Source organism: Rhinoderma darwinii, chromosome 13, assembly GCF_050947455.1.
Source record: "Rhinoderma darwinii isolate aRhiDar2 chromosome 13, aRhiDar2.hap1, whole genome shotgun sequence".
Lineage (NCBI taxonomy): Eukaryota > Metazoa > Chordata > Amphibia > Anura > Rhinodermatidae > Rhinoderma > Rhinoderma darwinii.
The window spans coordinates 21095206-21230205 of record NC_134699.1 but is presented as its reverse complement, the minus strand read 5'-3'; the positions used below and the strand labels follow the sequence as shown (position 1 = coordinate 21230205).

At 44.9% G+C, this 135000-nt stretch overlaps 6 long non-coding RNA genes across 13 annotated transcripts; 4 read left to right on the top strand and 2 right to left on the bottom strand.

Moving 5' to 3' along the window:
* Window positions 1-30476: 30476 nt before the first annotated feature.
* On the bottom strand, window positions 30477-86501 carry LOC142665957 (uncharacterized). Of its 4 annotated transcripts, none has more exons than XR_012851609.1 (4): window positions 86216-86501; window positions 85988-86116; window positions 75710-75838; window positions 30477-30588 (listed from the first exon to the last, which is right to left on the bottom strand). It is a non-coding gene; the product is annotated as an uncharacterized LOC142665957 (long non-coding RNA). The 4 variants fall into 4 exon arrangements; XR_012851612.1 differs by having other exon boundaries at window positions 86352-86501; XR_012851611.1 differs by lacking the exon at window positions 30477-30588 and adding an exon at window positions 37277-37381.
* LOC142665873 (uncharacterized) lies at window positions 58315-60714 on the top strand. Its single transcript, XR_012851590.1, has 2 exons — window positions 58315-58546; window positions 58768-60714. It is a non-coding gene; the product is annotated as an uncharacterized LOC142665873 (long non-coding RNA).
* On the top strand, window positions 80455-82952 carry LOC142666806 (uncharacterized). 3 transcript variants are annotated; one of them, XR_012851737.1, is made up of 3 exons: window positions 80455-80663; window positions 80885-80941; window positions 81787-82952. It is a non-coding gene; the product is annotated as an uncharacterized LOC142666806 (long non-coding RNA). The 3 variants fall into 3 exon arrangements; XR_012851736.1 differs by having other exon boundaries at window positions 80455-80659; window positions 80885-82952; XR_012851735.1 differs by having other exon boundaries at window positions 80885-82952.
* A 13632-nt stretch (window positions 86502-100133) lies between the features above and the next one.
* LOC142666707 (uncharacterized) lies at window positions 100134-102431 on the top strand. The gene is made up of 2 exons (XR_012851722.1): window positions 100134-100358; window positions 100584-102431. It is a non-coding gene; the product is annotated as an uncharacterized LOC142666707 (long non-coding RNA).
* A 2974-nt stretch (window positions 102432-105405) lies between these two features.
* On the bottom strand, window positions 105406-129247 carry LOC142665970 (uncharacterized). Of its 2 annotated transcripts, none has more exons than XR_012851615.1 (4): window positions 128962-129247; window positions 128734-128862; window positions 115835-115963; window positions 105406-105531 (listed from the first exon to the last, which is right to left on the bottom strand). It is a non-coding gene; the product is annotated as an uncharacterized LOC142665970 (long non-coding RNA). The 2 variants fall into 2 exon arrangements; XR_012851616.1 differs by having other exon boundaries at window positions 129098-129247.
* LOC142666812 (uncharacterized) lies at window positions 120593-123052 on the top strand. 2 transcript variants are annotated; one of them, XR_012851739.1, is made up of 3 exons: window positions 120593-120759; window positions 120985-121041; window positions 121887-123052. It is a non-coding gene; the product is annotated as an uncharacterized LOC142666812 (long non-coding RNA). The 2 variants fall into 2 exon arrangements; XR_012851738.1 differs by having other exon boundaries at window positions 120985-123052.
* Window positions 129248-135000: the final 5753 nt, after the last annotated feature.

Here is a 135000-nt window from a genome sequence, read left to right as displayed (position 1 = left end):
AATAATTGAACTTTATTAAATAGTCTCACTGTACATAAAGTGCACACATTGACTTGTATTTAATTTTAAAGAACAACAAATCTCCGAACTCTTTTTTTTATAACATAATAACGTTTTAATGCTGTTGCTAACCAACGACGAATAGAATACTTCCTACCGTTAACGTCCAAGGGAGACACAAGGGAGGAGGCAGATGCCGCTTCACTAGGGGACGCAGGTGCGTGCTTGCAGACGGCGCGGCTATGCAGGGAGTTATGGGAAATGTAGTCCATGCTCCCTGCCGCTCACCACTGCCGCCAATGCTTATCAGGCCATCAAAGAACTACCAATATCAGCGTGCACCGCGGCCTGATGGAGCGCGGTGCACGGGCTGATGGAGCGCGGTGCATGCATCCTTCCCATAGACAGGTAGGAGCAGTGGCGGATTAAGAAGACCATGGGCCCTGGGCTGTTACCCAAACTTGGGCCCCCCTTCTCCACCACCACCCTGCCGCGCCGTAACTATTGCTAACACTACCTAAACACTAGTACACAAAGTAGGCACATTATGCACAAAGTACACACAGTACGCACATTATGCACAAAGTACGCACATTATGCACAAAGTACGCACATTATGCACAAAGTACACACAGTACACAAAGTAGGCACATTATGCACAAAGTACGCACATTATGCACATTATGCACAAAGTACGCACAGTACACAAAGTACCACATTATGCACAAAGTACACAAAGTAGGCACATTATGCACAAAGTACGCACATTATGCACAAAGTACACAAAGTACGCACATTATGCACAAAGTAGGCACATTATGCACAAAGTACGCACATTATGCACAAAGTACACAAAGTACGCACATTATGCACAAAGTATGCACAGTACACAAAGTACCACATTATGCACAAAGTACGCACATTATGCACAAAGTACACACATTATGCACAAAGTACACAAAGTACGCACATTATGCACAAAGTACCCACATTATGCACAAAGTACACAAAGTACGCACATTATGCACAAAGTAGGCACATTATGCACAAAGTACGCACATTATGCACAAAGTACGCACATTATGCACAAAGTATGCACATTATGCACAAAGTATGCACAGTACACAAAGTACCACATTATGCACAAAGTACGCACATTATGCACAAAGTAGGCACATTATGCACAAAGTACGCACATTATGCACAAAGTACGCACAGTACAAAGTACGCACATTATGCACAAAGTACGCACAGTACACAAAGTACACACATTATGCACAAAGTACACAAAGTAGGCACATTATACACAAAGTATGCATAGTACACAAAGTACACACGAGTATGCACATTATACACTAAGTAGGCACATTATACACGAGTATGCACATTATACACAAAGTACACCTTGTAAACACATGAATATGGACATTAAACATACATGAATATGGACATTAAACACACATGAATATGGATATTAAACACACATGCACTTACCTTTTATGTCTTCACTGCAGCTCTTCTCCTGCTCACAGCACAGAGCCCGCCGACAGTCTCCCCTCCCCCATGTCCCGACAGCTAGCAGCAGAGATGTTTAGAGCAGGGAAGGGGGGCTGGAGGGGGAGCTTCTAAAGCAGCACAGACCACGGCTGCTAAGTAGAAGCAAAGCTCCCCTCGCCTGACAGGTGCGGTCCTGGCACCGGGGCTCCCTCCGGTGCTAGCGACGCCACTGGGCATGAGGGGGTTCGGGCGGTCATAGGCTCCTTGGGCCCCCTGGCAGTCTTGGGCCCCGGGCGACCGCCCGAAACGCCCTAATGATAATCCGCCACTGGGTAGGAGCCCTGTCTGCGAGCCAGATACGGCCATCAAAAGAGCCATATCTGGCTCGCGAGCCATAGGTTCCCGACCCCTGTTCTAGACTGTTCATGTCTTTGACAGTGGGCAAACTTACAAAATCAGCAAGGGATCAAATACTTATTTCCTTCACTGTAAGAAGTAGTTTCTGGGGAAAAATCGGTATTTGGAAAAGCTGTGACAACCAATATGGCGGCCATTACAGCTTCTACAGGGCTTAGCCCCTGGCTCAGCAAATCCACATAGTTACGTATTGATCTGGGTAGGAGACATGTATTATCATACATTGACATACTTACATACAAATTGTGGGATATTTGCAAGCCGCGCCCAGTTGCACTGTGAAATTCTAAAAATCGCCCCTTTTATAACAATTCGCACAAACCCTGCCCACTTTAAACTCCAGTTTATGGTCATTTATAGAGGATTAGGTGGGGTCTAAGTCCTAGAGCTGGAATGGGCTCTCACTAAATGTTTTGCCCAGGACCCTCCACCAACCTTAATCCTTCCTCAGGAGCAGGGGCGGGAGAAGAGGCGGCGCAAGAGGCAAGGCAAGCCCTTCCTCGATGCCCAAGAGAGGGGTTTCAGAATATGCGCCATACCATTTGATAACTGAAATTGAGGATGATAAAATTATCCTGTTCCCGTCAATCCCTGGCATCGAAGTAGTAGGGTCCACGATCCCTGATCTGTCATATATAGCCGCACAGTTCCCCCTCTTCTTCAGTCAGTGCTGTTTGTCAGGGGCTTCTATCAACCAGGGAAAGCCTGTTCCTGTGTGACAGCCGCCATTCCCTTACCAAGGCATTAAAGAGACCCCCAACTCCTACAACATTACCAGCAGCCCAGAAGCAGAATCCATTTGGTTGTACGAAGACAAAGTATTGTTTTCTTCATTATCTATAAATTGCCCCCTTCCCACCAATGACGCCCTAGGCAGTTGCCTAAACTTTATCTCGTCTCTGCCTGGGAGATTATCTCCCTTTTAACATAAACGTGCATGGACATGTTTGTCTGACAGCTATATCATGTGTGTGGCCGGTTTAGGGACTTCCCTATATATTCATATAAGTGAGGCTGGTTTGTACCATTCCAAAGACAAACTTTCCCTCTCAGAAAAATCATAGAATGAAGGTAACAATACCAGGAAACACGCCGCTGACATTTTCATTAGACATCTAGAAATGTGCAGAAGTTCTTCTTTTCTATCATATCTGCTAACCAGAAATATCAGATGGTAGATAACAGTGTATGTCTATTTACCCAGCACCACTATAACACCAGACACACATATTCATACATGTGCTTGTTATTTTACCCTTAAAGGGGTATTCCGGTATCAGCAAATAAATGTTATTCTTTGTATAATGAAAACTTACACAATTCTCCAATATACTTTCTGTATCAATTCCCCATGATTTCCAAGATCTCTGCATGCAGTCATTCAATAGAAACCCTCAGTGTTTACTCACATTGAATAAAAATCTGCGCTGGTCATGTGAAGGACACACAGGTGCATGGCTCGTTACCCTAAGGCCTGATTCACACGAGCGTTGAATACGTCCATGTGACGGCCGTTGAAACAAGGGTCCGTTGAAAAATAGAACCTGTCCTATTTTGTTCCGTTTTCACGGATCCCTCCATAGACTCAAGTCTATGGGGATCCGTGAAAACGGGTCCCATGCGGGGGACACCTCGGACGTGAAAAACGTCAAGTTTTTCACGTCCGAGTTTCCCCACGCTCGTGTGAATCTAGCCTTACAGTGTGTGTATCAGAGCTGTCTCTTGTAACGACTCGTACACCTGTGTGTCTATCACATGACCAGGGCATTTACATTTTCAATGTGCGTAAACTATGAAAATTCCTACTGAATGACTGCAAGCAGAGATCTTGAAAGCTTTAAGAAATTAATACAGAAAGTATATTGGAAAATTGTATAACTTTTTTTTTATTAAAGAATTAATATCCTTTATTTGCTAGAACTGTAAAACCCCTTTACCATCTTTTAATCCTTGTTCGGACAATCTCTTTAAATGGATAAAACATGTCTGTTAGGGCATATACTGTAGACTTCATAGAGTGGGTCCCCCGCCTGGGACTCCCTCTATCAGCCAGAGCGGATACCTGCTAAGAAAGCGACTCCCTCTCTGGCAGACCCTGCGATGCCATGCATTTATCTAATCGGGCACCATGTCATGCTCCAGATCACCCAAGACCTCCTTTTATAAAGCTGTCATCATGTTTAGGCAGTCCCACTACAACATGTCATCTATCCACAAGATAAGTGATAACTGTTTGATCGCTGGGGGTCCCACCAATCAAGAGAACGGGGGTCCAGAGTCCCCTGAGGCAGTTGGGCATGTACTCGGCTATGTCTGGCAGTCTCATAGAGAATGAATGGATTTTTTTTTTAAATCATCAGTGGATATATAAGTTGTTAAGAGATTTCCTTGGAGACCAATATGACTGCCATGATGAATCTTATAGTCGTTGTTACCCAGGGGCAAAGCTGAGGGCATCTGTCAGTGGGGGCAACAACAACACTCTGCCTTGGCAGGGTATTATGATAATGGGCTACTGATTTCTTTTCACTGGGTGAAGGGCAGCCTAGCTATGGTCTTACCCACCATTTCCAGACGAATGGCAAAATTACCTTATTATGCAGAGATGTGTCCAATGCTCTTGTATTGCAGCGTATCTAGGTACTCTTACCATTCAGGAGTCTTGGAAAGCTGGATGACATTCGAGTCCAAATTCTGTCTACAGTGCATTATGATTTCAGATTCTCATTGTCTCTTGTATTTCAGACACTCACACACAAGTCAGCGACTTTCAGTCACACAGATTCACAAAATAACATCTAACAAAGAACATCCACCACTCCTGTCTGGTCCTGGATGTCAGAGAGACGGATTTTCCTTTCTTCGTGCGATGGCCTGTACTACGCTGACTCGGTGCAAACGTCAAGTCCTCCGTCTGTATGAATACACGGATATATTTATTATTAGATAAGCAGGTTAATAAAGCTATTTAGTGATTTTTTTTTCCATAATCGATAGATATGAGATAGATACAGTAATTATATATATATATATATATATATATATATATATATATATATATATATATATACATATGCAGTGGATATAAAAGTCTACACGCCCCTATTAAAATGCCCCTATTAAAGTGGTTGCACAAATCTGCACACCCTTAACCTAATACTTTGTTGAATCACCTTTTGACTTCAGCATTCAGTCTTTTTGGGTAGAAGTCTATCAGCATGGCACACCTTGACTTGGCAATTGTTGCCCACTCTAAATCTGTCAGATTGCGAGCGCATCTCCTGTGTACAGCCCTCTTCACGTGACCCCACAGATTTTCAATGGGATTCAGGTCTGGGCTCTGGCTGGGCCATTCCAAAACATTGATTTTCTTCTGGTGAAGCCATTCTTTTGTTGATTTTGGAGGTTTTGCTTTGGGTCGTTGTCGTGATGAAAGTTGAAATTCCTCTTCAGCTTTTTAGCAGAGGCCTGCAGGTTTTGTGCCAATATTGCCTAATATTTGGAACTGCTCATAATTCCCTTCACCTTGACTGAAGCCCCAGTTTTAGCTGCAGAAAAACAGCCCCAAACATAATGCTGCCTCCACCATGCTCCATAATGCTGCCTCCACCATGCTACACTGTGGGTATGATGTTCTTTTGGTGATGTGCAGTGTTGGCTTTGCGACAAACATATCTTTTCGAATTATGGCCAAAAAATTCAACCTTCGTCTCCTCAGACCATAACACGTTTTCCCACATGCTTTTGGCAGACTTGAAGTAGGTCTTTGCAAAACATAGCCGGGCTTGGATGTTTTTCTTTGTTAGAAAAGGCTTTCGTCTTGCCACCCTACCCCATAGCCCAGAAATATGAATAATACGGGAGATTGTTGTCCCATGCACTACACAACCAGTACCTGCCAGAAAGTCCTGCAGCTCCTTTAATTTTGCTGTAGGCCTCCTGGTAGCCTCCCGGACCAATTTCCGTCTTATCTTTTCATCAAGTTTTGTGGGACGTCCAGTTCTTGGTAATGTCACTGTTGTGCCAAATGTAATCCACTTCTTGATGACTGTCTTCACTGTGTTCCATGGTATATCTAATCCCTTGGAAATTCTTTGGTACCCTTCTCCTGACTGATGCCTTTCAACAATCAGATCCCTTTCATGCGTTGTAAGCTCTTTACGGATCATGGCTTTTGGTGTCACATGCAACAAAGAAAATGTTAGGAAAATCTTAATAGAACAGCTGAACTTTATATGGGGTTACTCAGAATCAATTTAAATAATGGCAGCTGTGTACTGACTACTATTTAACATGAGTATAAATGTGATTGGCTAATTCTAAACACAACCACATCCCCAGTTATAAGAGGGTGTTCACACTTAAAAAACCACATTATTGTAGTTTTTTATTTTTATTTTTCCCCTCTAAATGATTTCAGTTTGTTTTTCAATACAATTGTACAGATTATGTACGCAGATACAAATGAATATTATAGGCTGCAGGCCTCGCAGAAACAGGGCAAGGTAAGTAACATTTTTAATTTTATTTTTGGTGGCTGTGTAGCACTATATACAATGGGGGGCCGCTGTGTAGCACTATATACCAGGGGGGACGCTGTGTGCCACTATATACAATGGGGGGCCGCTGTGTAGCACTATATATAAGCGTGGCTCTGTGTAGCACTATATAAAAGGGGGGCGCTGTGTGCCACTATATACAAGGGGGGGCTGTGTAGCACTATATACAAGGGAGGGGGGCTGTGTGGCACTATATACAAGGAGGGGGGCTGTGTGGCACTATATACAAGGAGGGGGCTGTGTAGCACTATATACAAGGGGGGTTCTGTGTGGCAATATCTACAAGGGAGGGTGGGCAGTATACAGGGGGGATTGCTGTGTAGCACTATATACAAGGTGGGGGGGCTGTGTGGCATTATATACAAGGGGAGGCCATTGTGGCACTATATAAAAGGGAGGGGGCTGTGTGGCACTATATACAAGGGAGGGGTGCTGTGTGGCACAATATACAAGGTAGAGGGGGCTGTGTGGCACTATATAAAAGGGGGCTGTGTTGCGCTATATACAATGGAGGGGGCTGTGTGGCACTATATACAAGAAAGGGGGGCTGTGTGGCACTAGAAAACAAGAGGAGGGCATTGTGGTATTATATACAAGGGGGAATGTGTCACAGTATATACAAGGAGGGGCTGTGTGGCATCATACAAGGGAGGGGGACTGTGTAGCACTATATACATGGGAGGGGGGGGGCTGTGTGGCAATATACAAGGGGGATTGCTGTGTAGCACTATATACAAAGAGGACGGATGTGACACTATATACAAGGGGGTGCTGTGTGGTACTATATACAAGAGGGGGGCTGTGTGGCACTATATACAAAAGGGGGGCTGTGTGGCACTATATACAAGGGGAGGGTATTGTGGCATTATATACAAGGGGGAGTACGTGGCACTATATACATGGGGGGGCTGTGTGGCACCATATACAAGGGAGGGGGGCTGTGTAGCACTATATACAAGGGGGTGTTCTTAGCATCACTATATACAAGGGAGGGCTGTGTGCCACCATATACAAGGGGCGGGAATGTAGCACTATATACAAGGGGGTTCTGTGTGGCACTATATATAAGGGTGGGCGGGCTGTGTGGCAATATACAGGGGGGGTGCTGTGTGGCATTATATACAAGAGGGGGGCTGGGAGGCACTATATACAAGAGGGGGGCTGTGTGGCACTATATAGAAGGGGGGCTGTCTGGCACTTTATACATGGGGGCTGTGTGGCACTATATATACAAGGGAGGGGCGCCTAGTGGCACTATATATAAGGGTGGGAGAACTATGGGGCTATCTACACGAGGCCACAAAGGGGGCATAGCTACTGATGGGGCACTGTTATTGTGTTGAGCACTGAGGGCTTTTTATTACCATCTCGGGCATAGAGGATGGGGTATAGGTGTGGAAGACGCTTGAAAAGCGAGAAACCAACATGTCTGTGTGTCAAATTCTGCAGAGACAAGTCGTGGCTGGAATAAGTCATCACAGGGGTTTGGGCCGGATGGAGAAAAAACGGAAAGTGAATGATTCTAATCAGAGAAAACATCACCTGTGAGTCACTAGATATAAGGGTATGTGCACACACACTAATTACGTCCGTAATTGACGGACGTATTTCGGCCGCAAGTACCGGACCGAACACAGTGCAGGGAGCCGGGCTCCTAGCATCATACTTATGTACGATGCTAGGAGTCCCTGCCTCGCTGCAGGACAACTGTCCCGTACTGTAATCATGTTTTCAGTATGGGACAGTTGTCCTGCAGCGAGGCAGGGACTCCTAGCATCGTACATAAGTATGATGCTAGGAGCCCGGCTCCCTGCACTGAGTTCGGTCCGGTACTTGCGGCCAAAATACGTCCGTCAATTACGGACGTAATTAGTGTGTTTGCACATACCCTAAATGTGCTATAATCACTTATATGGTATGCAGAGCTCCTGTGTATAACTGCCATCTACCACTATATGGTCACTACATGGTGGTAATATTGGTCTTTGTATAGTGGTTTATTCAGTAACAGTATGGGGTATTATTCAATCACTATGTGGTTCTGGTGTGGCGGTATTAATCAGTAACAGTATGAGGGTATTATTCAGTACCAGTATGGGGTATTATTCAGTCACTGGTTACGGTGTGGGGGTATTATGCAGTAACAGTATGGGGGTATTATTCAGTTTCTATGTGGTTATGGTGTGGTGGTATTATTCAGTAACAGTATGGGGTTATTATTCAGTCACTACGTGGTTATGGTGTGGCAGTATTATTCAGTAACAGTATGGGGGTATTATGCAGTCAGTATGTGGTTATGGTGTGGTGGTATTATTTTGTAACAGTATGGGGGTATTATTTAGTCAGTATGTGGTCATGGTGTGGTGGTATTATTCAGTAACAGTATGGGGGTATTATTCAGTCAGTATGTGGTTATGGTGTGGTGGTATTATTCAGTAACAGTATGGGGGTGTTATTCAGTTATGGTGTGGCGGTATTATTCAGTATCAGTATGGGGGTATTATTCAGTCACTATGTGATTATGGTGTGGAGATATTATTCAGCCACTATGTGGTTATGGTGTGGCGGTATTATTCAGTAACAGTATGTGGGTATTATTCAGTCACTACGTGGTTATGGTGTGGCGGTATTATTCAGTAACAGTATGTGGGTATTATTCAGTAACAGTATGGGGGTATTATTCAGTCAGTATGTGGTTATGGTGTGGTGGTATTATTCAGTAACAGTATGGGGGTGTTATTCAGTTATGGTGTGGCGGTATTATTCAGTATCAGTATGGGGGTATTATTCAGTCACTATGTGATTATGGTGTGGAGATATTATTCAGCCACTATGTGGTTATGGTGTGGCGGTATTATTCAGTAACAGTATGTGGGTATTATTCAGTCACTATGTGGTTATGGTGTGGCGGTATTATTCAGTAACAGTATGTGGGTATTATTCAGTCACTATGTGGTTATGGTGTGGAGATATTTTTCAGCCACTATGTGGTTATGGTGTGGCGGTATTATTCAGTAACAGTATGTGGGTATTATTCAGTCACTATGTGGTTATTGTGTGGTGGTATTATTCAATAACAGTATGCAGGTAATATTTCATCTGGTATAGTGGTATGATTTAATAACTGTATATGTATATAGATAATTTGTGTGTGTGAAAGGGGGATGTATGCTTTGGGTCTTGCAACACTCCTGGACGCGCTAGAAATTAGTGATGCAGTTCTCTGCACACCGCCTTCTGAATAGATTGCGTTATTGTTTCCGCAAAAAAAACAGAAACCTTGCATAACGGAGCCAAACGGTAACCATTTGCAATGGAAACATTACCATTGAAATGCAAATGAAAGCTTTGGCTTCCGTTTGGTTTGCGTTCATGAGTACCCCTGACAGAAAGGTCTGATAGAAGCCATCAATGGAACCCCGACGCAGATGTGAACATGCCCTAATTCAGCATTTGGGGCCCCACTTTTAACCTTGCCCAGGACCACACTTTTGTCTAAAACTGGCGCTGGATAGATAGATAGATAGATAGATAGATAGATAGATAGATAGATGATTGCTCAGGAATGACAGCAGGCAGGTGTCAGTGCATCTGCACGCACAGTGAGGTGAAGGCTTATGGAGGCTGACCTGGTGTTAAGAAGAGAAGCAAAGAAGCCACTTCTCTCCAAGAAAAACATCAAGTACAGACTTACATTCTGCATCACGTACAGGGATTGGTTGCAAAGGGCTGGGGTAAAGTTATTTTCTCTGATGAAGCCCACTTCAGACTGTTTGGGATATTTGGAAGAATGATTGTCCGGAGAGGAAAAGGTGAACGCTACCATGAGTCCTGTGTCATGCCAACAGTAAAGCATCCTGAGACCATTCATGTGTGGGTTGATTTTCATCCAGGGAGTGGGCTCACTCACAATTTTGCCTAAGAACACCACCATGAATAAAGAGTGGTATCTAAACATCCTCCAAGAGCAACTTCTCCCACCAATCCAGGAGCAATTTGGTGATGAACAATGCTTTTTCCAGCATGATGGACCATGTCACAAGGGAAAAGTGATAACTAAGTGACTCGGTGAACAAAACATTGAAAATTTTGGTCCATGGCCAAGAAACTCCCACGATCTCAATCCCCTTGACAACCTGTGGTCAATCTTCAAAAAAACGGATGGGCACACAAAAACACAGAAATTGTGATAAACTCCGAGCACTGATTAGGTAAGAATGTGTTGCCATCAGTCAGAATTTGGCCCAGAAGCGGGTATCCAGCATGCCAGGGTGAATTGCAGAAGTCTTGAAATAGAAGGGTCAACACCGTTAAGTATTAAGTCTTTGTATACACTAAATTTATTTGTCAATAAAAGTTTAAAAACTTATGAAATTAAAATTGTACCTCAGTAACCTTAGAAACATCTGAATAAGACTAGATTCACACTAACGAGTGCAAACTCAGATGTGAAAAACTGCAATTTTTCACGTCTGACTTGCACCTGTGCGGGTCCTGACTTCACGGATCCCTCATAGACACGAGTCTATCAAGGGATCCATGAAAATAGAAGAAAATAGGACATGTTCTATTTTTCAATGACCCTTCACATGGTCCGTTGAAACAACGGCCTTGTGAACGGCCCCATTGAAATACATGCGTCCGTGTGACGGCTGTTGTTTTAATGGCCGTCACACGGACGTATACTACAGTCATCTGAATTCGGGCTAAAAGATCTAAAAACACTGAAGCAGCAAACTTTGAGAAAACCAACATTTGTGTCAAAACTGTGCTCAGATGTGTCATCTATAGTGACTCGGCTCTAACAAGTGTTACAGGAAGTTGCTTTAGAGGCAGAGGCATAGCTAGGGGTTTTGCACAGGGGGCCAAAACATATCTGAGCGAGCCAAAACCTGGTGGGCCCCCCTAACGCATGTTTACAACTGTAGAGGCGCATTCTAATTATATTCCAGCCATCATCCCTGTATATAACCCCCATCATCCCTGACTATACCAGCCATCATCCCTGTATATAACCCCCATCATCCCTGTATATAACAGCCATCATCCCTGTATATAACAGCCATCATCCCTGTATATAACGCCTATCATCTCTGTATATACCAGCCTGTCTTCAATATATACAGGAAAGACGGTGGTTATAAACAGGGATGATGGCTGGTATATACAGGGATGATGAGGGTTATATACAGGGATGAAGGGGGTTATATAAGGGCATGATGGCTGGTATACACAGGGATGATGGGGGTTAATGCAGGGATGATTGCTGGACTACCCATCATCCCTGTATATAACAACCATCATCCCTGTATATAACAACCATAATCTCTGTATATAAGAACCATCATCTCTGTATATAAGATCCATTATCCCTGTATATAACAACCATCATTCCTGTATATAAATCCCATTATCCCTGGATATACCAGCCAGGCTACCCCTGCCGTATAGGTTTGTACGGCATAAAACTACTGCTCCCAGCATGATCCAAACAATTGTAAGGATATGCTGGGAGTTGCTGTTTAAAAAAATAAAATCATAATCGAACCACCCATCATCTTGCTGCAGATCATACAGTGACGACAGTACTGATTAGAGGCAGAATAAACATTTACATTAAGTGACTCACTGGTGACGATCTCAGATTCTAGTTGTTCTTTTTCTCTTTTCTTCTCTATCAGTCCAGACCTCGATGATGACTTCTCCCGGCCACAGTCCATTTCTGCAATTTGACACTCAGATGTCTTTAGCTATTCACTTTTCAAACGTTTCTGCACCTATAAACAAAGATAAGATTCTCATGGTGCAGCACACTGTATCAGTAAATATGATAGCGCCATACACTGCACCTCTAATTATAATAGAACCATACACTGTGTCTCTGATTATAATAGCACAATACACTGTGTACCTGATTATAATAGCACCATACCCTGTGTCCCACACACACACACACACACACACACACACACACACACACACACACACACACACACACACACACACACACACACAGTGCTCCCTGTAGATAGTGCCCCCCATAGATCCCCCTGTAGATAGTACCCACATATAGCCCCCCTGTAGATAGTGCCCCACATATAGCCCCTGTAGATAGCGCTCTACATATAGCCTCCCTGTAGATAGTGCTCTACATATAGCACCCCCTGTAGTGCCCCATATATAGCACCCCCTGTAGATAGTGCCCCATATATAGCCCCCCCTGTAGATAGTGCCCCATATATAGCACCCCCTGTATATTTTGCCCCACAGATAGCCCCCTGTAGATCGTGCCCTACATATATCCCCCCCTGTAGATAATGTCTCACATATAGCCCCCCTGTAGATTGTGCACCACATATAGCCTCCCCTGTAGATTGTGCCCCACATATAGCTCCCCCCATAGATAATGCCACTCACACTTTTAAGTGAAAAAAACGAATAACTTTACACACTCACCTTGATCCCCTTCCCATGCCATCCTGTGTCAATGCAGGCTTGCTCTCTTCTGAACACTGCTGGGGCTGAACGATGCTGGCGTCGTTGAAAGGCGCTGATTGGCAGGGCAGAATGACTTGCCCTGCCAATCAGCGCCTTTCAACAACGGAAGCGTCGTGATGACCTTTGAACGGCGCTGATTGGCAGGGCAAGTCATTCTGCCCTGCCAATCAGCATGATTGTTAGGCGCTAAATGGTCGGGCATGGAATGTGCCCGGCCATTTAGCGCTTTTGCGTGTATTTGTATCTGTGCCATATAGACGCAAGTACAATTAGTGAAGGAGGGGGTGGCGGCGGCTGTTGGGTCCCCTCAGACAGGCAGCAGGCTGTCCTGTGTGGGGTGGGCGGTCTCGGTGGGCCCCACCATCTCAGTGGGCCCGGGGGAACTGTTTAGAAGTAATCCATGAATGAACTACTCGGCTTCTCTAGATATTACTGACACTGTTCTCTTGTATAATATTTGTGCAATATCTTTAGTAAGAATAAGAAGTATAAACTACTGTACAGTGTGGAGAAGAACAATTAATAAGTGAAGGTGATGGGGGAGAGGAACTATATGCACTTTAAATGAGCTTTACTGCTCTGAGTTGTGCCTAAAATTATCATCTTACCTCCTGTTGTTTGTCTTTATTTCCATGTAAGAATAATAATAATAATAAAAATTTACTTGTTTTATAATTGTTGAGTCAAAATCGTCTTTAAAAAGACAGAGAAATATCACATCTTTGTCATTTGATTGTCTCAATTATTTATTTGACTTGATTTATATTGAGACTCCACCACCCCTTAAAGAAACGCTCCTGTGGAGACATGATTTCCTCTCCTGCCATGCTTTAACAAAAAACATATATTTAAAAAAATGCCCTTCAGTCCTGCGAATATCTTTCTCAGCTGCCGGGGATAAAACATTTTACCAATAAGGTGCTAGTGGCATTTACTGTTGTGTCTGAACACATAAGCTGCAGGACGACGGCTCCACCAGATCACATTTTTGACCTCATAAAAAAGCGAGGTAATCTGACTTTCAACAGAAGTGACTTTTGACCACACTGGGATACAAAAGTGCTGTGACTGGGTGGCTTGGGGCTAAAGTGCTCAGCTCAGGAACATGATGGTGTTAGCCCATGTGCCTGGGTTCAAAGCTTGCTGTGTGCCGCTTGTGTGGTAGATGGCATCCTACTTACAAATATAAGTTTGCTGCCTGTGCTTAAAGGTGACAACATTTTTCCAACAATTTTGTCAAGTGGCTGACACTTAACAGGGCAAGGTATTTATCTATTAAAAGAATGCCTCGCATTGTGAGCCTGCACTGGGAAAAGGCTTTTCAAAGCTGAGACACAAGGAGGGGAGCCCAGGTATAGAACACGCATGTTCCTGACTTCTCTAGTTTATCAGCAGAGAACTTTATCAGTGCACTACCTCTGCTGTTGGGAGGCGGTGACAAGTTCTTCCAAAGATGACATGTTCTTATTTGTGTTGGAAGTGCCATTTACATTTGGTTTTATGGGGACAATAAGAAAGCCTAGAGATCAGCCTGAGCTGGTGGAGTGGTGCCTAAAGTGTGAGTGTCTTCTGTGCAGGCCCTGGTTCAAACCCTGAGGTGATGGCTTGTCCAAAGTAGTAATTTGTTGGCTGGTGTTTATAGTGGTGTGGAGGAAGTGCAATAAGTATGTTGCTGTGTAAGAAAGTTACTTATGCAGCTGTCTACATTCTAGACAGCTGTATTTATATATTGCAGATTTCAGCAATATACTCATCACTCAAACAGGTATCATAATCCATCACTCCTTAGATGGCACTTTGGGAAAGGGGGAGCTGCCCAAGGTCACCAGGAGGCCAACATGGGGCTAGAACCCACATTGGACAGAAGTGATTCCTGCGCTCAACTCAGATCACGCAAGCTGTGAGCTAGCTGCACAGCAGCCTTACCCAGACACATTTTTTTTTTTTTTTTCACCTCTTTTAAAAATAGGTGTAATCAGACTTTCAACAAAAGAAACTTTCGCTCACAGGGCTGAAGACACAAGGAGGTGAACCCTTATGTTCTTCACTCCTCTAATTTACCAACCGAGAACCTTACCAGCACACTACCTCTGCTGTCAGGAAGCACCACCAAGTTCTTCGAAAGATGACATGTTCTTATTCCTGCCTGAAGTGACATTTGCATTTGGTCTTATGGGGACTATAAGAACACTCAGAGACCAACCTGGGCTGGTGTTCTGGTGCTTAAGCAGTGCTGAACAGTGAGTGTCTTCTGTGCGAGACCCTGGTTCAAACCCTGATGTGTGGCCTTGTCTGAGAGGATGCATTGCTGGGTGGAGGTGGTGTAGTGAGGAGGTTGCTGCATAAGGAAGTTACTTATGCGGCTGAACCAGTGTTCTTTTACAGAACATTATTGCAGATTTCAGCAATACACTCATAACTCAACAAGTATCACGTTTCGTCACCTTGTAGGTGGTGCTTCATGGGAAAGGGGGAAAGCTGAACTATGAACAAATAAGCTGTGAGCTAGTGGCTGAACGGCTCCACCAGAGCACATTGTTCACCTCATAAAACAAGCGCGGTTATCAGTCAACAGAAGTCACTTTTGACCGCATCCAGACACAAGAGTGCTTGGGCTGGGTGGCTTGGGGCTTAAGTGCTGAGCTCAGGAACACTATGGTATTAACCTATGTGCCTGGGTTCAAAGCTTGCTGCTTGCTAGATGGCATCCTCCTTACTCACACAAGCTTGATGCATGTGCTTAAAGGTGACAACAATTTTGTCAAGCGGCTGCCACTCAACAAGGCAATGCAATTCTCTATTAAAAGGATGCCTCGCTTTGTGGACCTGCACTGGGGAAAGGCTTTTCAAAGCTGAGGCACAAAGAGTGGAGCCCAGTGATAGAACCGACACGTTCCTGACTTCTCTAGCTTATCAGCAGAGAACTTTATCAGTGCACTACCCCTGCTGTTGAGACTTGGGCAAAAATTCTTCCAAAAATGACATGTTCTTTTTCCTGCTGGAAGTGACATTTACATTTGGTTTTATGGGGACAATAAGAAAGCCTAGAGATCAGCCTGAGCTGGTGGTGTGGTGCTTATGTGGTGCCTAAAGTGTGAGTGTCTTCTGTGCAGACCCTGGTTCAAACCCTGAGGTGATGGCTTGTCCAAAGTAGTAATTTGTTGGCTGGTGTTTATAGTGGTGTGGAGGAAGTGCAATAAGTATGTTGCTGTGTAAGAAAGTTACTTATGCAGCTGTCTACATTCTAGACAGCTGTATTTATATATTGCAGATTTCAGCAATATACTCATCACTCAAACAGGTATCATAATCCATCACTCCTTAGATGGCACTTTGGGAAAGGGGGAGCTGCCCAAGGTCACCAGGAGGCCAACATGGGGCTAGAACCCACATTGGACAGAAGTGATTCCTGCGCTCAACTCAGATCACGCAAGCTGTGAGCTAGCTGCACAGCAGCCTTACCCAGACACATTTTTCACCTCTTTTAAAAATAGGTGTAATCAGACTTTCAACAAAAGAAACTTTCACTCACAGGGTTGAAGACACAAGGAGGTGAACCCTTATGTTCTTCATTCCTCTAATTTACCAGCCGAGAACCTTACCAGCGCACTACCTCTGCTGTCAGGAAGCACCAACAAGTTCTTCGAAAGATGACATGTTCTTATTCCTGCCTGAAGAGACATTTACATTTGGTCTTATGGGGACAATAAGAAAGCTCAGAGGCCAACCTGTGCTGGTGTTCTGGTGCTTAAAGAGTCTCTGTCACCAGAATATAAGTGCCCTATCTCCTACATAATCTGATCGGCGCTGTAATGTAGATATCAGCAGTGGTATCCGAGAGGGTAGAGTTTCTAGGGAGTTCACTATGCTTAACTGCACACTGTGATGCTGCTGCAGATTCAACTCTACCCTCTCGGACGCCTGGAGACAATGTGTCTTCTCTCTTCCGAAGCGGCGGTGAGGGACCTGTGGGAGGAAGTGACGTCATAGCGTGATCTCGCAAGATCACGCTGTGTGCAGTGAAAGAAGCTGGGTGGGAACGATGAGAAGTGTATGTTGCTGATTGGTCAGCGTCATACACTTCTCTTTATAACGCCCAGTTGGTCAAAAGCGAACACAACCCCAGTTGTCTATTAAGAAAGTCATTAGCATAAATCTAAAATAGGTCATAACTCTGTCAAAATTGATCGTTTTTCAAAATAAAAACCACTGCTGTAATCTACATTACAGCGCCGATCACATTATGTAGGAGAGAGGGCACTTATAATCGGGTGACAGAACCTATTTAAGCAGTGCCAAACAGTGAGAGTCTTCTGTGCAGACCCTGCTTCAAACCCTGATGTGTGGCCTTGTCTGAGAGGATGCCTTGCTGGGTGGAAGTGGTGTAGTGAGGAGGTTGCTGCATAAGAAAGTTACTTATGTGGCTGAACCAGTTCTCTTTTACAGAACATTATTGCAGATTTCAGCAATATACTTATCACTCAACAAGTATCACGTTTCGTCACCTTGTAGGTGGTGCTTCATGGGAAAGGGGGAAAGCTGAACTTTGAGCACATAAGCTGTGAGCTAGTGGCTGAACGGCTCCACCAGAACACATTGTTCACCTCATAAAAAAGCGCCATAATCTGTCTGTCAATACAAGTCACTTTAGACCAAATCAGGGCAGAAGTGTTCTGTGACTGGGGGGCTTGGTGGCTGGGTCCAGGAACACCAAAGTGTTAGTTAGAGCATGTCCCTCTCTTAGGTCAGTTAGGAGCGCTACTATATTTTAAGAATGTGAAATGTCAGAATACTACTAGGGATAATGATTTATTTCAACCTTTGTTTCTTTTATCGCATTCCCAGTGGGTCAGAAATTTACAAACACCAAGTTTTTTTTTGTAATTCTATTTTTATGAGTTTTTTAGAACAGATAAAAAGACAAACAATCGAGCACAAAGCCAATTGCTGACCACGCAGGGCCGTTTAAAAAACACTTGATATCTCAGAAGCCATTCTAGGTAAGAAATCTTATGTACCAATAACAGTAGTTGAAAAAAAGCAAAAATAAAAGTAGAAAAAAATTAAATTGTATAGACATAGATTTTATATAGTACAGAGCAGAAAATACAAAATGTGGTGAAGACCAGACTGCTTAGGGCCTGTTCACATCAGCGTTGCCCTTCCGTTGAGGGGTTCCGTCTGAGGTTTCCATCGGGTTAACCCCTCAACAGAAAGGCGAACTGAAACCTTAGCTTACATTTCCCTCACCATTGATCTCAACGGTGACTAAAACGTTGCTAAAGGTTTCCCGTTTGTCACCATTGTGACAGGGTTCCGTTCTTTTGACTGCGCTATTGATTCTGTCAAAAGAACGGAATCCTGTCACAACGGTGACAAGCGGTTTGTTGTCCGGGGAGAGGACCCAGAGGAGGATCGTTTCAGAACTAAGAAGAAAGTTAACGTCACAGATCCTGTCTATCTCCTTCTTAACTGCTACCCAGAAGGGAACTATTTCAGGGCTGCTCAACCAAGTGTTCCCTCAATGAAAAGGGACACTTTGTCTTAAGGCCCTATTACACGGGCCAATAAGCTCTTTTATTCAGTATTAAAAATCATCGTTATCGGCAGCACATATCCCTGTGTAAACAGGGAGTTGCGCTGCCGACATGATGAAAATGTGTGGGGATTAGCGATCAGAGTACCCATACATAAGCAATCGTAGCTCTGTGTGAAATTAGAAAATGAGTGCCGATCAAAGATCATTGATCGGCACTCGTTTACATGGCCCACGTTGGGCCGTGTAATAGGACCCTAAGACCGCAATTAGCCAAGAAATCAGCTTAATATTAGGGGCATATTCCCTTAAGAAACAAATAGCGCCCCTCAGGGTCTTGTTGCATTGAAAGTAGTTTAACCCCTTGAGGACACAGCCTGTTTTTGCCTTATGGACCAAGCCCAATTTTTCAAATCTGACTTGACATTTTATGCGGTAATAATCTTATAATGCTTTTAGTTTTTTAAGCGATGCTGAGATTATTTTCTTGTGATACATTATACTTTATCTTAGTGGTAAAATTTGATTGATACATTGATTGACCCCCAGACGAAGGCTCGAGGGCCGAAACGCGCGTCGGGGTTGATGCCAGACAGTGTTGATTGTGACATGGGTAAGACGTCCTGCTTTATCTTAGAGCCTCCAAATGATTTGTTTTGCTGTTTCTTTCATGCATATACCCTTTGATGTCTATATATGTGTGAGTGGACTGGTGCTTTATTCAAACTCCTGCATCTGGTTGTGATCAATATGTACCGCCTGGTGTGGTCTTCACCCAATATACTGGATGCAGGACTTTGTGCACTATAGCTACACTCACATTTATTTATTTATTTATTCATGAATTAGGAATTGTCAATTCTTTCCCTTGTCACTTTGTTATTTAATGTATTATAACTCTAACATTGCTTATATCACTGTCTGGTATCCTTTTCATACTGTGGCCATCATCTTTAACTTTTAAATGTTTTTGTTATTTGTTCTAATAAAACTTGTTATTCTTAATCAAACCTTGGTGTGTCGGACTCCGTTTCTAGGTTTATAATTCATTTAGAGTGTATCCCCACCGATACCATCATGCTCATTTAGGGCTTGTAAGTCCCGCCCCCCGCCCCTTTTCTTTGTCCCTTCAAATATCTCATATGTACACAACAGATATTTATTTCATTAACGTTTAATCTTTGGGATTTGGGTTTGGCTGGCGCTGCTCTTTTGGTGCTCTCCACATAGGTATAGTACATTCATATTTGTGACAAATACAAAATTTTGAGAAAATGTGCAAAAATTTGCGTAAATTTAAATGTATCTGCTTGTAAGACCAAACAAAATAGATACTAGTTAACATTTCCCATATGCCCACTTTATGTTGCTATCATTTTTTGAACATCCTTTTATTTTTCTAGGACATTAGAAGGCTTATAAGTTTAGCAGCAATTTCTCACATTTTAATATTTTTTTACAAAACTTATTTTTTAGGGACCAGTTCAGTTCTAAAGTGGATTTGAGGGCCTTATATATTAGGAACCCCTATAAATCACCCCATTTTAAAAACTTCACCCCTCAAAGTATTCAAAACAGCATTTAGAAAATTTCTTAACCCTTTAGGCATTTCACAAGAATTAAAGCAAAGTGGAGGTAAAATTTACAAATTTCATTTTTTTTTTGCAGAAAATGCATGTTAATCCTTTTTTTCTGTAACACAGAAGGATTTACAAGATAATTGCAACTCAATATTTATTGCCCAGATTCTGCAGTTTTTAGAAATACCTCACATGTGGCCCTAGTGTGGTAATGTACTGAGGCACAGGCCTCAGGAGCAAAGGAGAACCTAGTGGATTTTGGGGCCTTCTTTTTATTAGAATATATTTTGGGCACCATGTCAGGTTTGAAGAGGTCTTGTTGTGGTGCCAAAACAGTGGAAATCCCCCAAAAGTTACCACACTTGGAAAACTACACCCCTCAAGGAAATTATCTAGGGGTGTAGTGAGCAATTAGACCTCACCATTTTTTTGCTGAATTTAGTGGAATTAGGCCGTAAAAATGAAATTCTAAATTTTTTTCAATGAAATGTAGAAATGTTACATTTTTACAAGGAATGAAGGAGAAAAAGAACCCCAACATTTGAAAAGCAATTTCTCCCAATTACGGCAATACCCCATATGTGGTAAGAAACGGCTGTTTGGACACGGCAGAGCTCTGAAGGGAAGGAGCGCCATTTGGCTTTTGGAGCTCAAGTTTTGCTGGAATGGTTTTTGGGGGCCATGTCACATTTTTGAAGCCCCTGAGGGACCAAAACAGTGGAGACCCCTCAAAAGTGACCCCATTCGGAAAACTACACCCAAAAGGAATTTATCTAGTGGTATAGTGAGCATTTTGACACCACAGGTTTTTTTGCTGAGTTTATTGGAATTAGGCTGTGAAAATGAAAATCTAAATTTTTTCTAATAAAATGTAGTTTTACACCGCATTCCAAATTATTATGCAAATGTTATTTTTCGCTGAATTTCCTAAATAGTCGTTGCAAATGACAGTCAGTATAATCTTCAAGCCATCAACCGTTGGAGTATAATGCTAATTTTATTGAACAAATCTCCTAATGATAATAGATTTTTTTTTAGAAGTAAAAAACTCAAAATGCACTGTTTCAAATTATTATGCACAACAGAGATCAAAACATTTTAAAGGTTGTAAAGAGAACTAAATGGTCATTTGTTGAATTTGCAGCATCAGGAGGTCATATTTACAGAAATAAAAAGCTCTTTCATTAAAAAAAAACACTTAGCAGGCCAAGTTACATGTTAACATAGGACCCCTTCTCTGATATCACCTTCACAATTATTGCATCCATTGAATTTGTGAGTATTTGGACAGTTTCTGCTTGAATATCTTTGCAGGATGTCAGAATAACCTCCCAGAGCTTCTGTTTTGATGTGAACTGCCTCCCACCCTCATAGATATTTTGCTTGAGGATGCTCCAGAGGTTCTCAATAGGGTTGAGGTCAGGGAAACATGGGCGCCACACCATGAGTTTCTCTCCTTTTATGCCCATAGCAGCCAATGACACAGAGGTATTCTTTGCAGCATGAGATGGTGCATTGTCATGCATGAAGATAATTTTGCTACGGAAGGCACGGTTCTTCATACTAATTATCACAGGTGTCTGAGATTGATTACAAGAGCCCTAAGACACAATACCATCCATGAGATTAATTGAAAAACTAATAATTAAATGTTTATGACACTTAAATCCAATGTACATAATAATTTGGAACACGGTGTAGATCAGATTTTTTCATTTTCGTAATAGATAAAGGAGAAAAAGTACCCAACATTTGTAAAGCAATTTCTCCCCAGTACAGCAATACCCCATATGTGGTCATAAACTGCTTTTTGGACACATGGTAGGGCTCAGTAAGGCAGGAGCGTGCAGATTTAGCTGCATTGTTTTTTGGGTGCCATGTCACATTTGCAGATCCCTTGAGGTACCAGTATAGGGGAAACCCCTTAAAAGTGACTCCATTTTGGAAACTACACCCCTTAGGACCTCTATCTAGGGGTGTAGTGAGGATTTTGACCCCACAGGTATTTCATAGATTTTTTTAGAATTAGGCAGTGAAATATCAAAATATGTCGTTTTGGCTCCCAATTGTTTTATTTATTTTGCAAGGGGTAATAGGCGGAAACACCACACAATTTGTTACTCAATTTCTTCTGAGTACGACAATACCCCATATGTGATCATAAAATGCTGTTTGGGCACATGGCATGGGTCAAATTGGAAGGAGTGCCATTTGGCTTTTGGAGCGCAGATTTTGCTGGATTGTTGTTCAGGCGCCATGTCGCACTTACAAAGCCTTTGAGGTACCAAAGAAGAGTGGGATAGATAGATAGATAGATAGATAGATAGATAGATAGATAGATAGATAGATAGATAGATAGATAGATAGATAGATAGATAGATAGATAGATAGATAGATAGATATAAGATAGATAGATAGATAGATAGATAGATAGATAGATAGATAGATAGATAGATAGATAGATAGATAGATAGATAGATAGATAGATAGATAGATAGATAGATGATAGTAGATAGATAGATAGATAGATAGATAGATAGATAGATAGATAGATAGATAGATAGATAGATAGATAGATAGATAGATAGATAGATAGATATGAGATAGATAGATAGATAGATAGATAGATAGATAGATAGATAGATAGATAGATAGATAGATAGATAGATATGAGATAGATAGATAGATGATAGATAGATAGATAGATAGATAGATAGATAGATAGATAGATAGATAGATAGATAGATAGATAGATATGAGATAGATAGATAGATAGATAGATAGATAGATAGATAGATAGATAGATAGATAGATAGATATGAGATAGATAGATAGATGATAGTAGATAGATAGATAGATAGATAGATAGATAGATAGATAGATAGATAGATAGATAGATAGATAGATAGATAGATAGATAGATAGATATGAGATAGATAGATAGATAGATAGATAGATAGATAGATAGATAGATAGATAGATAGATAGATAGATAGATAGATAGATAGATAGATAGATAGATATGAGATAGATAGATAGATAGATGGATAGATAGATAGATAGATAGATAGATAGATAGATAGATAGATAGATAGATAGATAGATAGATAGATAGATAGATAGATAGATTTGTTACATGCTTCGTTCCCCCTGTGTTGGTGCAGCAATACTATTGAACACTTGTTATATCTATAATATCTATTGAGTTTTGAATCTAGTTGATTGGGGAATAGAAATGGTAAGTCTATGAACACAGTGTATTGACGAGAATTAAATATGGCAGGATGAGGTGCCCATTATATGCCACTCTGGAAGTATATATCTGCAGTGCAGGCTCAGGTCACAGCTGTGTCTTGTGCCAGTGATATATTTGACTGCAGAGCCGGATGATGGCGGGTGACAGAGGGGTGACAGGTCAGTATTACTGACATGGGAAGTTGGTGGACAGGTTGGAGGTGAAGTGACAGCTGTATGAAGCCAAAACAGGAACAGCATAAAACTTCCAGGACATAATGAAGGTGTAGATGACATCTGTCTGTGGTCACTACAGATGTAGCCGCAGCAAAACTAGGTCAATTTGGAAAATCTAGGGTTTAGGATGTTATGAGCTACAGGACTCTCAGAGGAATATGGAAGCTCTGCTAATTAAATCCTCTAATCTGGAATTAACAATAGGTGCCAGATTATCAAATATTTTGGATTATTGGACAGTCATATAGAAATAAATGTATAAGTGTAGAGAACCTCCAGGAAGACAGCAGAGAACAAAATGCTAATATAAATTATGCTACCAATAAGAGTAGACAAAGAACATGTAATCTGGAGATTTCAGATTAAATTGCATATTTCTGCCAAATTCAATTGGCAATCTATCAGAACTTCTTGTTTATTGGATGCTATGTCCACCTTTGCGATAATTTTTGTTATTGCTCTAATGAATCTAAAATAAAAAACAAAGATTGCATATAGTCTTGATTAAAATATCCTACTGTTTTGTGTCTACAGCCCCTATGAAGACCTATGTGTCTCCATGGTAACAGACTACAAAACAAACACTGTGTAGTCTGATCATGCAGTCATACTCCCTTCTATTCTCTACTTCTTACTTATATATATTCGGTAGGTTAGTAAGAAGTAGGGCACAGATGCAAGGGAGGATGACTGTAGGATCAGATTATGCCCAGGATATGTTTGTAGTCTGTAACTATGGGGAGACATAAATCTGCATAGGAGCTGTATACACCAAATGGTAGATTTGAATAAAGTGTATTTGCAAAGTTGTTGTTTTTTTTTAGATGCAGTAGAGAAATACAATCTTTTTTCTATTTTTTGTCTTGAGGGATCCTATATTAGGTCACCTGTGCAATATTAAAAGGGTTGTCTCACTAAAACAACCCTTTTTCATAAGACTTATGAACATCATAGGAGGGGGTCTAAGAAAGAGTGACTCTGGCTCTGGTGGACTCCGCCCATCAATGTATTAAATGGTGGCCGGCATGTAATACTACATTAGCCATGTAAACCAGACTGGGATGAATGGCTGATCACTGGGTCGACTTTATTTAAAAATGGGGTTGTCAAGATGAGACAACTCCTTTAAGAAAATCCTCAATACATGATCTGTTGGAGTTTCCCGAGGACTGGAATAGGAACCACTGCATTAAATCAAGGGTTAAATTTGGGTACAAGGCACACTATCACTTAAAGGGGTGTCCATGGGGACAGGGGTGCCCAAAGGGTGTCAGATTAATGTGGATACATTACAATATCAGACACAGCCATTGGAGAGGAGTGGGGCTGTTTTCGGTTAAAAAAAGGAGACCCCTTTAACACACAGGTTCGGCAAAAGCAAGAAACGTTCCAATTACACCTTTTCATAGACGCAGCTTTAAAATATTTCCTAGAGCTGCAGCAGCTGCTGGAAGAATTAGGTCTTTACAGCTCTGCATGTAAACAAGAATGTTTCTATTCACTGACAGGAAGCAGAGAAAATTGGCTCTCATAGCATGCTTAAAGCTGTAGTTTGGCAAACGGCTGGAGAGATACATTTTGCAGACCTATAGGCTATAGGTATTTAATACTAAACTATAAGTCCCAATGATAGATGCTCTGCAGCTCTGCAGACGATCAAACATTGTAATGTCATAGTAATGAAGCAGGAAGTCGCTCGCTGTGTTTGTCTCGACACTAATAAGGAAGTAAAGTCACAGGAAAGTTAATCATTTTAAAGATGTTGAGTTTTGTTGACATTTAATGGCCATCTGACATTGAGAACGTCAATAAATATCCCAGCCACATGTAGCAGCAGGAAACAGATGGGGTACACCCCCATGTTACCAGACCAAGTGACACCTCACATGCTAATCCTCTGGGAGATTCCTGTGTGTGGATATCGAGAGGGTGATGACAACGTTCAGTACTTTATGAGATATATAACATCAGGGCACACATCTAATATTGCAGGGTTTTATATGGAGGCTAAGAGGAGAACTAACCATAAACTCTGCAACCTATAATAATGCAACCTATAGGTAGTCACACGCAGGGCCAGTTTCAGCACCCGATGTACCAGGGCAAGTGCCAGGGCCCACTACACTTGGGGGGCCCACTCAGTCACTGGATGCTTACGCTGCTGTCATGGCTCCTCCATGAGTGGAATCCCTGGCTAGAGCGTTGCCTTCGCCCTGGCTGGAGATTCTGCTCCTGGAAGGAATCCCTGGCGTCCTTGTCCATATATGGGTGCCACTGCATTAAATCAAGGGTTTATTGTGGGTACAGGGCTGGCGTCCATGTCCATATATGGACTGTGACGTCAGGGACTCCTCCGTGACTGGAATCTCCAGGCAGAGGGTCAGTAATGCTCTGCCCGGGGATGCTCTGGCCCTGACATCATTATCCATATATGGATATTGAAATCAGGGGTCCTCCTGAAGGGGAGTCCCCGGTCCAGAGCGTTTCCGTCGTCCTGGCTGGAGATTCTGCTTCTGGAAGGATCCCCTGGCATCCCTGTCAATACGTATATGGACAGTGACGTCAGGTACTCCTACGGGACTGGGAATCCCCGGGCAGAGCATCGACAATGCTCTGCCGGGGTATTCCTATCCCAAAGGAGCCCCTGACATCACTATCCATATATGAACATTGACATCAGGGGTCCCCCTGGAGCGGAATCCCCGGCCAGAGCGTGATTCTGCTGCTGGAGGAGCCCTGGCATCACTATGTACAGGGCGATGTGGCACCATCTACAGGGGTGTGTGTGTGGCACTATCTACAAGGGGCTGTGTGTGGCACTATCTACAGGGGACTGTGTGGCACTACATACAGAGGGCACTGTGGCACTTTCTGCAGAGAGCACTGTGGCACTATCTACAGAGCGCACTGTAAATATGGGGGCACAAAATCTATATGGGGGCATAATCAGGGCCTGACTTCTATATGAGGGCTTAAACTGCCATTTTCTGCCGTTGTACTGCGGCCATGAGTTCCCCGTCATAGGGGACCACTAAGTCTGTGTCGCCCAAGGGCCCACATAAGCCTGGAGCCGGCCCTGGTCACACGTATGCATATAAATGTATCTAGAGGATGTCAGAACTGGTGATATGTGAGATAAAGAAGTGATCATGGGACTAGGTAGATTTTTTTTTTCTCTACCCAGCCTGAAATGGCTGACAACAGGGAACAATTACAAGCTAATTATACAAGCTAATTATAGAAAAGATACATTTAGTGCCCATATAGGTTAAGGCTAAATAATGAGTTACGGTTGGGGCGGTGGTCGCGATAAAATGAAAGGTTACTGCAACTGTCCCACAACCTCAATGTCCTGTAAGAATAACAAGAATTCTGACATTGGAAAAAATTAGGTTGCGGCAACCTGCAATTTTACTGCAACCACTAAAGGACCAAAAGTTTCCATGAAGCCCAATCCTTAGCCCTCTTCTGCTAGTACCCTTGACTTTTACCATATAGGAAATTGAGGTAGTGCAATTTTACAGCTGCCCTTGCGATACCAAAAGTCGCCATGGAGTCCAGTGGAGGGGTACAAGAAAACTGCATACAAGTTGTGGTCACGGGATTACCATGCATGCAACCGCAAGCGTTTCCTAAGGAATATAAATTACAAGCAACCGTGATGACTTACGTTTGGGGTGGTGGTTGCAGTAAAATGACAAGTTCCTGCAACTGTTCCGTAACCTCAATGTCATGTGACAATCACAAGAATTCAGACATTGGAAAAAATTAGTTTGCGCCAACCTGCAAACTTACTGCAACCATTAAAGGACCAAAATTTGCCATGATACCTATGCCTTAGGTCCATTCGCGCTGCTCACACTTGTTTAGATCACATAGGCAAAGCCGCCATCAGGAATTTCAGGGTCTTTACATCCAAATTTTCTGCCCCCCCCCCCCCGGCACTGCCCATTAACGGTTCCCCATCCAGCACCATATCACGCTCTTTGTGGGATACATATTTATTAACTTTTGATTTGGCCATAAGATTTTGAAACCTGCCCCTATGACAAGGTAGACTCTTTTTGCAGGGCCCTACTCTATTCTAACTTATTTACAATTTCTTAATACCTCTAGATGTATCCAACACTAGTAAAAATTGCTAAATTATAGTTAACCTACCTGGTGGTCTTCTTTTGCTTGCTTCTGGCTCCATTTTCTCATTTCGGTCCCTGTTGTATGGGATCCAAGATGGCCACTGCTGTCTCAAACTTGCATATGGGAAGCGTAGTCTGAGACTTGCAACCCCACCTCCTTCACTGCCATCAGATGAACCAACACTGATGACGTCAACGCTGGGTCCATCTGTTCTGACACTGCTGGGTTCTTGACAAGCATACAATGGTATACTTACATCCAGAAGTTGATTCATGACGTCCCCGGCGCGGTCTTCCTCAGCCCTTCACTGATGCGCTTCAGGGAAGATGTTGCTGCAGTCGGAACCCCTGTCAAGAACAGCTGTCAGAAGAGATGGACACAGTTCTTAGTTCTAGTCCATCTGAGAGCAGTCAAGTGTTGGGGGTGTGTCTTAGACTCGAAGACAATGCTCTCCTCTGTATGCAAGTCTGAGATATTGACAGCCATTTTGTATCTCAGACAACGGGGAACGGTGCCAGAAGCAAGCCACTGCAGGCCACCAAGTAGGTAAACTATACATTTAAAAAACAAACAAAAAAAAACTGCTAAATTGTTTTGTGATCGTGAGAAGGGAGTTTCCAAACCCAGAGATCCTCCTCACTGCACCCCACCACTGTATGGAGGACCTTAAATTGAGCGGCAGTCGATAATGTTTATAAATTGAGCGGCAGTCATTCAATGTATATGAGAATGACAAAAAAGACAAGTACAGCACTCGGCTATTTCTGTAATTCTCATAGACATTGAATGTAATGGTGGGCGCATGTTTGACTGTCACTCCATTCAAGCTCCTCCTCACTGCGGAGGATCTTGGGGTTCAGGACCCCCATTCTCATGATCGGTCGGGATCCCAGTAATGGGGACCACAGCGATAAGAAAATTATATCCTGTGGATAGGTGATAATTTATAATTCTGGGAAAACCCCTTTAAGACAGAGAGAAGATTGGAGGGAAGAAAAAAAACAATTACGACTCTTTAGGGAAAGGGAGGGGAAGAGTAGCAGTTGATATAGCAGATGTGTCCGTCGTTACCTTTCCTCTTGGTTCAAGATAAACCCAGATGAGTAGCAAAAGATGACCAGATTTGAAAAAAAAATAAATTTGTTTTACTCATAATGCCCAACATCTAAGGCTGGGTTCACACATGTGTTGACTTTTCCGTTGTTCTGCTCCGTCACAGGAGCAGCACAATGAAAAAAACAGAAGTGTCAGTTCCATTGCACCATGGACACCACCAGCGGCCGACAGAACCCATTGACTTTAATGAGTTCTGTTGGGGTGTCCGTAGTGCAGCATGCTGCACTATTGTTTCCGATGTTCTCGGCCGGATCTGTAATGTCGGCCCCTAATGGAGCCTAAGTCATGTGCGTTAGGGGTTCCGTTAGGGGCCTCCGTCGCGGATCTGGCAGAGATGACTGGAAACAATAGTGCAGCATGCTGCACTATTGTTTCGGGTAAAACCATGAACACCCTGACGGAAAGTCGACGGAACCTATTAAATTCAATGGGTTCCGTCGGCCGCCGGTGGTGTCCGCGGTGCAACGGAACCGTTGTTTCCAGTATTCCCTTGTTCTGCTCCTCTGACGAAGCAGAACAACAGAATGACCCAACACAGATGTGAATAAGGCCTAACACAATTTTTTTTTCCAAAGCTGGTCATTTTGCGCCACTTATCTTTGAATATCTTGAACCAAGGGGAAAGGAAAGACATCTGCAAAAAAAAGAAAAAATTTACAATTAAAATTTTTACTAAAGCAACGGCCCATTCAGAGACAGGCAGCAGCTTATTCAGTACTTTCAGACAGAAGAGAAGTGAAGCTGCTCCCACTCCAGTCCAGGCCTTGTCGTCCCATGACCTGTCCTCGGCTCCCAGCGGTGAATCCAGCACAGCAGGTCAGTCCTCCAGGCTCAGAGAACTTCCCCTCTCCTCACGCAGCTACGCTATTACATTGAGGAGGTCAGTAAAAGAAAGGGCTCGCGCATGAGGGTGTGGCGTGCGCGTGAGGGAGGGGTGGGCGGGGCTCAAGAGGGCAGGTCGGTCGGGCCTCATTGGCAGCAGTCATTTGCAGGGGTACCCCATGACTTTAATTTGGTAAAAAAATGGGTTCCTGCAATGTGAAACTGGTCGGGCAGAGAGGCTATAATTAGCGGCGGGCCGGCGGCACGCAGTAGCAGCGGCTAGCGGGCCCCTCTTTTGGTTATATTTGGTCCGGGCCTCTGACAGCAGTACCCCTAGTACTGCCCTGATGGCGGCCCTGCACATAGGGATAGATTAAGGTAGTGTGATTTTACAGCTGTCCTTGCGGACCCAAAAGTCGCCATGGAGTCCAGCACAGGGGTTCAAGACAGTTGCATGCGAGTTCATGAGACTACCATGACTGCAACCGCAATGGTCTCCTATGCAATGTAAATTGCAAGCAACCTGCAATTTTACGGCAACCATTAAAGGACCAAAAATTTCCATAAACCCAATCCTTAGCTCGTTCCTGCACGTCACCATTGACTTTTACCATATTGTAAAAAATGGAGGTATTGTGATTTCCAGTTGCTCTTGCGCTACCAAAACTCGCCATGGAGTCCTGCTCAGGGGTTCTAGACAGTTGCTGGCAATGGTTTCCTATGGAATATAAATCGCAAGCAACCGTGCGACAGTAGCAAAACTATCAATTACACATAGATATAATCTACATAAACAATTTGTAAGTAATTTAGATAACGAATGGGGTTTGACCCGACCTCCTAAGTGTATGGACATCTTTATTCTTCTCATAGCCATGGTCTACATATGTGATCCAGATGTAGTAAAAATGTAGAGTGATCCATAATCTTCCGGTTTGAGAACAAAGAGCAAAATCTGTAAAAAAACAAAAAGCCACTTAAAAGCTATAAAATGTCACAGCAACAAGAAGTGAAAGCACAGAGGTGAGCTGAGCAGGTGTGGGGAGAACAAAGACTGGGTGGGGAGGATTGTGAGCCCATTTTATATACATAATCTATACACTTCTTAAAGGGACAGTTTACACTTCATTCTATGGATAGATGTTAACCAAATCCCAGTGCTAGATGATGACATTAGCTGCGTAATCCCAGGAGTTGGGCATGATGTCACTTTAATATTATTTAAATCCTATAACTTTTCTCCCCCTTGAGATGTTCTTTAGAGGGATTGCATGAGATTAGAAAAAAAAGTCATTTTTTCCCCCTCTAGAATCAGCGCCACTCTTGTCCGTGGCTGTGTCTGGTATTGCAGAGATGTAAGATCAGACACAGCCCATGGACAAGAGTGGCACTGTTTATTTAAAAAGATAGGAAAAAGGGTTATCTAGGACTTTTCAAAATGGCCAGAAGACAGGGGATGGTGTAAAATAATAAATTTATATAGCAGATACTGACTCCCTGAAGTTACCCCCTGGTTCAGCGCTGAGGCCCCGTTCTCTGCCGCTCCAGTCCCAGAAGCTCCTTCAGTGGTCACGTGCTGCTGCAGCCAATCGCTGGCCTCAGCGGTGATTCTGCCATGAACGGCACTTGACCGTTGCAGGAGCTTCCCGGACCGGGAGCCTTAGCGCTGGAGCGGGGGGCACTTCAAGAAGTAAGTATCTGCTAGTTTACTACTTTATACCATCCCCTGCCCTGTTGCCGATATTTAAAAGTCCTGAATAACCCCTTTAAATAATATCTGTATAGAGATTGTAAAATTATGCTCATAGATATGCATAGTATATTATGGGGCAGTTATTTTCAGGGAAGATATGGGTAACTTGAAGCTGCTAGGCCCCAATGCAAAATCTGTGACAGCCCCCCACCTACTATGTGCCATTTATAAAATATTGGTGCCGTACATTGACCTTTGAGCCCCCTCATGCCCCAGGGCCTGGGTGTCACTGCCACTTCGGCACTCCCTACAACTACACCCCTGTAAAGATGGAAAGCTTCACCACAACCAATTTTGGGAAATTGGGACGCTAGTCTTAATAAATTCCCCCCTTTATTTTTGCAATTTTGTCTGCTGTTCTTGTTTGCTACTCTGCTATGCTGCAACAGATAGGACGCAGTTACATGCAGCAGATTGTGTGCGACTGAAAATACAATCACATTCAGATGAATGGAACTGATTTCCAGTTGCAGAATTTTTGCAACGTGTGCAGGAGGCCTTAGACCTTGTTCACACAGTGCAGATTTCGCATGCATTTCTTAGTCCAAAACCAGAATTGGATCCAGTTGAGCAGATCTATAAGGCCTTTCTTTATATAGTAATTTTATTTAGGGTCCGTTCCTGGTTTTGGCTTAAAAAATACATGCAAAATCTGCATCAAATCGGCACAAAGCCTAACTCCAATACCCCTTTTAGGGGTCTGGTTCCTGGATACTAGACCATGACATTTCTCAGCAAAAGGGATATTCTGTTTTATATACAGTGCACTCGCTTTTGGGCCCCATCAGGTGTCCAGGGGGCCATACAGCGGTTCCAATAGAATTCACTAGCTTCTGGTTATTAGGATATGCCCCCATCTAGAGATATTTAAGGCCATTTTACACGAGTCAATGATTGGGCGTTCATATGAAGGCTGGTTTCCTATTCTTGCCCTGTGTAATCATCGGCCGATCATATCGTTTATGCAGAATTAAATATTATCGTTGGCAGCACATCCCCCTGTTTAAACAGAGTTGTGCTGCCGACATGACAGAAATGTATGAGGACGAGTGATCGTAGCAACGATTGATCGTCCACATACATTACTGATCATAGCTTCTTGTGAAAGGAGCAAACGAGCGCCGATCAACAAGCTGTCTCGCTGATCGGTGCTCATTTATCACGGCCCATAATGGAACCTTAGCCAAACATGAGGAAAACATGTTATCGAAGACATCAAGACTAAAGTCAATTACTAATATGTCACTTCCCTCCTAGAAGAAGCTACCTGAGAAAAAACCTTTCTTCAGTAGCGGTGATTTCATTAGGGTCACCTCCGGCCTGAAGGCTGTGAGAACCAGTGGAGACTGAGGTGTAACTATAAGGGGTGCAGAGGGGGCCCAAAGGGCTCTCTGCCATATGAGAAGCCAATACTATTATGAATGACACATGGTATATGGGGGGCCCTGTTACAGACTTTGCTTTAGGGCCCAGGAGCTTCACGTCACGCCTCTGCATGGGGATGTACTGGTATGAGTGATACGGTGAGGGGCAGATGTAACGTGATGACAGTAAATGAGCTCTGAAAACATGTTTTTCTGCACAGAACGTCATTTCTGTTACCACAAACTGAGGAGTTTCTCAGATCAGCAATTTATCTAATGCACATATGATGTGACATGTTGATGGTTCAGCGTCTGTGCTCCATTAGATTCTTTGAGATCTCGGCCTAAACCCCTTCCCACCGCAGCCATTTTTCGGTTTTTCATTTTCGCTTTTTCCTTCCCACTTTCCAAATGCTAACTTTTTTATATTACAATCTTTCTATCCGTTTTCGCGGGATGAGTTGTCGTTGTTTCTTTATGGAATGGGAGAAAAAACTGCGATTCCTTCATGTTTTTATAGGTTTCGTTTCGATGGCGTTCACCTTTTGGTAAAAGCATGTTAACTTTATTCTGCGGGTCAATACAATTACAAATAAGGCGAAACCAATTGTATATAGTTTTTTGTTTTACTACTTTTACAAAGAAAGAACTGATTGTTAAAAAATATTAAAAAATTGTCCTAACTTTTTTTTTCCTTCAGTTGGTTAAGCTGTGTGAGGGTTGTTTTTTGTGGGATGAGCTGTAGTTTTTATTGGACATGTGACTTTTTGATCTCTTTTTAATCCATTTATTATGGGGGTTTAGGTAACAAAAAAAACCAAACAATTCTGGCATTTTATTATTTTATTTTATCTGTTTTTGCGTTGACTGTGCGGGTGTACTAGTTTAGACTTTTACAAAATTTACAAAAGTTTTTTTTTTCTTTTTGCATTACTTTAGGGAAAAATGTTCCCCTAGGGGATTTGAGCAAGCAATTGTTATTTTGCTTGCACAATATACTGCAATACTTATGTATTTCAGCATATTGTGTTTTTGGCCGGCTCCCATTAAGCCCTGCCACAAAGAGGGTTGACTTCCATGACAACAATCGGCACCTCACGATCTCGTCATTGGGAGGGGGACTATGGGCTGACATAGTGGGTCGACCTCCTCTCTAACGACTTAGGTGGCTATTGACAGCGGCATCTAAGTGGTAAAATTGCTGGGATTGGAGTTATTTCCCACCCCAGTCATTGTAGTGACGTGTCGGCCCGCTCCATTCTCACCATTCCCGGCTACGACACAGCTATACGTCAAATGTTGGGAAGGGTTTAAACAACCAAGAACAATGTGAACATTTATTACTAATGTTGTCGCAGCGCAGGTTGCCAGTCATTAACATGTTTCGGGAACGATGCTCGCGCATGTGAAGTCAATGTTTTCCCCATTTAAATCAATGGGGATGCAAAACGTGCAACAGAAAGCCAAGTGTTGCAACTTTTGGGGCGTATTCGCAGCATTTACAAGGCAAAAATCGCAACGCCGGAAGAAAACAAACTTACCCAGAACGCCCTCGTTCTTCCTGCAGTCCGGTCTGCTGGGATGTCGTTGTATCCCATGTGACTGCTACAGCCAATCACAGGCATTCAGGGAGGCCGGAGCAGATGTCAGAGGAGGGAGATGGTAAGTATGCGTGCTTAATTATGCAGCGGAATTCCCGTCCGAAAAAACGCACCACAGTTTAGTGCGATTTTTTTGACTGAAATTCTTGCGGGTCCCAGGTCAGATACGCTGCGTGGTTTTTATGCAGCCTATCCGTCCTGTGGGCCCCCGGCCTTAGGCCTGATTTACACGAGCGTGTGCGTTTTGCGCACGCAAAAAATGCGGCGTTTTGCGTGCGCAAAAGGCATTTAACAGCTGCGTGTGTCATCAGTGTATGATGCGCGGCTGCGAGATTTTCTCGCAGCCGCCATCATTTTGATACTCCGTTTGGATGTTTGTAAACAGAAAAGCACGTGGTGCTTTTCTGTTTACATTCAGAGAATGGCAGCTGCTGCGCGAACCACGCAGTTCGCACGGAAGTGCTTCCGTGCGACCTGCGTGGTTTTCACGCACCCATTGACTTCAATGGGTGCGTGATGCGCAAAAAACGCAGAAATATAGAATATGACGTGAGTTTTACAAAGCGGACTCACACTGCGCAAAACTCACGGACTGTCTGCACTGCCCCATAGCCTAATATAGGTGCGTACGACACGTGTGAAAATATATATATTACGCTCGTCTAAATGATGCCTTATAGTGATTTGTAATGCTGCTATTTTTTAAGTCAACGTTTGAATAAAGGTGTAAAACATTTTTTTTTATTATTGTTGAGTACTGCAACCTGCATTGTGACCGTTTGGAAATAATAGCTGATATATGTAAATGGAAGGTGAACCAGTCATTAGCGGCGGTTGTTTGTAGTGACCATCACTCCACAAGTTTATATATACAGCATACATAACGCTTAATGTGAACAACATCTTATATAAACACGGGAAAGATCTTCTATCTCTTGTATAATGGGAAAGGGGTGAGGGGGGTGAATTTATGTAGTATATGGCCTCTATGGATATATCCAATGTCTTTATGGATGAGGGCTACCTAAATCACCAAAATGTTGTTTTTTTCTCCCTATACAGTTAACTTTATTAACATGACAACATCACCTAGAGACAGGCAGCCATTTTATACAAGTGAATAAAGGCACAGTGACGTAGCCGTTCATCATTATTCCACCGTTAGTCCTATTCACGTATCCCGTGGATGTGTCCTCTATGTTGCCCCACCACATGTGTCATGTAACCTTACTGATAACCGAATGCTAGGGTCATATGATGTATACACGGGGGGGAGGTCACATGACTGACGCCATGTTAGCTATAATCAGTTGGCTCTTGGATGCATTAGACCGGACAAATTTGTGGCTATAACATCCTACTGTAGAGAGACCGGGGCCCGCTGCACCGATATAAGAAAGGTATGCGAGCAGAATTGATAATACATGTATATTAGAAAACTGTATAACTTCCTATTCTATAAATAGGTTAAAAAAATAAAAAGCAGACGACCTCTTTAACTGGATAAGGTTAGGTCCTTCCAACGTATACATATAAAAGTGGCGTAGCTATAAGTTGCCGTTTACGACTAGGCCATGAAGCCCAGGAGGCCCTTGGTTCCACGCACCACATCTGTCGACAGTTTATTAGTAACTGGGGCCTATGTCTTTTAATATAGGCAACACTACGCGTGCCCCTGTTACCACAGTAACGCCTCCATATACTTAGGGTCCATTCAGATGTTGAGGTGAGTACAGGGGCATTGCTAGGGTCTTAAAAGATCAGGGGCATAAGCCCCGAGACATATATTTACCACCACCCCAAGAAATAAATACATGTTTACATACAGTACATATCGGAGATAGCATATCTATAAGACTAAGGCTCCTACAGCTACATTGGAATTGGATGCATTGTCTCAGCAGACAGTATCACACATGATAGGCTTAGATACATGGTCCAGCAGACAGTATCACACATGATAGACTTAGATATAGTGCCCCAGCATTCTGTATCACACATGATAGACTTAGATACATGGCCCCAGCAGACAGTATCACACATGATAGACTTAGATACATGGCCCCAGCAGACAGTATCACACATGATAGGCTTAGATACATGGCCCCAGCAGACAGTATCACACATAATAGCCTTAGATACATGGCCCAGCAGACAGTATCACACATGATAGACTTAGATACAGGGCCCCTGCAGTAAGTATCCTTCTACTAACATACGTCCACCCGCCCCCCCAAAAAAAAGTGTGTGTGTGTATGTATGTAATTGCTTTGCTTTGTTATGTGTTACCAATTTTTTGGTGTGTTTGTGTTTTTTACAGGTTCGGATGTTGGACTACTTCGGATTCCAGGACTACTTCGATGACGGCTTTTTTTATTCTCAATAAAATGGTTAAGGAGGGATGTGTGTTTTTTTATTTAAATAAAATATTTTTTCTATGTCCTTGTATTTTTAACAACTTTATTACTACCGCCTTAGTAATGGCCGCTGGCTGATTGACAACGTCCATTGCTAAGGCGGGGCTTAGTGTTAGCCGGTGCAGAGGCTAACACTAACCCCCTTTATTACCCTGGTACCCACCCAGTGGCGGATTAAGTAGACCATGGGCCCTGGGCTGTTACCCAAACTTGGGCCCCCCTTCCTCACCGTAACTATTTTTAACACTACCTTTTTGGGCAAGCATTAACAGTGTTACGATTCCCCTTGTCACAGCGCGGTGTCCCTACATACTGACAGGATCACACTGTGCAGGGACACAACCTCCTGACAAGGGAAATTGTCTATCAGTCCTGGACTGCAGAAAGACTTTTTGTGAAATACAAGGATTTCCTATAATAAACATGTCAGGAAATGTGACAGATTCTCTATAAATCTAGTGACTCACAGGTGACGACGTCTCAGATTCTAGTAGTTTTTTTCCTCTTTTCTTCTCCATCCGGTCCAGCGCTCATGACAACTTCTCCCGGCCATGACTCATTTCTGCAGAATTTGCCACTTAGACGTCTCCTCACTTTTCCAACATTTCCACACCTATAAACGAAAATAAAGTTATCATGGTGCCACATACTGTGCCCCTAAATATAATAGCACCAAACACTGCGCGCCTGAATATAATAATACCACACACTGTAAAACACCACATACACACAGCCCCCTGTACATAGTGCCACACACAGCCCCTGTAGATATTACACACCCCCATAGATATCGCCATACACAGCCCCCTCTATATATCACACATCCCCCTCGTAGAGCGTTACACACAGCCCCCTATAGATAGTGCCATACAGCCCTCCCCCTCTTGTAAATAGCACCAAAAAGCCCCCCCTATAAAGAGCGCCACACACATACCACTGTGGATAGCACTACACAGCCCCCCCTTGTATATAGTGCCACACAGCGCTCCCCCTTGTATATAGTGCCACACAGCGCTCCCCCTTGTATATAGTGCCTCACAGCGCTCCCCCTTGTATATAGTGCCACACAGCGCTCCCCCTTGTATAAAGTGCCTCACAGCGCTCCCCCTTGTATATAGTACCTCACAGTGCTCCCCCTTGTATATTGTGCCACACAGCGCTCCCCCTTGTATATAGTGCCTCACAGCGCTCCCCCTTGTATATAGTGCCTCACAGCGCTCCCCCTTGTATATAGTGCCACACAGCGCTCCCTTGTATATAGTGCCACACAGCGCTCCCCCTTGTATATAGTGCCTCACAGCGCTCCCCCTTGTATATAGTGCCTCACAGCGCTCCCCCTTGTATATAGTGCCTCACAGCGCTCCCCCTTGTATATAGTGCCTCACAGCGCTCCCCCTTGTATATAGTGCCTCACAGCGCTCCCCCTTGTATATAGTGCCACAATGCTATGTACACATTTAAAAACGTTATATTATAATTATATATATATATATATATAGTATGTGTGTGTATCAGTGTGATTGATTGATTTTATTAAAAAATATTTTTACTTTTTGAGATACGGCTGCTTTGTATCCTGTATCCGTCAGGTCAGCAGGACTGACAGGATCAGTGACACGCAGGATCCACCTCAAATCTATCACATCTAAGATTATAATTTAGCGCAGGGCCCGTTTCACTGATCCCGTCAGTCCTGCTGACCTGACGGATACAGGATACAAAGCAGCTGTATCTCAAAAAGTGAAAATATTTTTTAATAAAACGTAATTACAAAGTTGCACCAAACACACATTTTTATTTAAAAAAAATAAAACCAACGTGATTTTTGCGACGTTTTTTCCGTAGACAATGCAGGTTTCGTTTTTTATCATTTTTATGCACACCTTTTTTGCTATTTTAGAATTTTTATTCATAAAGTTTGAAAATAATAGTAAAAAAATAAGCTTTTTTACGTTTGAGCTATTTTTTTTTGGTAATAACATAGTTTTACCCTAAAATAGACCTTTTATTTGTGATCGCCATTGTCTACCGTAAACTTTAATATATTACATGTCTATATTAGGCTAATTGAGTCAGCGCTAGCGTTACAACAATGATTGTCGGGGGGAACGTTTTTTTTGGGGTGGGTATTTTATGTGTATTTATTATTTAATTTTTTTTTGCACTTTACTATTTTTTTATTACTATGGTCTGTCCCTTAAAGGTCAAAAAAGACCTTTGGGGAACTTTATATATTTTTTTCTTTGTTTTACAGCATGTTTTTCCACTGTAACTGGGGCTGCACAGCAGCCCCAGTTACAGGGGAAATCAGCCCTCTCACAGTGACGATTGTCACTAATAGGGCTGTGCTGGGTCTAGTAAGACCCAGCAGCAGTCTGCCACTAACGGCACCCGGCGATCATGTGACCAGTCACATGATCACCGGGAGGAATAGAGACAGCGCCGCTGCTGCTGTCTCTATTCCTGTACACAGCGTTCATTGAACGCTGTGTAAAAGAGATCAGAGAAGACAGAAGCAGCGAAAGCTGCTCCTATCTTCTCCTCAGGGTCCCCGGCAGTCACTGACAGCCGGAGACCCGACATTCAGCTGCCCGATCGCGCGGGCAGCAAGTTAAAACCCGAGCCGTAGAACGTCTATGGCTCGGGTTTTAAGGACCCGTCCCTGACCGCTGGCCGTAAAAATACAGCCAGCGGTAGGGAACCAGTTGGGCAGGAGGATAAGCCTGTACTGACCTCAGTGCCGGTGACCACCCGCCCGGCTCTTCTCTTGCTGCTTTGGAGTAACAGAACAGCCGTCCGTCGCTGTTCTGTTACTCAATGGCGGCGGCCCGCACTTGTCAGGGAGGCGTGTCCTACCTATTTCCCGGCCAATTCCCTGCTCCTCCTCATCTTCGGCCGTTAGCAGCGCTAGCGCGCTGAATAGATTTAGGAGATGATGTGCGTTTCGGGCTGCCATGGGCCCCCTGGGAGCCTCGGGCCCCGGGCGGCCGCCCGAAACGCCCATATGATAATCCGCCACTGTACCCACCGCCACCAGGGGTGCCGGGAAGAGCCGAGTACGATCCAGTACCCGACCATCTGCAGTGACGGCTGGGCACTGGGGCGGCCGCAGGCTGGTATTATTAGGCTGAGAAAGGTCAAAAACAGGGCCCTTCACACCCTGGTAATGCTAGGCTGCTGCTGCTATGTTGTATCTGGCTGGTTATGAAAAATGGGGGGACCACACAACGTTTATTCCATTTAAAAAAAAAAAATGATGTGGGGTCCCCCCATTTTTGATAACTAGCCAGACACAACACAGCAGCAGCCTAGCATTACCAGGGTGGGAAGTCCAACGACCAAACCTGTAAAAAAACACACATAAAAAGCGGCCGCGGTCGATGAGACCCCTGTAGCGGCAGTCGCCCGGGGTTCCGGAACCCGGGCCAAAGATCCGGGGCTTGGGCCCCAGATGTCCGGTGCTAGTTACACCCCTGGGTGTGTATATGTTTTTCATTCGTTGGGGCAAAACATGTCTGTAATTTTGAGCGAGCCTTTAGCTATGCCCCTGACAACTAACGTGCCCTTAGATTATTATTATCCAGACATATGCCAAGAGAGCCCATTTTGGCTCGTATACTAGGCTTTTCAGTACAACTGTGCAAAAAAGTGCATCGCACTGCATTGGGTTTTTAAATCTGAGTCAATGGCAGACGTCTGTATGGTGGACAGTCCCACCGAATGTACTGTCCGAACAATATATACAGTAAATGTAGCCGAATAACATTTTCCTTGCCACTGGGATTCTATTATTTGGATGGCAAGAATTATGTATTCTGCAGCCAAATACCACATCATGATGTCACAATTAGTTGTGTACAATCCTAAAATCAGCTCTGCTACATAAGTATTTTACAGGGGATGACGTTAATGTGACAATACAAAAAGTTAGCACTCATAATTCTGCATTGCCTCATGAAGCTTTTCTGATGTCCTGTAGTGGCAGCTTTAAAAGCTTGTAAATAAAATAATAAGAACCACCACATACTAATAACATAAAATCTTAAACTATATTAATATTTTTAGACTTTTTTTTTTCATGCGGTCATTAGTATGACACCTGCTATGCACACGAGCTTCTTGGGGTTAGTCTCTTTACATGTAAACAGCAACGTGATCAGGTCCCATCCCTTTTAAAAGGGAAGCATAATAAGATGGGGGAGGGGGAGTTTTTATGCGTTTACGCAACACAGGTGCTGAGGTATATTGTGGGTTTGTGATTTAGAGCTTTTTCACTTCAGTCTTTTGTGTTATTTTTTTTTCCATTTAATCAGTGATGTCATGTAAAGTCAACAATTCGAAGGTCTAATTTTAGTTTTACTGCGAGAGTACTAACCAGACAACGCAATTGTTATCGCCTATATGATTTATGTATCATTCTTTTAATAGGACATGGATAGTGGAGGGATGAAAAACTTGTTAGATTGTTGCTCCGGAGGAGAATGCCTTCTTTACCATGAAGAAAATGCGCATAGATCTCTACATATGCCCGTGACTAAATGGAACAAGGGAGTATTGATAAGGTGATGACAATAGTGGCACATACCCCTTAGTGCTGAGCTGGCAGATTTCTCAAATATGACAATAACCTAATCTGAGCAGGAACCAAAAAAATCCAAAATGTCAGATTACGTTTTTGACCAACATTTGCCTTTAGTTGAGGTCTGACTCGGCCAGGCCACAACCACTTTTTTCCACTGTTCAGGTTTTGTGGCATTTTTGCTCTTCTTTGAGCAAAATCGCAGCATACACCCTTAATTCTGATAGTGTTTTTGGGTGGAAAAGGTGGCAATCCTAGGTCTGACAGTCTTGTGTCACGAAAAAGGCAGACTGTAGGCAACAGCGGAATGGTGGACTTTTGGCCCCGGTCAACCTTGACTTGAAAAAAAAAAAAAAAGATGTTACCAGCTGGGAAGAGGATCTCCTGTACATATAAACACACTGGGCAGACTATGTCGGGGACTATGCCTGGCCTGTAGCTCCTGATAAGTGGTACTACTGTTGGCATGACGTCTGGTATGACTGACACTATGCTGTTTTATTGGAACTACTATTAGTACTATGACTGGTGCCAAGCGTTACTTGGGCCCATCAGAGGAGATGATTCCGAGGGCCCACTCTCCATCTATATAGAACATGTACATGACCACTTTTCATTTCATCATAGTCCTTGTTGTTATCATTGTATACACAGGTCATATCATCAATAAGTGCTAATAGGTAATTTGGGCATCATCCCATAAGAAATAGACTCTAGTGGCAAGTGATTGGCTCCAAATGAGGTTGTCTTCTCCTGGACATTTAAGGCCCATTATTGTCTTAAAGCCTGGGCCCTCTGGAGGATCCTCTGGTCATCTGGTTGGCCAGTTTGACCCGATCTATACTATATGGGCAACATCCCAATTAAATAAATGCAGACTTGTTGATGTGATCGTAATTATAACTATTATCCTACATTGCTAATGTGTTCATGTTATGGACATATACTGTATGACTTAAAATCTATAGGATTTCTTTTTGTTCATCTTAACTGACTGATTCTTGGTTAAATTGTTAAGGCCGGCAACCTGGGTTCATATTGATATATAGACTTCGAGTCACTCAGTATATCCAACAATTTGCCTTGCGTCTTCTCTAACCTCCCATCCCATGTACTGGATTATCAGAAATTGATTGTAAAATGAAACGCTCAAAGGGCCAGTTTCAAGAAGACAACCACTTTCCATATGCCCCATTAGGGGGAACCCACTCTAACAAACAGCAGCTCTTGCTGGGGTGGACTAAGCATGTCCTTTTAATACACGACCAGCCATTCCTTTAAATGGACCACACGTAATACAATATTTCATCTTCATCGGACCGGTTTCAGTTTACATAGGGGTTGTCTTGATTAAATTATTCAGGTACATGGAAAAATATGGTTCTCTCAACATGCGCCATGTTTATCTACTTTTGCATCTTTTTGGGAAAATACTGGCAATGCTGATATAGTTGACAACTTTTTGTAACACATTTACCACTGCACTGCCCCATATCCACTCATAAAGGACACAAATAGGACTCCTTAGACAGCCTAGACCTTTTGTACAGGGATCCCTGACTAGACATGAGTCTATAACTCTAATGATGCAGGAAAAGTTTTTAGTTTTTTTTATAGATGGGGTCCTATTTAATTTAGACTGTCCTTTACCCGAGGCAAAGATTCAGGTTGCTTCCGTAGCACCATAGCCAGAATTGCTTGCTGGTGCCTCCACTGTACCCAGCACCTTGGACACATGCCCTGCCAGCTGCAGATCTAGTGGATCCCTGTAGATCTTTATGCTTTTTGAAAACTTTTATTGAAAATCACCTGCCTAATATTTGAAATTTGGATTTATCTAAACCCGTACTGGTTCTCTTAATCTAATTGGAGAACGATCATTACATGAACTACAAATTCTAGCATTTTTTCACATCTGTTCTTCTCAATAGTAGAATAGTCTCAATGGTATATATGGGACCCGTACTGTTCACAGTACTTTTTATTTACACACCCCTTCCATCCTGCTCAGACAGGAAGGAAGCTGGTTAACCAAACAGGCAGAGTAAGACCTGTCAGGCAGATCAATTATTATTGTAAGAATAGAAAATTAAAATGGAATAGAATAGTTTAATGTGGCTTAAAATCCAATAAAAAAAATTAAACAAATTTGAGGTTTAATGAATTGAGGGTACATCTCACCAGTAGTAAATCTTAGACAGTTTGAATAACTACACCAGAAGGCAATATACATAATACAGATGGAAGGTTAAAAGGGTTGTCCACTACCGGACAACTGATGACCTAGCAACCAGATATGTCATCAGTACACGATCGGTGGCGGTCCAACACCCGGATCCTGCACCGATCAGCTGCGACGCCTGCTTCCGGCACCGGACATCCATGCCAGAAGCAGTTGACTCCGGTCATGGAATAGCAGCCAAGCAGTACTGCAGCTCAGCTCCTATTCAAGTGAATGGGAGCAGAGCTGCAGCTCAGCAGCACGGCCGCTATGTAATGTACAGAGCCAACTGCTTCCGGCTCCATACATTGCATACTGTGCAATGAAATCTTGTGCCCGGAGGCAGCCGAAGCAGTTGATCGGTGCGGGGTCTGGGTGTTGGACTCCTACCGATGGGATACTGATTACCTATCCGGCGGATAGGTCAGCAGTTGTCCGGTAGTGGACGACCCCTTTAATGCTAAATATATAATAGAGCACCCTAGTGGCTGGTACGCAATGCAGCTGAAAATGTACTGACTAATATATAAAATAGGATTCAATTGATACATTCTACAGATAACATTCTATTGACCAATATACAACGCATAGAGCATTCTAATGACTGATACAATCTACAATATATGAAGCCTTACTGAACAAAGTACAATGCAGAGGACATTCTAGTGATTGATCCTCTACAGATGGAACATTTCTGACCAATATACATCATGGAACTGATACACAATACAGATGGAACTTTACTGACCAATATACAATGCAGAGAGCATTCTAGTGATTGATACACTCTACAGATGGAAATTTACTGACTATATAATACAACACAGAGAATATTCTAGTGATTGATACACTCTACAGATGGAACTTTACTGACTATATAATACAACGCAGAGAGCATTCTAGTGAGTGACTCATACATTTTAGAGATCTGACCATTTTGCAACACAGAGAGCATTCTGCTGGCTGATACACAATACAGAGAACCTTACTAACAAATATACAATGCAGAGGGTATTCTAATGGCTGATACACATTACAGATGGAACATTTCTGACCAATATACATCATGGAATTGATACATAATACAGATGAAACTTTGCTGACCAATATACAACGCAGAAAGCATTTTAGTGAGTGACTCATATGTTTTAGAGATCTGACCATTTTACAATGCAGAGAGCATTCTACTGACTGATACACAATACACAGAACTTTACAATACACAATGCCGAGGTCATTCTAGAGGCTGATATAACCTACAGATTAAACCATACTGACCAATATACAATACAATGGTCATTCTAATGGCTGATACACATTACAGATGGAACCTTAATGATCAATCTAAAACTGTAAATTTTTGGCCGATACAGCGAGCGCCAATTAACGAGACAGCTCGTTGGTCGTCGCTCGTCTGCTCCTGTCACAAGGAGCTATGTATGGGGACGAGCGGTCGTTACTCCGATCGCTCGTTCCCATAAATTATTATCATGTTTACATAGGGAGATGTGCTGCTGATAATGATAGTATTTTCCATTTTTAAAACTATACGATCAGCAGATGAACAAGCGTTTGCCCGATAAATGCCCAGTGTATAACCCCCTTAACTTCTACACTAAAGGTCCTATGGCCAGTGCAACGAGGGCCGATCAACGAGAAAGCTCGTTGATCGGGGCTCGCTTGCTTCTGTCACAAGGAGCTATGGATGGGGATGAGCACTTGTCACTCCGATCGCTCGTTCCCATACATTATTATGATGTCGGCCGTGAGTCTCCCAGTTTACGCAGGAGATGTGCTGCCGACAATGATAATATTTCACTTTTTTTAAAACGATACGATCAGCAGATGATCGAGTGTTTGCTCGTTCATTTGCTGATCGCTGCCCTTTTTACACAGGGAAATTATCAGCAACGAGCGTTCTATGAACGATCATTTGCCCGATAATTGGCCCGTGTAAAAGGGCCTTTAATCTTGCTTTACAATATATTATTAATTCTCAGAGCATTCTAGCAGGCAATACAGATTGCTCTGTGTCTATGCCAAAGTGACACATTGTTGTGGATTTTGGGTGTCTGACCGATAGGGACTATGTAGTAGGGTCCTGTCTGAACTTTGGTTATATACTTACATCGTAAACGAGTGGCTTGCGTAAATAAAAATGCAAAAAAATTGCAAAAGGTGCTTTGGTATCTATTTTGTTGCAGTAGACATCACCAGTGATATCTTTCCACTAACCCTACTGTCTGGTATGATGCATGTGACTGCGTATATTTAGCCCTAACCACACAACCGCATTAGGAACTGACACTATCTGGCTGCTACTGATAAGCATTACTATGCTTTTATGTTTGCCAATTTGCTGACATTAGCTACTGTAGATGGTAAGGAACTGATTATTTGATTATGGGAAATGATTTTATTCATCCTCCAGCTTTACCAAAAAGTATGTATAGTAGAGAACGTTGTTTCTAAAACCCCTTCATAAATGCAGACATATTGTATGTGCTAGGTCTACGTTTTTATATAGATATGGAGCTGGGATATGTGATCTATAGGTGGTCTCTTAATAATATTGGCCCTTTTATGGGTTTCCAGTTATCTTTATATTTAATGACCGATTGAGACCAATGGATACTGGTTCCATCAGTTAAGACAAGGATATGGCTTGTTGACAAATATTGGATATGTCTTATGCAGGTAAGTTGGTGCGATTACGGCTTTACAACTTTCCCATCTACCGGTCTGGATATACATACTTACAAAGGAGACATCCAATGGAGACCCAAGCGTCAATCCCTCTCTATAAAAACCACATGTACTGTTAGGGCTCATGGACAGGTGTTGTCCAACTGGACCAGAAATAGGAAATTTTTAAAAAGTTAAATATATTTACTGTTAAAAATTTCCTCCTACGCTGCTGCTTGCTGATGGTCTCTGTCTAGCCTGTATATACACTGGTCCTCAAAAAGACAAGAGCATGGAAGAAGCACTCACGAAAAAAAAGTGAAGTTTATTCACCAATTTGTTGGGTGAATAAACGTCACTTTTTTTTCGTGAGTGCTGCTTCCATGCTCTTGTCTTTTTGTTATACATCGTATGGGGAGAAGTCACTCCTATCATTTGAAGCTTAGCACCGACCATTTATTTGGTAATTTGCACTTGTGCTGCTCCTACCTGCCTTACTATTTTGTACACTGGTCCTCAGTAACTTTGCGCCTTTAGTGATGTAACATCGGGTGCCTGTTGCTGCAAACTGCTGTGACATTTTATCCATCGGACCATCTTAAGTGGCAGCTATCTTCTCTACATCTGCCCCACAAGTAGGTGAAGTCAATACCTTCCAGTCTATAGCCTAGGGGACTAAAGTGTGACCATTTCTACAGACAGACATTTTTGGTGCCTATAGGATTTGTCCATCTTAAACCTGCTAGAAGTTATGCTTGTACATTTATTCTTAGGTTAAGGAATAAGTCCTGCCCAGACTAAGAGCAATTTTAATTTGTCCTTTGTCATAAGAATGGGTTAATTCTACAAATACAACTATATGCCAGAGATTGAAATTGTAGAGATCCGATCCTACAAGGGCATACGTACCATAGAGGAAGGGAGAAGGGGCCAAGCCCTGGTTGATACCGTCCCCTTTGGGTAACCCAAGGGTCATGGAAAGAGAAACAAAGGCAAGGGCTTTAAAGGAGCGGTTAGCCTGCCCCTCAATATTCAGTATTGGGAGTAAGTTGGCATGACCTAAACTGTGTATCAAGAGGTGCAAGAGGGGGAAGGTGTAAAAGCTGCAGTGGAGGTAGAAGCAAGAGAAACCGATTTACTTGGAGCTGCAACTGAAGAGCCTGAGAGAGACTGGGGACGACCAACCTAGTCTGTATCCAACTTTGGGGCTGGTGTAGCAACAGGTCCTGAAGAGCGAGCAGGAGTGATGTGTGAGGCCCCACTGTACTGATAGCTGGGACGTAACAGACGTGACCCCAAGATAGAGGAAGTGTACCGACACTGACCACCATTAGTGCAATATTACGGGGAGAGTCGTCCATGTGGAGGCCTGTAGGGCCCTGTGCATTCCAGACAGCAACCAACAATTAAAATGTGCACTAGTACACAAACACCATCTTTTGGCCTACTAGGCCCAAGCAGATAGCCCTTGTAACAAGGAGGGTGCCCTTGACCCTATGTCTGCCAGTCACATCAGAACAAGCTACCATCTTGCCTGCCTGATCCATAATGACGTCTGTACCTCTCAGCAGTAAGACTATGTATATATCATGATCAATCTTTATGCCTCCCTAGAGTGGGAAGAGATATAAGGTACGGTACATAATTTTCGTGGCCGTGTGCACCATCTGAGCCGGCAAAAGAACTGTAATTTCTTTTAAATACAAAGTAAAAGTTAAAGTTGGCACTCTAATTTCTGCTTCCTTTCCTCTTTTTCCATGACATCCCTGTGCGGTGTCCACCATCTTGCTCCAGCTTTCACCACTTTATACCAGCACCATAATGGGTTGCTTATTTTGATCTTGTTATGGGGGCCCCCCTTGCATCTATTAACGCCTTTGAACAAGAAATAGCATTCAGGGGCTAACCGCAATCCACCTATAGCAACTCTTTAGCTGTAAATACTGGTTAATTCTGTGGTCCTTTACTTGATCACTATACGGAATCTACGTGAGTTCTCATTTTTGTTTGTGTGTAGATGTGATTAATGCGCGCTATATGTTTGCACAGTATGTAGTCAGTGGCGGACACAGACTGCAAAAGGCCCCTGTGCAGATAATGTGCCAGGGCCCCCCCCCCCCCCCCACCCCGCAAACTTCTCATGGCCGACGGTCCGCTTTCAGCTGCATCGCTGGGTCTCCTAAGTGACCCAACAATGCAGCACTAGCAGCCGGGGCGTCACTAAGGCTGGGTTCACACACACACTATTTACGGACGTAATTTGGGCGTTTTAGCATTGAATTACATCCGAAAATGCGGCTCAAAAGCGTCGGAAAACATCTGCCCATTCATTTGAATGGGTCTTACGATGTTCTGTGCCGATGGTCATTTTTTTTTACGCGCCGCTGTCGAAAGGCGGCGCGTAAAAAACTGCCTGTCACTTCTTCAGATGTAAATGGAGCCGTTTTCCATGGACTCCATGGAAAACCAGCTTCAATTACTTCCGTAGTGGACGCAGCAAAAGACGCCTGCACATGCCATTACGGCTGAAATTACGGTGCTGTTTTCTCCTGAAAACAGCACAGTAATTTCAGCCGTAACAGACGCTGCCGTGTGAACATACCCTCAGGGCTTAAAATGTCCGGGAAATAGCCCCAATACATATGTGTCCGCCCCAAAAAAAAGTGTGTGTATAGGAGACAGCATAGCATATCTATAGCACTACGACCCTATAAACTATGGATAGGATTAGATACAGTGGCTGAGCAGACAGTATCACACATGATAGGATTAGATACAGTGGCTCAGAAGGCAGTATCACACATGATAGGATTAGATACACAGCTCAGCAGACAGTATCACACATGATAGGATTAGATACAGTGGCCCAGCAGACAGTATCACACATGATAGGATTAGATACAGTGGCTCAGCAGACAGTACCACACATGATAGGATTAGATACAGTGGCTCAGCAGACAGTACCACACATGATAGGATTAGATACAGTGGCTCAGCAGACAGTATCACACATGATAGGATTAGATACAGTGGCTCAGCAGACAGTACCACACATTATAGGATTAGATACAGTGGCTCAGCAGACAGTATCACACATGATAGGATTAGATACAGTGGCTCAGCAGACAGTATCACACATGATCGGATTAGATATAGGGCCCAGCACAGTATCATACATGATTGGATTAGATACACAGCTCAGCAGACTGTATCACACATGATAGGATTAGATACAGGGCCCAGCTCGCTGACATTGCGGCTCCAGCGCTGGACCCAGGAAAGGTAAGAATAATAATTTTGCTTCTTTATGTGTTACTGATTATTTTTGTGTGTTTGTGTTTTTTTTACAGGTTCGGTTGTTGGACTTCGGATACGAGGACTTCAATGACGGCGTTTTTTTTATTCTCAATAAAATGGTTAATGAGGGTTGTGTTTTTATTTCAATAAAAAAAATTTCTATGTGCTTGTATCTTTTTAAACTTTATTATCACCGCCTTAGTAATGGCCGCTGGCTGATTGACAACCTCCATTACTAAGGCGAGGCTTAATGTTAGCCGGTGCAGAGTCTACACTAACCCCCATTATTACCCCGGTACCCACCGCCACCAGGGGTACTGGGAAGAGCCGGGTACAAACCAGTACCCGACCAGCTGTAGTGACGGGCAGGCACCGGGGTGGCCGCAGGCTGGTAGTATTAGGCTGGGGAAGGCCAAAAACAGTGGCCCTTCCCACCCTTGTAATGCTGCCTGCTGCTGCTGTGTTGTATCTGGCTGGTTATGAAAATTGGGGGGGACCCGACATCGTTCTTTCCAATTATTTTTTAAATGACGTGGCGTCCCCCCCATTTTCATAACCAGCCAGATACAATAAAGCAGCAGCAGCCTAGCATCACCAGGGTAGGAAGGGCCACTGTATCTGGCCTTTCCCCTCCTGATAATACCAGCCTGCGGCCACCCCAGTGGCCGACCATCACTACAGATGGTCAGGTACTGGATCGTACCCGGCTCTTCCCAGCACCCCTGGTGGCGGTGGGTACCGGGGTAATAAAGGGGGTTAGTGTTAGCCTCTGCACCGGCTAACACTAAGCCATGCCTTAGCAATGGATGCTGTCAATCAGCCGGCGGCCATTACTAAGGCGGTAGTAATATAGTTTAAAAAAAACCACAAAGACATAGAAAAAATATTTTATTGAAATAAAAAAAAAAAACACAACCCTCATTAACCATTTTATTAATAAAAAAAAAAGCTGTCATCGAAGTAGTCCTGGAATCCGCCGTAGTCCAACGACCGAACCTGTAAGAAAACACACAAAAAATGATTAGTAACACATGTGTTAGGGTATGTGCACACACACTAATTACGTCCGGAATTGACGGACGTATTTCGGCCGCAAGTACCGGACCGAACACACTGCAGGGAGCCGGGCTCCTAGCATCATAGTTATGTACGACGCTAGGAGTCCCTGCCTCGCTGCCGGACAACTGTCCGGTACTGAAAACATGATTACAGTACAGGACAGTTGTCCCACAGCGAGGCAGGGACTCCTAGCGTCGTACATAATTATGATGGTCGGAGCCCGGCTCCCTGCAGTGTGTTCGGTCCGGTACTTGCGGCCGAAATACATCCGTCACTTACGGACGTAATTAGTGTCTGTGCACATACCCTAAGGCTTAGATACAGGGCCCATGTGTGATACTGTCTGTGGGACCCTGTATCTAAGCCTACCACAAGGTAGGCTTAGATACAGGGTCCAGCAGACAGTAATCTTATACAGTATAAGATTACTGTGTGCTGGGGCCCTGTATCTAAACCTACAGTGTGGTAGGCTTAGATACAGGGCCCAGCAGACAGGATCACGCATGGGCCATGTATCTAAGCCTACCATGTGATTGGCTTAGATACAGGGCCCAGCAGACAGCATCACACAATCTGTGATCCTGTCTCATGGGCCCCCTAAGCCTGCTACATCGTAGGCTTAGGGGTTGTGCAGTCCCTAAACATTGATGGCCTATCCTCAGGATAGGCCATCAATAGCTGATGTGTCGCCCGGGACCCGCAAATCAGCTGTTTTGAAGGGGCCGCAGCACTCGTACGAGAGCTGCTTCCCCTTCATTTCACTACTCGCCCACACTGTGAATCGCCGACACCGATTCACAGTGTGACCGGAATGAAGTGACAGGAATGAAGGGGAGCAGCTCTCGTACGAGTGCTGCGGCCCCTTCAAAACAGCTGATTGGCGGGTCCCAGGAGTCGGACCCCGCCAGTCAGGGCTATCTTACCTTCCTCTTCGGCCGCGGCGGGAGTTCTGTAGTCTCGATGCTGTGCGCGGCGGCATAGCGCTGTGACGTCATGCGCTGCGCACAGCGCCTGACGTCAGGACCTCCGCTGCGATCCGGAACCAGGAAGGTAAGTAAAGTATGTTACTATAGTAACAGGGGCCCGCGGCCCGAGTTACTATAGTAACTTTTTATTGATGTGGTGCGGGGGGCCGTGGGCCCCCCTGGCTTCGGGGCCCGGTCGCAATTGCGACCGCTGCGACCCCTATAGCTACGCCAGTGGTCCACGGGCCTCTGTCTCAGTCCTCAGCATCGCGCAGCTGAGAACGGAGTCGGCCAGCAGAGGAACGGGCCCCCTTCCCACGCGGGGCCCTTGTGCAGCTGCACCGGCTGCACATGCGGTATGTCCGCCCCTGTATGTAGTACAGGTAGAATCTGCTATCAAGAGAAATGTGTGTGGGATTAGGTTGACTTCAGATGCTTCCTGTAAAGCAGATACTCTGGTTAGTTGGTTAGAGAAGTGTACGCAGAGAAAGTTTTTGAGTCTTTTGTGCTTATCTATCGCCCACATATCCAAAAGTAGAATTTACTACTACACATCTTTTTATAGAGGTGGAAACGTTATCGTAGATAAGCTTATGATAAGGTGGTTCTCCATCATTAAAAGGTTGAACTTTGCTTCCCAGGTTGTATAGACACCCTGTATATTATATATTATGGATAATATAAGCACGGTTGTGAATTTTATATATGAGCTTGTATACCCCTCTACTGTAGATTATAAGAGGCCACCAAGGAGTTATTGCAAGTCACAAAGGCGTACCGGCAGCATAGAAAAGCATGAGGTTACGGAGCTACTACATGGCTTCGGTGCTATATAATTGTACATTATCGAACATTGCAACTTATCATGAACAACAGTGCTACTGCCAGACCTCATAAAAAGGACAAAGAAGATTCTTGTCAAACGAGTGATGGAACGCTACCAATCAATGAGATTGCTTGTGTATGATGAGGTTCTACAGCAGCTGGGGCAATGTACTGTAAATTACAGACCTCAAGTCCTGCATAAATCCAGGGAGGTGTCCTCAGGGGTGGGACAAGCTATCTTGGAGGCAAATGCAGGAGTTTTAGGGTTGGCTCAATTATCCTAGGTCCCTGAAGTTCAACATCACAGCTGTCGAGTGGACAATCATTCATTTTATTGAACTGGTAGATACGTATGAACAAGTGATATCACAATGGGGGAGTTGTTTTACAATCTATAAAATGATGGGGGTTACAGTTAGCTTTTGTTCCACTTTTCAAATGAGAACTAATCTTAATATAGCTATGTTTGTACTGGACAATGGAAAAAAACAGGACCACAGTCACCTAAATTTTCATAAAAACATATGTATGAGGATAGATACAGGTATATCATTAGATGATAGTCATCATGCAGAAACAAGGTCAGCAAATGTATGCGGTCACAAAAAGTGACAATTATTGAAGTGAAAACAAAGTGTGTTATTGCAGGAAATGTCGATGATGTACAACGACCTACTTACGAAATAGACACAATGCTTGTGGAGATATAACTTTTGGTCAGGCTGTAGGATGGGAGGAAGGGAGGAAGAGGGGTCAGCCTGGGTTCTTTTTGCCCGTTTTGGGGACAGGTCTAGCACTATTATTTTTTGCCTTTTCATTAGAGTATCAGAAGATTAAATGTCATCTATAGCAGTGCTTCTTAAACTTTTAGGTGGACCATACTGTTGAGTGAGTTTTGAGAGATGTGATTTTATGATGCTGTATATAATACCATCAGAAGTCATTGTATAACTTAGCGGCATCTCTATGCCGAAAACATGTGGTTGCCCTCGAAGTGATGGGTGATTTCCAATTTTTTTTACATTTTTTTTACAACTAATCTTTGATGCCAAAGTGATTTGTCCCATCCTGGGAACAGTTGATTACTCCGATGATGAAAAATGTAAAGCATTAACTTTTTTAACTTCCAACCTTTTTACCGTAAGGGAAACTCCTGAACCCCATGAAGGAACCTCTACAATTATCCCAACCCTGCTGTAAAGTGACAGCTTTTGCTGCTGTCTTGTGGGAACATTTAACCAGGTTCTAGGCAGCCCCATGGATTCATGGTTGGGAAAAACTTCTACCCCATTCAGTTGCTTTGCAAACACCATCTGTCAATGCTCTTATGTTGAGCTGCCTCACATTTATTTCCATATGCATCTAGTTCTACAGCACTAAAAATGAAGATGATATCTTGTTAATAGAACGGATAACTAAAAATTCTTATTAATTCATGCTATCTTAAGCATGAGGTCGATTTGACCTCTTAGCAAGAGTGTACATACCACATTGGCAGACCATGTGGCTGCTATGGCACCATTGGAGAGAGGGGGCCTAGCCATGGTTGGTTTCACCCAGTAGCAAAGGGGATGGGACAACCAGCGATGGTTGGTCCTATCGCCTTTGCTATTGGGTAGTGAGAATCTGTGCAGGATGCCCCTCCCTAGAGGAACTGCATTGTTCACAAACAAAGGGTTGAGGAAGTAGCCCATGGTTAATGGAAAGGGACTGGTGAGGCAATCACCTGGTCCTTCTGTCCAGAGTGGTAAAACCAGCCACCGATATCAGCCCACCTTTCTATTATAAGCCACTGACTCTCAGCCCCATCTTTTGACATGGAGCTCAGATCTCATGTCAGATCAACTGATGGCCTTGATGTGTTATCATCACAGTTCCTGTTGACCTGTCGCTATCATTATATACAAGCAAGTGAGCAATCATTCCCTCATCTGTTTTTGTTTGTTGTTTTTTTTTGTTACTTCATACATGCTTAAGTCACTAAGATTCAAGTATAATGGGTTAGTCTTGGACTTGTATTTAAATATCCAGGTCATTTGTTGACCATAAAACAAATTTGGTATTTTCTGAGAAAACCTTTTGATAAATTTTGTCTGTCTTCACGGTTTTGTCTGTTTTTGTAGAGGCTTTGCATTTCTTTAAAGAAAGTAGTTTCAGGGTTTTTCCTCACCACAACATTTTCAGAATAATAACTGGTCATTATAAAGATCAGAGAAAGAAATTCACCAACATATTCATGAACTGAAGAGCATGCAACTTGCCCTAGTTTCATAACTAATGAAAAGAAATGCTATGAGTGACCACTTATCTTATCATTCTTTAGATGATTCCCCTAAGGTTACTGGTATGGGTACAGCACGTGTCTGGAACCTACCCAAAAAATATTTGATAACCGATGGCTAGCTGATATTCTTAATCAATTCTGTGAAAGCTATCCCAACAAACTTGTTTGTTCCTTATTGCTTGAATTGTAAAATTATCTTTAGATCATCTAGAACCTCAATCCCCCCAGTGAACATACCATATAAGCATCCAGCCACACAGGGGTCTTATAGGTAAGGGGGGTCCATCATCACCAAAAAAAAGGCAGTTTCTTCTATAGTCTACCAGATTGCATGTAAGGGACTGTGTTAATCCAATGCATAATGTGAAGCTCCTGGGCCTCAGTACAAAATCTGTGCCAGGGGCCCCAGCTATCACGTGTCATTTATAGTAATGGTTCTTTGAAACAGAGAGGTCGCTGCACCCCCTATAGCTACAAACCTGGTTTTAATGATTCCCTTGGCTCAATATGACTGGTAGATTGGAATATAGCAGAGAGATTAGACTTCTTTGATGGATTTTCCAGCAAAGAGAACGCTATGATAATCATTTCGCTTTTGACAGGGGGCCCACATACTGTTAATACACAGGGGTTCACTTCTGGCTACAGATACCTATAATAATCGAGGGATATGGCATAGGCTAGAACATCGTTATACATACAGTGAAAATCCAGTTTTTGGCCACTTTTTTTATTTTATTTTTCTTCCAGACTGTCACATCCATTGAAGTGCGTGGAAACCCTAAGGCTGGCCTTGTTCATTAGTTAAAAGTTGACAGATACCATTAACAATCTAATGTGTATGGGAGCAACTGTTCCCTGCTATCTGCCACCTGGGGGGGGGGGGGGGGTAGCAGTTAGCAGAATGGCAGACATTTTTTTAGGACTATGGCAAGAATAACGGGATTTGTTGGCACTGCTAGCTCCCAGAATGCCAGACTATGGGATTAAGATACATAAAACTGACAGATACAAAGAGGGTTATGGAATGAAAATTATTATTGGAAGAAATTTTTAGTTGTAGAGCACATCAAATTGCCATCTAACACTAAGCCATATATCTCATTTTGTGCATTGTAATACAATAGGGGAACATTACAATGTATCTTTTGTGCTTGTTTGTGTTGATCATATCTATATTTCTCAACAGCACACCATGTGGTTAGGTGAGGTATTGCAGCAAGAGGGTGTAATGCAAAATCGGTATTTTTAAGACGCAACGATGTGTGAATTATACAAAATAATAATTTTTAAGCAATATTCGCTTTAAACATCTGTTGTACTCCTTTCATAATTAGCGTTTACCCTATTTTCTGGAGATTTACTTTGTCCTGTATTTCACCTGCAGAACAAATTCCTGCATTATGACAAGAAAACAATTAAGAAGATCGTCTCCTGAAGACAACCTTTTCCTTATAAACCTCCATCCTGCTGATTACCACGTGTCCGTCTTCTTTTTTTACGGCCATACATTTGTGGCATTACATGCCTGACTTAAAAAGAATGGCTATGTGGATGAGCCGTGTCTGCCAGGGTGATAGCCACTCTTACCTAGCTTTTCTCCACTCTTATAGAAGGTCCTTAGGGGACCCTTCCCTTTGACATCCATATTCCCTAATAGGGCATACGGAAAGGGGTTGTCTTTATGAGACAACTAACCTAGTGAAAACACCAGTTCCCCATGACCAAGGTTCTCTTTCTACACAGCCCAGACTGCAAGGATCGGGTAACAAGACTCATGTGACATCAGACAAGTCTGCCTGCACGCGCCATTCACCAGACCAGTTTTTCTTTACCTGGCAGCCATGGACCCATCAGAATTTCAGGGTCCATAAACTTGGATGGTGAAAGTCATGTCTTTATATTTGCTGATTTCTAACTAAAGTTTGTAACAATGTCCTGTATAAGCCATCTACGGAGAATGTTTCAGACTACCACTGACCCCTATGTGGGATGTAGATAAAATATGCTAAGAGTTTACGCTACAGTCCCAGACAATTTACCCCCCCCCCCCCTGAAATATGCTCTGAACTTTTTCATGGTCCGATATGACTATCTATCTACAAGAAAACCTGATCGAGCTATATCATATAAGAACTAACAGGAAGACAGTCAAGTAGTTTCCTTCGTATCATATAATCTTCTCAATTTCAATGAGATTGTGGTTAATATGAGCCAATGCTATAGACCGGATTGGAGAAATTTGATGATGGCTGTGATATGACAAGTAGGAAGATTCTAATAAAAAGGTGATGTAGAGATATTTTGAGGAACTATGAGTGATGGGCTTCTTATTAATAAGACTCATCATTGAAAGGCGAAATCCCTAGCCGGCAATGACACTGTATAGAAGAAACGAAGGTCACATTTACATTTTACCGAAAGCAAGCGTTACTTAGGATGCTGACGGCAATTCTGTTAGAATGGGAAGTGGCAACCACTGCTGTGAAGAGTCAATGGTGCAACATTTTATAAAACTGTGTCAAAAAGGGACGTGGTTGGGGGGCATTCATAATTAAAGATGGCAGATTTTGAAGCCCAGCGTAGGGTAGGTGTTAAAAAGGAGAATGTATTTTGTACCGGTCTCCATTTTCCTTCTGGCCTGTCCTCTTTCTCAGACCATTACATCTGTAATCTGTAAGGAAAAGAGGACATGGGGGGCAATGTGTGGGAGAGAGAAAAGGTCATGGGGCCAGTCTGTGAAGTCGAGTGGAGCATAGGGTTCAATCTGAGAGGTGGAGTGAGCCATAGGTAGAGATGTCACATCCCAGTAATCCACCAGCCCAGTCAGTACTAAAAGTAGGAGGCATATAGCGCATGTACGATTACTTGATGGGATGGGACTCCTACTTCTCTGGAAGGTCTACAGTGCCCAAACCCATCACTCAGCCCCTGCAGGGTCTCCTCTTCTTACTAGGTTGTGCTGGGACTTGTAGTGGCTGTGTTCCAGTGGGCAATTTTTCTGGGGGGAAGCAAGATTCTGGGAGTTAGAGATATTGGCAACTTTGACTACTGCCTGCCAGAATTGAGATTAAATATAGGATGTCGGGGGGAATATTTCTTTTTATTATGAACATTGTATGCGGAGTGACCATAAATGACAACTTTCATTTTTACACCAGATTTGTGAACATTATTAAGCACTTTTCCTTTGACCCAGTTTTTAAACCGATCCCAAATAGGTCTGATCTGAAGAACAAAAAAAACGATTACAGACAAGTGTAACAGCTTCCCTCAGCAATGACAATCAAATCAGATCAGATTATTTTTTTAATAGATTTATTAATCTGGCTAATTTCCTATGAAAATGGTGAACTGCTACAAGAGGAAAAGTATTGTCAACGTGCTTGGAATTTGTTGTCAGCTTGGCACACTTAAGGGTATTTCACATATAACTTGTGGGAGTTTTCCATTACTTAGCAATGCTAACCAATGTGCACGGTGACATTGTAATAACTTTCTATCAATACTATGACTAGCAGGAGATGTCACTTCTGGTCATATTTGTGACATCATCAGTCCAGGCGGCCATTGTTACCTCACTGCATGATGTCACAATGACTGATTCTATAGAAACTGGGGTTCAGGGGGCAACTGCTCCGTCCAAGATAAGAAGATGAGTAGAGAAGACGGAAGATAATTCATCAGGAATTCGGAACACTGGAAACAAGAAACACCATACACTCGACGCATGGCGGTGCAAGAATAAAATGACACCTGGGGAGGTTCTGCTCTTTACTTTCAGGTTTTGGAGCCAATAAGAAAACAGTAACGTGGAGAAAATCTGCCGCCATTTTGCCGCCAATCTCCAGACATTTAGGCATGTATGTAATGTATACGGTTATTTAATCTGAGAATTTGAGGTTTGGGGGGTTGTTGTAAATTATTGTCAGAATTTACTCAGCAGTTTATGGCAGGTTTTTGCATAAACTGTACCAAACAGTCGCAAGCGGCGACGTAAAATACATCTTCCGTAAAATTTGAATAAACGTGGATTAAACTAAGTTAAAATGGCGCAAACTTTGCCCTCTTTATTTCATTGCAGGGAGGAGATCTGGACGGCGGCTGAAGATGAGGACAAGAACTGTGAAATTCATCAATCGTATGTAACGTGACAATTCTATTTATAGTTTTATATTTGGCGCCTTCTGATGTCATAACACACATGTGGGGCAGCACGGTGGCTAGAACTGTTGCCTTGCAGCGCTGGGGTCCTGGGTTCAAATCCAACCAAGGACAACATCTGCATGGAGTTTGTATGCTCTCTCTGGGTACTCTGGTTTCCTCCCACACCCCGAAAACCAATAGGGAATTTAGATTGTGAGCCCCAATGGGGACAGTAAAAGAGGACCCCTCTGTACAGCACTGCGTAATATGTTGGTGCTATATAGGTAACTGGTAACATGGATTATATAGGTCTAAATACGTAGAATCAATGCATTCACTTTAGCAAGAGCCTTGTTTGATGTCCTCCTATAACTCCTCTGTGTCACACATGCAAAGAGTCCTCAACAGTTATCCCACGGTTGTTTTCTGCGAGAACCTGGACCTTGTTTGGTCTGTATAGAAGGTCTATGACCATGAAACACCTCCAGCGTGGACGTTAATAAAACTGGATTATGCCAGGATAACAGGGAATGCTGTTTTCCTATAGCTCGAACAGCAGACGAACACATGTCAAAGGAGAAGGCCATAGGAGGGCAGTGTTCTCTTTCTCTTTCACAGCTGAGATGACCATAGTCGTGCTGTGATCAGTAGAGGAGCGGCCGGCACGATACCGGGACAACAGCTGGGATTGGACAACTTCTGGATATGCCAAATACGTAATGATATAAGTTACTATATAATACAATGTCATAGCCATCAATGAGATGTGTTTCGTTAGTGGCATAACAAGCTCTGATCCAGGGTTCTCGGACTGATCGCCTTTTCTCTGTGATCTCTCCAGAGTCCGATCAGTAGAGTGGCGGCCGGCATGATACCGGGACATCGAGGACAACAACTGGGATTGGACAACTTCTCTTTCTCTTTCACAGCTGAGATGATCATAGTCGTGCTGTGATCTCCAGAGTCCGATCAGTAGAGGAGTGGCCGGCATGATACCGGGACATCGAGGACAACAACTGGGATTGGACAACTTCTCTTTCTCTTTCACAGCTGAGATGACCATAGTCGTGCTGTGATCTCCAGAGTCCAATCAGTAGAGGAGCGGCCGGCATGATACCGGGACATCGAGGACAACAACTGGGATTGGACAACTTCTCTTTCTCTTTCACAGCTGAGATGACCATAGTCGTGCTGTGATCTCCAGAGTCCGATCAGTAGAGGAGCGGCCGGCATGATACCGGGAATTCGAGTACAACAACTGGGATTGGACAACTTCTCTTTCTCAGCTGAGATGATCATAGTCGTGCTGTGATCTCCAGAGTCCAATCAGTAGAGGAGCGGCCGGCCTGATACCGGGACATCGAGGACAACAACTGGATTGGACAACTTCTCTTTCTCTTTCACAGCTGAGATGATCATAGTCGTGCTGTGATCTCCAGAGTCCGATCAGTAGAGGAGCGTCCGGCATGATACCGTGACATCGAGGACAACAACTGGGATTGGACAACTTCTCTTTCTCTTTCACAGCAGAGATGACCATAGTCGTGCTGTGATCTCCAGAGTCCGATCAGTAGAGGAGCGGCCGGCATGAAACCGGGACATCGAGGACAACAGCTGGGATTGGAAAACTTCTGTATATGCCGTATACGTAATGATATAAGTTACTATATAATACAATGTCATAGCTGTCAATGAGATGTGTTTAGTTAGTTGCATTACAAGCTCTGATCCTGGGTTCTCGGACTGATCGCCTTTTCTCGGGGTCAACAAGGAATTTTCCCCTGTGGCACAAATTGGCTAAACGTGCGCAGGGTTTTTGCCTTCTTCTTGATCAGTAGCTTTAGTTAGGAATTTCAGTTAAATAAATTGTGTTTTAATATTAAAAGCTTTGTCTCCTCGTCATTTCTCAATATTATATAGCAGTCAGGTATTAGTATATATTATGATAATCCAATATGGCTGTTTCCATGATGTATTGGATAATATGCACATACAGAAGAGATATTCATCATGTGAGCCATATAAATGCAACCACTTTAAAGGACACTAAAAGTAGAAACTATATACAAAATAAAAACAATCCACTTGGTCCTATGTTGTCTAAAAATTTTTTCTGTGAGTCCTAGATCAGACATTTTCCCCTTCGCCTTTTCACAAGTCTGTGTCTGGATGTATATAGACACTGGTTATAGAAGGAGCCCCCCCATACTGCTCTGTCTGCAATAAAACAAAAAATGTTAAGCTCCACCCCTCCACTAAAGCCACACCCCTCAGTCAGCAAAAATGAAAGAGATCAGGAAGAACTTGAAGAGGTTGGTGAGAACCCCAGCGATCAGCCATATTCCAAGGAGAATAGAGCAGCAAGTGTCTGATTTTACTGCAGCGCCATCACAGGGGAAAAGAAGAATTACACAGATAAAATGCAAAGGCTGTCTGTGTAATGCATGGATGTGTCGATCCACCAAATTCCTATTTTCTCAAAGACTGCAAGCTCTTGCGAGCAGGTTCCTCACTCCTCTTGTTTGAATTAATTATTTTTGTCACTATGTAACGTCTGATATTGTCTGTACATGTTCCCTCTGAATTATAAAGTGTTAGGGAAAATGTTGGCATTTTTAAAATAAAAATTATATTATTAAAACAAAAAAGTGGCGCAATAGGGAAGGGAGGGCGGGCAACGCTGCTGGAGCAATCGCCAGAGAGGTAGGGAGGGCAATAAAGTTGTCTCATACATTGTCATGTGTCCCACCCAACAAATGGACGTACAGAAAGGGGAGACACTGACCTAACTTAATTGCCTCCTTTACTTGACCATTCCTTTATCCTGCAGTCCCTGGCACCTGCCTTATGCAGTGAGGTGCCTGCTAATCTATAAAAGAAAAAGTATACTCAAAAATAACTAAAGTCGCAGGTGAAGTCCTGGAGTTGTATTATTATTATTATAATAAGGGTATGTTCACACGAGGGCGTCTGTAACAGCTGAAATTACGGGGATGTTTCAGCCTGAAAACATCCCCGTAATTTCAGCCGTAACAGCATGTGCTGCTATTCATTGGAGTCAATGAATAACGGCTCCAATTACGGCCAAAGAAGTGACAGGTCACTTCTTTGACGCGGGCGTCTATTTACGCGCCGTCATTTGACAGCGGCGCGTAAATTACGCCTCGTGTGAACAGACAAACGTCTGCCCATTACTTTCAATGGGCAGATGTTTGTCAGCGCTATTGAGGCGCTATTTTCGGATGTAATTCGGGGCAAAAACGCCCGAATTACGTCCGTAATTAGTGCGTGTGAACATACCCTTAAGAGACACATTTTTTATTTTTCCTTGTTTCTGGGAAAGTTGGACAACAACCAATAGGGTCACCAATACAGCTCCCACTGAGGGAGAGAAATTTACGAACAAATAATTGATCTTCCGTTTGGAATATGGGCCGATTCTAAAAGCATAATAATATCATCCACCGCACATATTACATAGACACATTATAATGGAATAAGGTTTCTCAAAAATATATCAAAAATGCCAGCGCATTCAAATATAGAATAATATATCCTGATAAAGCAAGTAATACATAAAAATAATAATGAGGAAGTGGCGAATTATAAATCATAATAGACAAACTATTCGTCAAAAATGAAAATAAGTGACAACAAGGACAAATTAATAATAAGATGCTGAAGAAACATCAATAATGAATGAAGTGAAGCAAAAATAAGGGAATATTATTGAATATCCAAGGGGAACGCCGACAGGGAAAGAGGCAAATACTCAATCCACATATGCTCTCTTTATATGAATATATTAAGTTACAAAAAGAAGTATTATATCAGGAGAATAAAAATCCACATGAATGAATATCAAACTTAGGGCAGATTCACACGAGCGTTGCGTTTTTGCGCGCGCAAACAACGCGGCGTTTTGCGAGCGCAAAAACCATTTGACAGCTGCGTGTGTCATGCGTGTCTGATGCGCGGCTGCGTGATTTTCGCGCAGCCGGCATCATAGAGATGAGGCTTGTCGACGCCCGTCACTGTCCAAGGTGCTGAAAGAGCTAAATCTTTCAGCACCCTCGACAGTGAATGCCGAACACAACAGCGAAAAACCTGTAAAAAAAAAAGATAAAGTTCCTACTTACCGAGAACTTCCCGGCCGTTGCCTTGGTGACGCGTCCTTGGTGACGCGTCCTTGGTGACACGCCTCTCTTGACATCGGGCCCCACCTCCCTGGATGACGCGGCAGTCCAAGTGACCGCTGCAGCCTGTGATTGGCTGCAGCCTGTGCTTGGCCTGTGATTGGCTGGAGCTGTCACTTGAACTGAAGTGTCATCCCGGGAGGTCGGACTGCAGGAAGGAGACAGGAGTAATCGGTAAGTTAGAACTTCGTTTTTTTTTACAGGTTCATGTATTTTGGGATCGCAAGTCACTGTCCATGGTGCTGAAACAGTTTAACTCTTTCAGCACCATGCACAGTGAATGTCTTCCGACGTCGCGGACCGGAATTTTTTTTGCCGGGTTCGGCCAAAACGAGTTTGGCCGAACCCGGTGAAGTTAGCTTCGGTTGTCGGGGTTCGCTCCTCGCAAAGACACTCCGTTTGGATGCTTGGAAACAGAAAAGCACGTGGTGCTTTTCTGTTTCCATTCATCCTTTTGACAGCTCGTGCGCTGTTTCAGTCTGTTCGCACGGAAGTGCTTCCGTGCGACCTGCCTGGTTTTCACGCACCCATTGACTTAAATGGGTGCGTGATGCGTGAAATACGCAGAGTTATTGAACCTGTCGCGTATTTTGCGCAGCGAACAAACGCTGCGCAAAATACACGGACTGTGTGTACTGCCCCATAGACTTCTATAGGGCATTGCGTGCCGCGCGAAAACCACGCGGCCTACACGCTGCCAAATCACGCTCGTGTGAATCCCCCCTTATACTGCAATTTTAACAATAAATCCTTCAATACATATGCAATGGCACACAAAAGCAACGTGTGAACGTGCTTCAAAAAATCCAATCTTGTTCCAAAATGTAGGGAAGGAAAGAAATTTCTCCACACAAATCCAGCCTCTGATGTCTCATCCCCAGGCGACCACAAATAACTCGGAAATACTCTGATATAGAGGAATAAGGTGGGAAACTAAACAGAACAAAAACATATATTAATAGATATACAGAATAAAAAAGTTAAAAACGAATGACAAGTAGAAAATTTAGAGGAAGGAGGCAAAACTTAATGTTTCGTTCAGTCCAACAGGGGCCATAGTACCAAGGGTAACAATCCACTTACATTCCCTCTGAGCCAGCAATTTCTTAGAATCCTCACCTCTAATCCCACAAAACACTCTATCGATACCCCATGCCTTGAAAGATTTTGGGTCACAGGCATGGTGTATTTTAAAAAGTCTGGGAATTGTTTTAAGGAGTGTGATATCCTCGACATCCTTAGCAGCGACTATGTCACGTACATGTTCTCTTACCCTGATCCTCAATTGTCTTGAGGTCAGGCCAACATATACCTTCTGACAGCCACAGGTTGCGTAATATATAACGTTCACTGTGCTGCAGGAGATATAATGTCGGATTTCAAAAACCCTATTCTCTGCCATAGACACAAAATTTGTTGTCCGGACCATATTCGTACATGATAGGCAGTCACCACAAGGATAAGGGTATTTTCACACGGCGGGGGTCCGTAACGGCTGAAATTACGGGGATGTTTCAGCCTGAAAACATCCCCGTAATTTCAGCCGTACCGGCATGTGCAGGCGCTTGAACGCCGCGTCAATTACGGCCGTAATTAGCGCTGCTATTCATTGGAGTCAATGAATAGCGGCTCCAATTACGGCCAAAGAAGTGACAGGTCACTTCTTCTACGCGGGCGTCTATTTACGCGCCGTCATTTGACAGCGGCGCGTAAATATACGCCTCGTGTGAACAGACAAACGTCTGCCCATTGCTTTCAATGGGCAGATGTTTGTCAGCGCTATTGAGGCGCTATTTTCAGACGTAATTCGGGGCAAAAACGCCCGAATTACATCCGTAAATAGGCCGTGTGAACATACCCTAACAGCCCTGTCTAGGACTGCTTGATGAAAAAAGATTTTGCTCTCTCGGTACATAATGGATCTTCACTAACATGTCTTTAATATTCATGCTCCTCCGAGCTGTCATTTGGGGTCTTTTAGATAGATTCCCCACAAAAGCAGGCTCAAGGTGCAGAATTGGCCAATGTTTATCCAAGATGGATCTCATCATGTGCCATTGGTTGTTATATGTAGTGATATATCGGGTATTATTTTGATCACATTTCTTTTTATTTACTCCTACAGGATGTAGAATTGAATTCCGACTCGTAAGTTGTGCCCGTCTGTATCCCATTTTGATGCTTCTATGGCTGTACCCTCTATCCAAAAATCTTTCTCGTAAATCGCTAGATTGTTTCTCAAAGCTCACATTCGATGAACAAATGTGTCTCATTCTCAGAAACTGCCCATTAAATGGGTATTGACTAGACTAAATTGTAGTCACTACCATTGTAATCACTACCTTGTTATCCCCCATTACTCTTTACAAACGACACATTACATTGGGGATATTAATAAAACATTTTGGACATGAATAGATACATTTTGTTAGCCTCTATCGCATCATTCTAAGGAATTTACTTTAGAGCATACTAATGACAACTCATTTTGGGAACTTTCCCAGTTTTATGCATATATAACAATAAAATATTTTTTGTGGCTCCATATTGTCTCCTACTGCGGAGATATGCAGTGATTTGGTTTGTAGTCTGTATTTTAACCATGTATTTTTGTACTGTCCAATAAAAATTTTAATTTTCTATATAATTGGTGTTTTTCTGGTTCAATAGTATTTGACTCCTTTTTCTCGTGTATATACTATACTGTCCCTTACAGGGCACCATCCCCCCCAAAAAAGGCGACCTTTAAGCAGGGCCGGCGTCAGCACCCGGCGAACTCAAGCAAGCGCCGGGGCCCACTACCCTCAGGGGGCCCACTCGGCCACCAAGTGCTGATGCAGCCGTCATGGCTCTCCTCATGGCTGCTGTCCTGGCTTTACCGGGGAGTCCAGGGGCACAGGCTGGGCCGGGGGGCAGGTGCCCCCCGGGCCGGTGACCCAGTAAACTTTTAGGGCCGTTCTCCATATTTTTTTCCCTACCCTCCCCCCGCCACCCTATTCCTTTAAGATCCCTTATCTAGCAGACGTGCGGCAATAGGCACATCTGCTAGAACACGCCCCTTCTCTCCCCTGACTCTGCCCGCAACACCAGAGCGGAGCAGGAGCACCAGAGAGAAGACACCGAGGAGAGGCAGCCGGGCTGAGACTGAGGTGAGCGCTGCCTTAAAACAACTTAGCGCCGCTCAGTGCACTCAGCCTCCTGCCCCTTATTAACTTAAAAAAGACATCGCTGGCCGACGCTAGGGATTGGGGGGGATTTGGGCTGTTTGCAGGGGGGGGGGGTTTGGGCTGTTTGCAAGGTGGGGGTTTGGCTGTTAGCAAGGAGGGGGGGGTTTGGCTGTTAGCGGGGGGTGGTTTTTGCTGTTAGGAGGGGAGATTTTGGCTGTCAGCAAGGGGAGGATTTTTGCTGTTAGCAGGGGGGTTTTAACTGTTAGCAAGGGGGGATTTTGGCTGTTTGCAAGGTGGCTTTTTGGCTGTTTGCAAAGGGGGGGGGGGGTCTAAGCATCTCGCTGAATACAAAGGGCTCTTTGGGGAGGATTATCTGCAAGGGGGTGTCTGAGCATCTATGACTGCTCAGTGCTCAGAGCCCGCAGCAGTCAGTCAGACCCCCACACTTGCAGTATACTTCTTCCTCATAGAGCCCTCAGTCAGATGCTCAGACCCAGGGCCGGTATCAGCACCCGCTGCCCTTTGGGGGGCTCACTCAGCCGCTGGGTGCTGTCTTATCCTGCTGTCATGGCACCTCCAGGAGCGGAATCCCCGGCCAGAGCGTTACCGACGCTCTAGCTGGGGATTCTGCTCCTGGAGGAGCCCCTGACATCTCTGCCATGTTGGCAACGCTCTGGCGGGGGTTTCCACTGTTAGAGGGAGCCCCAATGGCGCTATCTACAGGGGGGGGTGGCACTATCTACAGTTGGCTGTGTGTGGCATTATCTACAGGTGGCAGTATGTAATAATATCTACAAGGAGCAGTGTGTGGTAATATCTACAGTGAGCAGTGTGTGGCATTATCTACAGGGGGCAGTGTGTGGCAATATCTAAAGGTAGCAGTGTGTGGCATTATCTACAGGGGGCTGTGTGTGGCATTATCTAAAGGGGGCTGTGTGTGGCATTATCTCCAGGGGTTGTGTGGCATTATCTACAGAGGCTGTGTGTGGCATTATCTACAGGGGGCAGTGTGTGGCATCTACAGGGTTGTGTGTGTGGCATTATCTAGAGGAGGCTGTGTGGCATTATCTACAGGGGGCTGTGTGTGGCATTATCTACAGGGGTTGCGTGTGTGTTTGGTATTATCTACAGGGGACTGTGTCGCATTATCTACAGGGGGCTGTGTGTGGCATTATCTATATGGAGCTGTGTGTGGCATTATCTACAGGGAGCAGTGTGTGGCATTATCTACAGGGGCTGTGTGTGGCATTATCTACAGGTGGCTGTGTGTGGTGGCATTATCTACAGGGGGCTGTGTGGCATTATCTACAGGGGGCTGTATGGCATTATCTACAGAGGGCACTGTATATATGGGAGCACAAACTGGAGGCCGAACTTCTATATGGAGGAACAAACTGCCATTTTACTGCAGCTTTAAGTGCATTCCCCTGCAAAGGGGCCCACTAAGTCTGTGTTGCCCAAGGGCCCACATAAACCTGGAGCCGGCCCTGGTCTTTAAGAAAACAGTTATGGATCAGCTTTAGTACCAACTTTGTACTCCCTACACAGTAATACCTCCCCATGTGCTCCCATACAGTAGTGCTACATATCGAAGATAACATATCTATAAGGCGAAATTCACACGAACGTGTGTTTTTCGCGCGCAAAAATGCAGCGTTTTTTGTGTGTTGCAGTCCCGTGTGTCATAAGTGTTTGGCGCGTGGCTGCGTGATTTTTGCGCATATGCCATCCTTATGACATGCAGTTTTGTGGTTTAGAAAAAGAAATGAAGGAGGTGGTTTTATTTATCCCTTCATTTGTTGATCTACTGTTGCGCAAATCACGCGCAGCACACGGAATTGCGTCCGTGTGCTGCGTGTGATTTTCACGCACACATTGACTTCAATTGGTGCGTGATGCGCAAAAAACGCTTAAGTATAGGACATGTCGTGAGTTTCACGCAGCGGACACACGCTGAGTGAAAAACACGGAATGTCTGAATGTCCCCATTGCCTTACATAGGTCTGTGCGACACGCGTGATTTTCACACGCGTATCACGGACGTGAACTACACTCGTGTAAATAAGGCCTTAGACTAAGGCTCCTATAGCTACACCGCTGGATAAAATTGGATGCATTGTCTCAGCAGACAGTATCATACACGATAGGCTTAGATACATGGCCCAGCAGACAGTATCACACATGATACTTAGATACAGGGCTCCAGCAGTAAGTATCCTTCTACTAACATACGTCCACCCCCCAAAAAAATGTGTGTGTATGTATGTAATTGCTTTGCTTTGTTATGTGTTAGCAATTTTTTTGTGAGTTTGTGTTTTTTTCAGGTTCGGTTGTTGGACTACTTCGATGACGGCTTTTTTTATTCTCAATAAAATGATTAAGGAGGGATGTGTGTTTTTAAGGCGGGGCTTAGTGTTAGCCGATGCAGAGGCTAACACTAACCCCCATTATTACCCCGGTACCCTCCGCCACCAGGGGTGCGGGGAAGCAGGTGGGCGTCGTTAAGCACCCACCGGTCCTTGTGCCTGCAGCCCGTTAATCTACGTGCGCTCCTAACGGAGTGCACAGACACTCCCCGCAGCCTGGCATCTCCCAGTATGGGCTGCTACTAGCAGCCTTAGTACTGGGGGAAAACATCGGGTCGGATCACAGCGGTGATCCCCGTCGATTAACTCCTTAAATGCGGTGGTCAATAACGACCGCCGCATTTAAGTTGTTATAACAATATCGGCACCCGCTACGCGATTGCGGGGGTCGATTGTTGCTATGGCAACTGGAAGCCTAACAAAGGCCTCCGGTCTGCCACCTATGGAACGCTAATGTGCCCCCTGTCAGTGTGAAACTGACAGGTATAATATACCCTGCAATACATAAGTATTGCAGTGTATTATAACAACAACCAACAATTGGATCTTCAAGGCACTAGTAGGACTAAAAAAAAAAACTTTAGAAAAAGTTTTAAAAAAAAATGTACAAAAGTAAAAAAGTAAAATTTCAAAATAATAAAATTAAAAATCGCCCTTTTTCCCTTATAAAGTCCTTTATTATTAGAAATAAATAAATAAACTATGCATAACTGGTATCGCCGCATCTGTAACGGCCTGAACTATAAAAATATAATGTAATTTATCCCACACGGTGACCGCCATAAAAAAAATTATAAAAAAACCATACCAGAATCGCTATTTTTAGTCACTTAGTTAGAGATATTGGCAACTTCGACTACTACCAGAATTGAGATTAAATATAGGATGTCGGGGGGAATATTTCTTTTTATTATGAACATTGTATGCGGAGTGACCATAAATGACAACTTGAATTTTTACACCAGATTTGAGAACATTATTAAGAACTTTTCCTTTGACCCAGTTTTTAAACCGATCCCAAATAGGTCTGATCTGAAGAACAAAAAAAACCGATTACAGGCAAGTGTAACAGCTTCCCTCAGCAATGACAATCAAATCAGATCAGATTATTTTTTCAATAGATTTATTAATCTGGCTAATTTCCTATGAAAATGGTGAACTGCTACAAGAGGAAAAGTATTGTCAACGGGCTTGGAATTTGTTGTCAGCTTGGCACACTTAAGGGTATTTCACATATAACTTGTGGGAGTTTTCCATTACTTAGCAATGCTAACCAATGTGCACGGTGACATTGTAATAACTTTCTATCAATACTATGAATAGCAGGAGATGTCACTTCTGGTCATATTTGTGACATCATCAGTCCAGGCGGCCATTGTTACCTCACTGCATGATGTCACAATGACTGATTCTATAGAAACTGGGGTTCAGGGGGCAACTGCTCCGTCCAAGATAAGAAGATGAGTAGAGAAGACAGAAGATAATTCATCAGGAATCCGGAACACTGGAAACAAGAAACACCATACATTCGACGCATGGCGGTGCAAGAACAAAATGGCACCTGGGGAGGTTCTGCTCTTTACTTTCAGGTTTTGGAGCCAATAAGAAAACAGTAACGTGGACAAAATCTGCCGCCATTTTGCCGCCAATCTCCAGACATTTAGGTATGTACGTAATGTATACGTTTATTTAATCTGAAAATTTGAGGTTTGGGGGGTTGTTGTAAATTATTGTCAGAATTTACTCAGCAGTTTATGGCAGGTTTTTGCATAAACTGTACCAAACAGTCGTAAGCGGCGGCGTAAAATACATTTTCCGTAAAATTTGAATAAATGTGGATTAAACTTAGTTAAAATGGCGCAAACTTTGCCCTCTTTATTTCATTGCAGGGAGGAGATCTGGACGGCGGCTGAAGATGAGGACAAGAACTGTGAAATTCATCAATCGTATGTAACGTGACAATTCTATTTATAGTTTTATATTTGGCGCCTTCTGATGTCATAACACACATGTGGGGCAGCACGGTGGCTAGCACTGTTGCCTTGCAGCGCTGGGGTCCTGGGTTCAAATCCAACCAAGGACAACATCTGCATGGAGTTTGTATGCTCTCCCTGTGTTTGCTGTGGGTACTCTGGTTTCCTCCCACACCCCGAAAACCAATAGGGAATTTAATAGGGAATTTAGATTGTGAGCCCCAATGGGGACAGCACTGCGTAATATGTTGGTGCTATATAGGTAACTGGTAACATGGATTATATAGGTCTAAATACGTAGAATCAATGCATTCACTTTAGCAAGAGCCTTGTTTGATGTCCTCCTATAACTCCTCCGTGTCACACATGCAAAGAGTCCTCAACAGTTATCCCACGGTTGTTTTCTGCGAGAACCTGGACCTTGTTTGGTCTGTATAGAAGGTCTATGACCATGAAACACCTCCAGCGCGGACATTAATAAAACTGGATTATGCCAGGATAACAGGGAATGATGTTTTCCTATAGCTCGAACAGCAGACGAACACATGTCACAGGAGAAGGCCATAGGAGGGCAGTGTTCTCTTTCTCTTTCACAGCTGAGATGACCATAGTCGTGCTGTGATCAGTAGAGGAGCGGCCGGCATGATACCGGGACAACAGCTGGGATTGGACAACTTCTGGATATGCCGTATACGTAATGATATAAGTTACTATATAATACGATGTCATAGCTATCAATGAGATGTGTTTAGTTAGTTGCATTACAAGCTCTGATCCAGGGTTCTCGGACTGATCGCCTTTTCTCTGTGATCTCCACAGAGTCCGATCAGTAGAGGGGCGGCCGGCATGATACCGGGACATCGAGGACAACAACTGGGATTGGACAACTTCTCTTTCTCTTTCACAGCTGAGATGACCATAGTCGTGCTGTGATTTCCAGAGTCTGATCAGTAGAGGAGCGGCCGGCATGATACCGGGACATCGAGGACAACAACTGGGATTGGACAACTTCTCTTTCTCTTTCACAGCTGAGATGATCATAGTCGTGCTGTGATCTCCAGAGTCCGATCAGTAGAGGAGCGGCCGGCATGATACCGGGACATCGAGGACAACAACTGGGATTGGACAACTTCTCTTTCTCTTTCACAGCTGAGATGACCATAGTCGTGCTGTGATCTCCAGAGTCCGATCAGTAGAGGAGCGGCCGGCATGATACCGCGACATCGAGGACAACAACTGGGATTGGACAACTTCTCTTTTTCTTTCACAGCTGAGATGACCATAGTCGTGCTGTGATCTCCAGAGTCCGATCAGTAGAGGAGCGGCCGGCATGATACCTGGACATCGAGGACAACAACTGTGATTGGACAACTTCTCTTTCTCTTTCACAGCTGAGATGACCATAGTCGTGCTGTGATCTCCAGAGTCCGATCAGTAGAGGAGCGGCCGGCATGATACCGGGACTTCAAGGACAACAACTGGGATTGGACAACTTCTCTTTCACAGCTGAGATGACCATAGTCGTGCTGTGATCTCCAGAGTCCGATCAGTAGAGGAGCGGCCGGCATGATACCGGGACATCGAGGACAACAACTGGGATTGGACAACTTCTCTTTCACAGCTGAGATGATCATAGTCGTGCTGTGATCTCCAGAGTCCGATCAGTAGAGGAGCGGCCGACATGATACCGGGACATCGAGGACAACAACTGGGATTGGACAACTTCTCTTTCTCTTTCACAGCTGAGATGATCATAGTCGTGCTGTGATCTCCAGAGTCCGATCAGTAGAGGAGCGGCCGGCATGATACCGGGACATCGAGGACAACAACTGGGATTGGACAACTTCTCTTTCTCTTTCACAGCTGAGATGACCATAGTCGTGCTGTGATCTCCAGAGTCCGATCAGTAGAGGAGGGGCCGGCATGATACAGGGACATCGAGGACAACAGCTGGGATTGGAAAACTTCTGTATATGCCGTATACGTAATGATACAAGTTACTATATAATACAATGTCATAGCTATCAATGAGATGTGTTTAGTTAGTTGCATTACAAGCTCTGATCCTGGGTTCTCGGACTGATCGCCTTTTCTCGGGGTCAACAAGGAATTTTCCCCTGTGGCACAAATTGGCTAAACGTGCGCAGGGTTTTTGCCTTCTTCTTGATCAGTAGCTTTAGTTAGGAATTTCAGTTAAATAAATTATGTTTTAATATTAAAAGCTTTGTCTCCTCATCATTTCTCAATATTATATAGCAGTCAGGTATTAGTATATATTATGATAATCCAATATGGCTGTTTCCATGATGTATTGGATAATATGCACATACAGAAGAGATATTCATCATGTGAGCCATATAAATGCAACCACTTTAAAGGACACTAAAAGTAGAAACTATATACAAAATAAAAACTATCCACTTGGTCCTATGTTGTCTAAAAAATTCTTCTGTGAGTCCTAGATCAGACATTTTCCCCTTCGCCTTTTCACAAGTCTGTGTCTGGATGTATATAGACACTGGTTATAGAAGGAGCCCCCCCATACTGCTCTGTCTGCAATAAAACAAAAAATGTTAAGCTCCACCCCTCCACTAAAGCCACACCCCTCAGTCAGCAAAAATGAAAGAGATCAGGAAGAACTTGAAGAGGTTGGTGAGAACCCCAGCGATCAGCCATATTCCAAGGAGAATAAAGCAGCAAGTGTCTGATTTTACTGCAGTGCCATCACAGGGGAAAAGAAGAATTACACAGATAAAATGCAAAGGCTGTCTGTGTAATGCATGGATGTGTCGATCCACCAAATTCCTATTTTCTCAAAGACTGCAAGCTCTTGCGAGCAGGTTCCTCACTCCTCTTGTTTGAATTAATTATTTTTGTCACTATGTAACGTCTGATATTGTCTGTACATGTTCCCTCTGAATTATAAAGTGTTGGGGAAAATGTTGGCATTTTTAAAATAAAAATTATATTATTAAAACAAAAAAGTGGTGCAATAGGGAAGGGAGGGCGGGCAACGCTGCTGGAGCAATCGCCAGAGAGGTAGGGAGGGCAATAAAGTTGCCTTATACGTTGTCGTGCCCCACCCAACAAATGGACATACAGAAAGGGGAGACACTGACCTAACTTATTTGCCTCCTTTACCTGACCATTCCTTTATCCTGCAGTCCCTGGCACCTGCCTTATGCAGTGAGGTGCCTGCTAATCTATAAAAGAAAAAGTATACTCAAAAATAACTAAAGTCGCAGGTGAAGTCCTGGAGTTGTATTATTATTAAGAGACACATTTTTGATTTTTCCTTGTTTCTGGGAAAGTTGGACAACAACCAATAGGGTCACCAATACAGCTCCCACTGAGGTTGTCACCCACTTTTCTCATCCAGGAGTGTGGAAAAGTTGGGTGACTACCTCTAGAGTTTCTGACTATTGTATTTAGGCATTTAGGTTACGCGATGAAAACTTGATACATAACGTACAGAAGGATTTAAAGTGTAAACTAAGGCCTCATGCACACGACCGTATTTTTGTCCACCCGTAAATACTGGCGTAAATACGGGTCCTTGGTCACCCGTATTCCACCTGTATTTACGGGCACGTTTTCGCTGCAAAATTACACTGCAGTAATCGGCAGCCATTCTCTCTATCAGTGCAGGATAGAGAGAAGGGACAGCCCTTTCCGTAATAAAAGTAAAAGAAATTCATACTTACCCGGCCATTGTCTTGGTGACGCGTCCCTCTCTTGACATCCAGTCCGACCTCCCTGGATGACGCGCAGTCCATGTGACCGCTGCAGCCAGTGATTGGCCTGTGTTTGGCTGCAGCAGTCACATGGGCTGTAACATCATCCCAGGAGGCCAGACTGGAGGAAGAAGCAGGGAGTTCTGGGTAAGTATGAACGTCTTTTTTTTTTTTACAGCTTTATCTATATTGTGATCGGCAGTCACTGTCCCTGGTGCTCAAAGAGTTACTGCCGATCGTTTAATTCTTTCAGCACCCTGGACAGTGACTATACACTTACGTCGCCTAGCAACGCTCCCGTAATTACGGGTGCACACACGTAGTCACCCGTAATTATGGAAGCCCCATAGACTTCTATGGGCTGCCCGTGCCGTAATTACGGCCTGAAATAGGACATGTTCTATATTTTTCAACGGCACGGGCACCTTCCCGTAAGCATACGGGGAGGTACCCATGGCAAATAGAAGTCTATGGGCCCGTTTTTACGGTCGTGTGCATGAGGCCTAAGGGAGGGAAAAGAATCTTACAGTAAAAAATTCGAAAATAAGATGTCAAATAATAATATAAGGGGAGTATTTGGCAGATATGAAAAAGATTAAAATTGCAGAGTGAAAATGTGGATGGTAATATAGTCAGGGCTATCGAGTTTAGTGAGTTTTTTAAAAATAGATTTAGTGATGAAGGTGTACAGGCGCGTGACATGTCACAAGGATCTGATTATGGGGGGATTAGGGTGGATACAACGACCTATTGAAATGTCGTATGATGGTGGTGATCTTTCGTTTGTGATTACGGCAGATGAGGTCACTAGAGAATTGAGTAAGTTAAATGTGAAGAAGTGAGCGGGCCGGACCAGATATGTTGTAAGGTGTTGTGCAGGTCAGTTAGGAGAAGTTTTGGCTAAACTATATAACATGAGCATAACTTCACACAGGGCCGTCTCCAGGTTTAGGGGGGTCCTTGGTGGGCCCAATTCGAGCGGCCTCGGTATAAAGGCACAAACTAGACAGTGAATATGAATTTATACCACTGACAAAACCCTATAGCATAGGAATACCAAAATACAACAAATCATTTACAAAAATCCCGCCAAGATTTTAAGGGGTTATCCGTCCTTTCAAAATTGATGGCCTATCCATAGGATAAGCCATCCATTTTCAATCTCTGGTGGTACAACTGTCGGGACCCCCCCTCCCAGATCAGCTGGCTCCTGGCATGTAAACATTTCTGGGAGACCAGAGATTGAAAATGGACCTATAATTAAGGATAGGCCATCAATTTTGAAAAGATAGCCAACCCCTTTAACTTTGAATGAAACACCTTAAAATACCAAAAGATAAACAATATTTTCAGTGATCAATGGCAAAGAAACCCTAGAACAAGATACATTCCATGTCAGAATTTATCAAACAATGCCAGAAGGATGTAACCGTGGATCACTTACCATTCACATGTAAGTCCTGGGCCAATGAATCCAGATAGTTTCTGCGATGTGTGAATCTTGATGTATCTGTTACACAGAGATTGTGATTTCCGGAAGACCTGGCATCTGTAGGCTTGAGTATTTCAGTACCTGGAGGAATTAGAGGTAAACATGATGTTGATAAACTGTCTCTACCAATACCACCTATACTGTCCCTTACAGGGCACCAACCCCCCCAAAAAAGGCGACCTTTAAGCAGGGCCGGCGTCAGCACCCGGCGAACTCAGGCAAGTGCCGGGGCCCACTACCCTCAGGGGGCCCACTCGGCCGCCGAGTGCTGATGCAGCCGTCATGGCTCTCCTCATGGCTGCTGTCCTGGCTTTACCGGGGAGTCCCCTGACTCTGCCCGCAACACCAGAGCGGAGCAGGAACACCAGAGAGAAGACACCGAGGAGAGGCAGCCGGGCTGAGACTGAGGTGAGCGCTGTTTTAAAACAACTTAGCGCCGCTCAGTGCACTCAGCCTCCTGCCCCTTATTAACTTAAAAAAGACATCGCTGGCCGACGCTAGAGATTGGGGGGGATTTGGGCTGTTTGCAGGGGGGGGGGGGGGGGTTTGGGCTGTTTGCAAGGTGGGGGTTTGGCTGTTAGCAAGGAGGGGTGGTTTGGCTGATAGCGGGGGGTGGTTTCTGCTGTTAGGAGGGGAGATTTTGGCTGTCAGCAAGGGGAGGATTTTTGCTGTTAGCAGGGGGGGTTTTTGGCTGTTTGCAAGGTGGGATTTTGGCTGTTTGCAAAGGGGGGGGGGGGGTCTAAGCATCTCGCTAAATACAAAGGGCTCTATGCGGAAGATTATCTGCAAGGGGGTGTCTGAGCATCTATGACTGCTCAGTGCTCAGAGCCCGCAGCAGTCAGTCAGACCCCCACACTTGCAGTATACTTCTTCCCCATAGAGCCCTCAGTCAGATGCTCAGACCCAGGGCCGGTATCAGCACCCGCTGCCCTTTGGGGGACTCACTCGGCCGCTGGGTGCTGCCTTATCCTGCTGTCATGGCACCTCCAGGAGCGGAATCCCCGGCCAGAGCGTTACCGACGCTCTGGCTGGGGATTCTGCTCCTGGAGGAGCCCCTGACATCACTGTCCATGTTTGTGTTTGGCAACGCTCTGGCCGGGGATTCCACTGTTAGAGGGAGCCCCAATGGCGCTATCCACAGGGGGGGGTGGCACTATCTACAGTTGGCTGTGTGTGGCATTATCTACCGGTGGCAGTATGTAATAATATCTACAAGGAGCAGTGTGTGGCAATATCTACAGTGAGCAGTGTGTGGCATTATCTACAGGGGGCAGTGTGTGGCAATATCTAAAGGGAGCAGTGTGTGGTATTATCTACAGGGGGCTGTGTGTGGCATTATCTAAAGGGGGCTGTGTGTGGCATTATCTCCAGGGGTTGTGTGGCATTATCTACAGAGGCTGTGTGTGGCATTATCTACAGGGGGCAGTGTGTGGCATCTACAGGGTTGTGTGTGTGGCATTATCTAGAGGAGGTTGTGTGGCATTATCTACAGGGGGCTGTGTGTGGCATTATCTACAGGGGTTGCGTGTGTGTTTGGTATTATCTACAGGGGACTGTGTCGCATTATCTACAGGGGACTGTGTCGCATTATCTACAGGGGGCTGTGTGTGGCATTATCTACACGGAGCTGTGTGTGGCATTATCTACAGGGAGCAGTGTGTGGCATTATCTACAGGGGCTGTGTGTGGCATTATCTACAGGTGGCTGTGTGTGGCATTATCTACAGGGGGCTGTGTGGCATTATCTACAGGGGGCTGTATGGCATTATCTACAGAGGGCACTGTATATATGGGAGCATAAACTGGGGGCCTAACCTCTATATGGGGGGCCTAATTTTTATATGGGGCAAAAACTGGAGGCCGAACTTCTATATAGAGGAACAAACTGCCATTTTACTGCAGCTTTAAGTGCATTCCCCTGCAAAGGGGCCCACTAAGTCTGTTTTGCCCAAGGGCCCACATAATCCTGGAGCCGGCCCTGGCCTTTAAGAAAACAGTTATGGATCAGCTTTAGTACCAACTTTGTACTCCCTACACAGTAATACCTCCCCATGTGCTCCCATACAGTAGTGCTACATATCGGAGATAACATATCTATAAGGCGAAATTCACACGAACGTGTGTGTTTTTTGCGCGCAAAAATGCAGCGTTTTTTGCGTGTTGCAGTCCCGTGTGTCATAAGTGTTTGGTGCGTGGCTGCGTGATTTTTGCGCATATGCCATCCTTATGACACGCAGTTTTGTGGTTTAGAAAAAGAAATGAAGGAGGTGGTTTTATTTTTTCCTTCATTTGTTGATCTACTGTTGCGCAAATCACGCGCAGCACACGGAATTGCGTCCGTGTGCTGCTTTTGATTTTCACGCACCCATTGACTTCAATTGGTGCATGATGCGCAAAAAACGCTTAAGTATAGGACATGTCGTGAGTTTCACGCAGCGGACACACGCTGCGTGAAAAACACGGAATGTCTGAATGTCCCCATTGCCTTACATAGGTCTGTGCAACACGTGTGATTTTCACACGCGTATCACGGACGTGAACTACACTTGTGTAAATAAGGCCTTAGACTAAGGCTCCTATAGCTACACCGCTGGATAAAATTGGATGCATTGTCTCAGCAGACAGTATCATACATGATAGGCTTAGATACATGGCCGAGCAGACAGTATCACACATGATACTTAGATACAGGGCTCCAGCAGTAAGTATCCTTCTACTAACATACGTCCACCCCCCAAAAAAATGTGTGTGTATGTATGTAATTGCTTTGCTTTGTTATGTGTTAGCAATTTTTTTGTGAGTTTGTGTTTTTTTCAGGTTCAGTTGTTGGACTTCGGATTCGAGGACTACTTCGATGACGGCTTTTTTTATTCTCAATAAAATGATTAAGGAGGGATGTGTTTTTTTTAAATTTCAATAAAAAAAAATTCTATGTCCTTGTATTTTTTTAAAATGTATTACTACCGCCTTAGTAATGGCCGCTGGCTGATTGACAACGTCCATTACTAAGGCGGGGTTTAGTGTTAGCCGGTGCAGAGGCTAACACTAACCCACATTATTACCCCGGTACCCACCGCCACCAGGGGTGTCGGGAAGCAGGTGGGCGTCGTAAAGCACCCACCGGTCCTTGTGCCTGCAGCCCGTTAATCTACGTGCGCTCCTAACGAAGTGCACAGACACTCCCCGCAGCCTGGCATCTCCCAGTATGGGCTGCTACTAGCAGCCTTAGGCCCCATGCACACGACCGTGCCCGCAATCACGTCCCGCGATTGCGGGCACGGCCGGCCGCTGACTGACAGCCGCATTTTCGGGCCGTGCTCCCATACAAAGTATGGGAGCACGGCCCGCAAAATGCGAAAGAACGGACATGTTCCATAATTCCCGGAACATTTCCACGGCACTGACACCCTTCCGTAGTGCTACGGAAAGGTGTCAGTGTTCAATGAAAGTGAATGGCTCTGTTTTTGCGGACCGCAATTGCGGTCCGCAAAAACGGAGGTTTTTTGCTGTCGTGTGCATGGGGCCTTAGTACTGGGGGAAAACATCGGGTCGGATCACAGCGGTGATCCCCGTCGATTAACTCCTTAAATGCGGTGGTCAATAACGACCGCCGCATTTAAGTTGTTATAACAATATCGGCACCCCGCTACGCGATTGCGGGGGTCGATTGTTGCTATGGCAACTGGAAGCCTAACAAAGGCCTCCGGTCTGCCACCTATGGAACGCTAATGTGCCCCCTGTCAGTGTGAAACTGACAGGTATAATATACCCTGCAATACATAAGTATTGCAGTGTATTATAACAACAACCAACAATTGGATCTTCTGCTTTAGAAAAAGTTTTAAAAAAAATGTACAAAAGTAAAAAAGTAAAATTTCAAAATAATAAAATTAAAAATCGCCCTTTTTCCCTTATAAAGTCCTTTATTATTAGAAATAAATAAATAAACTATGCATAACTGGTATCGCCGCATCTGTAACGGCCTGAACTCTAAAAATATAATGTCATTTATCCCACATGGTGACCGCCATAAAAAAAATTATAAAAAAACGATACCAGAATCGCTATTTTTAGTCACTTAGTTAGAGATATTGGCAACTTCGACTACTACCAGAATTGAGATTAAATATAGGATGTCGGGGGGAATATTTCTTTTTATTATGAACATTGTATGCGGAGTGACCATAAATGACAACTTTAATTTTTACACCAGATTTGAGAACATTATTAAGAACTTTTCCTTTGACCCAGTTTTTAAACCGATCCCAAATAGGTCTGATCTGAAGAACAAAAAAAACCGATTACAGGCAAGTGTAACAGGTTCCCTCAGCAATGACAATCAAATCAGATCGGATTATTTTTTTAATAGATTTATTAATCTGGCTAATTTCCTATGAAAATGGTGAACTGCTACAAGAGGAAAAGTATTGTCAACGGGCTTGGAATTTGTTGTCAGCTTGGCACACTTAAGGGTATTTCACATATAACTTGTGGGAGTTTTCCATTACTTAGCAATGCTAACCAATGTGCACGGTGACATTGTAATAACTTTCTATCAATACTATGAATAGCAGGAGATGTCACTTCTGGTCATATTTGTGACATCATCAGTCCAGGCGGCCAATGTTACCTCACTGCATGATGTCACAATGACTGATTCTATAGAAACTGGGGTTCAGGGGGCAACTGCTCCGTCCAAGATAAGAAGATGAGTAGAGAAGACAGAAGATAATTCATCAGGAATCCGGAACACTGGAAACAAAAAACTCGACGCATGGCGGGGCGAGAACAAAATGGCACCTGGGGAGGTTCTGCTCTTTACTTTCAGGTTTTGGAGCCAATAAGAAAACAGTAACGTGGACAAAATCTGCCGCCATTTTGCCGCCAATCTCCAGACATTTAAGTATGTACGTAATGTATACGTTTATTTAATCTGAAAATTTGAGGTTTGGGGGGTTGTTGTAAATTATTGTCAGAATTTACTCAGCAGTTTATGGCAGGTTTTTGCATAAACTGTACCAAACAGTCGCAAGCGGCGGCGTAAAATACATTTTCCGTAAAATTTGAATAAATGTGGATTAAACTAAGTTAAAATGGCGCAAACTTTGCCCTCTTTATTTCATTGCAGGGAGGAGATCTGGACGGCGGCTGAAGATGAGGACAAGAACTGTGAAATTCATCAATCGTATGTAACGTGACAATTCTATTTATAGTTTTATATTTGGCGCCTTCTGATATCATAACACACATGTGGGGCAGCACGGTGGCTAGAACTGTTGCCTTGCAGCGCTGGGGTCCTGGGTTCAAATCCAACCAAGGACAACATCTGCATGGAGTTTGTATGCTCTCCCTGGGTTTGCTCTGGGTACCCTGGTTTCTTCCCACACCCCGAAAACCAATAGGGAATTTAATAGGGAGTTTAGATTGTGAGCCCCAATGGGGACAGTAAAAGAGGACCCCTCCGTGCAGCACTGTGTAATATGTTGGTGCTATATAGGTAACTGGTAACATGGATTATATAGGTCTAAATACATAGAATCAATGTTAAGTTATTCACTTTAGCAAGAGCCTTGTTTGATGTCCTCCTATAACTCCTCCGTGTCACACATGCAAAGAGTCCTCAACAGTTATCGCACGGTTGTTTTCTGTGAGAACCTGGACCTTGTTTGGTCTGAATAGAAGGTCTATGACCATGAAACACCTCCTGGATGATAACAGGGAGTGATGTTTTCCTATAGCTCGAACAGCAGACGAACACATGTCACAGGAGAAGGCCATAGGAGGGCAGTGTTCTCTTTCTTTTTCACAGCTGAGATGACCATAGTCGTGCTGTGATCAGTAGAGGAGCGGCCGGCATGATACCGGGACAACAGCTGGGATTGGACAACTTCTGGATATGCCGTATACGTAATGATATAAGTTACTATATAATACAATGTCATAGCTATCAATGAGATGTGTTTAGTTAGTTGCATTACAAGCTCTGACCCTGGGTTCTCGGACTGATCGCCTTTTCTCTGTGATCTCCAGATTCCAATCAGTAGAGGAGCGGCCGGCATGATACCGGGACATCGAGGACAACAACTGGGATTGGACAACTTCTTTTTCTCTTTCACAGCTGAGATGACCATAGTCGTGCTGTGATCTCCAGAGTCCGATCAGTAGAGGAGCGGCCGGCATGATTCCGGGACTTCGAGGACAACAACTGGGATTGGACAACTTCTCTTTCTCTTTCACAGCTGAGATGACCATAGTCGTGCTGTGATCTCCAGAGTCCGATCAGTAGAGGAGCGGCCGGCATGATACCGGGACATCGAGGACAACAACTGGGATTGGACAACTTCTCTTTCACAGCTGAGATGACCATAGTCGTGCTTTGATCTCCAGTGTCCGATCAGTAAAGGAGCGGCCGGCATGATACCGGGACGTCGAGGACAACAACTGGGATTGGACAACTTCTCTTTCTCTTTCACAGCTGAGATGACCATAGTCGTGCTGTGATCTCCAGAGTCCGATCAGTAGAGGAGCGGCCGGCATGATACCGGGACATCGAGGACAACAACTGGGATTGGACAACTTCTCTTTCTCTTTCACAGCTGAGATGACCATAGTTGTGCTGTGATCTCCAGAGTCCGATCAGTAGAGGAGCGGCCGGCATGATACCGGGACATCGAGGACAACAACTGGGATTGGACAACTTCTCTTTCTCTTTCACAGCTGAGATGACCATAGTCGTGCTGTGATCTCCAGAGTCCGATCAGTAGAGGAGCGGCCGGAATGATACCGGGACATCGAGGACAACAACTGGGATTGGACAACTTCTCTTTCTCTTTCACAGCTGAGATGACCATAGTCGTGCTGTGATCTCCAGAGTCCGATCAGTAGAGGAGCGGCCGGCATGATACCGGGACATCGAGGACAACAGCTGGGATTGGAAAACGTCTGTATATGCCGTATACGTAATGATATAAGTTACTATATAATACAATGTCATAGCTATCAATGAGATGTGTTTAGTTAGTTGCATTACAAGCTCTGATCCTGGGTTCTCGGACTGATCGCCTTTTCTCGGGGTCAACAAGGAATTTTCCCCTGTGGCACAAATTGGCTAAACGTGCGCAGGGTTTTTGCCTTCTTCTTGATCAGTAGCTTTAGTTAGGAATTTCAGTTAAATAAATTGTGTTTTAATATTAAAAGCTTTGTCTCCTCGTCATTTCTCAATATTATATAGCAGTCAGGTATTAGTATATATTATGATAATCCAATATGGCTGTTTCCATGATGTATTGGATAATATGCACATACAGAAGAGATATTCATCATGTGAGCCATATAAATGCAACCACTTTAAAGGACACTAAAGGTAGAAACTATATACAAAATAAAAACTATCCACTTGGTCCTATGTTGTCTAAAAAATTCTTCTGTGAGTCCTAGATCAGACATTTTCCCCTCCGCCTTTTCACAAGTCTGTGTCTGGATGTATATAGACACTGGTTATAAAAGGAGCCCCCCCATACTGCTCTGTCTGCAATAAAACAAAAAATGTTAAGCTCCACCCCTCCACTAAAGCCACACTCCTCAGTCAGCAAAAATGAAAGAGATCAGGAAGAACTTGAAGAGGTTGGTGAGAACCCCAGCGATCAGCCATATTCCAAGGAGTATAAAGCAGCAAGTATCTGATTTTACTGCAGCGCCATCACAGGGGAAAAGAAGAATTACACAGATAAAAGGCAAAGGCTGTCTGTGTAATGCATGGATGTGTCGATCCACCAAATTCCTATTTTCTCAAAGACTGCAAGCTCTTGCGAGCAGGTTCCTCACTCCTCTTGTTTGAATTAATTATTTTTGTCACTATGTAACGTCTGATATTGTCTGTACATGTTCCCTCTGAATTATAAAGTGTTGGGGAAAATGTTGACATTTTTAAAATAAAAATTATATTATTAAAACAAAAAAGTGGCGCAATAGGGAAGGGAGGGCGGGCAACGCTGCTGGAGCAATCGCCAGAGAGGTAGGGCGGGCAATAAAGTTGTCTTATACATTGTCATGTGTCCCACCCAACAAATGGACGTACAGAAAGGGGAGACACTGACCTAACTTAATTGCCTCCTTTACTTGACCATTCCTTTATCCTGCAGTCCCTGGCACCTGCCTTATGCAGTGAGGTGCCTGCTAATCTATAAAAGAAAAAGTATACTCAAAAATAACTAAAGTCGCAGGTGAAGTCCTGGAGTTGTATTATTATTATTATTATTATTATTATTATTATTATTATTATTATTAATAAGAGACACATTTTTGATTTTTCCTTGTTTCTGGGAAAGTTGGACAACAACCAATAGGGTCACCAATACAGCTCCCACTGAGGTTGTCACCCACTTTTCTCATCCAGGAGTGTGGAAAAGTTGGGTGACTACCTCTAGAGTTTCTGACTATTGTATTTAGGCATTTAGGTTACGCGATGAAAACTTGATACATAACGTACAGAAGGATTTAAAGTGTAAACTAAGGCCTCATGCACACGACCGTATTTTTGTCCACCCGTAAATACTGGGGTAAATACGGGTCCTTGGTCACCCGTATTCCACCTGTATTTACGGGCACGTTTTCGCTGCAAAATTACACTGCAGTAATCGGCAGCCATTCTCTCTATCAGTGCAGGATAGAGAGAAGGGACAGCCCTTTCCGTAATAAAAGTAAAAGAAATTCATACTTACCCGGCCGTTGTCTTGGTGACGCGTCCCTCTCTTGACATCCAGTCCGACCTCCCTGGATGACGCGCAGTCCATGTGACCGCTGCAGCCAGTGATTAGCCTGTGATTGGCTGCAGCCAGTGATTGGCCTGTGTTTGGCTGCAGCAGTCACATGGGCTGTAACATCATCCCAGGAGGCCGGACTGGAGGAAGAAGCAGGGAGCTCTGCATAAGTATGAACGTCTTTTTTTTTTTACAGCTTTATCTATATTGTGATCGGCAGTCACTGTCCCTGGTGCTGAAAGAGTTACTGCCGATCGTTTAACTCTTTCAGCACCCTGGACAGTGACTATACACTTACGTCGCCTAGCAACGCTCCCGTAATTACGGGTGCACACACGTAGTCACCCGTAATTACGGGAGCCCCATAGACTTCTATGGGCTGCCCGTGCCGTAATTACGGCCTGAGATAGGACATGTTCTATATTTTTCAACGGCACGGGCACCTTCCCGTAGGCATACAGGGAGGTACCCATGGCCAATAGAAGTCTATGGGCCCGTAATTACGGGCGTTTTTACGGTCGTGTGCATGAGGCCTAAGGGAGGGAAAAGAATCTTACAGTAAAAAATTAGAAAATAAGATGTCAAATAATAATATAAGGGGAGTATGGGCAGGTATGAAAAAGATTAAAATTGCAGAGTGAAAATGTGGATGGTAATATAGTCAGGGCTATCGAGTTTAGTGAGTTTTTTTAAAATAGATTTAGTGATGAAGGTGTACAGGCGCGTGACATGTCACAAGGATCTGATTATGGGGGATTAGGGTGGATACAACGACCTATTGAAATGTCGTATGATGGTGGTGATCTTTCGTTTGTGATTACGGCAGATGAGGTCACTAGAGAATTGAGTAAGTTGAATGTGAAGAAGCGAGCGGGCCGGACCAGATATGTTGTAAGGTGTTGTGCAGGTCAGTTAGGAGAAGTTTTGGCTAAACTATATAACATGAGCATAACTTCACACAGGGCCGTCTCCAGGTTTAGGGGGGTCCTTGGTGCGCCCAACTCGAGCGGCCTCGGTATAAAGGCACAAACTAGACAGTGAATATAAATTTATACCACTGACAAAACCCTATAGCATAGGAATACCAAAATACAACAAATCATTTACAAAAATCCCGCCAAGATTTTAAGGGGTTATCCGTCCTTTCAAAATTGATGGCCTATCCATAGGATAAGCCATCCATTTTCAATCTCTGGTGGTACAACTGTCGGGACCCCCCCTCCCAGATCAGCTGGCTCCTGGCATGTAAACATTTCTGGGAGACCAGAGATTGAAAATGGACCTATAATTAAGGATAGGCCATCAATTTTGAAAAGATAGCCAACCCCTTTAACTTTGAATGAAACACCTTAAAATACCAAAAGATAAACAATATTTTCAGTGATCAATGGCAAAGAAACCCTAGAACAAGATACATTCCATGTCAGAATTTATCAAACAATGCCAGAAGGATGTAACCGTGGATCACTTACCATTCACATGTAAGTCCTGGGCCAATGAATCCAGATAGTTTCTGCGATGTGTGAATCTTGATGTATCTGTTACACAGAGATTGTGATTTCCGGAAGACCTGGCATCTGTAGGCTTGAGTATTTCAGTACCTGGAGGAATTAGAGGTAAACATGATGTTGATAAACTGTCTCTACCAATACCACCTATACTGTCCCTTACAGGGCACCAACCCCCCCAAAAAAGGCGACCTTTAAGCAGGGCCGGCGTCAGCACCCAGCGAACTCAGGCAAGTGCCGGGGCCCACTACCCTCAGGGGGCCCACTCGGCCGCCGAGTGCTGATGCAGCCGTCATGGCTCTCCTCATGGCTGCTGTCCTGGCTTTACCGGGGAGTCCCCTGACTCTGCCCACAACACCAGAGCGGAGCAGGAGCGCCAGAGAGAAGACACCGAGGAGAGGCAGCCGGGCTGAGACTGAGGTGAGCGCTGTCTTAAAACAACTGAGCGCCGCTCAGTGCACTCAGCCTCCTGCCCCTTATTAACTTAAAAAAGACATCGCTGGCCGACGCTAGGGATTGGGGGGGATTTGGGCTGTTTGCAGGAGGGGGGGGGTTTGGGCTGTTTGCAAGGTGGGGGTTTGGCTGTTAGCAAGGAGGGGGGGTTTGGCTGTTAGCGGGGGGTGGTTTTTGCTGTTAGGAGGGAAGATTTTGGCTGTCAGCAAGGGGAGGATTTTTGCTGTTAGCAGGGGGGGTTTAACTGTTAGCAAGGGGGGATTTTGGCTGTTTGCAAGGGGGGTTTTTTGGCTGTTTGCAAGGTGGGATTTTGGCTGTTTGCAAACGGGGGGGGGGGTCTAAGCATCTCGCTGAATACAAAGGGCTCAAGGGGGAGGATTATCTGCAAGGGGGTGTCTGAGCATCTATGACTGCTCAGTGCTCAGAGCCCGCAGCAGTCAGTCAGACCCCCACACTTGCAGTATACTTCTTCCCCATAGAGCCCTCAGTCAGATTCTCAGACCCAGGGCCAGTATCAGCACCCGCTGCCGTTTGGGGGGCTCACTCGGCCACTGGGTGCTGCCTTATCCTGCTGTCATGGCACCTCCAGGAGCGGAATCCCCGGCCAGAGCGTTACCGACGCTCTGGCTGGGGATTCTGCTCCTGGAGGAGCCCCTGACATCACTGTCCATGTATGTGTTTGGCAACGCTCTGGCCGGGGATTCCACTGTTAGAGGGAGCCCCAATGGCGCTATCTACAGGGGGGGTGGCACTATCTACAGTTGGCTGTGTGTGGCATTATCTACAGGTGGCAGTATGTAATAATATCTACAAGGAGCTGTGTGTGGTAATATCTACAGTGAGCAGTGTGTGGCATTATCTACAGGGGGCAGTGTGTGGCAATATCTAAAGGGAGAAGCAGTGTGGCATTATCTACAGGGGGCTGTGTGTGGCATTATCTAAAGGGGGCTGTGTGTGCCATTATCTCCAAGGGTTGTGTGGCATTATCTACAGAGGCTGTGTGTGGCATCTACAGGGTTGTGTGTGTGGCATTATCTAGAGGAGGCTGTGTGGCATTATCTACAGGGGGCTGTGTGTGGCATTATCTACAGGGGTTGCGTGTGTCTTTGGTACTATCTACAGGGGACTGTGTCACATTATCTACAGGGGGCTGTGTGTGGCATTATTTACACGGAGCTGTGTGTGGCATTATCTACAGGGAGCAGTGTGTGGCATTATCTACAGGGGCTGTGTGTGGCATTATCTATAGGTGGCTGTGTGTGGCATTATCTACAGGGGGCTGTATGGCATTATCTACAGAGGGCACTGTATATATGGGAGCATAAACTGGGGGCCTAACCCCTATATGGGGGGCCAAATTTTTATATGGGGCACAAACTGGAGGCCGAACTTCTATATGGAGGAACAAACTGCCATTTTACTGCAGCTTTAAGTGCATTCCCCTGCAAAGGGGCCCACTAAGTCTGTGTTGCCCAAGGTCCCACATAAACCTGGAGCCGGCCCTGGCCTTTAAAGAGGCTCTGTCACCAGATTTTGCAACCCCTATCTGTTATTGCAGCAAATCGGCGCTGCAATGTAGATTACAGTAACGTTTTTATTTTTAAAAAACGAGCATTTTTGGCCAAGTTATGACCATTTTGGTAGTTATGCAAATGAAGCTTGCAAAAGTCCAAGTGGGTGTGTTTAAAAGTAAAAGTCCAAGTGGGAGTGTATTATGTGCGTACATCGGGGCGTGTTTACTACTTTTACTAGCTGGGCGCTCTGACGAGAATTATCATCCACTTCTCTTCAGAACGCCCAGCTTCTGCCAGATCACGCTGTGACGTCACTCACAGGTCCTGCATCGTGTCACACGAGCGAGGACACATCGGCACCAGAGGCTTCAGTTGATTCTGCAGCAGCATCGGCGTTAGCAGGTAAGTCAATGTAGCTACTTACCTGCAAACGCTGGTTCTGTTTGTGCATCAGGAACGTTCTGTTCCAGTTTAGGATTTAGGGACTCGCAAGTCTGGGGATCCTTGTCGTGGATTGCGAGCTTGCGTCCTTTTGGCCAAAATGATTACCAATACCCCAGGTATTTTTCATTATTATGTATATTCGCTTCTCTTGGACACAGCCGGGTCTTTGATGCTGGGAGAGCATGGTGTGTTGTTGTTTGGCATAGCAAGCAGGGTAGCCCGCTCTATGAATTATCAAGGCGTCACAAATAGGCTTCTACCTGGCTATACACGTTGTGCCTCATGACGTACACACTATCCCTCCATGTTTCACTCACTTGCACCCCATTACCCATTTATTTCTATTGAGGCACTTCATTTATTACTGCCCCCTATATTTCACTTATAGTATTACACTTGCACACACACTATTCATTTATTATTTCTTACTACACCTCCCATGCACCACACACCACTCCCCTCAAGACTAGTGGGAGTGGCTATTATTATTTAAAGCACCTGCTCGCCCTTTCATCAGCATTTCTGGCCTGGCTGTGTCCATTTGTAAGTATGGCCTTTTTCGGTGTTTTTGTATATGTCCCTGTGTTTTTATCGGTTCTACATATATACAGCCCCAGAACAAATACAGCTCAATTTAGTGCAACCCCTGCCGTATAGGTTTGTACGGCGTAAAACTACAGCTCCCAGCATGGCCCGAACAATGATAAGGATATGCTGGGAGATGCCGTTTTACAAAAATAAATCCTATCATAATCATACCACCCATCATCTCGCTGCAGACCACACAGTGACTACAGTGCTGATTAGAGGCAGAATAAACATTTACATTAGGTGACTCTCCGGTGACGTCTCAGATTCTAGTTCTTTTTCTCCATCCGGTCCAGACCTCTATGATGACTTCTCCCGGGGACAGACCATTTCTGCAGTTTGCTGCTCAGATGTCTTCAGCTTCTCACTTTACCAACATTTCTACACCTATAAATAAAGATAAAGTTATCATTATACCACAGACTACGCCCCAAAATATAATAGTGCCATACACTGCACCTCTAGTTATAATAGCACCATACACCGTGTCCCACACACACACACTGTGCCCCCTGTAGATAGTGCCTGCCATAGACCACCCCTGTATATAGTGTCCCACAAATAACTCCCCCTATAGTGCTCTACAGATAGCCCACCCCTGTATATAGCCCCCTGTAGATATAGCCCACCCCTGTACATAGAGCTCTACAGATAGCCCAACCATGTATGTAGCCCCCCCTGTAGATATAGCCCAGCCCTGTATATAGTGCTCCACATATAGTCCACCCCTGTATATAGTGTTTCACAGATAGCCCACCCCTGTATATAGCCCCCCCCTTGTACATATAGTCCACCCCTGTATATAGTGTTTCACAGATAGCCCACCCCTGTATATAGCCCCCCCTTGTACATATAGTCCACCCCTGTATATAGTGCTCCACTAGATAGTCCACCCCTGTATATAGTGCTCCACAGATAGCCCACCCCTGTATATACTATATACAAGGGTGGGCTATCTGTGGAGCACTATATACAGGGGTGGACTATATGTACAAGGGGGCTATATACAGGGATGGGCTTTCTGTGGAGCACTATAGGGGGAGCTATTAGTGGGATACTATATACAGGGGTGGGCTATATCTAGGGCTATATCTACAGGGGGGCTATATCTACAGGGGGGCTATATCTACAGGGGGGCTATATCTACAGGGGGGCTATATATACAGGGGTGGGCTATCTACAGGGGGACCATATCTACAGGGGGACCATATCTACAGGGGGACCATATCTACAGGGCTGGGCTACATCTACAGGGCTGGGCTATATCTACAGGGCTGGGATATACACAGGGGGCTATATATACAGGGGTGGGCTATACACAGGGGGCTATATCTACAGAGGGGGGCTATACACAGGGGGGCAATATCTACAGGGGTGGGCTATATACAGGGGTGGGCTATATACAGGGGGAATATATCTACAGGGGGCTATATCTACAGGGCTGGGCTATATACAGGACGACTATATCTACAGGGGGGCTATATACTTGGGTGGGCTATCTATGGAGCACCATATACAGGGGTGGGCTATATCTACAGGGGGCTATATACTATATAGCCCACCCCTGTATATGGTGCTCTATAGACAGCCTACTCCAGTATATAGCCCCCCTGTAGATATAGTCCCCCTGTATATAGCCCAGCCCTGTAGATATAGTCCCCCTGTATATAGCCCAGCAGATATAGTCCCCCTGTATATAGCCCAGCTCTGTAGATATAGTCCCCCTGTAGATATAGTCCCCCTGTATATAGCCCAGCAGATATAGTCCCCCTGTATATAGCCCAGCCCTGTAGATATAGTCCCCCTGTATATAGCCCCCCTGTAGATATAGTCCCCCTGTATATAGCCCAGCCCTGTAGATATAGTCCCCCTGTATATAGCCCCCCTGTAGATATAGTCCCCCTGTATATAGCCCAGCAGATATAGTCCCCCTGTATATAGCCCAGCCCTGTAGATATAGTCCCCCTGTAGATATAGTCCCCCTGTATATAGCCCAGCAGATATAGTCCCCCTGTATATAGCCCAGCCCTGTAGATATAGTCCCCCTGTATATAGCCCAGCCCTGTAGATATAGTCCCCCTGTCGATAGACACCCCCGTAGATAAAGTCCCCCGTGTAGACAAAGTCCCCCCCGCAGATACAGCCACACTTCTATTACAATTTAAAAAAAAAAAAAATGTCAAACTCACCTTATTCCCGCTCCCACGCCGTCCGGCAGCCATGGAGACCTGCTCTCTTCTGCGCAGGTCTCCAGGGGGTTGAACGCAGCGTCTATGAAAGGCGCTGATTGGCTGGGCAGGATGACTTTCCCTGTCACTCAGCGCCTTTCATCGACGGAAGCGTCACTGGTACAAAAGGTACCAGTCGCTTCATTCGTGGAGAGGCGCTGAATGGCCGAGCACGGAACGTACCCGGTCATTCATTGCTTCTAATTGTACCTGTGTCCTTGCGACACAGGTACAATTATAGTGCAGGAGGAGGGGGCGCTGGCGCCCCCCTCTGAACTGCGCCCGGGGCACATGCCCCGCTTGCCCCCCCTAGCTACGCCCCTGCCTCCCCATGTGCTCCCATACAATAGTGCTACATATCGGAGATAACATATCTATAAGGCGAAATTCACACGAACGTGTGTGATTTTCTCGCGCAAAAATGCAGCGTTTTTTGCGTGTTGCAGTCCCGTGTGTCATAAGTGTTTGGTGCGTGGCTGCGTGATTTTTGCGCATATGCCATCCTTATGACACGCAGTTTTGTGGTTTAGATAAAGAAATGAAGGAGGTGGTTTTATTTTTCCCTTCATTTGTTGATCTACTGTTGCGCAAATCACGCGCAGCACACGGAATTGCATCCGTGTGCTGCGTGTGATTTTCACGCACCCATTGACTTCAATAGGTGCGTGATGCGCAAAAAACGCTTAAAGGAACAGTGTCATCACAAATTTATTTTTCATATGTTAAAGATGTTAGTGCTTTATTAAAAACGTTTATATTTATTTGTGTGTTTGTGTTTTACTTTTTCTTATTTTTACACTTTTTCTTCCCTATGGGGGCTGCCATTTTTTGTTCCATTTCTGTATGTGTCGATTAACGACACATACAGACATGGAATACAGCAGCCACAGTCCCATAGGGACTGCGAACGGCTCCCGTCCCATCCACTTCTGTGTACGCCGTCTGTGTGGGAACTGCGCATGCGCCGCTCCCACACAGTCCAATTTGAAATTGGCGCCGTCCGGCGCCATTTTCCTGTGGACCGGAAGTCGCGGCCGGACAGTAAGATTACTACTTCCGGTCGCGGCTTCCGGACTTGTGCACTTGGACCAGCGGCAGCAGACGGAGCGGACGGGCCGGAGGGAGCCGCGGCGGCAGGAGCAGGTAAGAGATTTCAATGTATGTTCGTGTTTGTGTACGTTTACTACTGTATGTTAACCTTCTACACTGTGTGTTAGCTCAAAAAATGGCGACACACAGTGTAGGAGGTTAGACCGTTCAAACCCCTCGTTTATCCCGGCACTAGCTAGCATAAAGGAGGGGGGGATGCTGAGAGCTCACTAGAGCGAGGGCTTTTTACCCAATTTTGCAATGCTGCAATTTTGGGAATAGCTCCATCTAGTGACCAGCAATGGGAAATATTATAAATTAGAATCTAATTTATAATATTTCCTGACTCGTGAAAAAAATAAAAAAAATTTGAACAATGTTTAATCACCTACACACTAAATGTTTAATTAAAAAAAACAAAACATGTTTTTCTGGCAACACATTCCCTTTAAGTATAGGACATGTCGTGAGTTTCACGCAGCGGACACACGCTGCGTGAAAAACACGGAATGTCTGAATGTCCCCATTGCCTTACATAGGTCTGTGCGACACGCGTGATTTTCGCACGCGTATCACGGACGTGAACTACACTCGTGTAAATAAGGCCTTAGACTAAGGCTCTGTAATGGCAGGAAGGAGGTGAAGGGAAAGTGAGCCCTAATCTACCCACCGCCCTGTCCCTGCCTACTTGCAACGACCCGCCCTAGGCGACGAGGTACAACTGGGCGGCGGTCCCTACGCTGGCTAAGTGCACAGGAAGACAAACAGGGAACACGCAAGGGAAGGGGCAGTAGCCACGGAACGCCACGAGGAAACGGGGCGGCGAACGAACAGTCAGGACCAGGACGAAGTGAGTACACCCGAGCGGGCACGGAGACAGAAGCAAGCCAGGGGCAAAGCAAAGCAGGTCAAGCAGAACTGCAGCAAGGCAGAAGCACGGCAGAAGCAGGCTGGAGCAAGCAGCAGTGGGGCCAGGAATCCAAAAGAATTACAAGCACTGAGGGAGAGCACAGGGCAGGTAATAAAGGGCAGGGGGCGGAGCTAACTCCGACAGACCAGGCTGCGATAGGCTCTTCCACTCCTGAGCCTGCCACCCTGGTTGGTGGGAGATGGTGTCAGTCGAACAGGTCTGGCCTCAGGTGTGGATTGATTAATCCCAGGAGTATAGCAAGATGAAGTACCTGGCAGATCCCTAACAGTACTCCCCCTTTTATGAGGGGCCACCGGACCCTTACTAAGGGGACCCGGTTTAGTGGGGAAGCGGAGGTGGAACCTCCTGATCAATACCCCAGCGTGAACATCACGGGCAGGTACCCAAGTCCTCTCCTCCGGCCCGTATCCTCTCCAATGGACCAGGTACTGGAGGGAGCCCTGGACCATCCTACTGTCCATAATCTTGGCCACCTCGAATTCCACCCCCTCAGGGGTGAGAACGGGAACAGGAGGTATCCTCGAGGGGGACCAGGACGGGGAGCAGCGTTTAAGGAGGGAGGCATGGAAGACGTCATGTATGCGAAAGGATGGGGGGAGCTCCAGACGGAAGGATACAGGGTTGAGGACTTCAATGATCTTATAAGGTCCAATAAATCGGGGAGCAAACTTCCTGGACGGGACCTTAAGGCGCAAGTTCCTGGACGACAACCAGACCAAATCCCCGACGACAAACCGGGGGTTAGCAGAACGTCTACTATCCGCCTGAATCTTTTGTGCGCTCTGGGACGCCTCTAGGTTCTTCTGAACCTGGGCCCAGACAGTGCACAGTTCCCGATGAACCTCCTCTACCTCAGGATTATTGGAACAACCAGGGGAGACGGAGGAGAACCTTGGGTTAAACCCGAAATTACAGAAAAACGGGGAGACCCCTGACGAGTTACTGACCCGGTTATTCAGGGAAAATTCAGCAAGGGGAAGGAATGAGACCCAATCGAATTGACAGTCAGAGATGAAGCACCTTAAATATTGTTCCAGGGATTGGTTGGTCCTTTCCGTTTGGCCATTAGTTTCGGGATGGAAGGCGGAGGAGAAGGACAGATCAATCTCCAACTTTTTACAAAAAGCTCTCCAAAATAAGGAAACAAATTGTACCCCTCTGTCAGAAACGATATTGACTGGGGCCCCATGGAGACGCAGGATGTGTTTCACAAACAAAGAAGCTAACGTCTTGGCGTTAGGTAGCTTCTTAAGGGGCACAAAGTGGCACATCTTGCTGAAGCGGTCGACTACCACCCACACCACCGACTTGCCCTGAGATGGAGCCAAATCGGTGATAAAATCCATGGAGATATGGGTCCAAGGTCTCTGGGGAATGGGCAAGGAACGTAGTAGGCCCGCAGGTCGGGACCTAGGGGTTTTGGACCTAGCGCAAACCTCACAAGCGGCGACGTAAGCCCTAACATCTTTAGGCAACCCAGGCCACCAATAGTTTCTGGTAATGAGGTGTTTGGTGCCCAAGATGCCAGGATGACCAGATAGAGCGGAGTCATGGTTTTCCCTGAGTACCCTCAGCCGGTATTGCAGGGGAACAAACAGTTTGTCCCCAGGGACGTTCCCGGGAGCTGCACCCTGATCAGCCGCGATATCAGAAGCTAAATCATAATCCGTGGCAGAGACGATTATACCAGGGGGTAAAATACAAGCAGGATCCTTCTCGGAAGGAGGATTGGCCATGAAACTACGTGACAGAGCGTCAGCCTTAATATTCTTGGACCCAGCCCTATAGGTAACCAAGAAATTAAATCTGGTAAAGAATAGTGCCCACCGAGCTTGTCTAGGATTAAGCCTCCGGGCCGATTCTAGGAAAACCAGATTCTTGTGATCCGTAAGGACCGTTACCTGGTGTCTGGCCCCCTCCAGGAAGTGCCGCCACTCCTCAAAAGCCCATTTAATGGCTAGAAGTTCGCGGTTGCCAATATCATAGTTACTCTCCGTGGGCGAAAACTTCCTAGAGAAGTAAGCACAGGGGCGGAGATGGGTGAGGGAGCTGGTACCCTGGGACAAGACGGCCCCCACTCCCACCTCGGAAGCGTCAACCTCCACAATAAATGGCTCCTCTTGGTTGGGCTGAATCAGCACGGGGGCCGAGATAAAGCACTTATTGAGAGTCTCAAAGGCCTGGACGGCCTCAGGGGGCCAATGGAGGACATCGGCACCCTTGCGGGTAAGGTCCGTAAGAGGCTTAGCGACGACCGAGAAGTTGGCAATAAATCTCCTGTAATAGTTGGCGAACCCTAAAAAACACTGTAATGCCTTAAGGGAGGCAGGTTGGACCCATTCCGCCACAGCTTGAACCTTGGCAGGGTCCATGCGGAATTCATGAGGAGTGAGGATTTGCCCTAAAAATGGTATCTCCTGTACCCCAAAGACACATTTTTCAGTCTTAGCAAACAGATTATTCTCCCGAAGGACCTGGAGCACCTTCCTGACATGCTCCACGTGGGAGGACCAGTCCTTGGAAAACACCAGTATGTCATCAAGGTACACAACAAGAAAATTACCCAGGTACTCTCTCAGGATTTCATTAATAAAATTCTGGAAGACAGCAGGGGCATTACACAACCCAAAGGGCATGACCAGGTATTCGAAATGACCCTCGGGTGTGTTGAACGCAGTTTTCCACTCATCCCCCTCTTTGATGCGGATAAGGTTATATGCCCCCCGTAGATCGAACTTAGAAAACCATTGGGCTCCCTGAACCTGATTAAAAAGATCCGGAATCAAAGGAAGTGGGTACTGGTTCCTTACGGTGACCTTATTCAGGTTACGATAATCAATGCACGGCCTAAGACCACCATCCTTCTTCCCCACGAAGAAGAAGCCAGCACCTACAGGAGAAGTCGAGGGGCGAATGAAACCCTTGGCCAGGCATTCTTGGATATACACCCTCATCGCTTCACGTTCAGGACATGAAAGATTAAATATCCTACCCTTAGGAAGCTTGGCACCAGGCACCAAATCGATAGCGCAATCGTAATCTCTATGGGGGGGCAACACCTCGGAGGCCTCCTTAGAAAACACATCGGCGAAGTCCTGAACAAACTCAGGAAGCGTGTTTACCTCCTCCCGGGGAGAAATAGAGTTAACGGAAAGACATGACATAAGACATTCATTACCCCATTTGGTGAGATCCCCAGTATTCCAATCAAATGTGGGATTATGCAATTGCAACCAGGGAAGGCCTAAAACCAGATCAGACGATAATCCCTGCATCACCAGTACAGAGCACTGCTCCAAATGCATGGAGCCAACCAGGAGTTCAAAAACAGGAGTATGCTGAGTAAAATAACCATTAGCAAGGGGGGTTGAGTCGATTCCTACTACAGGGATAGGATAAGGTAAATCAATACAAGGCATCTTTAGAGACATAGCAAATTCCACAGACATGATATTAGCAGATGAGCCAGAATCCACGAAAGCACTGCCCGTGGCAGACCGGCCAGCAAACGAGACCTGAAAGGGAAGCAAAATTTTATTGCGTTTCACATTAACGGGAAATACCTGTGCGCCCAAGTGACCTCCCCGATGATCACTTAGGCGCGGAAGTTTTCCGGCTTCTTATTCTTGCGCCTGGGACAGGTGTTTAGTAGATGCTTGTCGTCCCCACAGTAGAAGCAGAGACCATTCATTCTGCGAAACTCCCTACGTTGTCGAGGGGACATGGAGGCCCCGAGTTGCATAGGTACCTCCGAGTCCTCCGTGGAGGGGCGAGGAGACGGGACCTCGGGGGGGATCGCAGAAAAGTCAGAGGGGAGCACACTGAAGCGTTCTAGCTGACGTTCCCTGAGACGTCGGTCAAGTCGTACTGCTAGGGCCATAACCTGGTCAAGGGAGTCAGGCGAGGGGTAGCTAACCAGCAGATCCTTCAGGGCGTCAGATAATCCTAACCTAAACTGGCACCTTAGGGCCGGATCGTTCCACTGAGAAGCTACGCACCACTTCCTAAAATCAGAACAGTATTCCTCAACCGGTCTCCTACCCTGACGTAAGGTCACCAGCTGACTCTCGGCTAAAGCAGTCCTGTCAGTCTCGTCGTAAATGAGTCCGAGGGCAGAGAAAAAACGATCAACAGAGGAAAGTTCAGGGGCGTCAGGAGCCAAGGAGAAGGCCCACTCTTGGGGCCCTTCCTGGAGTCGGGATATGATGATACCCACCCGCTGGTTCTCGGAACCTGAGGAGTGGGGCTTTAGGCGGAAATACAGTCTGCAACTCTCCCGGAAGGAGAGAAACGTCTTACGGTCCCCTGAAAACCGGTCAGGTAACTTGAGGTCGGGTTCTAGAGGTGAGGTGAGGGGTACTACTAAAGCAGCATCACCCTGATTGACCCTTTGGGCCAGGGCCTGGACCTGTAGGGAGAGGCCCTGCATCTGCTGGGTCAGGGTCTCAAGGGGGTCCATGACAGCGTCAGCGTAGGAGAAAAGGTAGACTAGGTAAGGGCTTGTAATTATGTAATGGCAGGAAGGAGGTGAAGGGAAAGTGAGCCCTAATCTACCCACCGCCCTGTCCCTGCCTACTTGCAACGACCCGCCCTAGGCGACGAGGTACAACTGGGCGGCGGTCCCTACGCTGGCTAAGTGCACAGGAAGACAAACAGGGAACACGCAAGGGAAGGGGCAGTAGCCACGGAACGCCACGAGGAAACGGGGCGGCGAACGAACAGTCAGGACCAGGACGAAGTGAGTACACCCGAGCGGGCACGGAGACAGAAGCAAGCCAGGGGCAAAGCAAAGCAGGTCAAGCAGAACTGCAGCAAGGCAGAAGCACGGCAGAAGCAGGCTGGAGCAAGCAGCAGTGGGGCCAGGAATCCAAAAGAATTACAAGCACTGAGGGAGAGCACAGGGCAGGTAATAAAGGGCAGGGGGCGGAGCTAACTCCGACAGACCAGGCCGCGATAGGCTCTTCCACTCCTGAGCCTGCCACCCTGGTTGGTGGGAGATGGTGTCAGTCGAACAGGTCTGGCCTCAGGTGTGGATTGATTAATCCCAGGAGTATAGCAAGATGAAGTACCTGGCAGATCCCTAACAGGCTCCTATAGCTACACCGCTGGATAAAATTGGATGCATTGTCTCAGCAGACAGTATCATACATGATAAGCTTAGATACATGTCCATACGTCCACCCCCCAAAAAAATGTGTGTGTATGTATGTAATTGCTTTGTTTTGTTATGTGTTAGCAATTTTTTTCTGAGTTTGTGTTTTTTTCAGGTTCGGTTGTTGGACTTCGGATTCGAGGACTACTTCGATGACGGCTTTTTTTATTCTCAATAAAATGGTTAAGGAGGGATGTGTGTTTTTTTTAATTTCAATGAAATATTTTTCTATGTCCTTGTATTTTTTTTAAACTTTATTACTACCGCCTTAGTAATGGCGGCCGGCTGATTGACAACGTCCATTGCTAAGGCGGGGCTTAGTGTTAGCCGGTGCAGAGTCTAACACTAACCCCCATTATTCCCCCGGTACCCACCGCCACAAGGGGTGCGGGGAAGCAGGTGGGCGTCGTAAAGCACCCACCGGTCCTTGTGCCTGCAGCCCGTTAATCTACGTGCGCTCCTAACGGAGTGCACAGACACTCCCCGCAGCCTGGTATCTCCCAGTATGGGCTTCTACTAGCAGCCTTAGTACTGGGGGAAAACATCGGGTCAGATCACAGCGGTGATCCCCGTAGATTAACCCCTTAAATGCGGTGGTCAATAACGACCGCCGCATTTAAGTTGTTATAACAATATCGGCACCCCGCTACGCGATTGCGGGGGTCGATTGTTGATATGGCAACAGGAAGCCTAACAAAGGCCTCCGGTCTGCCACCTATGGAACGCTAATGTGCCCCCCTGTCAGTGTGAAACTGACAGGTATAATATACCCTGCAATACATAAGTATTGCAGGGTATTATAACAACAACCAACAATTGGATCTTCAAGGCACTAGTAGGACTAAAAAAAAAACTTTAGAAAAAGTTTTAAAAAAAATGTACAAAAGTAAAAAAGTAAAATTTCAAAATAATAAAATTAAAAATCGCCCTTTTTCCCTTATAAAGTCCTTTATTATTAGAAATAAATAAATAAACTATGCATAACTGGTATCGCCGCATCTGTAACGGCTTGAACTATAAAAATATAATGTCATTTATCCCACACGGTGACCGCCATAAAAAAAATTATAAAAAAACCATACCAGAATCGCTATTTTTAGTCACTTAGTTAGAGATATTGGCAACTTCGACTACTACCAGAATTGAGATTAAATATAGGATGTCGGGGGGAATATTTCTTTTTATTATGAACATTGTATGCGGAGTGACCATAAATGACAACTTTTTACACCAGATTTGAGAACATTATTAAGAACTTTTCCTTTGACCCAGTTTTTAAACCGATCCCAAATAGGTCTGATCTGAAGAACAAAAAAAAAAACGATTACAGGCAAGTGTAACAGCTTCCCTCAGCAATGACAATCAAATCAGATCAGATTATTTTTTTTAATAGATTTATTAATCTGGCTAATTTCCTATGAAAATGGTGAACTGCTACAAGAGGAAAAGTATTGTCAACGGGCTTGGAATTTGTTGTCAGCTTGGCACACTTAAGGGTATTTCACATATAACTTGTGGGAGTTTTCCATTACTTAGCAATGCTAACCAATGTGCACGGTGACATTGTAATAACTTTCTATCAATACTATGACTAGCAGGAGATGTCACTTCTGGTCATATTTGTGACATCATCAGTCCAGGCGGCCATTGTTACCTCACTGCATGATGTCACAATGACTGATTCTATAGAAACTGGGGTTCAACGGGCAACTGCTCCGTCCAAGATAAGAAGATGAGTAGAGAAGACAGAAGATAATTCATCAGGAATCCGGAACACTGGAAACAAAAAACACAATGAACTCGATGCATGGCGGTGCAAGAACAAAATGGTACCTGGGGAGGTTCTGCTCTTTACTTTCAGGTTTTGGAGCCAATAAGAAAACAGTAACGTGGAGAAAATCTACCGCCATTATGCCGCCAATCTCCAGACAATTAGGTATGTACGTAATGTACACGTTTATTTAATCTGAAAATTTGAGGTTTGGGGGGTTGTTGTAAATTATTGTCAGAATTTACTCAGCAGTTTATGGCAGGTTTTTGCATAAACTGTACCAAACAGTCGCAAGCGGCGACGTAAAATACATTTTCCGTAAAATTTGAATAAACGTGGATTAAACTAAGTTAAAATAGCGCAAACTTTGCCCTTTTTATTCCATTGCAGGGAGGAGATCTGGACGGCGGCTGAAGATGAGGACAAGAACTGTGAAATTCATCAATCGTATGTAACGTGACAATTCTATTTATAGTTTTATATTTGGCGCCTTGTGATGTCATAACACACAAGTGGAGCAGCACGGTGGCTAGAACTGTTGCCTTGCAGCGCTGGGGTCCTGGGTTCAAATCCAACCAAGGACAACATCTGCATGGAGTTTGTATGCTCTCCCTGTGTTTGCGCTGGGTACTCTGGTTTCCTCCCACACCCCGAAAACCAATAGGGAATTTAATAGGGAATTTAGATTGTGAGCCCCAATGGGGACAGTAAAAGAGGACCCCTCTGTACAGCACTGCGTAATATGTTGGTGCTATATAGGTAACTGGTAACATGGATTATATAGGTCTAAATACGTAGAATCAATGCATTCACTTTAGCAAGAGCCTTGTTTGATGTCCTCCTATAACTCCTCCGTGTCACACATGCAAAGAGTCCTCAACAGTTATCCCACGGTTGTTTTCTGTGAGAACCTGGACCTTATTTGGTCTGTATAGAAGGTCTATGACCATGAAACACCGCCAGCACGGACGTTAATAAAACTGGATTATGCCAGGATAACAGGGAATGATGTTTTCCTATAGCTCGAACAGCAGACGAACACATGTCACAGGAGAAGGCCATAGGAGGGCAGTGTTCTCTTTCTCTTTCACAGCTGAGATGACCATAGTCGTGCTGTGATCAGTAAAGGAGCGGCCGGCATGATACCGGGACAACAGCTGGGATTGGACAACTTCTGGATATGCCGTATACGTAATGATATAAGTTACTATATAATACGATGTCATAGCTATCAATGAGATGTGTTTAGTTAGTTGCATTACAAGCTCTGATCCAGGGTTCTCGGACTGATCGCCTTTTCTCTGTGATCTCCCCAGAGTCCGATCAGTAGAGGGGCGGCCGGCATGATACCGGGACATCGAGGACAACAACTGGGATTGGACAACTTCTCTTTCTCTTTCACAGCTGAGATGACCATAGTCGTGCTGTGATTTCCAGAGTCTGATCAGTAGAGGAGCGGCCGGCATGATACCGGGACATCGAGGACAACAACTGGGATTGGACAACTTCTCTTTCTCTTTCACAGCTGAGATGATCATAGTCGTGCTGTGATCTCCAGAGTCCGATCAGTAGAGGAGCGGCCGGCATGATACCGGGACATCGAGGACAACAACTGGGATTGGACAACTTCTCTTTCTCTTTCACAGCTGAGATGACCATAGTCGTGCTGTGATCTCCAGAGTCCGATCAGTAGAGGAGCGGCCGGCATGATACCGCGACATCGAGGACAACAACTGGGATTGGACAACTTCTCTTTTTCTTTCACAGCTGAGATGACCATAGTCGTGCTGTGATCTCCAGAGTCCGATCAGTAGAGGAACGGCCGGCATGATACCGAGGACAACAACTGGGATTGGACAACTTCTCTTTCTCTTTCACAGCTGAGATGATCATAGTCGTGCTGTGATCTCCAGAGTCCGATCAGTAGAGGAGCGGCCGACATGATACCGGGACATCGAGGACAACAGCTGGGATTGGAAAACTTCTGTATATGCCGTATACGTAATGATATAAGTTACTATATAATACAATGTCATAGCTGTCAATGAGATGTGTTTAGTTAGTTGCATTACAAGCTCTGATCCTGGGTTCTCGGACTGATCGCCTTTTCTCGGGGTCAACAAGGAATTTTCCCCTGTGGCACAAATTGGCTAAACGTGCGCAGGGTTTTTGCCTTCTTCTTGATCAGTAGCTTTAGTTAGGAATTTCAGTTAAATAAATTGTGTTTTAATATTAAAAGCTTTGTCTCCTCGTCATTTCTCAATATTATATAGCAGTCAGGTATTAGTATATATTATGATAATCCAATATGGCTGTTTCCATGATGTATTGGATAATATGCACATACAGAAGAGATATTCATCATGTGAGCCATATAAATGCAACCACTTTAAAGGACACTAAAGGTAGAAACTATATACAAAATAAAAACTATCCACTTGGTCCTATGTTGTCTAAAAAATTCTTCTGTGAGTCCTAGATCAGACATTTTCCCCTCCGCCTTTTCACAAGTCTGTGTCTGGATGTATATAGACACTGGTTATAAAAGGAGCCCCCCCATACTGCTCTGTCTGCAATAAAACAAAAAATGTTAAGCTCCACCCCTCCACTAAAGCCACACTCCTCAGTCAGCAAAAATGAAAGAGATCAGGAAGAACTTGAAGAGGTTGGTGAGAACCCCAGCGATCAGCCATATTCCAAGGAGAATAAAGCAGCAAGTGTCTGATTTTACTGCAGCGCCATCACAGGGGAAAAGAAGAATTACACAGATAAAATGCAAAGGCTGTCTGTGTAATGCCTGGATGTGTCGATCCACCAAATTCCTATTTTCTCAAAGACTGCAAGCTCTTGCGAGCAGGTTCCTCACTCCTCTTGTTTGAATTAATTATTTTTGTCACTATGTAACGTCTGATATTGTCTGTACATGTTCCCTCTGAATTATAAAGTGTTAGGGAAAATGTTGGCATTTTTAAAATAAAAATTATATTTTTAAAACAAAAAAGTGGCGCAATAGGGAAGGGAGGGCGGGCAACACTGCTGGAGCAATCGCCAGAGAGGTAGGGAGGGCAATAAAGTTGTCTTATACATTGTCATGTGTCCCACCCAACAAATGGACGTACAGAAAGGGGAGACACTGACCTAACTTAATTGCCTCCTTTACTTGACCATTCCTTTATCCTGCAGTCCCTGGCACCTGCCTTATGCAATAAGGTGCCTGCTAATCTATAAAAGAAAAAGTATACTCAAAAATAACTAAAGTCGCAGGTGAAGTCCTGGAGTTGTATTATTATTATTATTATTATTATTATTAAGAGACACATTTTAGATTTTTCCTTGTTTCTGGGAAAGTTGGACAACAACCAATAGGGTCACCAATACAGCTCCCACTGAGGTTGTCACCCACTTTTCTCATCCAGGAGTGTGGAAAAGTTGGGTGACTACCTCTAGAGTTTCTGACTATTGTATTTAGGCATTTAGGTTACGCGATGAAAACTTGATACATAACGTACAGAAGGATTTAAAGTGTAAACTAAGGCCTCATGCACACGACCGTATTTTTGTCCACCCGTAAATACTGGCGTAAATACGGGTCCTTGGTCACCCTTATTCCACCCGTATTTACGGGCACGTTTTCGCTGCAAAATTACACTGCAGTAATCGGCAGCCATTCTCTCTATCAGTGCAGGATAGAGAGAAGGGACAGCCCTTTCCGTAATAAAAGTAAAAGAAATTCATACTTACCCGGCCGTTGTCTTGGTGACGCGTCCCTCTCTTGACATCCAGTCCGACCTCCCTGGATGACGCGCAGTCCATGTGACCGCTGCAGCCAGTGATTGGCCTGTGTTTGGCTGCAGCAGTCACATGGGCTGTAACATCATCTCAGGAGGCCGGACTGGAGGAAGAAGCAGGGAGCTCTGCATAAGTATGAACGTCTTTTTTTTTTTTACAGCTTTATCTATATTGTGATCGGCAGTCACTGTCCCTGGTGCTGAAAGAGTTACTGCCGATCGTTTAACTCTTTCAGCACCCTGGACAGTGACTATACACTTGCGTCGCCTAGCAACACTCCCGTAATTACGGGTGCACACACGTAGTCACCCGTAATTACGGGAGCCCCATAGACTTCTATGGGCTGCCCGTGCCGTAATTACGGCCTGAAATAGGACATGTTCTATATTTTTCAACGGTACAGGCACCTTCCCGTAAGCATACGGGGAGGTACCCATGGCCAATAGAAGTCTATGGGCCCGTAATTACGGGCGTTTTTACGGTCGTGTGCATGGGGCCTAAGGGAGGGAAAAGAATCTTACAGTAAAAAATTAGAAAATAAGATATCAAATAATAATATAAGGGGAGTATTGGGCAGGTATGAAAAAGATTAAAATTGCAGAGTAAAAATGTGGATGGTAATATAGTCAGGGCTATCAAGTTTAGTGAGTTTTTTTAAAATAGATTCAGTGATGAAGGTGTACAGGCGCGTGACATGTCACAAGGATCTGATTATGGGGGATTAGGGTGGATACAACGTTGAAATGTCGTATGATGGTGGTGATCTTTCGTTTGTGATTACGGCAGATGAAGTCACTAGAGAATTGAGTAAGTTAAATGTGAAGAAGTGAGCGGGCCGGACCAGATATGTTGTAAGGTGTTGTGCAGGTCAGTTAGGAGAAGTTTTGGCTAAACTATATAACATGAGCATAACTTCACACAGGGCCGTCTCCAGGTTTAGGGGGGTCCTTGGTGCGCCCAACTCGAGCGGCCTCGGTATAAAGGCACAAACTAGACAGTGAATATGAATTTATACCACTGACAAAACCCTATAGCATAGGAATACCAAAATACAACAAAATCCCGCTAAGATTTTAAGGGGTTATCCGTCCTTTCAAAATTGATGGCCTATCCATAGGATAAGCCATCCATTTTCAATCTCTGGTGGTACAACTGTCGGGACCCCCCCTCCCAGATCAGCTGGCTCCTGGCATGTAAACATTTCTGGGAGACCAGAGATTGAAAATGGACCTATAATTAAGGATAGGCCATCAATTTTGAAAAGATAGCCAACCCCTTTAACTTTGAATGAAACACCTTAAAATATCAAAAGATAAACAATATTTTCAGTGATCAATGGCAAAGAAACCCTAGAACAGCATACATTCCATGTCAGAATTTATCAAACAATGCCAGAAGGATGTAGCCGTGGATCACTTACCATTCACATGTAAGTCCTGGGCCAATGAATCCAGATAGTTTCTGCGATGTGTGAATCTTGATGTATCTGTTACACAGAGATTGTGATTTCCGGAAGACCTGGCATCTGTAGGCTTGAGTATTTCAGTACCTGGAGGAATTAGAGGTAAACATGATGTTGATAAACTGTCTCTACCAATACCACCTATACTGTCCCTTACAGGGCACCAACCCCCCCAAAAAAGGCGACCTTTAAGCAGGGCCGGCGTCAGCACCCGGCGAACTCAGGCAAGTGCCGGGGCCCACTACCCTCAGGGGGCCCACTCGGCCGCCGAGTGCTGATGCAGCCGTCATGGCTCTCCTCATGGCTGCTGTCCTGGCTTTACCGGGGAGTCCCCTGACTCTGCCCGCAACACCAGAGCGGAGCAGGAACACCAGAGAGAAGACACCGAGGAGAGGCAGCCGGGCTGAGACTGAGGTGAGCGCTGTTTTAAAACAACTTAGCGCCGCTCAGTGCACTCAGCCTCCTGCCCCTTATTAACTTAAAAAAGACATCGCTGGCCGACGCTAGAGATTGGGGGGGATTTGGGCTGTTTGCAGGGGGGGGGGGGTTTGGGCTGTTTGCAAGGTGGGGGTTTGGCTGTTAGCAAGGAGGGGTGGTTTGGCTGATAGCGGGGGGTGGTTTCTGCTGTTAGGAGGGGAGATTTTGGCTGTCAGCAAGGGGAGGATTTTTGCTGTTAGCAGGGGGGGTTTTTGGCTGTTTGCAAGGTGGGATTTTGGCTGTTTGCAAAGGGGGGGGGGGGTCTAAGCATCTCGCTAAATACAAAGGGCTCTATGCGGAAGATTATCTGCAAGGGGGTGTCTGAGCATCTATGACTGCTCAGTGCTCAGAGCCCGCAGCAGTCAGTCAGACCCCCACACTTGCAGTATACTTCTTCCCCATAGAGCCCTCAGTCAGATGCTCAGACCCAGGGCCGGTATCAGCACCCGCTGCCCTTTGGGGGACTCACTCGGCCGCTGGGTGCTGCCTTATCCTGCTGTCATGGCACCTCCAGGAGCGGAATCCCCGGCCAGAGCGTTACCGACGCTCTGGCTGGGGATTCTGCTCCTGGAGGAGCCCCTGACATCACTGTCCATGTTTGTGTTTGGCAACGCTCTGGCCGGGGATTCCACTGTTAGAGGGAGCCCCAATGGCGCTATCCACAGGGGGGGGTGGCACTATCTACAGTTGGCTGTGTGTGGCATTATCTACCGGTGGCAGTATGTAATAATATCTACAAGGAGCAGTGTGTGGCAATATCTACAGTGAGCAGTGTGTGGCATTATCTACAGGGGGCAGTGTGTGGCAATATCTAAAGGGAGCAGTGTGTGGTATTATCTACAGGGGGCTGTGTGTGGCATTATCTAAAGGGGGCTGTGTGTGGCATTATCTCCAGGGGTTGTGTGGCATTATCTACAGAGGCTGTGTGTGGCATTATCTACAGGGGGCAGTGTGTGGCATCTACAGGGTTGTGTGTGTGGCATTATCTAGAGGAGGTTGTGTGGCATTATCTACAGGGGGCTGTGTGTGGCATTATCTACAGGGGTTGCGTGTGTGTTTGGTATTATCTACAGGGGACTGTGTCGCATTATCTACAGGGGACTGTGTCGCATTATCTACAGGGGGCTGTGTGTGGCATTATCTACACGGAGCTGTGTGTGGCATTATCTACAGGGAGCAGTGTGTGGCATTATCTACAGGGGCTGTGTGTGGCATTATCTACAGGTGGCTGTGTGTGGCATTATCTACAGGGGGCTGTGTGGCATTATCTACAGGGGGCTGTATGGCATTATCTACAGAGGGCACTGTATATATGGGAGCATAAACTGGGGGCCTAACCTCTATATGGGGGGCCTAATTTTTATATGGGGCAAAAACTGGAGGCCGAACTTCTATATAGAGGAACAAACTGCCATTTTACTGCAGCTTTAAGTGCATTCCCCTGCAAAGGGGCCCACTAAGTCTGTTTTGCCCAAGGGCCCACATAATCCTGGAGCCGGCCCTGGCCTTTAAGAAAACAGTTATGGATCAGCTTTAGTACCAACTTTGTACTCCCTACACAGTAATACCTCCCCATGTGCTCCCATACAGTAGTGCTACATATCGGAGATAACATATCTATAAGGCGAAATTCACACGAACGTGTGTGTTTTTTGCGCGCAAAAATGCAGCGTTTTTTGCGTGTTGCAGTCCCGTGTGTCATAAGTGTTTGGTGCGTGGCTGCGTGATTTTTGCGCATATGCCATCCTTATGACACGCAGTTTTGTGGTTTAGAAAAAGAAATGAAGGAGGTGGTTTTATTTTTTCCTTCATTTGTTGATCTACTGTTGCGCAAATCACGCGCAGCACACGGAATTGCGTCCGTGTGCTGCTTTTGATTTTCACGCACCCATTGACTTCAATTGGTGCATGATGCGCAAAAAACGCTTAAGTATAGGACATGTCGTGAGTTTCACGCAGCGGACACACGCTGCGTGAAAAACACGGAATGTCTGAATGTCCCCATTGCCTTACATAGGTCTGTGCAACACGTGTGATTTTCACACGCGTATCACGGACGTGAACTACACTTGTGTAAATAAGGCCTTAGACTAAGGCTCCTATAGCTACACCGCTGGATAAAATTGGATGCATTGTCTCAGCAGACAGTATCATACATGATAGGCTTAGATACATGGCCGAGCAGACAGTATCACACATGATACTTAGATACAGGGCTCCAGCAGTAAGTATCCTTCTACTAACATACGTCCACCCCCCAAAAAAATGTGTGTGTATGTATGTAATTGCTTTGCTTTGTTATGTGTTAGCAATTTTTTTGTGAGTTTGTGTTTTTTTCAGGTTCAGTTGTTGGACTTCGGATTCGAGGACTACTTCGATGACGGCTTTTTTTATTCTCAATAAAATGATTAAGGAGGGATGTGTTTTTTTTAAATTTCAATAAAAAAAAATTCTATGTCCTTGTATTTTTTTAAAATGTATTACTACCGCCTTAGTAATGGCCGCTGGCTGATTGACAACGTCCATTACTAAGGCGGGGTTTAGTGTTAGCCGGTGCAGAGGCTAACACTAACCCACATTATTACCCCGGTACCCACCGCCACCAGGGGTGTCGGGAAGCAGGTGGGCGTCGTAAAGCACCCACCGGTCCTTGTGCCTGCAGCCCGTTAATCTACGTGCGCTCCTAACGAAGTGCACAGACACTCCCCGCAGCCTGGCATCTCCCAGTATGGGCTGCTACTAGCAGCCTTAGGCCCCATGCACACGACCGTGCCCGCAATCACGTCCCGCGATTGCGGGCACGGCCGGCCGCTGACTGACAGCCGCATTTTCGGGCCGTGCTCCCATACAAAGTATGGGAGCACGGCCCGCAAAATGCGAAAGAACGGACATGTTCCATAATTCCCGGAACATTTCCACGGCACTGACACCCTTCCGTAGTGCTACGGAAAGGTGTCAGTGTTCAATGAAAGTGAATGGCTCTGTTTTTGCGGACCGCAATTGCGGTCCGCAAAAACGGAGGTTTTTTGCTGTCGTGTGCATGGGGCCTTAGTACTGGGGGAAAACATCGGGTCGGATCACAGCGGTGATCCCCGTCGATTAACTCCTTAAATGCGGTGGTCAATAACGACCGCCGCATTTAAGTTGTTATAACAATATCGGCACCCCGCTACGCGATTGCGGGGGTCGATTGTTGCTATGGCAACTGGAAGCCTAACAAAGGCCTCCGGTCTGCCACCTATGGAACGCTAATGTGCCCCCTGTCAGTGTGAAACTGACAGGTATAATATACCCTGCAATACATAAGTATTGCAGTGTATTATAACAACAACCAACAATTGGATCTTCTGCTTTAGAAAAAGTTTTAAAAAAAATGTACAAAAGTAAAAAAGTAAAATTTCAAAATAATAAAATTAAAAATCGCCCTTTTTCCCTTATAAAGTCCTTTATTATTAGAAATAAATAAATAAACTATGCATAACTGGTATCGCCGCATCTGTAACGGCCTGAACTCTAAAAATATAATGTCATTTATCCCACATGGTGACCGCCATAAAAAAAATTATAAAAAAACGATACCAGAATCGCTATTTTTAGTCACTTAGTTAGAGATATTGGCAACTTCGACTACTACCAGAATTGAGATTAAATATAGGATGTCGGGGGGAATATTTCTTTTTATTATGAACATTGTATGCGGAGTGACCATAAATGACAACTTTAATTTTTACACCAGATTTGAGAACATTATTAAGAACTTTTCCTTTGACCCAGTTTTTAAACCGATCCCAAATAGGTCTGATCTGAAGAACAAAAAAAACCGATTACAGGCAAGTGTAACAGGTTCCCTCAGCAATGACAATCAAATCAGATCGGATTATTTTTTTAATAGATTTATTAATCTGGCTAATTTCCTATGAAAATGGTGAACTGCTACAAGAGGAAAAGTATTGTCAACGGGCTTGGAATTTGTTGTCAGCTTGGCACACTTAAGGGTATTTCACATATAACTTGTGGGAGTTTTCCATTACTTAGCAATGCTAACCAATGTGCACGGTGACATTGTAATAACTTTCTATCAATACTATGAATAGCAGGAGATGTCACTTCTGGTCATATTTGTGACATCATCAGTCCAGGCGGCCAATGTTACCTCACTGCATGATGTCACAATGACTGATTCTATAGAAACTGGGGTTCAGGGGGCAACTGCTCCGTCCAAGATAAGAAGATGAGTAGAGAAGACAGAAGATAATTCATCAGGAATCCGGAACACTGGAAACAAAAAACTCGACGCATGGCGGGGCGAGAACAAAATGGCACCTGGGGAGGTTCTGCTCTTTACTTTCAGGTTTTGGAGCCAATAAGAAAACAGTAACGTGGACAAAATCTGCCGCCATTTTGCCGCCAATCTCCAGACATTTAGGTATGTACGTAATGTATACGTTTATTTAATCTGAAAATTTGAGGTTTGGGGGGTTGTTGTAAATTATTGTCAGAATTTACTCAGCAGTTTATGGCAGGTTTTTGCATAAACTGTACCAAACAGTCGTAAGCGGCGGCGTAAAATACATTTTCCGTAAAATTTGAATAAATGTGGATTAAACTTAGTTAAAATGGCGCAAACTTTGCCCTCTTTATTTCATTGCAGGGAGGAGATCTGGACGGCGGCTGAAGATGAGGACAAGAACTGTGAAATTCATCAATCGTATGTAACGTGACAATTCTATTTATAGTTTTATATTTGGCGCCTTCTGATGTCATAACACACATGTGGGGCAGCACGGTGGCTAGCACTGTTGCCTTGCAGCGCTGGGGTCCTGGGTTCAAATCCAACCAAGGACAACATCTGCATGGAGTTTGTATGCTCTCCCTGTGTTTGCTGTGGGTACTCTGGTTTCCTCCCACACCCCGAAAACCAATAGGGAATTTAATAGGGAATTTAGATTGTGAGCCCCAATGGGGACAGCACTGCGTAATATGTTGGTGCTATATAGGTAACTGGTAACATGGATTATATAGGTCTAAATACGTAGAATCAATGCATTCACTTTAGCAAGAGCCTTGTTTGATGTCCTCCTATAACTCCTCCGTGTCACACATGCAAAGAGTCCTCAACAGTTATCCCACGGTTGTTTTCTGCGAGAACCTGGACCTTGTTTGGTCTGTATAGAAGGTCTATGACCATGAAACACCTCCAGCGCGGACATTAATAAAACTGGATTATGCCAGGATAACAGGGAATGATGTTTTCCTATAGCTCGAACAGCAGACGAACACATGTCACAGGAGAAGGCCATAGGAGGGCAGTGTTCTCTTTCTCTTTCACAGCTGAGATGACCATAGTCGTGCTGTGATCAGTAGAGGAGCGGCCGGCATGATACCGGGACAACAGCTGGGATTGGACAACTTCTGGATATGCCGTATACGTAATGATATAAGTTACTATATAATACGATGTCATAGCTATCAATGAGATGTGTTTAGTTAGTTGCATTACAAGCTCTGATCCAGGGTTCTCGGACTGATCGCCTTTTCTCTGTGATCTCCACAGAGTCCGATCAGTAGAGGGGCGGCCGGCATGATACCGGGACATCGAGGACAACAACTGGGATTGGACAACTTCTCTTTCTCTTTCACAGCTGAGATGACCATAGTCGTGCTGTGATTTCCAGAGTCTGATCAGTAGAGGAGCGGCCGGCATGATACCGGGACATCGAGGACAACAACTGGGATTGGACAACTTCTCTTTCTCTTTCACAGCTGAGATGATCATAGTCGTGCTGTGATCTCCAGAGTCCGATCAGTAGAGGAGCGGCCGGCATGATACCGGGACATCGAGGACAACAACTGGGATTGGACAACTTCTCTTTCTCTTTCACAGCTGAGATGACCATAGTCGTGCTGTGATCTCCAGAGTCCGATCAGTAGAGGAGCGGCCGGCATGATACCGCGACATCGAGGACAACAACTGGGATTGGACAACTTCTCTTTTTCTTTCACAGCTGAGATGACCATAGTCGTGCTGTGATCTCCAGAGTCCGATCAGTAGAGGAGCGGCCGGCATGATACCTGGACATCGAGGACAATAACTGTGATTGGACAACTTCTCTTTCTCTTTCACAGCTGAGATGACCATAGTCGTGCTGTGATCTCCAGAGTCCGATCAGTAGAGGAGCGGCCGGCATGATACCGGGACTTCAAGGACAACAACTGGGATTGGACAACTTCTCTTTCACAGCTGAGATGACCATAGTCGTGCTGTGATCTCCAGAGTCCGATCAGTAGAGGAGCGGCCGGCATGATACCGGGACATCGAGGACAACAACTGGGATTGGACAACTTCTCTTTCACAGCTGAGATGATCATAGTCGTGCTGTGATCTCCAGAGTCCGATCAGTAGAGGAGCGGCCGACATGATACCGGGACATCGAGGACAACAACTGGGATTGGACAACTTCTCTTTCTCTTTCACAGCTGAGATGATCATAGTCGTGCTGTGATCTCCAGAGTCCGATCAGTAGAGGAGCGGCCGGCATGATACCGGGACATCGAGGACAACAACTGGGATTGGACAACTTCTCTTTCTCTTTCACAGCTGAGATGACCATAGTCGTGCTGTGATCTCCAGAGTCCGATCAGTAGAGGAGGGGCCGGCATGATACAGGGACATCGAGGACAACAGCTGGGATTGGAAAACTTCTGTATATGCCGTATACGTAATGATACAAGTTACTATATAATACAATGTCATAGCTATCAATGAGATGTGTTTAGTTAGTTGCATTACAAGCTCTGATCCTGGGTTCTCGGACTGATCGCCTTTTCTCGGGGTCAACAAGGAATTTTCCCCTGTGGCACAAATTGGCTAAACGTGCGCAGGGTTTTTGCCTTCTTCTTGATCAGTAGCTTTAGTTAGGAATTTCAGTTAAATAAATTATGTTTTAATATTAAAAGCTTTGTCTCCTCATCATTTCTCAATATTATATAGCAGTCAGGTATTAGTATATATTATGATAATCCAATATGGCTGTTTCCATGATGTATTGGATAATATGCACATACAGAAGAGATATTCATCATGTGAGCCATATAAATGCAACCACTTTAAAGGACACTAAAAGTAGAAACTATATACAAAATAAAAACTATCCACTTGGTCCTATGTTGTCTAAAAAATTCTTCTGTGAGTCCTAGATCAGACATTTTCCCCTTCGCCTTTTCACAAGTCTGTGTCTGGATGTATATAGACACTGGTTATAAAAGGAGCCCCCCCATACTGCTCTGTCTGCAATAAAACAAAAAATGTTAAGCTCCACCCCTCCACTAAAGCCACACTCCTCAGTCAGCAAAAATGAAAGAGATCAGGAAGAACTTGAAGAGGTTGGTGAGAACCCCAGCGATCAGCCATATTCCAAGGAGAATAAAGCAGCAAGTGTCTGATTTTACTGCAGTGCCATCACAGGGGAAAAGAAGAATTACACAGATAAAATGCAAAGGCTGTCTGTGTAATGCATGGATGTGTCGATCCACCAAATTCCTATTTTCTCAAAGACTGCAAGCTCTTGCGAGCAGGTTCCTCACTCCTCTTGTTTGAATTAATTATTTTTGTCACTATGTAACGTCTGATATTGTCTGTACATGTTCCCTCTGAATTATAAAGTGTTGGGGAAAATGTTGGCATTTTTAAAATAAAAATTATATTATTAAAACAAAAAAGTGGTGCAATAGGGAAGGGAGGGCGGGCAACGCTGCTGGAGCAATCGCCAGAGAGGTAGGGAGGGCAATAAAGTTGCCTTATACGTTGTCGTGCCCCACCCAACAAATGGACATACAGAAAGGGGAGACACTGACCTAACTTATTTGCCTCCTTTACCTGACCATTCCTTTATCCTGCAGTCCCTGGCACCTGCCTTATGCAGTGAGGTGCCTGCTAATCTATAAAAGAAAAAGTATACTCAAAAATAACTAAAGTCGCAGGTGAAGTCCTGGAGTTGTATTATTATTAAGAGACACATTTTTGATTTTTCCTTGTTTCTGGGAAAGTTGGACAACAACCAATAGGGTCACCAATACAGCTCCCACTGAGGTTGTCACCCACTTTTCTCATCCAGGAGTGTGGAAAAGCTGGGTGACCACCTCTAGAGTTTCTGACTATTGTATTTAGGCATTTAGGTTACGCGATGAAAACTTGATACATAACGTACAGAAGGATTTAAAGTGTAAACTAAGGCCTCATGCACACGACCGTATTTTTGTCCACCCGTAAATACTGGCGTAAATACGGGTCCTTGGTCACCCGTATTCCACCTGTATTTACGGGCACGTTTTCGCTGCAAAATTACACTGCAGTAATCGGCAGCCATTCTCTCTATCAGTGCAGGATAGAGAGAAGGGACAGCCCTTTCCGTAATAAAAGTAAAAGAAATTCATACTTACCCGGCCGTTGTCTTGGTGACGCGTCCCTCTCTTGACATCCAGTCCGACCTCCCTGGATGACGCGCAGTCCATGTGACCGCTGCAGCCAGTGATTGGCCTGTGTTTGGCTGCAGCAGTCACATGGGCTGTAACATCATCCCAGGAGGCCAGACTGGAGGAAGAAGCAGGGAGTTCTGGGTAAGTATGAACGTCTTTTTTTTTTTTACAGCTTTATCTATATTGTGATCGGCAGTCACTGTCCCTGGTGCTCAAAGAGTTACTGCCGATCGTTTAATTCTTTCAGCACCCTGGACAGTGACTATACACTTACGTCGCCTAGCAACGCTCCCGTAATTACGGGTGCACACACGTAGTCACCCGTAATTATGGAAGCCCCATAGACTTCTATGGGCTGCCCGTGCCGTAATTACGGCCTGAAATAGGACATGTTCTATATTTTTCAACGGCACGGGCACCTTCCCGTAAGCATACGGGGAGGTACCCATGGCAAATAGAAGTCTATGGGCCCGTTTTTACGGTCGTGTGCATGAGGCCTAAGGGAGGGAAAAGAATCTTACAGTAAAAAATTCGAAAATAAGATGTCAAATAATAATATAAGGGGAGTATTTGGCAGATATGAAAAAGATTAAAATTGCAGAGTGAAAATGTGGATGGTAATATAGTCAGGGCTATCGAGTTTAGTGAGTTTTTTAAAAATAGATTTAGTGATGAAGGTGTACAGGCGCGTGACATGTCACAAGGATCTGATTATGGGGGGATTAGGGTGGATACAACGACCTATTGAAATGTCGTATGATGGTGGTGATCTTTCGTTTGTGATTACGGCAGATGAGGTCACTAGAGAATTGAGTAAGTTAAATGTGAAGAAGTGAGCGGGCCGGACCAGATATGTTGTAAGGTGTTGTGCAGGTCAGTTAGGAGAAGTTTTGGCTAAACTATATAACATGAGCATAACTTCACACAGGGCCGTCTCCAGGTTTAGGGGGGTCCTTGGTGGGCCCAATTCGAGCGGCCTCGGTATAAAGGCACAAACTAGACAGTGAATATGAATTTATACCACTGACAAAACCCTATAGCATAGGAATACCAAAATACAACAAATCATTTACAAAAATCCCGCCAAGATTTTAAGGGGTTATCCGTCCTTTCAAAATTGATGGCCTATCCATAGGATAAGCCATCCATTTTCAATCTCTGGTGGTACAACTGTCGGGACCCCCCCTCCCAGATCAGCTGGCTCCTGGCATGTAAACATTTCTGGGAGACCAGAGATTGAAAATGGACCTATAATTAAGGATAGGCCATCAATTTTGAAAAGATAGCCAACCCCTTTAACTTTGAATGAAACACCTTAAAATACCAAAAGATAAACAATATTTTCAGTGATCAATGGCAAAGAAACCCTAGAACAAGATACATTCCATGTCAGAATTTATCAAACAATGCCAGAAGGATGTAACCGTGGATCACTTACCATTCACATGTAAGTCCTGGGCCAATGAATCCAGATAGTTTCTGCGATGTGTGAATCTTGATGTATCTGTTACACAGAGATTGTGATTTCCGGAAGACCTGGCATCTGTAGGCTTGAGTATTTCAGTACCTGGAGGAATTAGAGGTAAACATGATGTTGATAAACTGTCTCTACCAATACCACCTATACTGTCCCTTACAGGGCACCAACCCCCCCAAAAAAGGCGACCTTTAAGCAGGGCCGGCGTCAGCACCCGGCGAACTCAGGCAAGTGCCGGGGCCCACTACCCTCAGGGGGCCCACTCGGCCGCCGAGTGCTGATGCAGCCGTCATGGCTCTCCTCATGGCTGCTGTCCTGGCTTTACCGGGGAGTCCCCTGACTCTGCCCGCAACACCAGAGCGGAGCAGGAACACCAGAGAGAAGACACCGAGGAGAGGCAGCCGGGCTGAGACTGAGGTGAGCGCTGTTTTAAAACAACTTAGCGCCGCTCAGTGCACTCAGCCTCCTGCCCCTTATTAACTTAAAAAAGACATCGCTGGCCGACGCTAGAGATTGGGGGGGATTTGGGCTGTTTGCAGGGGGGGGGGGGGGTTTGGGCTGTTTGCAAGGTGGGGGTTTGGCTGTTAGCAAGGAGGGGTGGTTTGGCTGATAGCGGGGGGTGGTTTCTGCTGTTAGGAGGGGAGATTTTGGCTGTCAGCAAGGGGAGGATTTTTGCTGTTAGCAGGGGGGGTTTTTGGCTGTTTGCAAGGTGGGATTTTGGCTGTTTGCAAAGGGGGGGGGGGGGTCTAAGCATCTCGCTAAATACAAAGGGCTCTATGCGGAAGATTATCTGCAAGGGGGTGTCTGAGCATCTATGACTGCTCAGTGCTCAGAGCCCGCAGCAGTCAGTCAGACCCCCACACTTGCAGTATACTTCTTCCCCATAGAGCCCTCAGTCAGATGCTCAGACCCAGGGCCGGTATCAGCACCCGCTGCCCTTTGGGGGACTCACTCGGCCGCTGGGTGCTGCCTTATCCTGCTGTCATGGCACCTCCAGGAGCGGAATCCCCGGCCAGAGCGTTACCGACGCTCTGGCTGGGGATTCTGCTCCTGGAGGAGCCCCTGACATCACTGTCCATGTTTGTGTTTGGCAACGCTCTGGCCGGGGATTCCACTGTTAGAGGGAGCCCCAATGGCGCTATCCACAGGGGGGGGTGGCACTATCTACAGTTGGCTGTGTGTGGCATTATCTACCGGTGGCAGTATGTAATAATATCTACAAGGAGCAGTGTGTGGCAATATCTACAGTGAGCAGTGTGTGGCATTATCTACAGGGGGCAGTGTGTGGCAATATCTAAAGGGAGCAGTGTGTGGTATTATCTACAGGGGGCTGTGTGTGGCATTATCTAAAGGGGGCTGTGTGTGGCATTATCTCCAGGGGTTGTGTGGCATTATCTACAGAGGCTGTGTGTGGCATTATCTACAGGGGGCAGTGTGTGGCATCTACAGGGTTGTGTGTGTGGCATTATCTAGAGGAGGTTGTGTGGCATTATCTACAGGGGGCTGTGTGTGGCATTATCTACAGGGGTTGCGTGTGTGTTTGGTATTATCTACAGGGGACTGTGTCGCATTATCTACAGGGGACTGTGTCGCATTATCTACAGGGGGCTGTGTGTGGCATTATCTACACGGAGCTGTGTGTGGCATTATCTACAGGGAGCAGTGTGTGGCATTATCTACAGGGGCTGTGTGTGGCATTATCTACAGGTGGCTGTGTGTGGCATTATCTACAGGGGGCTGTGTGGCATTATCTACAGGGGGCTGTATGGCATTATCTACAGAGGGCACTGTATATATGGGAGCATAAACTGGGGGCCTAACCTCTATATGGGGGGCCTAATTTTTATATGGGGCAAAAACTGGAGGCCGAACTTCTATATAGAGGAACAAACTGCCATTTTACTGCAGCTTTAAGTGCATTCCCCTGCAAAGGGGCCCACTAAGTCTGTTTTGCCCAAGGGCCCACATAATCCTGGAGCCGGCCCTGGCCTTTAAGAAAACAGTTATGGATCAGCTTTAGTACCAACTTTGTACTCCCTACACAGTAATACCTCCCCATGTGCTCCCATACAGTAGTGCTACATATCGGAGATAACATATCTATAAGGCGAAATTCACACGAACGTGTGTGTTTTTTGCGCGCAAAAATGCAGCGTTTTTTGCGTGTTGCAGTCCCGTGTGTCATAAGTGTTTGGTGCGTGGCTGCGTGATTTTTGCGCATATGCCATCCTTATGACACGCAGTTTTGTGGTTTAGAAAAAGAAATGAAGGAGGTGGTTTTATTTTTTCCTTCATTTGTTGATCTACTGTTGCGCAAATCACGCGCAGCACACGGAATTGCGTCCGTGTGCTGCTTTTGATTTTCACGCACCCATTGACTTCAATTGGTGCATGATGCGCAAAAAACGCTTAAGTATAGGACATGTCGTGAGTTTCACGCAGCGGACACACGCTGCGTGAAAAACACGGAATGTCTGAATGTCCCCATTGCCTTACATAGGTCTGTGCAACACGTGTGATTTTCACACGCGTATCACGGACGTGAACTACACTTGTGTAAATAAGGCCTTAGACTAAGGCTCCTATAGCTACACCGCTGGATAAAATTGGATGCATTGTCTCAGCAGACAGTATCATACATGATAGGCTTAGATACATGGCCGAGCAGACAGTATCACACATGATACTTAGATACAGGGCTCCAGCAGTAAGTATCCTTCTACTAACATACGTCCACCCCCCAAAAAAATGTGTGTGTATGTATGTAATTGCTTTGCTTTGTTATGTGTTAGCAATTTTTTTGTGAGTTTGTGTTTTTTTCAGGTTCAGTTGTTGGACTTCGGATTCGAGGACTACTTCGATGACGGCTTTTTTTATTCTCAATAAAATGATTAAGGAGGGATGTGTTTTTTTTAAATTTCAATAAAAAAAAATTCTATGTCCTTGTATTTTTTTAAAATGTATTACTACCGCCTTAGTAATGGCCGCTGGCTGATTGACAACGTCCATTACTAAGGCGGGGTTTAGTGTTAGCCGGTGCAGAGGCTAACACTAACCCACATTATTACCCCGGTACCCACCGCCACCAGGGGTGTCGGGAAGCAGGTGGGCGTCGTAAAGCACCCACCGGTCCTTGTGCCTGCAGCCCGTTAATCTACGTGCGCTCCTAACGAAGTGCACAGACACTCCCCGCAGCCTGGCATCTCCCAGTATGGGCTGCTACTAGCAGCCTTAGGCCCCATGCACACGACCGTGCCCGCAATCACGTCCCGCGATTGCGGGCACGGCCGGCCGCTGACTGACAGCCGCATTTTCGGGCCGTGCTCCCATACAAAGTATGGGAGCACGGCCCGCAAAATGCGAAAGAACGGACATGTTCCATAATTCCCGGAACATTTCCACGGCACTGACACCCTTCCGTAGTGCTACGGAAAGGTGTCAGTGTTCAATGAAAGTGAATGGCTCTGTTTTTGCGGACCGCAATTGCGGTCCGCAAAAACGGAGGTTTTTTGCTGTCGTGTGCATGGGGCCTTAGTACTGGGGGAAAACATCGGGTCGGATCACAGCGGTGATCCCCGTCGATTAACTCCTTAAATGCGGTGGTCAATAACGACCGCCGCATTTAAGTTGTTATAACAATATCGGCACCCCGCTACGCGATTGCGGGGGTCGATTGTTGCTATGGCAACTGGAAGCCTAACAAAGGCCTCCGGTCTGCCACCTATGGAACGCTAATGTGCCCCCTGTCAGTGTGAAACTGACAGGTATAATATACCCTGCAATACATAAGTATTGCAGTGTATTATAACAACAACCAACAATTGGATCTTCTGCTTTAGAAAAAGTTTTAAAAAAAATGTACAAAAGTAAAAAAGTAAAATTTCAAAATAATAAAATTAAAAATCGCCCTTTTTCCCTTATAAAGTCCTTTATTATTAGAAATAAATAAATAAACTATGCATAACTGGTATCGCCGCATCTGTAACGGCCTGAACTCTAAAAATATAATGTCATTTATCCCACATGGTGACCGCCATAAAAAAAATTATAAAAAAACGATACCAGAATCGCTATTTTTAGTCACTTAGTTAGAGATATTGGCAACTTCGACTACTACCAGAATTGAGATTAAATATAGGATGTCGGGGGGAATATTTCTTTTTATTATGAACATTGTATGCGGAGTGACCATAAATGACAACTTTAATTTTTACACCAGATTTGAGAACATTATTAAGAACTTTTCCTTTGACCCAGTTTTTAAACCGATCCCAAATAGGTCTGATCTGAAGAACAAAAAAAACCGATTACAGGCAAGTGTAACAGGTTCCCTCAGCAATGACAATCAAATCAGATCGGATTATTTTTTTAATAGATTTATTAATCTGGCTAATTTCCTATGAAAATGGTGAACTGCTACAAGAGGAAAAGTATTGTCAACGGGCTTGGAATTTGTTGTCAGCTTGGCACACTTAAGGGTATTTCACATATAACTTGTGGGAGTTTTCCATTACTTAGCAATGCTAACCAATGTGCACGGTGACATTGTAATAACTTTCTATCAATACTATGAATAGCAGGAGATGTCACTTCTGGTCATATTTGTGACATCATCAGTCCAGGCGGCCAATGTTACCTCACTGCATGATGTCACAATGACTGATTCTATAGAAACTGGGGTTCAGGGGGCAACTGCTCCGTCCAAGATAAGAAGATGAGTAGAGAAGACAGAAGATAATAAACAAAAAACTCGACGCATGGCGGGGCGAGAACAAAATGGCACCTGGGGAGGTTCTGCTCTTTACTTTCAGGTTTTGGAGCCAATAAGAAAACAGTAACGTGGAGAAAATCTGCCGCCATTATGCCGCCAATCTCCAGACATTTAGGTATGTACGTGATGTATACGTTTATTTAATCTGAAAATTTGAGGTTTGGGGGGTTGTTGTAAATTATTGTCAGAATTTACTCAGCAGTTTATGGCAGGTTTTTGCATAAACTGTACCAAACAGTCGCAAGCGGCGGCGTAAAATACATTTTCCGTAAAATTTGAATAAATGTGGATTAAACTAAGTTAAAATAGCGCAAACTTTGCCCTCTTTATTTCATTGCAGGGAGGAGATCTGGACGGCGGCTGAAGATGAGGACAAGAACTGTGAAATTCATCAATCGTATGTAACGTGACAATTCTATTTATAGTTTTATATTTGGCGCCTTCTGATATCATAACACACATGTGGGGCAGCACGGTGGCTAGAACTGTTGCCTTGCAGCGCTGGGGTCCTGGGTTCAAATCCAACCAAGGACAACATCTGCATGGAGTTTGTATGCTCTCCCTGGGTTTGCTCTGGGTACCCTGGTTTCTTCCCACACCCCGAAAACCAATAGGGAATTTAATAGGGAGTTTAGATTGTGAGCCCCAATGGGGACAGTAAAAGAGGACCCCTCCGTGCAGCACTGTGTAATATGTTGGTGCTATATAGGTAACTGGTAACATGGATTATATAGGTCTAAATACATAGAATCAATGTTAAGTTATTCACTTTAGCAAGAGCCTTGTTTGATGTCCTCCTATAACTCCTCCGTGTCACACATGCAAAGAGTCCTCAACAGTTATCGCACGGTTGTTTTCTGTGAGAACCTGGACCTTGTTTGGTCTGAATAGAAGGTCTATGACCATGAAACACCTCCTGGATGATAACAGGGAGTGATGTTTTCCTATAGCTCGAACAGCAGACGAACACATGTCACAGGAGAAGGCCATAGGAGGGCAGTGTTCTCTTTCTTTTTCACAGCTGAGATGACCATAGTCGTGCTGTGATCAGTAGAGGAGCGGCCGGCATGATACCGGGACAACAGCTGGGATTGGACAACTTCTGGATATGCCGTATACGTAATGATATAAGTTACTATATAATACAATGTCATAGCTATCAATGAGATGTGTTTAGTTAGTTGCATTACAAGCTCTGACCCTGGGTTCTCGGACTGATCGCCTTTTCTCTGTGATCTCCAGATTCCAATCAGTAGAGGAGCGGCCGGCATGATACCGGGACGTCGAGGACAACAACTGGGATTGGACAACTTCTTTTTCTCTTTCACAGCTGAGATGACCATAGTCGTGCTGTGATCTCCAGAGTCCGATCAGTAGAGGAGCGGCCGGCATGATTCCGGGACTTCGAGGACAACAACTGGGATTGGACAACTTCTCTTTCTCTTTCACAGCTGAGATGACCATAGTCGTGCTGTGATCTCCAGAGTCCGATCAGTAGAGGAGCGGCCGGCATGATACCGGGACATCGAGGACAACAACTGGGATTGGACAACTCCTCTTTCACAGCTGAGATGACCATAGTCGTGCTTTGATCTCCAGTGTCCGATCAGTAAAGGAGCGGCCGGCATGATACCGGGACGTCGAGGACAACAACTGGGATTGGACAACTTCTCTTTCTCTTTCACAGCTGAGATGACCATAGTCGTGCTGTGATCTCCAGAGTCCGATCAGTAGAGGAGCGGCCGGCATGATACCGGGACATCGAGGACAACAACTGGGATTGGACAACTTCTCTTTCTCTTTCACAGCTGAGATGACCATAGTTGTGCTGTGATCTCCAGAGTCCGATCAGTAGAGGAGCGGCCGGCATGATACCGGGACATCGAGGACAACAACTGGGATTGGACAACTTCTCTTTCTCTTTCACAGCTGAGATGACCATAGTCGTGCTGTGATCTCCAGAGTCCGATCAGTAGAGGAGCGGCCGGAATGATACCGGGACATCGAGGACAACAACTGGGATTGGACAACTTCTCTTTCTCTTTCACAGCTGAGATGACCATAGTCGTGCTGTGATCTCCAGAGTCCGATCAGTAGAGGAGCGGCCGGCATGATACCGGGACATCGAGGACAACAGCTGGGATTGGAAAACGTCTGTATATGCCGTATACGTAATGATATAAGTTACTATATAATACAATGTCATAGCTATCAATGAGATGTGTTTAGTTAGTTGCATTACAAGCTCTGATCCTGGGTTCTCGGACTGATCGCCTTTTCTCGGGGTCAACAAGGAATTTTCCCCTGTGGCACAAATTGGCTAAACGTGCGCAGGGTTTTTGCCTTCTTCTTGATCAGTAGCTTTAGTTAGGAATTTCAGTTAAATAAATTGTGTTTTAATATTAAAAGCTTTGTCTCCTCGTCATTTCTCAATATTATATAGCAGTCAGGTATTAGTATATATTATGATAATCCAATATGGCTGTTTCCATGATGTATTGGATAATATGCACATACAGAAGAGATATTCATCATGTGAGCCATATAAATGCAACCACTTTAAAGGACACTAAAGGTAGAAACTATATACAAAATAAAAACTATCCACTTGGTCCTATGTTGTCTAAAAAATTCTTCTGTGAGTCCTAGATCAGACATTTTCCCCTCCGCCTTTTCACAAGTCTGTGTCTGGATGTATATAGACACTGGTTATAAAAGGAGCCCCCCCATACTGCTCTGTCTGCAATAAAACAAAAAATGTTAAGCTCCACCCCTCCACTAAAGCCACACTCCTCAGTCAGCAAAAATGAAAGAGATCAGGAAGAACTTGAAGAGGTTGGTGAGAACCCCAGCGATCAGCCATATTCCAAGGAGTATAAAGCAGCAAGTATCTGATTTTACTGCAGCGCCATCACAGGGGAAAAGAAGAATTACACAGATAAAAGGCAAAGGCTGTCTGTGTAATGCATGGATGTGTCGATCCACCAAATTCCTATTTTCTCAAAGACTGCAAGCTCTTGCGAGCAGGTTCCTCACTCCTCTTGTTTGAATTAATTATTTTTGTCACTATGTAACGTCTGATATTGTCTGTACATGTTCCCTCTGAATTATAAAGTGTTGGGGAAAATGTTGACATTTTTAAAATAAAAATTATATTATTAAAACAAAAAAGTGGCGCAATAGGGAAGGGAGGGCGGGCAACGCTGCTGGAGCAATCGCCAGAGAGGTAGGGCGGGCAATAAAGTTGTCTTATACATTGTCATGTGTCCCACCCAACAAATGGACGTACAGAAAGGGGAGACACTGACCTAACTTAATTGCCTCCTTTACTTGACCATTCCTTTATCCTGCAGTCCCTGGCACCTGCCTTATGCAATAAGGTGCCTGCTAATCTATAAAAGAAAAAGTATACTCAAAAATAACTAAAGTCGCAGGTGAAGTCCTGGAGTTGTATTATTATTATTATTATTATTATTATTATTATTATTATTATTATTATTATTATTAATAAGAGACACATTTTTGATTTTTCCTTGTTTCTGGGAAAGTTGGACAACAACCAATAGGGTCACCAATACAGCTCCCACTGAGGTTGTCACCCACTTTTCTCATCCAGGAGTGTGGAAAAGTTGGGTGACTACCTCTAGAGTTTCTGACTATTGTATTTAGGCATTTAGGTTACGCGATGAAAACTTGATACATAACGTACAGAAGGATTTAAAGTGTAAACTAAGGCCTCATGCACACGACCGTATTTTTGTCCACCCGTAAATACTGGCGTAAATACGGGTCCTTGGTCACCCGTATTCCACCTGTATTTACGGGCACGTTTTCGCTGCAAAATTACACTGCAGTAATCGGCAGCCATTCTCTCTATCAGTGCAGGATAGAGAGAAGGGACAGCCCTTTCCGTAATAAAAGTAAAAGAAATTCATACTTACCCGGCCGTTGTCTTGGTGACGCGTCCCTCTCTTGACATCCAGTCCGACCTCCCTGGATGACGCGCAGTCCATGTGACCGCTGCAGCCAGTGATTAGCCTGTGATTGGCTGCAGCCAGTGATTGGCCTGTGTTTGGCTGCAGCAGTCACATGGGCTGTAACATCATCCCAGGAGGCCGGACTGGAGGAAGAAGCAGGGAGCTCTGCATAAGTATGAACGTCTTTTTTTTTTTACAGCTTTATCTATATTGTGATCGGCAGTCACTGTCCCTGGTGCTGAAAGAGTTACTGCCGATCGTTTAACTCTTTCAGCACCCTGGACAGTGACTATACACTTACGTCGCCTAGCAACGCTCCCGTAATTACGGGTGCACACACGTAGTCACCCGTAATTACGGGAGCCCCATAGACTTCTATGGGCTGCCCGTGCCGTAATTACGGCCTGAGATAGGACATGTTCTATATTTTTCAACGGCACGGGCACCTTCCCGTAGGCATACAGGGAGGTACCCATGGCCAATAGAAGTCTATGGGCCCGTAATTACGGGCGTTTTTACGGTCGTGTGCATGAGGCCTAAGGGAGGGAAAAGAATCTTACAGTAAAAAATTAGAAAACATCTTTCTCTTTCACAGCTGAGATGACCATAGTCGTGCTGTGATCTCCAGAGTCCGATCAGTAGAGGAGCGGCCGGAATGATACCGGGACATCGAGGACAACAACTGGGATTGGACAACTTCTCTTTCTCTTTCACAGCTGAGATGACCATAGTCGTGCTGTGATCTCCAGAGTCCGATCAGTAGAGGAGCGGCCGGCATGATACCGGGACATCGAGGACAACAGCTGGGATTGGAAAACGTCTGTATATGCCGTATACGTAATGATATAAGTTACTATATAATACAATGTCATAGCTATCAATGAGATGTGTTTAGTTAGTTGCATTACAAGCTCTGATCCTGGGTTCTCGGACTGATCGCCTTTTCTCGGGGTCAACAAGGAATTTTCCCCTGTGGCACAAATTGGCTAAACGTGCGCAGGGTTTTTGCCTTCTTCTTGATCAGTAGCTTTAGTTAGGAATTTCAGTTAAATAAATTGTGTTTTAATATTAAAAGCTTTGTCTCCTCGTCATTTCTCAATATTATATAGCAGTCAGGTATTAGTATATATTATGATAATCCAATATGGCTGTTTCCATGATGTATTGGATAATATGCACATACAGAAGAGATATTCATCATGTGAGCCATATAAATGCAACCACTTTAAAGGACACTAAAGGTAGAAACTATATACAAAATAAAAACTATCCACTTGGTCCTATGTTGTCTAAAAAATTCTTCTGTGAGTCCTAGATCAGACATTTTCCCCTCCGCCTTTTCACAAGTCTGTGTCTGGATGTATATAGACACTGGTTATAAAAGGAGCCCCCCCATACTGCTCTGTCTGCAATAAAACAAAAAATGTTAAGCTCCACCCCTCCACTAAAGCCACACTCCTCAGTCAGCAAAAATGAAAGAGATCAGGAAGAACTTGAAGAGGTTGGTGAGAACCCCAGCGATCAGCCATATTCCAAGGAGTATAAAGCAGCAAGTATCTGATTTTACTGCAGCGCCATCACAGGGGAAAAGAAGAATTACACAGATAAAAGGCAAAGGCTGTCTGTGTAATGCATGGATGTGTCGATCCACCAAATTCCTATTTTCTCAAAGACTGCAAGCTCTTGCGAGCAGGTTCCTCACTCCTCTTGTTTGAATTAATTATTTTTGTCACTATGTAACGTCTGATATTGTCTGTACATGTTCCCTCTGAATTATAAAGTGTTGGGGAAAATGTTGACATTTTTAAAATAAAAATTATATTATTAAAACAAAAAAGTGGCGCAATAGGGAAGGGAGGGCGGGCAACGCTGCTGGAGCAATCGCCAGAGAGGTAGGGCGGGCAATAAAGTTGTCTTATACATTGTCATGTGTCCCACCCAACAAATGGACGTACAGAAAGGGGAGACACTGACCTAACTTAATTGCCTCCTTTACTTGACCATTCCTTTATCCTGCAGTCCCTGGCACCTGCCTTATGCAATAAGGTGCCTGCTAATCTATAAAAGAAAAAGTATACTCAAAAATAACTAAAGTCGCAGGTGAAGTCCTGGAGTTGTATTATTATTATTATTATTATTATTATTATTATTATTATTATTATTATTAATAAGAGACACATTTTTGATTTTTCCTTGTTTCTGGGAAAGTTGGACAACAACCAATAGGGTCACCAATACAGCTCCCACTGAGGTTGTCACCCACTTTTCTCATCCAGGAGTGTGGAAAAGTTGGGTGACTACCTCTAGAGTTTCTGACTATTGTATTTAGGCATTTAGGTTACGCGATGAAAACTTGATACATAACGTACAGAAGGATTTAAAGTGTAAACTAAGGCCTCATGCACACGACCGTATTTTTGTCCACCCGTAAATACTGGCGTAAATACGGGTCCTTGGTCACCCGTATTCCACCTGTATTTACGGGCACGTTTTCGCTGCAAAATTACACTGCAGTAATCGGCAGCCATTCTCTCTATCAGTGCAGGATAGAGAGAAGGGACAGCCCTTTCCGTAATAAAAGTAAAAGAAATTCATACTTACCCGGCCGTTGTCTTGGTGACGCGTCCCTCTCTTGACATCCAGTCCGACCTCCCTGGATGACGCGCAGTCCATGTGACCGCTGCAGCCAGTGATTAGCCTGTGATTGGCTGCAGCCAGTGATTGGCCTGTGTTTGGCTGCAGCAGTCACATGGGCTGTAACATCATCCCAGGAGGCCGGACTGGAGGAAGAAGCAGGGAGCTCTGCATAAGTATGAACGTCTTTTTTTTTTTACAGCTTTATCTATATTGTGATCGGCAGTCACTGTCCCTGGTGCTGAAAGAGTTACTGCCGATCGTTTAACTCTTTCAGCACCCTGGACAGTGACTATACACTTACGTCGCCTAGCAACGCTCCCGTAATTACGGGTGCACACACGTAGTCACCCGTAATTACGGGAGCCCCATAGACTTCTATGGGCTGCCCGTGCCGTAATTACGGCCTGAGATAGGACATGTTCTATATTTTTCAACGGCACGGGCACCTTCCCGTAGGCATACAGGGAGGTACCCATGGCCAATAGAAGTCTATGGGCCCGTAATTACGGGCGTTTTTACGGTCGTGTGCATGAGGCCTAAGGGAGGGAAAAGAATCTTACAGTAAAAAATTAGAAAATAAGATGTCAAATAATAATATAAGGGGAGTATGGGCAGGTATGAAAAAGATTAAAATTGCAGAGTGAAAATGTGGATGGTAATATAGTCAGGGCTATCGAGTTTAGTGAGTTTTTTTAAAATAGATTTAGTGATGAAGGTGTACAGGCGCGTGACATGTCACAAGGATCTGATTATGGGGGATTAGGGTGGATACAACGACCTATTGAAATGTCGTATGATGGTGGTGATCTTTCGTTTGTGATTACGGCAGATGAGGTCACTAGAGAATTGAGTAAGTTGAATGTGAAGAAGCGAGCGGGCCGGACCAGATATGTTGTAAGGTGTTGTGCAGGTCAGTTAGGAGAAGTTTTGGCTAAACTATATAACATGAGCATAACTTCACACAGGGCCGTCTCCAGGTTTAGGGGGGTCCTTGGTGCGCCCAACTCGAGCGGCCTCGGTATAAAGGCACAAACTAGACAGTGAATATAAATTTATACCACTGACAAAACCCTATAGCATAGGAATACCAAAATACAACAAATCATTTACAAAAATCCCGCCAAGATTTTAAGGGGTTATCCGTCCTTTCAAAATTGATGGCCTATCCATAGGATAAGCCATCCATTTTCAATCTCTGGTGGTACAACTGTCGGGACCCCCCCTCCCAGATCAGCTGGCTCCTGGCATGTAAACATTTCTGGGAGACCAGAGATTGAAAATGGACCTATAATTAAGGATAGGCCATCAATTTTGAAAAGATAGCCAACCCCTTTAACTTTGAATGAAACACCTTAAAATACCAAAAGATAAACAATATTTTCAGTGATCAATGGCAAAGAAACCCTAGAACAAGATACATTCCATGTCAGAATTTATCAAACAATGCCAGAAGGATGTAGCCGTGGATCACTTACCATTCACATGTAAGTCCTGGGCCAATGAATCCAGATAGTTTCTGCGATGTGTGAATCTTGATGTATCTGTTACACAGAGATTGTGATTTCCGGAAGACCTGGCATCTGTAGGCTTGAGTATTTCAGTACCTGGAGGAATTAGAGGTAAACATGATGTTGATAAACTGTCTCTACCAATACCACCTATACTGTCCCTTACAGGGCACCAACCCCCCCAAAAAAGGCGACCTTTAAGCAGGGCCGGCGTCAGCACCCAGCGAACTCAGGCAAGTGCCGGGGCCCACTACCCTCAGGGGGCCCACTCGGCCGCCGAGTGCTGATGCAGCCGTCATGGCTCTCCTCATGGCTGCTGTCCTGGCTTTACCGGGGAGTCCCCTGACTCTGCCCACAACACCAGAGCGGAGCAGGAGCGCCAGAGAGAAGACACCGAGGAGAGGCAGCCGGGCTGAGACTGAGGTGAGCGCTGTCTTAAAACAACTGAGCGCCGCTCAGTGCACTCAGCCTCCTGCCCCTTATTAACTTAAAAAAGACATCGCTGGCCGACGCTAGGGATTGGGGGGGATTTGGGCTGTTTGCAGGAGGGGGGGGGTTTGGGCTGTTTGCAAGGTGGGGGTTTGGCTGTTAGCAAGGAGGGGGGGTTTGGCTGTTAGCGGGGGGTGGTTTTTGCTGTTAGGAGGGAAGATTTTGGCTGTCAGCAAGGGGAGGATTTTTGCTGTTAGCAGGGGGGGTTTAACTGTTAGCAAGGGGGGATTTTGGCTGTTTGCAAGGGGGGTTTTTTGGCTGTTTGCAAGGTGGGATTTTGGCTGTTTGCAAACGGGGGGGGGGGGGGGGGGGGGGGGTCTAAGCATCTCGCTGAATACAAAGGGCTCAAGGGGGAGGATTATCTGCAAGGGGGTGTCTGAGCATCTATGACTGCTCAGTGCTCAGAGCCCGCAGCAGTCAGTCAGACCCCCACACTTGCAGTATACTTCTTCCCCATAGAGCCCTCAGTCAGATTCTCAGACCCAGGGCCAGTATCAGCACCCGCTGCCGTTTGGGGGGCTCACTCGGCCACTGGGTGCTGCCTTATCCTGCTGTCATGGCACCTCCAGGAGCGGAATCCCCGGCCAGAGCGTTACCGACGCCCTGGCTGGGGATTCTGCTCCTGGAGGAGCCCCTGACATCACTGTCCATGTATGTGTTTGGCAACGCTCTGGCCGGGGATTCCACTGTTAGAGGGAGCCCCAATGGCGCTATCTACAGGGGGGGTGGCACTATCTACAGTTGGCTGTGTGTGGCATTATCTACAGGTGGCAGTATGTAATAATATCTACAAGGAGCTGTGTGTGGTAATATCTACAGTGAGCAGTGTGTGGCATTATCTACAGGGGGCAGTGTGTGGCAATATCTAAAGGGAGCAGCAGTGTGGCATTATCTACAGGGGGCTGTGTGTGGCATTATCTAAAGGGGGCTGTGTGTGCCATTATCTCCAAGGGTTGTGTGGCATTATCTACAGAGGCTGTGTGTGGCATCTACAGGGTTGTGTGTGTGGCATTATCTAGAGGAGGCTGTGTGGCATTATCTACAGGGGGCTGTGTGTGGCATTATCTACAGGGGTTGCGTGTGTCTTTGGTACTATCTACAGGGGACTGTGTCACATTATCTACAGGGGGCTGTGTGTGGCATTATTTACACGGAGCTGTGTGTGGCATTATCTACAGGGAGCAGTGTGTGGCATTATCTACAGGGGCTGTGTGTGGCATTATCTATAGGTGGCTGTGTGTGGCATTATCTACAGGGGGCTGTATGGCATTATCTACAGAGGGCACTGTATATATGGGAGCATAAACTGGGGGCCTAACCCCTATATGGGGGGCCAAATTTTTATATGGGGCACAAACTGGAGGCCGAACTTCTATATGGAGGAACAAACTGCCATTTTACTGCAGCTTTAAGTGCATTCCCCTGCAAAGGGGCCCACTAAGTCTGTGTTGCCCAAGGTCCCACATAAACCTGGAGCCGGCCCTGGCCTTTAAAGAGGCTCTGTCACCAGATTTTGCAACCCCTATCTGTTATTGCAGCAAATCGGCGCTGCAATGTAGATTACAGTAACGTTTTTATTTTTAAAAAACGAGCATTTTTGGCCAAGTTATGACCATTTTGGTAGTTATGCAAATGAAGCTTGCAAAAGTCCAAGTGGGTGTGTTTAAAAGTAAAAGTCCAAGTGGGAGTGTATTATGTGCGTACATCGGGGCGTGTTTACTACTTTTACTAGCTGGGCGTTCTGACGAGAATTATCATCCACTTCTCTTCAGAACGCCCAGCTTCTGCCAGATCACGCTGTGACGTCACTCACAGGTCCTGCATCGTGTCACACGAGCGAGGACACATCGGCACCAGAGGCTTCAGTTGATTCTGCAGCAGCATCGGCGTTAGCAGGTAAGTCAATGTAGCTACTTACCTGCAAACGCTGGTTCTGTTTGTGCATCAGGAACGTTCTGTTCCAGTTTAGGATTTAGGGACTCGCAAGTCTGGGGATCCTTGTCGTGGATTGCGAGCTTGCGTCCTTTTGGCCAAAATGATTACCAATACCCCAGGTATTTTTCATTATTATGTATATTCGCTTCTCTTGGACACAGCCGGGTCTTTGATGCTGGGAGAGCATGGTGTGTTGTTGTTTGGCATAGCAAGCAGGGTAGCCCGCTCTATGAATTATCAAGGCGTCACAAATAGGCTTCTACCTGGCTATACACGTTGTGCCTCATGACGTACACACTATCCCTCCATGTTTCACTCACTTGCACCCCATTACCCATTTATTTCTATTGAGGCACTTCATTTATTACTGCCCCCTATATTTCACTTATAGTATTACACTTGCACACACACTATTCATTTATTATTTCTTACTACACCTCCCATGCACCACACACCACTCCCCTCAAGACTAGTGGGAGTGGCTATTATTATTTAAAGCACCTGCTCGCCCTTTCATCAGCATTTCTGGCCTGGCTGTGTCCATTTGTAAGTATGGCCTTTTTCGGTGTTTTTGTATATGTCCCTGTGTTTTTATCGGTTCTACATATATACAGCCCCAGAACAAATACAGCTCAATTTAGTGCAACCCCTGCCGTATAGGTTTGTACGGCGTAAAACTACAGCTCCCAGCATGGCCCGAACAATGATAAGGATATGCTGGGAGATGCCGTTTTACAAAAATAAATCCTATCATAATCATACCACCCATCATCTCGCTGCAGACCACACAGTGACTACAGTGCTGATTAGAGGCAGAATAAACATTTACATTAGGTGACTCTCCGGTGACGTCTCAGATTCTAGTTCTTTTTCTCCATCCGGTCCAGACCTCTATGATGACTTCTCCCGGGGACAGACCATTTCTGCAGTTTGCTGCTCAGATGTCTTCAGCTTCTCACTTTACCAACATTTCTACACCTATAAATAAAGATAAAGTTATCATTATACCACAGACTACGCCCCAAAATATAATAGTGCCATACACTGCACCTCTAGTTATAATAGCACCATACACCGTGTCCCACACACACACACTGTGCCCCCTGTAGATAGTGCCTGCCATAGACCACCCCTGTATATAGTGTCCCACAAATAACTCCCCCTATAGTGCTCTACAGATAGCCCACCCCTGTATATAGCCCCCTGTAGATATAGCCCACCCCTGTACATAGAGCTCTACAGATAGCCCAACCATGTATGTAGCCCCCCCTGTAGATATAGCCCAGCCCTGTATATAGTGCTCCACATATAGTCCACCCCTGTATATAGTGTTTCACAGATAGCCCACCCCTGTATATAGCCCCCCCCTTGTACATATAGTCCACCCCTGTATATAGTGTTTCACAGATAGCCCACCCCTGTATATAGCCCCCCCTTGTACATATAGTCCACCCCTGTATATAGTGCTCCACTAGATAGTCCACCCCTGTATATAGTGCTCCACAGATAGCCCACCCCTGTATATACTATATACAAGGGTGGGCTATCTGTGGAGCACTATATACAGGGGTGGACTATATGTACAAGGGGGCTATATACAGGGATGGGCTTTCTGTGGAGCACTATAGGGGGGAGCTATTAGTGGGATACTATATACAGGGGTGGGCTATATCTAGGGCTATATCTACAGGGGGGCTATATCTACAGGGGGGCTATATCTACAGGGGGGCTATATCTACAGGGGGGCTATATATACAGGGGTGGGCTATCTACAGGGGGACCATATCTACAGGGGGACCATATCTACAGGGGGACCATATCTACAGGGCTGGGCTACATCTACAGGGCTGGGCTATATCTACAGGGCTGGGATATACACAGGGGGCTATATATACAGGGGTGGGCTATACACAGGGGGCTATATCTACAGAGGGGGGCTATACACAGGGGGGCAATATCTACAGGGGTGGGCTATATACAGGGGTGGGCTATATACAGGGGGAATATATCTACAGGGGGCTATATCTACAGGGCTGGGCTATATACAGGACGACTATATCTACAGGGGGGCTATATACTTGGGTGGGCTATCTATGGAGCACCATATACAGGGGTGGGCTATATCTACAGGGGGCTATATACTATATAGCCCACCCCTGTATATGGTGCTCTATAGACAGCCTACTCCAGTATATAGCCCCCCTGTAGATATAGTCCCCCTGTATATAGCCCAGCCCTGTAGATATAGTCCCCCTGTATATAGCCCAGCAGATATAGTCCCCCTGTATATAGCCCAGCTCTGTAGATATAGTCCCCCTGTAGATATAGTCCCCCTGTATATAGCCCAGCAGATATAGTCCCCCTGTATATAGCCCAGCCCTGTAGATATAGTCCCCCTGTATATAGCCCCCCTGTAGATATAGTCCCCCTGTATATAGCCCAGCCCTGTAGATATAGTCCCCCTGTATATAGCCCCCCTGTAGATATAGTCCCCCTGTATATAGCCCAGCAGATATAGTCCCCCTGTATATAGCCCAGCCCTGTAGATATAGTCCCCCTGTAGATATAGTCCCCCTGTATATAGCCCAGCAGATATAGTCCCCCTGTATATAGCCCAGCCCTGTAGATATAGTCCCCCTGTATATAGCCCAGCCCTGTAGATATAGTCCCCCTGTCGATAGACACCCCCGTAGATAAAGTCCCCCGTGTAGACAAAGTCCCCCCCGCAGATACAGCCACACTTCTATTACAATTTAAAAAAAAAAAAAATGTCAAACTCACCTTATTCCCGCTCCCACGCCGTCCGGCAGCCATGGAGACCTGCTCTCTTCTGCGCAGGTCTCCAGGGGGTTGAACGCAGCGTCTATGAAAGGCGCTGATTGGCTGGGCAGGATGACTTTCCCTGTCACTCAGCGCCTTTCATCGACGGAAGCGTCACTGGTACAAAAGGTACCAGTCGCTTCATTCGTGGAGAGGCGCTGAATGGCCGAGCACGGAACGTACCCGGTCATTCATTGCTTCTAATTGTACCTGTGTCCTTGCGACACAGGTACAATTATAGTGCAGGAGGAGGGGGCGCTGGCGCCCCCCTCTGAACTGCGCCCGGGGCACATGCCCCGCTTGCCCCCCCTAGCTACGCCCCTGCCTCCCCATGTGCTCCCATACAATAGTGCTACATATCGGAGATAACATATCTATAAGGCGAAATTCACACGAACGTGTGTGATTTTCTCGCGCAAAAATGCAGCGTTTTTTGCGTGTTGCAGTCCCGTGTGTCATAAGTGTTTGGTGCGTGGCTGCGTGATTTTTGCGCATATGCCATCCTTATGACACGCAGTTTTGTGGTTTAGATAAAGAAATGAAGGAGGTGGTTTTATTTTTCCCTTCATTTGTTGATCTACTGTTGCGCAAATCACGCGCAGCACACGGAATTGCATCCGTGTGCTGCGTGTGATTTTCACGCACCCATTGACTTCAATAGGTGCGTGATGCGCAAAAAACGCTTAAAGGAACAGTGTCATCACAAATTTATTTTTCATATGTTAAAGATGTTAGTGCTTTATTAAAAACGTTTATATTTATTTGTGTGTTTGTGTTTTACTTTTTCTTATTTTTACACTTTTTCTTCCCTATGGGGGCTGCCATTTTTTGTTCCATTTCTGTATGTGTCGATTAACGACACATACAGACATGGAATACAGCAGCCACAGTCCCATAGGGACTGCGAACGGCTCCCGTCCCATCCACTTCTGTGTACGCCGTCTGTGTGGGAACTGCGCATGCGCCGCTCCCACACAGTCCAATTTGAAA